This window comes from Mastigoproctus giganteus, chromosome 13, assembly GCF_048544385.1.
Source record: "Mastigoproctus giganteus isolate SK-2022 chromosome 13, ASM4854438v1, whole genome shotgun sequence".
In the NCBI taxonomy this organism is placed as follows: Eukaryota; Metazoa; Arthropoda; class Arachnida; order Uropygi; family Thelyphonidae; genus Mastigoproctus; species Mastigoproctus giganteus.
Genome location: NC_143587.1, coordinates 65,080,178 through 65,224,356, shown reverse-complemented (window position 1 = coordinate 65,224,356; position 144,179 = coordinate 65,080,178). Strand labels below are relative to the sequence as shown.

The 144,179-nt window shown below is 37.0% G+C and overlaps 3 protein-coding genes across 9 annotated transcripts in view; 2 read left to right on the top strand and 1 right to left on the bottom strand.

Annotated features, from left to right (window-relative positions):
- Positions 1-18,572, top strand: part of LOC150076131 (irregular chiasm C-roughest protein-like) — a 565,240-nt gene extending 546,668 nt beyond the window's left edge. For 5 of the 7 annotated variants that reach the window (XM_090388091.1, XM_090388093.1, XM_090388094.1 and 2 more), the window contains one exon: positions 17,258-18,572. In XM_090388091.1, the coding sequence (XP_090244217.1) occupies positions 17,258-17,611 (354 nt within the window). In that variant the 3' untranslated portion in view covers positions 17,612-18,572. Of the gene's footprint in view, positions 1-15,546; positions 15,691-17,257 lie in introns of those variants that run through there. The other 2 variants (XM_090388095.1, XM_090388096.1) reach the window with 2 other exon arrangements.
- A 52,967-nt stretch (positions 18,573-71,539) lies between these two features.
- Positions 71,540-128,068, top strand: LOC150076130 (selenoprotein S-like). Its single transcript, XM_090388205.1, has 5 exons — positions 71,540-71,816; positions 87,468-87,608; positions 108,898-109,004; positions 116,676-116,924; positions 127,741-128,068. Exons 1-4 carry the CDS (start codon positions 71,729-71,731, stop codon positions 116,901-116,903), a joined length of 564 nt encoding a protein of 187 aa, XP_090244331.1. The 5' UTR covers positions 71,540-71,728; the 3' UTR covers positions 116,904-116,924; positions 127,741-128,068.
- A 3,957-nt stretch (positions 128,069-132,025) lies between these two features.
- On the bottom strand, positions 132,026-143,933 carry LOC150076129 (B-cell lymphoma 3 protein homolog). The gene is made up of 5 exons (XM_090387589.1): positions 143,482-143,933; positions 139,560-139,668; positions 137,154-137,355; positions 132,702-132,790; positions 132,026-132,543 (listed from the first exon to the last, which is right to left on the bottom strand). The coding sequence occupies exons 1-5, from the start codon at positions 143,658-143,660 to the stop codon at positions 132,316-132,318; spliced, it is 807 nt and encodes a 268-aa protein (XP_090243715.1). The 5' UTR covers positions 143,661-143,933; the 3' UTR covers positions 132,026-132,315.
- Between the last annotated feature and the right edge of the window lie 246 nt (positions 143,934-144,179).

The window sequence follows — 144,179 nt, the reverse complement described above, 5'->3', positions numbered from 1 at the left end:
AAATTATATATAGCACACATAGCAGTTATGTATTTAAATGGAAGTTTTACTTCCGTACCCTGCTCTTGCTATTCACTTAAACAACATACGATATTCACAGTTCCAGGGGCAATCCCACGTAGGAGATAAAGGGCTATAGCCCCCTTCTCCCATGATCAAAATAATATGGATTTTTTTTTTTTACTGTTACCTGGTGAAGCTTAATGTTTCCCCAGAACACTCCTTTAGCTTCCCCTACCCTCAGAAAAATCCTGGAACCACTTCTGCATGGTTTCTCATGCATTCACTAATAGATACCACCTGCCTCCTGATGTGAAGCCAGTAAGCTCTGAAAAAACTGTCCTGGAAGGGGTTTTTTTTTTTTTTTTGTTGTTGTTGTTGGCGCATTGGCTTCTGTGGCCATAATGCACCTCCCAAAGTTTTTGCATTTTACTCTGATCCAAGCCTGAGGCGGGATTCGAACACAGGTGGGCACTTTACCCACCTGGCTAGCCGGTCAGCATCCTGGAAGTATCTCAGATTTTAAAATGTATTGTAGGTTCACCTGAACAGTATCATAATTGTAAATTGTGAATCGTAAATTCTATAATTTACAATATAATTTTACTGTAAATTCTAAGGCAATGTAATCAAATTTATTTGATTTCACCTTCTGCATTGAAATATCCTTCCCTATAATCCTGTAGTATAGATTAGGCAACATTACGATACAGTGATTGCTTCAGGTATTTTGTTGAAACAGTGGCAGAGTTTCTCTTGGTAATATTTAATTTATAAGTATCAAAGCAGTAGCACTCAAAACGTGGGACTTTGGAGTAAATATTTATTATGATTTATTATTATTTTTAACAGCATTTTCAGAAAGTGAAACTGCTATACTAAAACTCCCAAAAATATTAACCACAAATTTTTGAGAATGCCAGATTTGAGATTTTACTGTAATCAGCATTCTTTCTTGAACTACCTCATAAAACTGGAAAGAATAAACACTAGTAACAACAACAAATGAATGATTATTAAGTTGGTGATGTTTATTTTACGTAACATTTTATGCAGTACAGCTTGTTAATTTTTATGTTGCTTCATTAAGTAATGTAGGGTTAATGATCATTTGTGCTCTTCCCTCATTGGAATAAATAATGCCTCTAAATCTCAGAATGTAGTTTTCCCTTATAACTAATTAGATATTATCTCATATCATAACTTTCAAAAATTATCGTAATGAACATATTTTACTCTCTCTCTCTCTCTCTCTCTCTCTCTCTCTCTCTCTCTCTCTCTGTGATTCCACTTTTATCTTGTTCTTTCAAATTCTTTTTATTGTAGTACGATTAATGAAAAATTATCAAGTAATGTGGTAAATTCATAGCTGCTAACTGTTCAGATTTACAATGGAGACTTCCCATTCTCTTTCTTTATTGCTTCTTTTTTTTTCTCACTCCTGCTCACTGCTCTTCCATTTTTTTTTTTTTTTTTTTTTTTTTTTTTGTAAAAATACAAAAAAAAAAAAGAAAAAAAGTAAAATAAAATCCTAGATTATAAAATCTGAAAAAGATTTATTTTTCCAGAAATATAGGTGTTACTTTGTGTACTGAGGAGGCTTGAATGGGTGAAATGGGTAGATAGCATTAGAAATGAGGAAGTATTGAGGTGGATAGCAGGAAATTGAAGTATGATAAAGGTTTATAAGGAAAACAAAGAAAAAAATTTGATTGGACATGTACTGAGGGGAGTTTGTTAAAAAATGTTTCCTTCAATTATAATGGGCAAGAGACTTGAGATAAACAAGGAGAACTGAAATTTTGGATGATTTTATAGCAGCTGTGAGTACTGTAGGCTGAAGGAGGCGGGCTAGAGACATTGAATTAGAGAGAGAATTAAACTGGAGAGATTGAATTTGAGTTCTGACTGTCATAGACTTACCATGTAGCAGAAAACTTATGAGGATGATGATGATTACTGTGCAGATTTGATTTTTCAGTTTAAAGTGGTGGGAAATGCAGTGTAATCTGATATTTGCAAACAAATAAGTATAAGAATGATGTGAATTACACCGAAATAAATTATTGTTATTATTGTTATTTGGTTGGAGCATTAGCAACTAAGGTCATATTGCTCTGGGGATATGAGGTGGTCATTCCCTGACCTTACGGAAATAAATAGAAAAATATATAGCATTTCGAAGTGAAGATGATAGCATCCAGTGATATTTTTGTAAAAAAAATAGATTCCCAAATAATCTCCCCAGTTCCAATTTCTCTACATTTATCTTATTCAAGCCAGTACCTGTTATACTTCCACTGTGCCAACTGGACTGATATCAGGCATTTACTTCAGAACAATAATTCAGCCAAGCATGGTGGCAGTCTGACTGTACCTTTACTGAATTTGAAATCTTCTTTTGGTGACATGGGTATTAATTATCTCCTCATAATACTTATTTCATTTTAATTTTATTTATTTAATAATAAATCTAAATATATTATTAATTGAATAAATTTCAGAGAATTTCTTAAATTTCATCATTTTTAAGCCCACATCAGATGATCGAGGCTAACAATTGTGGTCTTGTATTGTAATTGTGATATAAAAATTAAATTAATAAAAAAAAATTCTGCAACTCAATGCTTCAGATGAAGAAATTATAATTTCCTGTTGTTTGTATCACATAATTCTCAATGGAAATGCTCTTCTCTTAACACAAAATTTGTCTGTTTCTCCACATTGTACAACAAGCTGAAATGAAATACAATCAAATAAAACTCACGGCAAACAACAGTTTTCTTTCTTCTATTTTGAATATCACTTATAGCTTTAACTTTACACTCTCTACTTAAAAATATGCTTTCATTTCATTGTGTCATGACAACCCTGGGGGCTCACATCTGGTGAGTATGGGCTTGGCAAACCCAGAGACCTGAGCTGGATATCATCATTCTTCTCTTTCCTGGTGATTCCCTCTCTCTCAGGATGTAACTCGGGAATTTTTTTTTTTTTTTTTGGCTGGTGCAGCATAAGCCTCGGGCTTCCTTGTACCATATGGCTAATAATAATAACAAAGAATATTCAGCCATTTTACTCCCTACTAGTTGTAGAAATGAAATGAAATTTCATCTCAAGCTGCATTTACATCTGGAAATGGTGTATCATAACTTTTATGGAGATACATGTCTAATTGAAATGTTGCAGTACATCAGACCAGCAAATTATGAGATGCTTCCCACATTGACATTTTTGAATACATTTTGTATGTGGTGATTTTGCTAGATATGTGAAAGTCACAGAACTGGCACATGCACAGTTTCTACATTTAATCGCCTTTTCCAGAACAGAATGGAAATCATTCTTGTGTACAGCCACTCCCCGACTTACATAAAAGTTGCATTCTGCGGAACTCTACGTAAGTTGGAATTTCCCTAAATGCTTATGCAGCATTTGATTGAAGCAAAAAAGAAATGTTCGATGAACATGTAAATAGAATTGTTTATTCGATTTTTTTTATCTTATGTGTAGGAAAATTACAAAAGTGTACAAAATTTAAAAAAATTTCCAAATTATAAAATTACCAAAAGTGAGAGGAGAAGCATGTCAGCAAGTTTTATCTTTCGAGCATCGTTGCCAGAATTAACTCTCCAGCTGATAAACACTGCTATGGAAGTTGAGGGAGGGCTGTGGAGATTTGGAAGGGTTTTTTTCCAACAGTTCACAAATTTTCTCTGCAGCTGCAGAATCGGCACTGGTGACTTCACCGCATACTTTAATGTTTTGGAAACCAGTGCAATGCTTGAACCTATTAAACCACCCATTGCTTGCCACGAACTTGGCTTAGGGTTTGCTGTACTTATCCATAATATCTTCATAAATACTTCTTGTTTTTGCTTGAATGGCCATTGTACTCAGGGGCACTTGCTTCTGAATCTGATTTTTTCCATCCATATTTATTAATAGCTTTTCCATCTTCAATATAGCACCCGAACACTGATCTTAAATGCATTGATCCTTTAACATGTTCATTTATACGTGCACTGTCCCTTAAAATAGTATTCACTGTTAAAGCAGCAAGACCTAATGCTGTGCAATAGATGAAACCTTTGTCCTGCTTTGTACTTAATTAATCATCTTCATTTCTAAATCAATTTTGTTTCATTTCTACTTGCACTTTCCGCTGGTCCCTTTCCCTCCACCATTTTAATAAGTAAATAGGAATGAAGAAAAGATTCTGAAAATTTATGTTTTTTTATATGATTGAAGATTTGATTTCAGTGAAGGGGAACTTATTTCACCATAATACTGTAACGTAAAACCCACAGAATTCCAGTTATTGGTATTATCGCAAATGCATTAAGATCGAGTTTACTACCCATTTATAATAGAATGCGCTAACAGAAAAGTCCAATAAATCATAAAGTGAAAATTGTTTTTATTGTTTTATGGCAGTGACCTCCAGAAATGTGTTTTAGAAAAATATCACGAGGTGTTCAAAATCGATTCTTATAATGGAAAATATAATAATAATGAAAGTGTAATGCAATTTCTTATAAAAATGACATTTTAGAGAGATAAATAGCTTAGTTATATAGCGAAAATTTCAACATCCAAGATCTTGAACGAATTGCCAAAAAAAAAAACACAGTGTGTTATTGGGTTTGCATTACAATATTTTCAAGATACCTCCATTTATTGCAAAATACATTTCCATGATTTTAAGTTTGCACCGGCTGGCAAAAGCTTATGATTTTCCGAATGTCCGTTAGTCGAGTATTATGTAATCCGGGAGTCGAATGTCCGTAAGTCGAGTATTATGTAATCCGGGGAGTGGCTGTATTTCACTTTGTGCATTTACAGCAGTTGTAGTACAATAGTAGATATATATATATTTACAGTAAAATCTCAATAATTCAAGACTTCATTAAATGAGGTCTTCTGTAATTTAGATTGCCTTCTTTTTTATGTATGCATTTTATTTATGAAGAACAGAAATATTTCCTAAATAAGAATTTAATGACACAATTCCGAACTCTTTTCAGAATGGTTTTACAATCACTTTGTAAAAAAGAATAAAATTATTCATATGGAAAAATTAAATGCAAATGAAAACATTAAGGCATGAAGACTGAAAATACAATACAATACAGGATATTTACTCAACAGAAAAGTTGATATTTTCAAAAAAACAACAATTTGATTCAGAAGGGTCCATTTAAGACATTAATTAAAGTTTATTGTTTAAAAAAAATTATATTATTCATGTTCTATTTGATTTGAATTCTGTATTCCTTTTTTGTTTTGTGTCTGAATGTGCTTGTTTTTATGAGCTATGACTTGAAAATAGTTATAATTCTAATATATAATTTATATACCTGTATAAATTTTCACCAAAAATAAGTTACACACACACACACACTCTTTTAAAAACGTGAAACCCTCTTTGCTGTTGACATTTGTCTATTTTGGATCCTGATTTTTTTTTTTTAATGGAAATTGGTATTGTAAACAAGTTCATACATCATACATGTATAGGTGCCTCCGTATACAGGTGGGAAGGAGCAGCAGTGCGTAGCACACGCTTCTTGATTAGACCGGGGTTCGAGCCCGTCACCACCAAATACAGAGGATGCGGAAAGGTCAGGGAATGACTACCGCATATCCCGGAGCAATATGGCCTTAGTTGCTAATGCTCCTGAAAACCAAATAACTAACTAACTAACTCATACATGTATTGGCACAAATCGTATAACTTGCCTGAAGTTATGCGATTTGTATCATAATCATGCTCTGAATCTAAAATATTTTAGAAATTGGGAATGAGTATGCATTACTATAATTAATTTATGGCTTGCAGAAGTTTGTTAGATAGTCATGTGATTATTTGTTTTATTTGTGAGTAAAGTTAGTAAATTACTGATAAATGGTAATAATGAACTCACTTTCTTAGTTGCCGACCTGGCTAGCTGGGTAGGTAAAGTGCCTGCCTGTCAACCCAAAGGTGGCGGGTTCGAATCCTGCCTCGGGCTTGGATCAAAGTACTACAAAAACCTTGGGAGGTGCATTATGGCCACAGAAGCCGATGCGCCAACAACTACCAAAAAAAAAAAAAAAACTTTCTTAGTCCTGTTTTCTTAACATGATACATTAGACTAACATCTCTCAAGGAACAACTTTTAAATTGTTGTGTTTGTGAAACATACACAACTTTCATCCTTTTGTACTTTATTATTGTTTTCTTTGATTTTGTTTCCTTATTTTTCAGCTAGTAATGTGTTTTTTTTTTTTTTTTTTAAGAGATTTCAGTGACATTTCAGAGTTGAAAAATTTTGCATTAAGAGAGTTTCCAGTTATCTTGATGATTTTGGGTTAGCTGTTAGGTTTAACCTTGCTCCTTCTTGTTTGTTCCTCATTCTAATTTAAATGGGATCCACTTAAATTTCTTGGAGTAATTTTGGATACAAAAGTCTTTAGTGACAGATAACTGTTATTTTGAAGTACTTTTTTTCTATTTGTTTTACTTTTAATGACCTGTGCTTATTATCTGTCCTTTAACCAGTAACATATATGATCTTATCAGTAGAGTACATGAATGCCAAAATGGTTAAATTATAAGCTCAGAAGAAGTTTGTTGTTTTCCAAACATCAGTTATGTGATCAACTACGTATCTTGCTTATACAAATATAAACAAACTATTTGATTCTTTCACCACTTTGAAGCAATTTTGGATGCCAGTCCTTTTTAAAATTTTGTGTGCTGGGGGATTCTTAGATGTAACTCAAGAGATTTAATTATTAAGTATGGAATTTACACTGCCTGTAGCACAGGGGTAAAATCTATCATAGAGAATGCTTTTAACTTTTTTTTCATTATTTTGGGGCGCCTCCGTAGCCAGGTGGGAAGGAGCAGCAGTGCGTAGCACACGCTTCTTGATTAGACCGGGGTTCGAGCCCGTCACCACCAAATACGGAGGATGCGGAAAGGTTAAGGAATGACCACCGCATATCATGAAGCAATATGGCCTTAGTTGCTAATGCTCCTAAAAAAAAACCCTTTTTTTCATTAAGTAGTGTATAGATTTTTTCATCACACACACACACACACACACACACACACACACACACACACACACACACACACACACACACACACACACACACTTCTCTCATCCATACTCTCCAAAAATCTGTCTAGTTCTCCCTTGAATTTATTCAAACCATCCACATCCACAAGAACAGATGGAAGCCTGTTCCAACAATCAACCACCCACTGGCCATAAGCAAACTTTTGCACATCTATCCTGCAACCATCCTTCCTCAACTTAAATTTATGCCCCTCATGTGTGCGTAACTTCAGCAAGAGGAAGAATGCCATTCACATTTACTCACATTCACATTGCTTACTCAATCCATTCAAGGACTTAAACACCTCAATCAGATCACCACATATGTGCCTAGTCTCCAGCAGCTGCAGTTTGCAGAATTGAAGCCTTTCTAGGTAAGAGTAATCTGGTTGCCCTTCTCTGCACCCTTTCCAGCAGATCTACATCCTTCTGAAAGCAAGGCCTCCAGACCTGTATACAACACTCAAGATGTGGGTTAACAAAGGGATAATCACCTCCTTGTTTTGTTCTTTCTACTAGCAAATTTTCTGTATATTGACAAAAACCCCATGAGCTGTTCTGGCAGCATGTCTGCACTGTTCAGAGAATTCATGTCACTGCATAATTATCCCTAGATGATTTTTAGTTTTCTGCTATCCATATGCAGTACTTTGCATTTGCCGACGTTTCTCAGCTCATTGACCTAATTTTCCTAGATCTTATTGCAGTAGCTCACCCTGATGACTGTCATTAACCACCCTGCCAACCTTTGTATCCTCTGCAAACTTTGGCACTATACCTTCAATGTGATTAACAAATATCGAAAACTTTGCTCTTCAATGTTTTCATATCATCAATGTAATGAAATCATTGCTATTTTACTTGTAATGATTTCAGAATAACTGTTTCTTTAATTGGCTTTCCACAACAGCAACTGTTTTACATTTTGGTGCTCTTTGAGTTGTAAATTTTTTGTCATATCTGTGAACAACAGCTACGGAATTATTGTGAACCTTACTGTAAATTATATATCAATTAACTCAGAAAAGTAAACGGATTTGTGGTTTCTCACATAATGGCAATTTAACAAATACTGTATTGTAAACAAGGCAGCAGGTGCTATGGAACCCGAAACTGTAGTAACAGACAGTTGACACTGCATGATATGTTTACTGTTGCACTGGTTATTCACAACTGAATAATTGGTATGATTCATGTACTAGAACAGTTACTATTCATATTAGTGTTGGTACATATATTTTGTACTGTTTAAAGCCTGATTTACACTATTTTTGAATGAAAATGTTTTGAAATTTTACATGGTTTTGTAATTCATGATTAATATTTAATATCTTGGAAATAGACTTTAGAAACATATCTTTATAGGAACTTTTTTTTTTCTTATTTTTAGCTGTAGAATATTCTCCTACATTTGTTCCATGCAATTTCAGAACACTATATGTTAACAACCCAGTTAGTTCACTACAGCCTGTTTATGATTAGGAGTGATTATAAATTGGCTATTAAAAACTTTTAAAGTTTATAATTCATTAGTAATTTAGGGGACAAGCCTCCATACAGTCGAATTTTCTCCTCAGAAAACAACTGCCAGAACAAGCACTAGCTTATTCCATTAAGACAGAGATTAAATATAGTGGCATTCATTTCTCATAATATGAGGCTATTATGATGAGATGGGATCGTACTACTAGTAAATAACACTTCTTCTAGGAAAAGTTTAGTGTTACTTATTAGTAAGGTAATAGGTGAGTAGTCGCCCATCAATGCAAAATCAGACACTCTTGTTGGGATTTAACTCAAAACTATGAAAAATGCCAAAAGTTGTAAAAGTTTAAGCATCTGTAATTTAGGGTACAAGCCCTTTGTTGTAGCTAAACAAGGCAGTGCTTGTTTTGTTTACCATTTTATAAAAAAAAAAAATATGGAAATTCACCATTTAAACGTGATTTAATCTGAGATAGGGATGAGGTTGAAGTTCAATGTTTGAGCATGAACATCTTTTGGTATCTTTCATTATCAGATGGGAGGGTCCTACTCCCTCATCTGATATTAGCCAGTATCATATGGAGGAGTAGCTTCCCACATCATAAGTTATTGGTTTTTCAGCCAGAAAAAATGCAAATTCGCCAGTGGCCACATACTTTTACAAGCATAATACACCATAACGGGTACATGTAGGACCCTTTGAATGTCGTGGAATATGACCAGAGCAATTCATACACCAAAGACAAGGACAACAATATATTTTTAATGTTAAATCCTGAAAAATGGGTATTCAGATTCTGTGCTGATGACTAACTGCTCTCCCACCAATGAGATGGCAAAAAATCTCTATAGAGGATGGTATTATATTACTAAATAATACTGAGGTATTATTAATAATACCACTGAGGATTACTACTAATAATAATGGATTACTGAGAGAATCCATTGTGATAAAAGCCCAGAAATCACAGGAAGAGAAGCAATTTACAGTCCAACTTTTTGGGACTGTAAAAAAAAAAAAAAAAACAGAATCAACTTCAATGTTTGGCAGATGTACAGTATGAAAATTTTTTATCAGTAATCAGTCTTTGTGTTTTCAAATGCTGGTTTGCTGCTTATTCTCTGGGTCATAATATTGTATCTGTGAAAGTGATAACTAAGAATGAAATATCTGGGTTTGTTCCTTTTATTCCATGAATCATTGACAGATTCAACTCACTTTTATTTTTCTCATTTGTAAGATCATGCAGAACCCATATGGTATAAATGTGGGCATATTTAATGGTACAATCACAATATTGTGGCACCATTGAAACAAATACTCAATATTTCTGCTAATCCTTACAATTATAATCTTCTGTCTTACTTCACCAGTTGTTCCATTCTTGTATCTGTTACAGCAGTGCTCAGTTAGCTGCTTCTTCTGCTGGTCTTTCACTGTAACTTCACTTTTAAAATATCTCCACTGCTTGAATACTGCTGATGTTTTGAAAGCAGCAGTCTCTATACTTCTTGAATGATCTCATATGCTTCTTAACCAGCTTTCTCCAGGTTAACAGAAAACTCTGTTGTGATTGTTTGTCAAACGTGTGTTTTGACTGCCATGGCAATTCAGTATTTTGCAAAACAACTCGCCATATAGTGATGAGTTGTCAGGAGCAGGAGTGCAGGTAGCACACGCTCTTTGAATAGACCGGGGTTCAAGCCCCTGACTGCTAAATACGGTCAATCTGCCACCCCACATTGGACCAGCGTGGCAGACTATGGTCAAATTCCCTCAGCATTAATTGTTGAGGAGGCTTCCATCCTACAGTGGGTTGATAATGGCTGCAGTTTTTTTTATTTACGCTGTCATACTACATAGTTGCCAAATTATCATAATTATATCAGCAGAAGAGTGTTGCCAGTTTACATATTTTTCAGTCTGTCCTCATATGTACATTTTTTACAGCTTTATTTCTTTTTCATGACGAAAGTGGAATTAACTTTAATTTTTCCCCTTATTCCAATTAACAAACTATCTTTGTACTAACTGCTTGCATTGTGCATACATCATGTTGACTTAAAACTTGCTGCGTGTATCAGGAACAGAATATCCTAAAGAACTCACAAAATTCATTTTACTTGCCATTATTTTGTTGTACCTACTTTGAAACTATAGATAAAAAAAAGTGAGAGTGGATGGCTTTGTTAGATCATTTGTGATCTCACAATGTACATAGCAATTGTCCTTTTAAAACTACAGTAGACCTTCAGTCATTCAGCAGAATGAAAAGCAACATTGCCATCATGGTCATTATAGCATACTGTAGTACTTGCCACAAGAAGGTTCCTACAATGAGTAATACAGTATTGTGTTCTACTATACCTTTCTTTAAAAAAAAAATGCCATAATAACTGTAAATTATATATAACCGATTGAAACTCTGCCATAACTTGCCCAAATAGTGTGTGTATTATTAAAAACTCACTACAGTATGAATGGTTCATTAACAATCAAGCTCCATGATGTATGACCCAGATTGGTTGCTCTTAATCATGATTGATGGACACCATCATTCAAATTTTACAGCATATAAACTCAAAAAGCAAACAATTTTTCTTTTTCTAGAAATGTATACAAAATGAATTAAGTTGCTAAAATCATTTTCAATATTATTTCAAGTTTTAAAAGTTAAAAAAAAAAAAAAAAAAAACCACTACTCCTTTTCAAGTTTATATGATGTTCAACCTGAATGACACAGCGGCTGACAATCATGATTAAAAGCAATACATAACAGTTTACATATTTAAATATTTGCATAACAGTTTGATTAACATTGGGAAGCATTCTGCTTCAGGAAGCTGCAGCAGAGACATCAAAATTAACCAAATATTATTTGCCATCAGAATTAGCATAAAATAACCACTTCCACTTTACCCCTCTGTTCGTTCAAAATACCTGTCCAGCTGAGCCTTAAACTTATTTAGGCTATCAACTTCCACGACAAGGGATGGAAGTCTATTCCACCAACCAACCACCCGCTGGCTAAAGGCAAATTTCCTCACGTCTATCCTACATCTGTCTTTTCTCAATTTGAATTTATGCCCTCTCAGGTGATTATTCTGAGTGAGAGGAAGAATCCCATTAGCATTGAGCATGCTCAAACCATTCAAGGCTTTATACACCTCTGTCAGATCACCTCGCTGGTGCCTAGTCTCCAGACACTGTAATTTGCAAAACTTAAGCCTTTTTTCGTAAGAGCACCCCTTTGTTCCATTCACTAATCTTGTTGCCCTTCTCTGTACTCGTTCCAGCATCTCTACATCCTTCTTGAAATGAGGCCTCCAGACCTGTATACAGTACTCTAGGTGTGATCTGACCATTGCCTTATACAAGGGAATAATCACCTCCTTATCCCTGCTAGAAAAATTCCTATATATCATTGACAATACACCATGAGCTACTCTTTCAGCCCGTCTGCACTGCTCAGAAAACTTCATATCTGCCTGCACAACCACCCCCAGGTCCCTTTCATTCTCTACCACTGTCAGTGTAATACCACAGAGTTGATACGTTGCTCTGGGGTTGCTGTTTCCCATATGTAATACTTTACATTTGTCAATGTTAACTTCATTTGCCACCTCTCAGCCCATCTGCTCAACCTTTCCAGATCCTTTTGCAGCAGCATAGTGTCAGTAGTGTCCTTGACAACCCCGCCAACCTTCGTATCATCTGCAAACTTGGACATTAAGCTTGATATACCATCATCAATATCATTTATAAATACAGAAAACAATAATGGACCCAACACTGAACCCTCAGGGACTCCACTAATAACATTAGTCCATGATGAGCAGTGTCCATTGATTACCACTCTCTGTCTTCTCCCCCTCAACCACCCCTTTATCCATAGCAGCAATTTGCCTCCAATGCCACACTGCTCCAATTTGTGCAGCAGTCTTCCATGTGCAACAGTATGAAATGCCTTTCTAAAATCCATGTATATAATATCAAAGTTATTCCCTGCAACCAGTTCTTTTGTGACTACATCATAGTAACCAATCAAATTGGTCAGGCAAGACTTCCCCTTAACAAAACCATGCTGTGTCTGAGCTATAACTGAAGTCTTGTCTAGATGATCCTGCAGTGCTTCTTTAACCAGTGCCTCCATTAATTTTCCTAGAACAGAAGTTAAACTAACAGGTCTATAATTACTTGTGTCGCCCTTTGATCCTCCTTTGTGAATTGGGGTCACATTTGCACATCTCCAGTCCGTGGGTACTTCGCCTGAGTCCAAGGAAGCTCTCATAAATATGGCTAAGGGCCTGCTTACTTCCTTTGCTGCCTCCTTTAATATAACTGGATAGATCCCATCCACCCCAGGTGCCTTTCTTGTGTTTATCCTCAACAATTTCTCCTCCACTTTCCTCTCAGTTATTACAAGATTCTCTAGCTTACTGCCAGAGTTGAAACCACCTCTGGCATTCCCCTCGCCGAATAACTCCTCATGTGTGAATGTCGATGCAAAATATTCATTTAGTCTGTTAGCTACCTGAGCAGGATCATCAGCAGTTGACCCATCAATATCAAGTGGACCAATCTGATTCATCCCCTTCCTTCTGGAGTTTACATAAGTAAAGAACTCTTTACTGGTTTTCTTTGCATCCCTTGCCAAAGATTTCTCGTAATCTGCCTTCGCCTGCCTAACCTCCTTTGTAACTTGGTTACAGATCAACTTGTATCTATCATAGGCTTCTGTGTCACGTGTTAATTTGTATGTATCCCGTGCATTTTTCTTCTCTGCCATATGTCTCATTAGTTCATCTGACATCCACTTAGGCCTAAACCTTGAACAATATTTCTTAGTTGGTATGTAAAGCCTAGTAGCTTCCAAGATAAGTTCTTTTAATGCTTCCCATTTTGAATTTGCTGTTGGCAACATCATCAGTTGGTCCCACTGTATAGAATTTAAATACCGTCTCAGTCCATCGTAGTCGCCTTTACGAAAGCAATAACCCTTCCCTTTATCCCTAATGGTAGTTACCTCTTTGAGTAAATCCCACTTCAGCACACTGTGATCACTGCCACCTAATGGTTCATTTACCTGCAGATTCTTAATGCATGAAGAATCGCTACTGATAATCAAATCAAGAGTATTACTCCCTCTAGTTGCCTCCCGAACATGCTGATGTAGAAAACAGTCATCCAATAAATCCACAAAAGCCTTGCTAGTGTGTGAGTGACCAGCCCCCAAATTCCAGTCAATATCTGGGAAATTAAAATTCCCCATTAAAAGACTCTCTGATTTACTGGCCCACTCTATTTCCCCATACAGTTTCTTATTATACTCATCAGAGTCATTAGGCCTATAGCACACTCCTACTCTCAATTTTCATCACCCAATGCTTATGTCACACCAAACTGACTCGACACTGCACTGTCCAGCAATGTCGACTGGCTTCACTTCCTTGGATTTTATGTATTTCAAGGAAGTGAAGCCAGTCGACATTTTTGTAGGGAATTCTTGCAAATTCAGCACAGGAGTTGGACAGTTTGGTTCACATGCAAAGTAACATCTGCTAATGAAGCTGTAAGTCAAATTACAGTTTGACCAGTATTGGAAAGTGTGGTGCTTTAGCAGGGCATGGTTTTATGTAACTTACAATTTCTGTATAATTTCTAGAATACTGGGGAGAGTTCAAAAAAGTGCTGGATTTTTTACTATCATATTCATGACAATTTACCTTCTGTTTAGAAGTACAGAGAACATTGGTTATCCAGAAGTCAGTTATCGGGAATAATTTGAAAGACTGATTTTTCTTATTTTTTTTTATTAATGGTAGTATTTGAGACAAATTTTTATTATGCTATGAGAGTATTTCTGTCTGGTTTTTTTTACGTCGTATATTTGGTGAAATGTTGGATTAGGACTGATGGGTTTTCTCGGGAAACCACAAGTGATAGTTTAGTTTCCGTAAACCCAATATTCCGTGACATATATATTTTGTTCTTGATTATTTCATATTATATTTAGTTTAGCTCCAGATTCGGTAAGAATAATATTGGCCTGAAACTGTGATTTATTATTTTTCTCAGTTTTTTTTTTTTTTTTTTCTGTAAAATGTCAACAAAAAGAAATGACACTGAAATGGGGAGAAAACTAGAAAAATGTGATATAATCAAATCGATATTATTAAGGAACTTGAGAGATTTAACAGCAAAAAAATAGGTTACAACAAACGAAACAAAAAATGATCGAACATTATTTTAAAAAGTTACTTTAAATAAAATTTTTCCACATAAAATTTGCAGTACCTATCCGAATATATATACATATGTAAATAGGTGAATTTTTTTGTATAACTTATCATTATTATTTTTTAAATTAAATAAATTCATTTTTTCATGTTATGTAAAGTCTTTTTCTTTTACCTTAATACATTATAACAGAATTTGTTTAATTTTACCTTGCATTCAATCATCTGGATAACTGATGCTCTACTGTATATTTTAAACAATTATTATTCTGAAATTTTATTTTACATTTGAGGAATGCAAAGTGGATATTTTATTAAGGATTTCTATATCTAAAATTTAAAAAATATATAAATAAATTAAAAAAATCCACTTTGTAGCAATTAGACTTCTTTAAAAAATGACTTTTTCCTGAATTGTTCATTTATTTTTTACTCTCAGCTTATATTAATATACTCCTTTATATTAAAATACTGGTTTACTCTTTTATATTAAAATGATATTTTTAAGTACTTATTTTAATGCATGTTTTTATGGGTAAATGCCTTAAATAGATTAACCTCAAATTTTTTAAAGTAACTGTTTGCTTATTAACGTTAGTTAAATTGTTCATGTACATTTAACTTTCACAAATGTCAGTTTTAAATTTAAGCCATAAGCATTTGCCCTGTTCTCTGCATGTATTTCTCAGATGTAAGACTTTCAATTCAATAGGATTCAAACATACATTTCCACCACACCTCTTATGTCATTTGACCTCAGACTTACATGGACAGCTCTGGATGGTGTAATAGACCCCCAGCCGCCTGTACTCCGTACGTCTGAGGGAAACCTGCAGAGAACAGGTTGACACTGTGGGTAAGCTATGGTGGTAAGGTTACTTGCAACCATTTAGCCTCATTTCTTATAATGTGAATGTGCCGCTTTATGCACTTTAGCAAATGCTTGATCACATTAGTGTCATGTTTGGTAAATATCAAGGAAGCATTACTTTTTTGGCAATTTTTTGTTTATCTGCTATGTGGTCAGTAGAAAAACTTTAGTTATCTGCCTGTTTTTTGTTTAATGTTTTTGCTTGAATCATTACAGATAATTCTCTTTTAGCCTTTTAAACTGCTTGATTTTCTTCACTTTCATATTTTATATAAAAATCATATGAAATTGCTTTAATAAAATTTTAATATTTTATAATATTCTCATTTATGTTCTTTTTATAATACATGCATGCACACACTCACACATACACAGTAAAAATATTTGTATTTTAAATATAATATATATCATCTTAAATTATCATAATAATTCATTTTGTGATATTTTGTTTTTCTTTAGCTTAATTAATTTAAATTGCCACACAAATTACTTCAGGAAAATTAAAAATTCTTTTAAACTGAAAATTCACTGTGTGCTTTTTAAACTTATACTGTACACTTTAAATAATATTTAACAGATCATATAAGGTTTTTATGTAAAAATCAGTTTAGTTCCACTATTTTATTTAAAAATTTTTCAAATAAGCAAAATTTTGCTTATTTATCACTATAAATATATTTGACATGAGTATAAATCTATTTTAATTTGCCATTGCATTGTTATACAATTCCAAAAAGATGCATGTTTATTTTCAATAGTTTGCATATTCCTTTGATATGCATGTATCATAATATCCTCATTAGAATGACTATAAATGTTGGAAGTTATCTACATATGTCATGATCCTTTTAGCATGGAAAAAAGAAAATTTTAGATAGGACCAAATTTATAAGAGAATTAATTCCTTTAAAGAATGATTTCTCATCTAAAAACATTAATAATAAAAGAAGATTTGGTGTTATCTGCATTTATTATTTCAGCTTTTAAAGTTATTTTTGGTAACTGTATTGAATAACTAAAAATATGAAATCAAAAAATCATTAGCCAACGCTAATTTGTACTTTAATTTATATTTTAAAACATTTGTATTTTAATGACAATTAATGGTAACATTAAGTGTTCTCATCACATTTTGCATAATTCGAAAACAGGTTTTTTTTATATCTTATGATGCATATGCACATACAGTACTTGAACATACTAACTTAAAATAATTATTATTAATAATTGTTTTCACTCATAATTATGATATTTTTTGAACTGTTATTTTGAACATCGACCACCATTAACAAAAATTTGCATGCACACACACATGTAATAAAATACCTTTTCATCTTTGATGCTTTAAGCTTTTTTCTGTCTCCTTTGCATTTTGCACACAATTTTAATATATTAATTACTCATTCCATTGCTTGATTATGCTTTTTTGCTTGAATTAATGTTGTTATGCCTGATAATTCTCAAAATTTATTATATATTGGTTTTTTTTTTATCTTTATAAAATCTGTTGTATAAACTTTCCTTATTTTTTCTATTTCTTTTTTTTTAATAGGAAACTCAAAACAACAATGGCTACATCCCTTATGTTGACTACTCCCGGGACTATAATCCATCTCCCGTCCACCTAAACACTAGTCGGGACAGTGGTCTACATAGTAGTCCACCACAGTCTTTCACAGACTTGGGACATTCGCTAGACCCTCGTTTTCGAGCTGGGTATGCCAATCCTTACCTACAGACTACTCAGTCGCATCTTCCACCACCCCACACAACTTATTTATCACGGGGAAGAAGTCATACTCCAAGTCCTACTCCTCCTGCATCGAGTTTGCCACAGAACCGTTATATTACAGTCCAGCAGTCCCAATCACATTTGAAGCCGGGGACTTTGGCTACTCACGTGTGACAGACAAAATATATAGATTATTAACTATTACCTTAGCTGCTCAGTGGTGTGCCTCAAGTTAGCTGTAAACAGCCATGAGCTAATCTTGGAGTTCCTGAGTTTCACAAAAGTTTGCTGACGGGGCTTCCAGCAAAGGGCCAACTTTATGAAGGTAAATGACCAGCTCCCACACAGGGATATCTGTGCGTACATGCGTTGGGTTACGACAGATGTGGATGTCGGATTAAAAATCTTGGTAGCAAAACTAGCAAAAGTGTGGAGTTTACAGTCGTTTGCAAGAAAGTGTTCAAAAAGTGGTATTCTGAATATTCCACTAGTTTCAAAGTTTTTCAGAGAACCAAATCCGTGAACTGGACTAGCAGATAGACACAAAATCTATCCGAGATTAACAGGGTTAACATTTACATATTTTCAACTATGCAATAAAGTTGTAGTGAACAAATCAATGCATTTATGTAGACAATATTGGTGTGCAGGTGTGCCTAACCCAGCCACTTCAGTAACCAAAGACTGTGAAGTAATGGAGAAAAGCGAAAAGGAGGAGAAGGAGGAGATGAATATGTAAATGATGTTGCTTTTGTGTTACTGCCCTTGTATCCCTCCCTGTGACTTTTGTACAGCTTGATTCTCAAAATCCAGCCTGCCATCATCCTACTTGGAGCCATTGTTCCAGAAAATGTATTAAAGTATATGTAATAAATGGCTTGGTAAATTTTTGTACTAGGCCTAAAACTATTGACAGTAAACAGATACCATCCCTTTGTTACGAGGTGCTTTACTCCCATATTCTACCTGTTGCCTTTGCCACCATTTTGTACAGATTGTTATATTACAATCCAGTCCTGAGGCCTTAGTTAGCCATCCTGTAAGTGCTCATACATCAGTGGATCAATGACCAGGTTATCATACTCAGGTTATTATCGATGCTCGGTGGTCACTGATGTCACTTGTAAAAAAAAGTAAAAAAGAGAAAAAAAAAAAAGAAAGAAGAAAAACATCTTGGTATTGTTGCCAAGTTTTGTTTGCATTCCAGTCTTCTTAGATATTACATTGTCATTCATTAGCTTGCTTTGTAGCTATACTTTATTTTGTACTTAATTGTTTTGCAGCTTATGAGTGTTCCGTGTTAGATCATCAACAACACGAGTACTATGACTGTTCATTGTCTGACCACAAAGTCAGTGGTGTGGTGCATTTGGTTACCTTGTAAATATGTATAAACTTGTTGATGCCAAGAATGGTGGTCCTCTTATTAGTATTTATGACGTTGATCTTTAAAAATTGCCAGCATGGCTGCCTTATATTTTTCACTGTGGATAATCTAGGCAATAAAGTTTCATGGCAAAACAAAGAGTTTTTGGGTCTCAATACAGGTTATGGCCTATTCCTTTAAATTAGAAATATACACATTTCAGAATATCACGGATACAGTAGATCCTTTTAGATCATTAGTAAATGTTTCAGAATAAATCAAACTGATATTTAGAAATACAGTTTATATATACTTAGTTTTAAGCAGTATATTGTTTTTTTTCTTTTAAATTTAAACTATCATCAGTTTATATCAGTACTGTTTATATGCTGCACAGTATTCTGGAGATTTAAATTGCATTATTGATGTAGTGTTTTTAAAAATCCAGAATAATGAAATGTAAATTCACAGGGATCTACTGTGTTATTAAAAACACAGTACCATACTTACACAATTAACTGAAGTCTCTTAATTGTACAATTTAATTATAAATTCATGTTTAGAGCATTTATGATGTGGAAAACATATACATCACCATATTAATTTCACAGTATTCATTTGAAAGACAGCATCAGTACTCTTGGTATGTACATAATATATAACTTATTTACTTAAACATCTTTTATTGTACTGGGACCGGGATGAAAGTAATGCCTCCTAATTTTTTTGCTTTCAAATGTGGTGCCATAGATCATTTCACTTGTCACCGAGTGGTCACTAGAGGTCTCTAGTTTCACCATACTGAGTAGTGCTGTGATCAATCTCGTGAGTTTAGCACACAGTTCAAAATGGTGGTGGGCGTTAGATATAAGTATCAAGCAAAGAGTGGCAATTGAATTTCTTACCAAGGAAAGGTGATTCTTATCGAAATCCATACGCATCTCAAAAATGTTTATGGCGACAATACTGTAGATGTGAACACTGTTAAACATTGGGTAAGAAACTTTAAGAGTGGGAAAAGTAATGGCGACAATGTTTTGGGACAAAGATGAGGTCTTGCTTGTGGACTTCTTGAGGCATGGCACCACAATCAATTCAGATCGATATGTGGAAATGCTGAAAAAAGTTGAAAGCCTGCATCCATAGAGTTCAACCAGACAGAAACCTTATTATTAATGATTGAAGATTAATCGATGTAAAAGGCATAGTTGTAGGAATTAAATTTTCTGAGGAAAAAAAAAGAAGGCATTACTTTCGCACCACTCCTCATATATTCTTATAACACAGATTCACTTCTTGATTGTTTTTAATACCAAAAATTCATATAATGTGTTTTATGGATTGCATTTATACAGTTTGTATATAGGTTTTAGTGTCAAGTAAGAAAGACATGTTAGGCTGGATGTCAATCACTTGGGCCTCAAATGTTTATGTGCCCCATATATCACTTTTCACAAGGTGATAGTGACTATTTGTATCAAAAATAGTGGTATTTCAACTCTTTTAACATGGCATTCCATAGTCTGGAAATCACTGTGATTCTCTAGAGAAAGTGGCTTGGTGGTGCTCTAAAAACCTACTAAAGAAAGTGATAGCTAGAATTGGCACTTTTTTGTAATAGTTGTTTATGTGGCAGTGTCAAGTTAGTCGTGAATGTAGTTGTTATTGCATCTGGATTTTTTTGAAATCTTTTTAAATGCATAAAACTGAAAAAAAAAAAAAAAAAAGAGGACAAGATGCAAGTACATAAATGGCATCACTCTTGGTATGTTACATATACATAACATGCTTATCAGTGAAAGTGATAATTATCTACATATACAGGGTAATTATAAAATAACTTCTGGGGTTTGAGGCCATCTATTTCTCAAGTACTTGTTGGAAAGAGTTAGAATTATAGAATATTCCCATATTAGGTATCCAGGATATCCAGTATCAGATCTATATAATTGCATAGTTTGAGTTTTTGCCACAAAGTATAGGATTGACTATTAATACTCACAAAGAGCAAAGCATTCGTTTATCCATGATAATACTGACAGAGGTACAACATGGTCAGATGGTGAAGCATTGGTACATGTAGGAATGCAGTGCTAAAGTTATGCTACACAAAATTGACATTTGCATTAGATCTGTCACGGCCTGTGTTCCAATAAAGCTCTGAGCAATTTGATAAAGAAATTAGTAGTGGAGGGGCAGAAGAGCAGAAAACCAAACGGCACTAATGCACATGTTTTCTGTCAGTTGGAGATGCATGTCTCTGTGGTGTGGACAGCCCTTTGTAAAATGCTTATGTTTCATATAATATCTCTCAGGTTCAAGCTCTAAGCAGATAACTGTGGCATGCACCTTGAGTTTACACTGCAATTTCTTGCAACATTGGAAGAAAATGAGAATTCGCACATCCTCTGGATAAATGAAGCGCATTTACTTCGTTGGGTGGTGTGAATACATTAAACTGTGTTATTTGGCTAGAATCAAAGCCATAGTGTACTCGCCAAATTCTTCATTGTTTGTAAAGTGACTGTGGTGTGAGTTTACTACTTGTTTAATGTTTGCTTCATACTTTTTTGAGAAACGTATGGCACAAGGACCTAAAACATGTACCACCATACCACAAGTTGTTACCTGCCCTAGTCACATTTGCTCTGCAAGAGCAATGGGCAACAGAAAGTCTAGTTTATACAGAGGTATACACCACAGTACTAAAACTGAAAGTGGCTTTAATTAAAGAGGTAATAAGCATCCCAAGCAAAATGTTTTAATTAGCTTTTTCATCGATATCAGCTATATGCAGTGTACCGGTAATATGGTATTTAACAGTCATTTTGTTTATTTATTTCAGTAATGGTCATCTGTGCCTGGTGATACAAACTGCAACTGTGGAATTATGTAACTCTAACATTGGATACCTTAAGTTCATGCCTAATACAGGAATATTTTAAAAATTGAATGTTTTCCGATGAGTAGTACTTCAAGAAATATAAGGTCTCAAACCCACCAGAATTATTTTATAATCACTTGCCCCATATAATACAAATGGATAATGTACAGCATTTATTTTTTAAAATGTAAAGATATTTAGAGGAAATATGTAACCAGGAAAACCTTATTTATCTGTAGTAGATACTAGCTTACCTCTCTTCATCCAAGATACTTTACATGGTCGAGAAAATTGCATGATCTGTCCAGGGCTTGGTGAATAGAACAATAGCCTCAGGCCCATGATAACTTTAGCCCATGTTCTGTCACATTGCAGGAATTATTTCTGGAATCTACATAACCACTTATATGCCTCTAATTACACTAACTTTTGTAATTACAGCATATAAGTGGTTATGTAGATTCTGGTAATAAAGAAATTTCTCTTTATTATTATTATTATTATTATTATTATTATTATTAGTGCCATATGAAGCTTATAAAGAATCAGCCAAAAAAAAATGTGTTCTAGGAGTGTGCCACATTGGTTCAGAGAAGTACGTGCTACAGTGATTATATTGTACAGTAGACTGTTGAAATAACAGCACTCCAAATAATGGAACATTCAAGCTAATGGCACATTTAGATCAGATGTTTATATACAGGGCGTATGTCCTTGCAGTGCCAAAAAAAGAAAATGGCAAGTCACATGATTACTGTAATTTACTATTTTGAAAATGAATTCTGTACTAATATCACAGATTATACCACTGTTTTACATTTTTTTTAAATTAAAAACCCCTCACTAAGTCTCCTAAAATTAATAAACCTCCTACGGAGAAGAAAAGAAGAACAACATTAAAGCTTGGTGACAAACTAGATATAATCCAAACTGTTGCATTAGGGTCACCCGGAAAGTTAATTCATATACCCACATGTATTGAGTCTGTAAATTGCATGTGTTCTCTGGTCGATTTGCCTGTTTTTCTGGATGAAAAACTCTAGTTTCTGGGGGAAAAACCTTGCTATCTATGCCTGAGACTGACCAACTCAGCTACAGAGTGAAAAAAAGCCCATAAAAAAGGTTCCTCGCATCATCGATGGGATTCAAACCCGGGTCTTTACCACCCTGTGTGGGGAAGACTATGATGAAATCACTGTACTACCTGTGCAGACTAAACTTGATATAATAAAGAAAACAGAACAGGGGACTAGGCAGGAGTGTATTAATGGCAGAATATAACATTGGATTGTCAAAATGTTGACAAACTTGATATGTTTGTTTTTTATGCACAGTTAATAAAATTGCATTCTTAGTCTCTCTATTTCTTATTTAGACTCATTATTCCTGGGTTAAATATATTAAAAATAAAGCTTTGTAGATAACGTTTGCCATTATTTCAAAATTTTGAAATAATGGCATCCCCAAAGGTGCTGTTATTCTGAAAGGCTAATGTATATGGTCCACCTTGTATTTATGTACTTATGTTGGATAAATGTAGGATGAACCACACATCACTTTACTGAGAAATAATCTTTGCAATTTAATTCGTGAAGTCAAGTTCATGTCCATATTACTTTATTAATATTATGTTTACATGATGTTATTTGTGACATTCAACTACATTGCTCAAACTATTTTCAGTAATTTACTTCTCAGAAATTATCTCTACTTAGCAAACTGATATGTTACATAGTAAAAATGAATTGATCAAATAGTTATTATATATTTAAATACCCCTCTGTTCACAATTTTTTTTTTTTTTATTGGGTTAAGTTCAAGTGATGCAGCCTGTTACTGCACACATAATTTTATGATTTTTGATGCAATTCATGTCTTCTGCTTTATGACAGTGTGCTGTCTTATTGAAATAGCTACTCACCAGTTTTTTCTCTTAACATTGCAGCAGTGAAGGATGACAGAACATTGCTAACGTTGTTAATGTAGCCATCAGCATTTAAGCAGCCCTCATAGAATTCAATTGGTCCTAGACCCCACTTCCCATGAAAGACCTTTACCTGCTGATTTGGCCACCACCATCTATGAGATAATTTTTAAAATTTAATGAACAATTTTCTTCATGTGATTTTTGCCACAAAAAATTCGACTTTTTCTATTATTAAGTCAAATTCAAGCTATTGCTCTAAATTAATTATGAGCAGCATTTGGCATTCCAATCTTAATGTTTAACATTCCATGTTGCATGTCATTTGGCTTAATCTAAATTTTAAAACAGCTTCTTTTTCTGCAGTGGTGAGGGGTGTTTATGATTTTGACTCTCCAGCCCACTCACTTTCCCAAAAATTCAGTTTGCAGTTTATTTAATTTTTTTTGTTGGCAATGTTGTGTACTGAATGCCATGTTACATAAGCTTGATAGGCTACTTTAACTTGGCTTTTATAAACTTTTAAAAAAGTAGCTTCAACATGATTTTCCACCTATGTTTTTATGCCACAGAAATTCTACTTTTTAATTCTACTATTAAGTCAAAATACAAACTATTGCTCCAAATTACTTATGACTATTATTTGGTATTCTGTCTTTACGTTTCACATTCCATGCCAGGCATCATTTGATTTAGCCTTAATTTCAAAACAGCTTTTTCTGGTAATTTCTGCCACAAGTGCTGTTGTGTGGAGATAAGTCACGAGGCATAATGTCAGGTTCACAGCCACCAAAAAATTTGAAATTTCTAGAGATTTTCCCAATATTTCTGTGAGTTTTGAGAATCATCTATATCCAAAAAAATACTACATCCAGAACTACAGAGTGATCACTGAATTATGACCACCCCTATGAAAACTGAATGCGACCCATTGACCACGTGAGGTACAAGAGTGCGCAGTTAGCCGAACTACATAGCATAGATAAGGTGTCAGTGGTTCAGTATGTAGTAAAATTCCAAGCATGATAGGTAAAAGGAAGAATTTATTGGACTTTGATAAAGGACAGATTGTAGGTGCTCGACGAGATGGTGCCTCGATTTCCCAAACGGCTGAACTGGTGCGGTGTTCGATAGCCGCCGTAGTTAAAGTGTACCAGAACTGGTGTCAAAATGGTCAAACGATGGCCCGACAACAAAACTGCAAAGGTCAGCAAAAGGTTGATGTTAGAGGTGAGCGCAGGGTCCGACGACTCGTAAAGGCAAACAGGCGCAGCACTGTTGAAGAGTTGACTACCCAATACAACATGGGCCAACCAGGAACAATATCTGGCATGACCATGTGTCGCACGCTTGCACATATGGGCTATACCAGCAGACAACCCCTACGCCATCCTCTCCTAACCAAGGTTCATCGGCATAAAAGACTCGCCTGGTGCAAAGAGCATGCAAGTTGGTTGTTAGAAGACCGGAAGAAGGTGTGCTGGTCGAATGAGTCATGTTATTTACTCCACACCGTGGATGGTAGTGGACGGATTTGTTGTCAACAACATGAGGCTCCTGATCCATCATGCATGGTATCAAAAGTGCAGGCCGGTGGAAGCAGTTGTATGGTGTGGGGCATGTTTCACTGGCAGGAACTTGGACCCCTGGTGCATGTGGAACAACATATCAGTGGTCTCCGCTATCATCAACTACTTGCTGACTGTGTACACCTTCACTATGTTACACTTTTTCCAGAATGGTAATGGTGACTTCTGGCAGTGCGCCGAGCCATCGGGCACTTGTGCAAGAATGATTTGAGGAACACAGTTCTGACTTCCATCATATCAATTGGCCTCCGAACTCCCCTGATATTAATCCCATAGAGCACTTGTGGAACACTATGGAGAGGCATATTGAGTCTGGATACACCAATCATCTCCATACCTGCATTGCTGACTGCATTACACAGCTTGGTTGGCCATAACTCCCCGAATGCTTCCGACATCTTGTTGAATTAATGCCATGTCGGATAGCTGCTATACTGAGGGGCAAAAGGAGGACCTACGACGTATTAGGTAGGTGGTCATAATTCAGTGATCACTCAGTGTATATGGGTATTTAAATATATGGCAATTACTTAGCAATTCATTTTTATATATTTTACTGCAGCATGAAGCTGAAAGCTACTTGCTACACCATATTTTTGGATGCTACTATGTGTGTATATACAGGGTGTTTCAGTTAAACGTTTCAGAACTTCTAAGAGGGGTAGGGTACATCCTGACAACTCGAAATCATATAGCAATGTGGGGTCGGAAATGCTTTCCTGAAGCGGTGTTGTACACAGAAGCACCATAAAGAAAAGAGACCGTAAGTGAGAAATCGTTTTAATAATACATGAAAAGAAGCAAAAGGTACATGGATTAAAGTAAGTGTTCGAAGTTTCTTCCACGGGCTACAATGCACGCCTCACATCTCCGACGCATGGACATCCGAACATTCTGGAATACTCCAGGCGAATTTCGAATTTCTTGAACAAGAACGCCAAGTTAGTAGGATGGATGATTACACGAACGCAGAGTTAGCCGATATGCATTTGGCGTACGGGGCTGCAAATTGTAGTGGGCCAGCCGCACAGCGTTTGTACGCGGAACGATATCCGACGAGGCGTATTCCCAGTCATAATTTCTTTGCAAGACTGCACCAGAGGTTAGCTGAGAGAGGTTCATTTGAAAGAGCTGACAGGGACAGGGTAAGAACAGCACGGACTCCAGCCGTCGAACAGAATGTGCTGCAGCATGTACAGGGGAATCCAAGAACGAGTACACGAAGTCTAGCAAACGCAGTCGGGGTTTCCCATTGCAGCGTCTGGAGGATTCTCCGAGAACAAGACATGCATCCGTTTCACGTGCAGCGTGTCCAGACACAGCAACCGGAGGATTATGCACCTCATATTGCTTTCGCACAGTGGTACCTTGGAAAATGTGCTACAAATCCCCTTTTTCCTGCTGAAGTGTTGTTTTCCGATGAGGCATCCTTCACAAGGGAAGGAATTTTCAACACGCATAACGACCGTATCTGGGCGGTCGAGAACCCGCATGCAATACGACGTCGTGCAGCACAGATTCGATTTTCGGTCAATGTATGGGCCGGTATTATGGGAGATCACCTCATCGGACCTTACCTGTTACCGTGTCGTCTAACCGGACCTATCTACTTGATCTTTCTGCAGCAAGTATTGCCACAACTTTTGAGAGATGAACAGATTTCTGCATCGACGCAACAGACAATGTGGTTCCAACACGATGGAGCCCCTGCCCATTATAGCGGAGATGTTCGTAACTACCTGGATGTCACATTTGGTCAACAGTGGATCGGACGTGGTGGTCCCGTGCGTTGGCCTGCTCGGTCACCCGACCTATCATGTCTTGATTTTTATTTCTGAGGTCATATGAAATCGCTAGTTTATGACACCCCTGTTGACAATGCTGAGGAGCTGGTTGCAAGAATCGCAGTAGCTGCCGAAGAAATTCGAAATTCGCCTGGAGTATTCCAGAATGTTCGGATGTCCATGCGTCGGAGATGTGAGGCGTGCATTGTAGCCCGTGGAAGAAACTTCGAACACTTACTTTAATCCATGTACCTTTTGCTTCTTTTCATGTATTATTAAAACGATTTCTCACTTACGGTCTCTTTTCTTTATGGTGCTTCTGTGTACAACACCGCTTCAGGAAAGCATTTCCGACCCCACATTGCTATATGATTTCGAGTTATCAGGATGTACCCTACCCCTCTTAGAAGTTCTGAAACGTTTAACTGAAACACCCTGTATATATATATATATGTAAATAGGATCCTCTTAATGTAATTAGTTTGAGTTCTACATAACTAACAGCCCTAAGTGGCTGATAGCATCAACTGGCTGGCAAATAAGAATATACCAAATTTTAAAAAACTTTCCCTACTTATGAACATAAATGCAGTTCAAACACAAATCACAGTCACTGTTGTTACACATACAGAAATACAACAAATTCCTATATAATTTATTCAAAATGCATATAATCAAAACAAATACATAAATTCATTTATTCAGAATATTATAGCAAAAATTACTTATCTTTAAAAAACTGTATATATATATTTTTTTGCTTGGGCTCTATCATAATAAAGTTTTCTACATGGGTTTGCACATTATAAAGTATTTGGTAGACCTTGCCAGTTCTTTGAAGTTTTAATGTAGCCCACAATGTTGGGAAAGATTTCCTTCAAAGTTGAAGTATGGTGCAGCTCTTCCACGACATTGTCATCAGAATTTTATTCATTTACTTGCCATTGTAAGAACTCCATTTTCCCCCCCTGGAAACTGGTTTTTCTCCAGCAAACAGAAAATTGACCACAGAACACATGCAATTTACAGACAGTATAGACAGAGAAATATGGCTTTAGTCAACAATGCTCCTAAAAGCCTACAACAACAATTGCATTGATGTTTATCTTGGCATTAAACTCCCAAGCATATGCACACAGTTAACTTTCCATAGGTAGCACACTTCAGTTTTCTTCCAGAATTTCAAATGCGATAGATGTTCTAAAACTTGCTTCGTGAAAACAGTTGCTGATTGATTCCTGGGATGTTGAATCCCAGACACCGGATGTCATACGGTGTCTGGGATTCAATAAACTTTTTTTTGTCATGTTCTGTCTCATTTGCTTGCTTGCTTTGGGGCATTCACAGATCTTTTGCTGTAGGCAGGCTGTAATAGACATTAGAATTAGCATTAGTTTTGGCATATGATTCAAGAAAGCAAGCTTATACAGCATCAGCTAAAAAAAATACATTTGGAGTGACTGGATGGGTGAGCCCCATTTCACCTATCCAGTCACTCCAAATGTTTGTCTAGTTCAGCCTTAAATTTATTTAAGCTACGAACTTCCACAACAATGGATGGAAGTCTGTTCCAACAATCAACTACCTGCTGGTTATAGGCAAACTTATGCACATCTATTCTACAACTGTCTTTCCTCAATTTGAATCTATGTCCACTCAGGTTCGTAATCTGAACAAGTGGAAGAATCTCATCAGCACTGAGCCTGCTCAAACCATTTAAAGCCTTATACACTTCAAATAGGTGCCTAGTCTCTAGGTGCCTAGAGACTAGGCACCTATTTGAAGGTGCCTAGTCTCTAGATGCTGCAACTTGAGGAACTTAAGTCTCTCTTGGTAAGAAAACACCTTTGTTCCTCTCACCAATCTTGTCCTTTGTACTCGGCCGCCTGTCTGCACTGCTCAGAGAACTTCATACCTGACTGCACAGTTACCTGAAAGTCATTTTAATTTTCCACTTACCTGAGTGTAGTACCACACAGTTGGTATGTTTCTCTTGGGTTACTGCTACAAATATGCAGTACTTTGCATTTGTCAAAGTTAAATTTCAGTTTCCACTTAGCCCATCTGCCTAACTTTTCTAGATCTTGTTGCAGTAGCATACTGTCTTTGCTATCATTAACAACCCTGCAAACCTTTGTATCATCTGAAAACCTGAACATTAAGCCTGACACACCTTCATCGATATCATTGATAAATACACAAAACAATGATGGGCCCAGCACCGAACCCTGGGTGACTTCACTAATAACATTAGTCCTCGAAGCGAAGAGCAGTATCCATTTATTACCGCTCTCTGTCGTCTCTCACTCAACCATCCCTTTATCCATTGTAGCAATTTGTCCTTAATGCCATACTGCTCCAAATTTGTACAGCAGTCTTCCATGTGCAACAGTATCGAAAGCTTTTCTGAAATCCAAGTATATGATATCAAAATTATTTTTTGCATCCAGTTCTTTTGTGACCACATCGCAATATCCAATCAAATTGGTCAGACAAGACTTCTCCTTAACAAACCCATGCTGTGTCTGAACTATTATTGCAATCTTGTATAGAGATCCTGCAATTCTTCTTTAATCAGTCATTCCATTATTTTCCCTGTAACAGAAGTTAACCTAACTGGTCTATAATTATTTGCATCAACCTTTGAACTCCCCTTTGTGAATTGGGATATATTTGCACATCTTCTGTCCTGAGAACCTCCCCTGAATCTAAGGATGCTCTTATAATTATTGCTAAGGGTTTGCTTACTTCCCCTCACTGTCTCCTTCAACCCCAGGGGCTCACATCTGGTGAGTATGGGCTTGGCACACCCAGGGTCCCAAGCTGGATATCATCATTCTTCTTTTTTCTTGGTGATTCCCTTCTACTTTTGACTTTCTCTGGGTAATTCAGAAAATTTTTTTTGGCTGGTGCAGCTTAAGCCTTGGGCTTCCTTGCACCATATGGCTAATAATAATAATAATATAACTGGCAGAATTCCTCATGTGTGAATGTAGATGCAAAATACTCATTCAGTTTGTTTGCTATCTGAGCAGGATCATCGACAGTCGAACCATCAATATCAAGTGGACGGATCTGATTTATCCCCTTCTAGAATTTACATAAGTAAAGAAGTCCTTGTTGTTTTTCTTTGCATCCTTTGCTATGAATTTCTCGTAATCAGCCTTCGCTTGCCTAACCTCCTCTGTGATTTGATTACAGACTATCTTATATATACCATAGGCTTCTGTGTCACCTGATAATTTTTATGCATTCCATGCATTTTGCTTCTCTGCCACGAGCCTCATTAGTTCATCTGACATCCATTTAGGTATAAAGCTTGAACAGTATTTCTTAGTTGGTATGAAAGCCTAGTAGCTTCCAAGATTAATTCCTTGAAGGCTTCCCATTTAGAATTTGCAAGAAACTGATGATGTTTTTTAACATCATCAGTTGATCCCACTGTGAATTTAAAAACTGTCTGAGACCACCATAGTCACCTTTATGAAACCAAAAACCTCTCCCATTACCCTTGATGATAGTTATATCTTTAAGTAAATCCCACATCAGTACACTGTGATCACTATCACCTAGTTGTTCCTTTATCTGCAAATTCTTAATACACGAATGATCACTGCTGATAACCAAATCAAGAGTATTACTCCCTCTGGTTGCCCCTCGAACATGTTGCTATAGAAAACAATCATCCAATAAATCTACAAAAGTCTTGTTAGCGTGCGAGTGACCAACCCACAAGTTGCAGTCAATATCTGGAAAGTTAATATCTCTGACGTGTTTTGGGAATTTCCACAGAGCCAATGCCTCTTTAAAGAAGTGTGTGTCTGTATTCACCTGTTGGATTGGGTGTAGTGGGGGAGAGAGTTTCCTTTCTTGTTTCTGGCAGCAGATGCACCATTCTTTAAGCAGGAGACTCAGACTCCTGTGCTTTGCCTGGGTGTTGAATATTAAATTTTAATATTAAATTTTTTTTCTTGAACGAAGGTGGCAAAATTGGAAAAATTTTGCCACCTTCAAAATTTCAAAAACTTTAAAATTTTGAAGTTATCTAATGTGAGTGCTGTTTTATGCTTCTTTCTAGAGTTTCTTTATCCCATTCAATAGGAAGATTTCTGACACATTAAAAACTGCACAGTATTTTACTTCTTTGAATTACAAGCAGTTTTTTCCCTGTTTATTACCCCAGGGGCTCACATCTGGTGAGTATGGGTGGCACATCCAGGGTCTTCAGCTGGATATCATCATTCTTCTCTTTCTTGGTGATTTCTCTCTCTCTCTCTCTCAGGGTAACTCAGGAATTTTTTTTGGCTAGTGCAGCATAAGTCGCAGGCTTCCTTGCACCATATGGCTAATAATAATAACAACAATACTGCACATAAAAAGAACAGTTCTCTTTCTGTTTTTGAAAGAACACCTTTGGATATCACAGTTTGATCTAGAATAAATACCAATTTCACCAACATTAAAAAAACTTTGTTCCTGAATTCATCTAATAAAAAGGCCAAACATTTTCTGTTTAGTTTTCTGATATTGCTGGTGAAACTTCCGAAACATATTTTCTGATGAAAGTATGTTTTGGATGTTTGGCAGTTATTTGATGAGGAAATGTCACACTGACATCAAATTTTCAGGAGGCATTCTGTTAGTCCTGGGAAGGTTCTGAGATCAGTTCTGATTAGGGAGCCTCCATCTCCTCAAAGAAATCTATATTAGTTTGAGATGTTTAAGCATTATTCAAAAATGGTCAACATCAGATCAACATTGGTCCCTGGGAAGTTTATACAACCAATACTGTAACTTCTCCTCAGTCCCCTCCCTGACCTCCACAGAAATCTATATAAGTATTTTAGGCATTACTTGGGAGGGAAAAGTTGGGTAGACATTAAAATTTCATTACATTTTGTTAGTCCCTGGTTCCTACAGAGGTTTTAGGACCAAATCAGATTTCATTGTTTCCCCCAAGTTCTCCTTCCCTTTACAAATCTGATAAGCCTGGAACAGTAGCTCTGATTCTTTTCAAAATTTCAGCACTTGTTTAGAATATTCTGCTGGACCAAATATAAGTTAACAAATTTAAGTTAAAAGTTTTACCAAATATAAGTTAACCTATGTTCCCCCTCTCAGAAAAAAAGAAAAGTAGTAATACACATATATCACCTCACAGCTATCTCATGTAAACATTACGTGGTGAGGTTTTGGTAAATACTTTAGTAAATACTTGAGTATGGTATATAATGAGTTAGCAACTGTTCTCCTTATAAGTGCCATTTTTGTTCATTACAACTATAAAAATCTTCACATGTGCCCATTGAACAGGTGTAAAACAGAAATAAGCAATATGAATAATTATCATACCACTGGTGTGGTGCAGTAAATCTCATATGTCTAGGGTTGCTGATACCTAGTATAGGTGTTTTTAATCCATGTGGTATATTACTTGACAGTTCAACATGCCTGAAATGTAGCACAATGCATACATTACCTAACTTGTTATACATGGTTGGTTTCCTTCCACCTGCTGAGCAACTGATTAATCAGAATGTTTTCTTCACCCAGTTTACAAATTATTTTGCTTTTCTCATGGAATATCTACACTATAGGAACATTCTGTAATCTTGCATTTTTAAATCATTGCAATCATCATCAGCCATTTTCAATCCACTGCAGGATGAAGGCCTCTCCAGCAACTTTCCAGTTCCTTCTGTTTTGTGCAATGGCCATCCATTTACTACCCACAAACCCCAGGGTCTCACATCTGGTGAGTATGGGCTTGGCACACCCAGGGTCCTGAGCTGGATATCAACCTTCTTCTCTTTCTTGGTGATTCCCTTCTACTCTCTCTCTCTCTCTCTCTCTCAGAGTTAATCAGGAATTTTTTTTTTTTTTTTTTTTTGCTAGTGCAGCATAAGTCTAAGGCTTCCTTGCACCATGTAGCTAATAATAATAATCTGTCCATCTCCTTTGTTGTCTTCCAGGTTTTCTTTTAGCTCCTCTTGGGTACTATTCTGTTATTTTTTTAGTCCATCTGTCATCATATCTTCAAGCTATGTGTCCTGCCCAAGACCATTTCAGTTCTTTGGTTTTGGTAAGAATGTCCTTTATTTGTGTTTGCTTCCTAATCCATGTGTTTCTCTTCTTATATAACAGTCTGTTTCCTAATATAATTCATTCCATTCTTCACTGTGTAGTTTTCAGCTTCTCTTCCATTCTTTTGGTGAGTGCCCAAGTTTCACTTCCATAAGTCATGGTGGGAAATATACATTGGTTCATTATTTTACGTTTCACACAAATCGGGATATTACTCCTCAGTATGTGACTATATTTCCTGAATACTATTCATTTGAAATTTATTCTTCTCTTGACTTCCAACCATTTATTAATACAGCTAATGATTTGTCCCAGATAAGTATATGAATCCGCCTTTTCAATTACTGCTCCTTCAATGATCATATCCCTTTCTTTGGCATACATGTTCATCATTACCTTTGTTTTAGCCATATTTATCTTTAGTCTGAAATCCTTATTAACTCTGCATAACTGATTAAGATTTTTCTCTAATTCTTTGAGATCGTGGCTTATGATCACAATGTCATCTGCAAATCGTAAATGGTTTAGGTACTCTCCATTCACATTGAATCCTTTCTGCGACCAGTCCAATCGTCTGAAAGATTCCTCAAGGGTGGCAGTAAACAACTGAGATATTGTGTCTGCTTGTCGAACTCCTTGACAGTAGTTGCAGTAGTGCTTCTTAATTTGCACTTTTTATAGATTTTTTTCTACTTAAATTTTCACTTTAAGTCTCACTCATTTCAAAAAATTTTGATTTTCAAGTGATTACTTAAAGAGAATTTTGCCGTACTTGGAAAAATCATCATGATCACTATAAATGTTAAGTTTTAATTGTTTGTTATACAAACTGAAATTTCTGTATTTCTGTGACATTTTTATTTCGAAAAAATAAAATAGAATAAATCTGAGTACTGCCTGAGACAAAACAGTCAATGAAAACTGAACAATGCAAATAAAGTTCAGCTGATGAAAGGTTTTGGTAAGAAATCTGAATTTTCTGCATTCTAAACCATAGAGTTGGCTAATTAGTATTTTACCCTACCTTCTACCTGAAATATCATGCCCATGTTTACAAATCACTTTATTTCAAGAGCCTTTTCCAACTAACCACAGGCATTACATTGTCAATGTATGAAATGACAGTGAAATGATTTAAGACTACTACATGGATTAAACCTTGAGGGAAAGGATTATAAATTATTTTCCAGGAAGGACTTATGTGGAATTTATCAAAAGGTGTGTTAATCTTCTAATGAAATAGATGAGGAAAGTAGTCACATTATGCTAAGAATATTGCATGTTTAAATGGTATTTGATATTGGAATTTCGAATTTGATTACATTAAGTAGTAGCAACTCTGGTCACAATTAAGCCACCTTACATTTGGTCCTAATTTTTTCCTTCCATGTCTACATTGTGTGTATTTTCTTGCTTGTTTGAAGGATGAAGAACCTGAGTTTCTTTGAAAAAAACCAAAAAAAAAAACCACAAGGCCTCTGTGTGAGACCAGTTAACTTTATCCTGTTTGTAAATCCTTTTAGATGTTTCTCCCATTGCTAATGGAAATAGAACACTTTATCCTAGTGAAGCCACTAGGATACTTCACAGAGAACTGGCAACAGCGTGGGCTTATCAAAAAACTGAATAAAGGGAGTAAAAATTACTAATTTCAGAGAGAGCTTTCAGCATATATAATTCTGTATCCCTCATACAATTTTAAATTTGATTAACACCTGCTACCTCATTATCTGAAAGCATCTGTAGGTTTCTGTTGGTTCAGAAATTCAAGTTATATTTATGTATAATTCTATATAAGATATATAAGAACCTCCAAGAAACAGCGCAAGACTTATATTTTTGAAACTGTCTGTAACTGCACTCTGTATGGCTGGTTATGCAGTATATACAGTATATCTTCACAGCTCATTGAAATAATGACTGCAGAATGTGCTTATGCCATTCCTACAGTGAAACAGGCCTTTAAATGGTCCCATTGGAGGTACTTTGAGGGATCAGTGTTGGGTGACTGCTGGCCAAGCAAGAGGGCTTCCCCCAAGTGTAATAGTATGCATAAATACCAAATGTAATGGGAAATTCTCCCTCCCTCTGATCTGCTAACAGTGGGTAGAGGAGGGGCCCCTACTAAAAATTAAGTCTGTATTTATGACAACAAATGGAAATATATATTGAAAAGCATGATCATATTTGGGCTTTGTGTAATAGAAGGGCATAGTGTTGTCAAGTGCCACTGGGTCCCCCTCCCAAACTCCACATTTGTTTGCTCTGTGTTGCAGTTTAAACTCCATAGGCCTGAGGTAATGTGAGTTTTAGTGTTAGTCTGCATAGTATTGGATTGTGTTGTTCTGTTGTTCCTCCAGCCATTTAGCTGTATGGTCCCCTTGTGGGACCCCCATGTTGCCCATCCTCTCTTCCTGGGAGGCAGGTTGCATATAGTAAGGAATAGAAAGGTCTCTGTTGGGGTGAACCCTGGATGATGCCTGAGCTTAAAAGGGAGGGCCCTTGGGAAAAAAATTGTTTTTTTTTCCCTCCTAGGTTAGTTAAAGAGATAGAGGGGCAGCCCTATGAAAAGAGCTGTCAACACCTCTATTAAAAAGAAAACCCCAACCCCAGGGGCTGTACCCTTGTGGTCTACAGAGGCTTAGGCAGGAGGTGCACAGGAGAAGGAAACTCTTCCAGCGGGCAAGGTGCTCCCAGCCGGCAGCGGAAGTGGAGGCACTAAGACAGAACTTCCAGGACGCAAGGAACCTGTACACTGCAACCATACGCCAGCGTAAGATGCGCAGTTGGGAATACCTTGTTTCTACCACTGGGAATGATAACCCCTGTGGTGTGGTATACAGAGTAACTACAAACAAACTCCCCAGGGGTGAGACCATACCAGCGACGAGGACACGGCAGGGTACTTATACCCGGACCTGGCAGGAAACAATTATTAACATCATGGATACCATGTTTCAAGACTATCTTTCCCCCTCTACCCCAGAGCAGATAACCCCCTGTGCAGACAATGAAACCTACTGCACAACTGCAACAGAAGACCCTTTCACCAAACTTGAACTAGAAACTGCTGCCATGAGGATTAGAAACAAGAAGTCTCCTGGCTCTGATCTTTTGGAACCACAGATTGTAGTCGAAACCATTCCAGAGGTGCTTCTTAACCTATACAACCACTGCCTCAAAGAAGACCTGTTCCCCCAGGCCTGGAAAGCTGCAAACTTGTGCCTCATTCCCAAAAGTCCCAACAAACAACTGGACCCTCTGGGGTCATACAGACCCATAGTACTCTTATCAGTCCTGAGCAAGCTCTTTGAGCAGCTATTAAGAAACAGAATAGGGATCCACTACACTGCAGCCGGCCTGCAGTGTAGTGGATCCCTACAATATGGATTTAGGAAGAGATGCGCAACCCTGGATGTTCTGGAAAATATTACTAATGCTGCAACTACCTCAAATCAAATACTTTCTGGTCATAGCAATAGACTTTTTTGGGGCGTTTGACACTTTATGGTGGCCAAGCGTCCTGGCCCAACCCCGGAAGGCCAACCTACCGTCAAATCTGTATCAGGTCATCGAATCCTACCTGTCGAATAGGTTTGTGACAGACAGAGCACCATATTCTTCAGTAACAAGAGAAGTATTCAGAGGATGCCCACAGGGCTCAATCCTGGGTACACTCCTATGGAACGTGGTTTTAGACTGCTTTTTCAATCTAGAACCCGGCGACGTCGTCCCCCTAGCCTATACGGATGATGTGGTTCTGATGCTGCCTGGGGGGGGGTCTAGGGTGCAACTGGAGAAAAACGGCCAACAGAGCAATAAAAACTCTAGAGGATTGGGCTAACAACAATAACTTGAAGATCTCATCCTCAAAGACAAGATCTATATTATTAAAACGAGCCCTAGATACCAGACGACCACCTGAAATCAAGATACAAGGTAACACAATTAAGCTTACCACCGAATTAAAGCACCATGGAGTCATACTAGACAAGAACCTGAACATTACACCACATATAGTGGTGTAAAGCTCAGGTTCTTACAGAAGAAAATTAGAGGATACTCCGCGCTTTTTTGCGCGAATCACGCAAGGAATGGGGTTTAGCATTAGCATTAGTAGAGGCATATGATGCAAGAAAGCAAGCTTATGCAGCATCACCCAAAAAAAAAAAAAAAAAAAAAAAACCGCTCCCATTTCACCCCTCCTTTCGTTCGAAATACCTGTCCAGCTCAGTCTTAAATTTATTTAGGCTATCAACTTCCACAACAAGGGATAGAAGTCTGTTCCACCAACCAACTACCCGCTGGCTAAAGGCAAATTTCCGCACATATATATCTTATATCTGTCTTTCCTCAATTTGAATTTATGCCCTCTCAGGTGATTATTCTGAGCAAGAGGAAGAATCCCATCGGCATTGAGCATGCTCAAACCATTCAAAGCTTTATACACCTCTATCAGATCACCTTGCTGGTGCCTAGTCTCCAGACACTGTAATTTGCAAAACTTAAGCCTTTCTTCGTAAGAGCAACCCTTTGTTCCATTCACTAATCTTCTTGCCCTTCTCTGTACTCGTTCCAGCAGCTCTACATCCTTCTTGAACTGAGGCTTCCAGACCTGTATACAGTACTCAAAATCATATCTGCCTGCACAATTACCCCCAGGTCCTTTTCATTCTCTACCACTATCAGTGTAGTACCACAGAATTGATACGTTGCTCTGGGGTTACTATTTCCCATATGTAGTACTTGACATTTGTCAATGTTAAAGTTCATTTGCCACCTCTCAGCCCATATGCTCAACCTTTCCAGATCCTGTTGTAGCAGCATAGCGTCAGTAGTGTCCTTAACAACCCTGCCAACCTTTGTATCGTCTGCTAACTTGGATATTAAGCTTGATATTCCATCATCAATATCATTTATAAATACAGAAAACAACAATGGCCACAACACTGAACCCTGAGGAACTCCACTAATAACATTAGTCCACGATCAGCAGTGTCCATTGACTACCACTCTCTGTCTTCTCTCCTTCATCCATCCCTTTATCCATAGCAGCGATTTGCCTCCAATTCCACACTGCTCCAATTTGTGCAGCAGTCTTCCATGTGCAACAGTATCAAAAGCCTTTCTAAGATCCAAATATACAGGGTGTCTCAAATATATCGGTACAAACGTTTAGGGGAGGTAGGTAACATCTAAAGGAATGTGAATCGCATAGGAACTCATAGCTAGGATCTAACACCAGCGGACTCTTCCTCTTTCCCAAGATTAAACTCGATTTAATGTCAATTTAATTTAATTTAAACTCTATATTAATGTCAGCTGACGAAGGAACCCATCGTCGATATATTATTATTATTATTATTATTATTATTAGCCATATGGTGCAAGGAAGCCTGAGGCTTATGCTGCACCAGCCAAAAAAAAAAAAAAAAAAATTTTGAGTTACCCTGAGAGAGAGAGAGAAATAGAAGGAAATCACCAAGAAAGAGAAGAATGATGATATAGTAGAGATATTGTAAATATTTGTATAGTTTTGTTATTATTATACAAATAATAACATTATACTAACGTTATAATGCACTGATCGAAATCTAATCAGGAAATTACCTATGTAATTATTTACCTGTGCATTTGTAGTGATGTAATCGCCCCTCGCCAATCTCCCATTGGTTCGAATAAATATCACTAGGAGGAAAACTTTTTTAATGTATAGAGATATAATAATAATAATAATTCTTTCTGCTCGTTTCCGTATAATAATAATAACTCGGTAATGGAAGAAGGTTGATGAAGATGTTAAATTGGTTATGAGTGATTATATGCAGAAAATAAAAAATTTTGCGATCCATCTTTTGACCGGCACTTATACCAGTTAATATCTATAGGAAAAAAGCATGCTGCAGAAAAGTATGTGAAACAGGAAGGAAGGGGGGGGGGAGATTTATAGAAATATAGGAGATACTTTCATACGTGTGGAAACATTCCATGAGCTGGAAGAGCTAAAAGCTGCTCAGAGAAGCAATGCTGGAAGCGAAAGAAAGAAAAAACCTTTTTCTTGTGTGATGTTTGGGATGTGTTTGTGCCAAAAAAAAAAAAAGGTTACAAGTAAGGCTTAAGCCAAATCTTGAAATCTGAGTTTTATGGAAGATGAGCATAGGTGAGATATATTCTTGACCGCCTCCAACCAGGAGATAAATAGAATTGGATTTGAAAAATACGACTCAAGTTACGATTTAATATACAGAATAGCGTAATTTTATAACTATTTCAACTGATGTTTTTATTTTACTTTACCCCTTCCTCCATCTTCCAGCATTGACATCTCACTGAATCCATGCCACGAAGAATCCAAGCTGTTCCGAGAAACTATTGGGGCGGGACCTAATCGCAATTAGATAGGTGTACCTAATGGGGGTGGTGGGAAGAAAGTAATCATTTAAATTCGCTTTTGATATCCCAAAATTTTAACGGAATTATGGAATGTAGGAAATGGTGAAATGTATTCTGGACACCATCAAGTTTGGGGGGAAAAAAACCCACAAATGAGGTGTAGAACTCTTTCGACTAGCAAACAGGTATTTGTGTATATCCCTCTTTCAGTACTGTCGTCAATACAACTGTAGAAGAGGGAGATTACTGTCTGGCCCTGATCTGGCGTTCCAGTTCATCCCAAAGGCATTTGATCGGATTCAGATTTAGACTGGACTAGCCAGGGTCTCCGTTTCCGTGAGGTTTGCTGTATGGGATGGAACATTATCATGATGGAACGTGGAGGACCCATTTTCACAAATTGATTTTGATTGATTTTGGTAGTTGTTGGCGCATCGGCCTCTATGGCCATATTGCACCTCCCAAGGTTTTTGCAGTACTTTGATCCAAGCCCGAGGCGGGAATCGAACCCGCGACCTTGGGTTGCCGGGCAGGTACTTTACCCACTCGGCTAGCCCGGTCGGCCCATTTTCACAGAACTGCCAAAGTGAGAGCACAGCGAAGATGTGCAGGATGTTAGTATGCCACTCTACATCGCTGGCTTTTTTGGCACTACAACCAAAGGTCTGGGTGTGAACAAGATCTGCTTATTGTTATTTGGTTTTTAGGAGCATTAGCAACTAAGTCCATATTGCTCCGGGATATGCGGTGGTCATTCCCTGACCTTTCCGCATCCTCCGTATTTGATGGTGACGGGCTCGAACCACGGTCTAATCAAGAAGCGTGTGCTACGCACTTCTGCTCCTTCCCACTTGGCTACGGAGGCGCCCTGTGAACAAGATGCAGCATCAAACAATAGTCCACTCCCCCTTCACGAAACGCGAAATGCAAACGAAGTCTAGCATTCGTTATGATAGTAGTAGTGGCATGTGATGCAAGAAAGCAAGTGTATGAGCTTATGCAGCATCAGCCAAAAAAAAAAAAAAAAATCATTTGACCTATCAACTTCCACAACTACAGATGGAAGTTTGTTCCAGCAATTAACCACCCGCTGGCTAAAGGCAAATTTCCGCACATCTATTCTACATCTGTCTTTTCTTAATTTGAATTTATACTCCCTTAGGTTCATAATCTGAACAAGTGGAAGGATCCCATCAGAGTTCAGCGTGCTCAACCCATTCAAGTCCTTATAACCTCAATCAGATCACCGCGCAGGTGCCTAGTCTCCATTTGCAGAACTTAAGCCTCTCTTGGTAAGAGGATCCCTTCATTCCCCTCACCAATCTTGTTGCCCTTCTCTGTACACGCTCAAGCAAATCTACATCCTTCCTTAAATGAGGCTTCCAGACCTGTACGTAGTACTGAAGGTGTGGCCTGACCATTGCCTTATACAGAGGGACAATTACCTCCTTTTCCCTGCTAGAAAAATTCCTATATATCAGTGACAAAACTCCATGACCTGCCCTGACAGCCTGTCTGCATTGCTCAGAAAACTTCATATCTGACTGCACAATTACTTCCAGGTCTTTTTCTTTTTCTACCACCTTAAGTGTAGTACCACACATTTGGTATGTTTCTCTGGGGTTACTTCTACCCATATGCAGTTCTTTGCATTTGTCAAGGTTAAACTTCAGTTGCCACTTCTTAGCCCATCTGCACAAATTATCTAGATCCTGTTCCAGTAGCACACTGCCATTACCGTCATTTACAACCCTGCCAACCTTTGTATCATCTGCAAACTTCGGCAGTAAGCCTGATATACCTTCATCAATATTATTGATAAATGTACAAAACAACAGAGGACCCACACCGAACTCCGTGGGACCCTACTAATAACATTAGTCCACGAAGAGCAGCACCCATTAATTACCACCCTCTGTCTTCTCCCACTCAACCATCCTTTTATCCACTGTAGCAATTTACCCTTAATACCATTCTGCTCCAATTTGTACAATAGTCTTCCATGCGCAACAGTGTCAAAAGCTTTCCTGAAATCCAAATATATGATATCAAAATTATTTTTTGCATCCAGTTTCTTTGTAACAACATCATAATATCCTATAAAATTGTCAGACAAGACTTTCCCTTAACAAACCCATGCTGTGTCTGAATTATTGCTGCAGTCTTGTCTAGATGATCCTGCAATGCATCTTTAACCAGTGACTCCATTATTTTACCCGTAACAGAAGTTAAGCTCACAGGTCTGTAATTACTCGTGTCACCCTTCGATCCCCCTTTGTGGATTGGGAATACATTTTAACAGCTCCAGTCCGTGGGGACCTCCCCTGAGTCCAAGGATGCTCTCATAATTATGGCTAAGGGTTTGCTTAGTTGCTTTACCACCACCTTTAATATAACTGGATAGATCCCATCCACCCCAGGTGCCTTCCTTATGTTTAACTTCAACAATTTCTCCTCCATTTTGCTCTCAGTTATTACAAAATCATTAAGCACCCTGCTACAATTTGATAATCTTCTGCCATTTTCAAACCTTAATAATTCCTCACGTGTGAATGTAGATGCAAAATACTCATTTAGTTTGTTTGCTATCTGAGCAGGATCATCAACAGTCGAACCATCGATATCAAATGGACCAATCAGATTCATCCCCTTCCTTTTAGAGTTTATATAAGTAAAGAAATCCTTGCTGTTTTTCTTAGTATCTTTTGCCAAAGATTTCTCGTAATCTGCCTTCGCCTGCCTAACCTCCTTTGTGACCTGATTACAGACTAGCTTATATCTGCCACAGGCTTCTGAGTCGCTTGATAATTTATATGCATCCCATGCAGGATTGTGTGCAGAATGAAGCCCCGTGCCTTGCTGTTCACATACCGATCGTTCACGTATTTAAAGACGCTCTCGTGGATAATTGGAGATCCAACGTGACGTTTTCACTTCAGCACCCCCGTCGGCTTTTTTGGCCTATCTGACCGTCTGTTCATACCTACTTCGCCCTTGTTCTATGTTTTCATTACATGACTATGAGGTCAAAGTTATATACAATTAATCATTTCGACGATTAATACAATTAGGTGCAACCACGGTGCACTTAAACATGTGAATTAATGCATTCTTTCCCTTGACCACTCGGCTACGACGGTTCGGCGTAAAAGTAAGTTCCTTCCCACAACTTCTGCTTGGTTGCGATATCCCTGTTATTGCCCACAACAAATAATAAACAAATTCGTGCTTTGCACAAATATTGGAAGGGAGGGAGAATATCCGAATACTTTTTTGTAGGGTGGTGTACTTTAATGTGGTAAGCAGAATGCAAATCAGATCGGAGATAAATTAAATAAATCTGCTTATTCTGGGCTATCACTATTCTCAGAGTAAAATCAAACCATGAACTTACTACTGTATATAAAGATATATGTTTTGCTGCTTGGTGGTATTCGTGAAATTATTCATAAACTACATTATTCAACATAAATGGAATGACAATCAGATATAGAACAAACAGGTGAATAAAAAAAAAAAAATGCATTTCAAAAATGTAATTCATTAATGATTTATTATCATTTATTCATTTTTATATGTATTAATTATTTATTATTATTATATGTTATTTTTATCGATCTTAAAATTTATTTATAAATTTTAGACATTTTAAAAAATGTTTTTTTTTCTGTTTTTTTTTATTTTTTTGACTGTTCTAAGGATAAGTTAATTAAACCCCACCAATTAAATCGAATAATAATAATAAAAAAATAAAAAAAAAAGATATATTTACACGGAATTCTTTAAACTGTATTTTGGTGTGGCTTTTTTCGTAGCTTTTCAAATTAAGGGTAGCTTTTGAGCGGACCGTCTTATCTGCACATCAACGAAACCGACAATATTGAGAACTTTGAAGATTCAGCTCACACACACGCAAATTAAAGTTCCATCATCTTGGTCCATATGTTGTCAATGTTGTAATCTCGATTCCAAGGACACTTCAATCACAAACTCTTTACAAAATTTTTCCCAGAGGTAAGCAGAGGAGGCTAGGTTAGGCCGCGAAATTAACAAACTCCTCTTGTTCTTTTAACCCCATTCATGAAAGTGATGTAAGTTATAATAGTTACTTTTGTTTCTGGTACGTAGGTAAAAGGGTCAAGGGGAGGCACTCAGTTGCTCCAATAAACTGAGTCAGCCATAATTTTTTATTTTTTTTATGTTTAAAAGAGAAGGGGTCAAGAGGCACACGTTCCTAAATGTTTATATGGAACTTACTTTTATTTTTGCATAATCATCAGAATCGCTGTTTCAAAACTGGTTATCAAATAAGTGCATTACATTAACCGCGTACCTTTGGTGACGGGTAAGCGGTTAATGTAACGGGTTAAAGGGAACGAAGGCGTACTTAATAAGGAGAATAATGAGAGCACTAAAGGTCACGGATCAGAAAAATTTCTGTAAATAAAAACTGTCAAGATCAGAAATTATAAGGATATATGATGATATTAATTACTAGCGTACATCCTTATTTATTTGTATTTTTCGGAATCCCTCTAATGTTCTGCGAGGTCCTTTATCACTAGTAAAAATCAGCTAGTGAAAGTGGGGAGTATATTAGCCTGACCTTCGGAATTATTTGGGTCTGTTCGATCGGATTCGTGTCTGAAATATAGAAGGCTAGCAGATGATTGGACATCGTTTTCTTCAACCAGTTTTTACACTGTTCGCTGTCTAACATGGAGAATTATCGTGGTGAAACATGGAGGGCTTATTTCCATTGAACTGCCAGTGTGGGCAGCACAGCATTGTCCAAGTATACGATTCGGCATTGATGGTTTTTGGCAATACAAGTTTGACTGAAGAGACCGAACTACCAGAAGCAGCCACAAGATATCCTGCGTCCTCCCAATTGCATTGTGGGAACAATATGCTGGTAGCCAGGATTGATCAAAGAAAGTGTACTGTATTATAAGTACGAATCCCAGGCAGTACTAGAGAAACCAACCCACAAGCTGTACTGGGACCGCGCCATAATAACGGACACTGCAATCCCGCACAACAGACAACACATAACCTTTGTCATCAAGAAGGAAAAGGCTACTTTTCTGATTGACATAGCGATGCCCAACACTGAAAACCTCCAGAAAACCCATGAGAAAAAGATGAGGAAGTACACGAACCTGAGCATTAGCATTAGCATTAGTAGAGGCATATGATGCAAGAAAGCAAGCTTATGCAGCATCAGCCAAAAAAAAAAGACAGAAGATTAAAGAGATGTGGCATATGCAACAAGTAACGACCATCCCGATCATCGTGTAAACCACCGGTATGGTGCCAAAGATCCTACATAACAGCCTAGCAGCAATAAGTCTCCCAGAGAACACCTACAAGGAACTCCAAAAAGTCGCAATCCTAAACACCTGTAGGATAGTCGGAGAGTTCCTCGACCAACAGTAACACCAGCCATAACAACAACCACCCTGTGCACTTGGTAACAATACCCGTCACGAGGTGGAATCCCCAATCAGGGAGAATTATTATTACAATATTATTATTATTATTATTATTATTATTATTATTATTATTATTATTATTATTATTATATACGGGCAATAATAATAATAATACACAGAATAATAATGATGATGATTCGGTGATTTCATCGTATTTTAGATATTAGAAAATTAGATATTAGCAAAACAAACAAAGCAGACCACGGTCAGCAGTAAACACGTTCCCGAACTGCAGAGTGTGTGTGTGTGTGTGTGTGTGTGTGTGTGGATAGAACTCGTGACACGAAATTATAACTTCAACGAATGAAATCAAGCATCAAAACTGTTAATTGTGACCGGTAAATGAAAAAAGATATCTGCTCAGTGAAACACCCAACCTATTATAGGCTACTATCTGAGCAGCCTATAATAATAACAAAACTACCTGTTTTATCAAAACATAACTATAACTTGTAAATTGCATTAGTAGTGGCAATGATGCAAAAATAAAAAAAAAAAAGAAAGAAACACTTCCACATCACCCCTCTAATAATATGTCTAAGTTAATCCTTAAATTCATTCAACCTATCCATTTCCATAGCACTAATGACGCATTTGTTTTGAAGGAACCTAAACTAGTTTTTTTTTTAATTTTTATTATTATTATTTTTTTTTTTTAAGTTTTTTTTTTTTAAAGTTTATTTATTCTTTTATTCTTCCTTCTGGTCTCTGTCGGGTCGGCTATGATGTATACGTATACTTTTTACGTGTACATCATAACAGAAACAGGGACCTGCCTTATTGCGGTAGCTCCTACGATTTTCGCTGCCGACCCCCAGACGAAGTAGTTAAAGTCCTAGGACGGTACTTACAATAATTATGCTTATATTAATTGCATTTTATTTCAGGTAATTTGTATTTTAGCATACAGGTTCTCTCAATTCTTCCATGGTTATTACACCTGATAGCTCAATTCCCCTACCAGAGGTCGGCAACTTACGGCTCTTTGAACATGTAATTGTGGCTCTTTAACTTTTAGCCCACATGTACGACAAGGACGTATTTCTGCGAGAAAATATTTTCGAACATGAACTATATTAAAAATAAATCAAGAAACCGTCTGAAAAATGCGAGTCTCTCAGCATGTTTAAAGTTGAAAATTACGGCATACTCACCTGATGTTGAGAGACTCGCTCAAGAAGTTCAGCAACAAAGGTCACATTAATTTGTACTTAACTGGATGTTTCTTACGTTTTTTTCAGTATTAATAAATGATATTTCAAAAAATATATTTTTTTAATAAAACACCTTTCCACTCTTCCATTTCTTAAACTCCCCCCCCCTTCTCCCGCCAGCATGAGCTGAGGTGCAGTTCTTCGGAAACTTTTTTTTTTTTTTTTTTAATTAAATCAAAAATCACTCAAAAAAGGTTGCCGACCCCTGCCCTAGACGTTAGTAAATCCACCAAATTTTGTTGTATGTAATAACCAAACCTGAATTAACATGAGCCTGGGAAAAGAGAAAAAAAAAAACAGACCAGTGTAAAATTTATGTTTTATCCAGGCCACTTAGCCACCAGGCAGCAGTCGACATCTGGGCGACTGCTGCCCCTGGTGCTCGACCCTAGGCACATGGAGCCGGGCCTGGTTTACTACATTATGTGTGCTAACAGCACACAAATCCCACATCTAATGGTAGAAGAGCTAAGCCAAAGAGTGCCCGCAATCTCGCTCCTAGGGTGCTCACTCCAGAAAGCCAGCAAAAAAATAAATACAAAATAAATAAAATAAAACAGATAATTAAAAAAAAAAAAAATAATATAATAAAATAAAAAAAATTATGTACAGTATATAAAAAAAATTCCAAACCCGCATGAGCAAAATCCCGTAATAGCTGTCTTCCCTAGTGCCAGCAAAACAAACAAACAAACAAAGAAAAAAAGAAAAAAAAAAAAAACGCAAGCGAGTTTGTTACCGATAGTGTACAAAGTATATATATAACGAGAGAGAGAGAGAGAGAGAGAGAGAGAGAGAGAGAGAGAGACTGACTAGAAAATAGAATCAACATTCGGTAATCAAGTCGATTCGTTTTTGAAACGTTAATTCGGTACGCCATTTCGGTTCATTAAAGTGTGTTGATTGGCTATGTGACATGACCTTAATATCATCGTTGATGGAAGAACGTTTCCTTTGATTTATTTATCTTGTCATATGCTTTTGAGAGAACGTATATATAGATTGTAATCGCTTTCATTAGCACCGCCTGACTTGAATGGTTTCTAAGGTGATTTTTTTCCCTTTTTAATTGTAAGCTGAAACGGTAACGAGCAGCTATCACAACTAACGACGACAACATGGCAAACATAGCTGTTATACTCAAGTTTAAAAATTAATCAATTTGTATCGAACAAATTACAAAGAGCCGAGCACTCGTTTAAGAAATTAAGCCGAAAAACGCAGAAAAAAAAAAAAAGAGCATTAGCCAGATATAAAATAAAAAAATACCACTTTAAAAAAGAAGTACATGTATAAAATAAAGTAGAAAGCTTTCATTGCCAAAGTAATAAGAACTAATATAATACAGTAGTACTATATTTAATTTAATGATACTGTATATAATAATTTAATAGTTCTATACAACATACGTGCTTTGCTTTTAATATAATATTCCAAACAGACGCCAACGTACTCTTCGTGTATCGTTTGCCATCTTGCCAATCTGATTTTACTCCTTTTTGGGAGCCCTCTACTGAATTTCTTTCAAAGAAAAACATGAATACGAAAATTAAGAGCAGAAAGTAATCAGAATGAAAAAAAAAAAAAGAAAAAAAAAAAGCAGGTTCAAAATATAGTAAATAACCAACTTTGAAAGCATATTTTTCGCCAGTCATTAACGTCTAATTACCCTTTCAAATTGTGTTATTATGTTTTATTTTCCATTATCTAGTGAACTCGAGCATTTAATGGAGTCCCAACAGGGATAAATAAATGAAGAGCGATGTGCATTAAGCCGATTTCCAAATGATTGATTACCAGATCTGGCGCTTCAAAGTATAGATAAAAAAGTTTCGTAAAAATATGCATCATAGGAACTTTTGAAACAACTATTATCATTTATAGCGCTTAGTAAGAATAAGTATTTTACCATGCTGTCACATATCATCCAGTAGTCTAACCATAATGTTAAATGGTATAAAAATATACACAACAGAATTGCGTTAGATGAAAAATGAATATAGAGGGTGTCCTAGTAATCTAGACTGATAGGAAAATATAAATAATAAATAAATAAAAATGCATCAGGTTATCATTCTCTTAAATTTTTTAAATCGGGCTTCTCTAAAGCATATCCGAAGTTATCAGCATTGAAAAAAAAAAAAACAAGGATGTCAATAGTGAATGAACTGCTCTGGGGCTCGCTGGTATTCAGTGTACGCGAAGCGTACACTGAATATATTGTTTTGAGCATGCTTTTCAAAACCTGAAAAGGCTAAGCGCATTCATCAAGAATAAATAAATTTTTTTTTTTTTTTTGTAATTTTATTTTTCAGGGACAACATTTTAAACTGGAAAATGTCTTACTAGCTTACGACCATCAAGTTCGATAAGAAGATTTGAAGTCTCTACTTTCAAGTTTTTTTTTTTCCAAACAGTTTCTAAATACACCAGCAGAGGCAAACACAACATATGAATTGATATACGAACAATCAAATGACAATACACCAGTGTACATGTATATTAATACGCAGGCATATGCCATTTATATAGCATGCACCTGCGTGTTAATTTGCATTAGTAATCTGAATAAAGAATATTTTTGCTAACTTAGTATGCCATATATCTGAAACTTCTTTTTGAATACTTAAACTGCTATGAAATAGGTTCTCCAGAGTCTTCAAAATTATCTGAATACCAAATTTAAAATCTAGCGACACTTATAGTTAGTTGTTACGTACGAAAAAGAAAAAAAAAAAAGGTCGGTTTATTATACTAAAAGGTATGGTTGTACTAGTAGAGCCGGGGCGAACTAGAATGGTACTCGTATGAAATACTTGCGGTGCCGATAGCAGCCTTGACATATTCTAAAATAGCTCGCTGACGCATCGCGCCCCTGAAGATTATCGGGACAACTCGCCCTTAATGTCGACTATTTGCTGCTACGGGATAAATGATGCTAGCACGAACTTTCCGATAGATTCCAGTTGGTTTGTCGAATCCATTGTTAAGATAATTAACTGTAATGAGCAACTGGTCTCAGTTTGAGAGCCCCTCATTAATTATATAGCAATTCCATTGTTAATTAGTTAGCAGCGCAATGCTACTAAAAGTGTGATCCAAAAATTTCTCTTTTTTATCAAGTTTAATTTGGAAACGCTGAAGAACCAGACTTCTCTTTATACTCCAAATAGCGTAATGGATACTTCACTATTATCAGGTACCTACTTGTTGAAAGCGTGGACCGAGCGGAGTAGTCAAGTTCCAACCTGAGATGTGCAGGTATTTTCACAACATACATTGGAAAATATTTAGCTATTTAATTAGTGCAACTTATTAATAAATCAATTTATTTATCATATAAGACTAAAATTATGTAGCTAGGAAATAAACAGATAGATCAAGAAAATAGGACAGTAGAAAAACAAAAAAATATGAAACATTTGAAAGAAATTCAAATGACTCTCCTCCTGAGATTACTTTTTTGATTTGAATGCTTCATCTGAGCTCCTAAAGAAACCAATTTGGTTAACTCAATGACTTTTTGACTATGAATATAGCAATAAGAACTTGTATGATCATAGTAGATAAAAATAAAGAAATTAAAAAGGTACTTTTCTCTGACGAATGAAAAGTTCATTTTAAACCTACGTAAGGATATTGACTCAGTGAGTGCCGTCACTTCAGATATCCTCCATACAATGACAGCATACATAAAGTGAAAATATTTCGCTTCTTTTATGTTCTTCCTATAGTCGAGGCGACAGTGAAGCGGCTCTTCTTTAAGATGCCTTTTGAGTACCGATGAACGCTCTACAGACCGAAACCGTACCTGGCTTATTCTATCGTTATTTTTTCTCTTCACATCTCTTCCCCTCCCTCCCCACATCCTCCATAGTGACGTCTACAAAACTGTATCCTTCTTAAAGTTGCTCTGTGCAGACTTTGAGTCTTGGCCATGGGGAAGCGCTATCAATCAATCAGTTCTGTCAAGCTGGCTAGCTCGTGATCCTTTTGAACATTCTCTTTCTTGGCCTTTCCCCGCAGTGGCCCCTCTCCTCTTGCGATACTTTTCTTTCGACATCTAATAAGGCTGCAACAACAGCTTTCTTTCTCCTAGAATTGTCCTTTCCTCTTCTTTCTGTCAACTATGCCAGATGATATCTTTTAAGAGTTTTTTTTTTAACTTCTTCTTTTTTTTTTTTGCACTTAAATCTATTCGCACTCCGCTAAATTTAATGTTATCATGCATCCATCATTTCAACTATTAGCAGTACGTTGCATCTCAAAGGCCTAAATGGGATTTCAAATCTCTTTCCTTGCGTTCGTTTTTTCCACTGTCGTGATCGTACATCTTTCCAAAGCGTCTCCATCTAGTGTTCAAAGGAGAAAACATCAAATTAGAAAGAGAAAGTCGAACACATAAGTGTAGTTTCGTGCCAACTTTAAGCTATTTTCAAGTACTTTCTGAGTAAAATTTATTTCGAAAAACAGTGTGAAAGAAATACAAATAGATGGGATTTTTTTTTATTTTACATTCTTGTTCATTTAAAATTTCATAAGAGCTACCTCTATATTTCTCCATAGGATTACTTCTGTTCTAAACTCTCCAAATTCGACCCCTTTTTTTCTTTTTTTACATACGGTTCGAAATTTAAAACGATTAAAATATACACTACATTAAAATCAAATAAATCCATTCAATTCTCTAAGCCCATGAATGCTTAGACATCCCCGGGATCATAGCCGAAGTCCCCAACCCGACCCCAGACCTATCCAATACACCATACAACCTTGAGAAATTGAAAATATCATGTCAAAGTTTTTAAAATAAACGGCGTTAAAATTCAGGAATATACTTAATATACGATAATAAAATTCTTCTTTTATGATAATAAAATCGTAAAAATATGGCAGCTGTAATTTTAACTTTTTTAACCTAGTTTTTAACAATTTAAGATAGTAGCTCTCAGTCAATCGCGATTTGCCTTCCCCCTCATCTCACAGGGGATGTCGAAGGTTATCATGAGAGGTTCTGACTTCCCATAATAAATTAAAAATTCAGATATCTCAACTACAAAAGAGGCTACAGAATCTACAGAATAGTCATCGATTTTTGGTTCGCTTAAAAACAAGGAGACCAAAAATAGAAGATTGAAAAAAAAACGCCAATTTAAGGAATAATTTACAGATTCATTTTAATGGTTTATACAGATCTGCTCCGCTGTTTATCAGTCCACTTTGATCACAATATTACAGAAATTCTTCACACTGCCTATGCAATCAGAGTGATCTTCACTGGGGTTCCATCTTACATTGTCATTTGGAGATCATAATTATTCTTCTGTCTAAATCGTAATAGAAGCGAAGGTCACTCCTAAAATAAATTCCCACAATTCTTTTATAAAGCTATATTTACACAGGCTGATCATTTAATTCGTTGAATGGCCACCGTACAACCGCTGAAGTTTCGGTGAAGTGCGGAAGAGTATACGGGGGGGGGGGGGGGGCTTGAAAGGTTTTTGGCCTGAGTATGAAGGGTAATGGGGCGATGTTCAAAATTTCGGTATTTAATAAATTACACTTCAAACAGTAACCCACCAAGTTTCATGCAGTTCTAATAACGTCTTTTTTTAATTATAGGCCCTGAAGTCAACAACATTGTGTGAATGAGGAAAGATGGGCAAAATGAGTCACCGTGCAATCGTCCACTATTTAGGGGGGAAAGGGACTAACGACAAAGACAATTTTTTTTCCAAAAGGGGCTAATGCCAATTGGTCTTTGGCATTAGCCCCTTTTGGGAAGATGACCCACGCTACGGAAGACCTGCAGCGTCTATCACACCAGAAGTTGTTGACAGTGTGCATGACCTGGTGATGAGTGATCGATGAGTGACAGTTCGGTACACAGCCAAAATCTTGGGTATCTCCTCTGAATTTGTGTACATAACACACGTTCATAACATAACATGTTTATAATAACAGAGGTTCTTCCTATAAAAAATATGTCAGCATGATGGGTCCCAAAGTTGTTGAGCGCAGATCAAAAACGCACAAAAGTTTCCAAATCAAGTGAACATTTGCATCATTTTCAAGCAGATTCAGCAATTTCCTTGCAAGATTTCTTACTATTGATAAGACGTGGGTCCATCACGTTCAGCTAAAGACAAAGGAGCAGTCCAAATAGTGAAAACACAACTGCACTCCTCTCCAAAGAAAAACAAGTCGATTCCTTCCGCTGCCAAGGTAATGGCATCGGTTTTTTTTTATCTTTTGGATGCTGGTTTGTTTGTTTGTTATATCGTTTTTAGGAGCATTAGCAACTAAGGCCATATTGCTCCGGGATATGCGTTGGTCATTCCCTGACCTTTCCGCATCCTCTGTATTTGGTAGTGACGGGCTCGAACCCCGGTCTAATCAAGAAGCGTGTGCTACGCACTGCTGCTCCTTCCCACCTGGCTACGGAGGCGCCTTGGATGCTGGTGGAGCGTTGCTAGTAGATTACCTCCAAAAAGGCCAGACAGTCACAAGGGCATATTACGTACGTAGATAATGTGGGGCATTTTCATGAAAACATCAAAGACAAGCTCCGAGTAAAACTCAACAAAGGTGTCTTGTTCCATCAGAACAACGCCCTGCTCAAAAGTCTGTCATTGCCATGGCTGCACTGTATTAGTGCTGCTTTGAAATCTAGAACCATCGGACCTTCACCTATTTCTTAATTTGAAAAAATACCTGACTGGCATCCATTTCCACAGATAATGACGTCATTTCTGCAGTGAAAGCCCAAGGAAACTTTCTTCGTAGCTGGAATCAATGCATTGCAGCATCGGTATAAAAGTGTACAACTCCAAAGGGAACTATGTTGAAAAGTAACATGTTACCAGGCTCCTCAAATAAACCCTTCATACTCAGACCACGAAATTTTCAAACGCCCCTAGTATGTCCAAGAATATGCTGATACAGTGACAAGTTCTCACATTTTGAAGAATGGAAACATATTCTAACTGGCAAAAATCTCTGTGATATATCAATTTATACTTACATTTGGCAAGGGGACACTTGCCAACTGTAACAATGTATTATAACAATGCGTTTTATTTTTAAATATTTACAAAATACGACTGTTAGGTAAACTTTTCAGTTCTTTTTCGATTATAGATATATCATTGAAAATCTTTTTAGATTATATTTCTATAATCGAAAAAAGAATACATTATAATGTATGCAAATTTCACCATAATTTCGTTATAAATAACTTCCTAATTGAAGTAAATGCATAAAATTTTACAATTCAGGTACAGCCTAATCAATTCTTGGTATAATGGAACACATCTTGAGTACTGTATACAGGTTTGAAGACCCTATTTCTGGAAGAACGTGGATCTCCTGGTAAAGTTGTGAATAAAATCAGGTATTGGTACAAAAAAGGATTCCGACAGAGAAAGGGAGACTTTCATTTTGTGGATTGCAGTCTCTCGTGCTCTGCTGTGAAAGAGTTGGGTATGGAGGATATGTTTTTTCTTTCGCCTATGATAAAAACTAGAGGACATGTACTTAAATTAAAGGATAGTTGGAAAGTGGTATCAGAAAATGTTCTTTTAAGGAAAGGGATCATTAACTATTGGAGCAAGCTACCTAATCCTGTCGAATAAGGTAGCTTACGCAAATTTAAGGAACGTATTGCATTTACTAATACTTATTTTTTCTGATGCTCATTCTAAATTAAAAATTAAACTTGTTAATGACGTTAATAGTTGGCTTTAGTAATAAATAAATAAATTATCTTTAATAGTACAGCTAATGTGGCTTGTATAACTGGTTCCTTGACATTATTATCTATTTCGGTCGCTGAGGAAATACTGATACAAATTTCCATGCATGTCTGAAAGAACTGAAAAGAATAATTACAATGGTATTTCTGATCTACTACAAGCATTCTACGCACAAAGACTATGAGGCCCCTGCTTTGCCCATTTATTTGTCTGTTATGTCTTCTTCACGACTGCTGGAACTGCTCTTCTCACATGGGATGTACAGCCGCGAGTCGTGTGTTACAATCCCACAACGTATCAATTTACAAGTAACCTTGTGGTGTACTCAATAAAGTGGGAACTAAGTATGCAATCATTTCTATTTCATCATTGTAGTGACCATTAAAGCAGAATATACAATAATGACTTCCGTCAGGTAGCTTGAGAAAGAACATGGTTTCAAGTGATTAGGTATAAATCTTTTAAGTAAGTAATAACAAGTTGGATATTATTATTATTTATTTATTATTATTATTGCGTTATTATTATTAATTTTATTATTATTATTATTTTTTTGAGTAGTTACATGCCCTCAGTCCATGGATGTAACTATCAATTTTTAGTTAATTCAAAAATTTAAGAAATGTTCTTAAAAGAATACCCATAAGAAAGAAAACCCCTTTAACTATATGATTTTAATACTTTTCGTAAAGCAAAATTCGATATACCTAAAAAACTCAAAAGAATATCAACAAGGATATATCCAGCTAGAAAGCTTACTACTGTGTGTGTCCGTAACCTTAATTACAAGCTATAAATGAGTTAACAGACAGGAAGAGAAAGAGTTAAAAGGATATGACTTTCCTTTATTCAGCAAAACAATCCTTTATACCTTTTATCAAGAATAAAAAGCTCTTCTACATAAACAATTTTATAGCTATTGAAGGATAAGAGACGTAGTGAGTTTAACGTAATTTCGAATGTCATCACTAGACGGAAGGAACTTTTTTTGGGGCTTTCTTTGAGGATAACAGAGAAAGTTCGTTTCAGACGTGGGTTGGGTGTTTATTTTCAGTTTCCGATGTTCAGTTTGTTGCTGAATAAACAAACTGAACATCGGAATGTTCCTTATACACCAGTAGGCCTCGCCGAAATTCAAAAGATATGAAAGGTAAGGAAAATGTGACCTAATTCAAAGTCAAAAGCATTTATGGGACACAATACACATGCTGAATGTTTCTCCTATTAGCCCTTTATTTTCCAATTATATTTTCATAGAAACAAATGAAAAACCTATGCACTGTAAGCGAAAATATATTACTTGACAAAATTAACAGAACAAAATGTTTTTCATGAATATTTTATTGTGAACAGTATCACCGAAGGCGAATATTTGATATAATAGCAACCTGGCATGCCAATTCAGAGTATCCAATAGAAGTTGATCTATCACCTTACAGAGCCGCATATTATGGAAATTATTCATGCCTATAAAAACACGGGTTGCTACCACATCACTTTATTCCCGTTTTTTGGCTTGTTCAGTGGGATAGACACATCTCCAGTACTCAGGATTGCAAGTCATCGTCGTTTAGATGATTCTTTGAGATGGCGGGCCATTGGATGACTTGAAACCGGTCAGTCGCAGGCGGAATGGCACGTTGGCTTAATGTGTCACGCAGTGTCATCTCGACACTATGGAAGCAGTTTTATCGCAATGCTGCTCCAAATTACCAGACAAGACTGGGGATTGAACACTAAAACTCTACATCTATTTTATAATGCTGCCAGAATCCCAATTACAACCTATGCTGCCAGCCTTTGGTTTAGAAGTACTGAATTCAAAACTGTACAAACCAAGTTATTCACTATTCAACGTTGTTTTCTCCTAAGCCAACTTCACGTTTGCCGAGCAGTATCAACTCCAGCTGTATAGACTCTTGCAGGCAGTATACCACTTGACTTGACCTTCGTTTAGAGGGCTTTGCTTTATATCCGCAGAGGCATTTCTACGGATCAGGAATCATTGTTAACCCTCAGGCCGATCCCAAAACTGAACGAACCCGATGCTGGAATTCGTTAGTGAACACCTGGTAGAATAGATGGAATTCTACCGAAAAAGGAGCTATTACCAAAAAAATTTGTTCCCGACGTAACTGCACTACTTTCATCATCCACCAGAAAATGGTTTTCACTCTCACTTTTTACCTCCTACATACTAACTAGATATGGTTCGCTTAACGCAAAACTCTACCAATTCGGACTTTCCAATACAGTCTCCTGTCGATGTGGGCTACCGGAAGACTCTCCTCACGTACTTTTTGAATGCTCCATTTACGAGGACCTAAGATTGGCTCTTAAGGCAACAGTACCAAACTTGTGTCCCGGAGGTGAGAAGATACGATACTCATTTCTGTCAACAATTTCCAGGCCCTTCAAACCTTCTGCAATGCTGATTTTAATCACAGGAAGGCTTTCAACCTCAATGTTAATTCAAGGAATCAAACTGAAAACACATGATAAATCATAATACAGCCTGTTGCCTCGTCTGTCTTCCTGATGACGTCATATACAAAATTGTTGTGGCTTTCAAGAACACGCAAAGATTTTAACAGATGCTGCACTTTTCTGACTCATCCTTTATCAAGACTCTGCAACTAAATCCTTCCTCTGCTCAGTGATACCGTCATCAACTAGAGACTTGTGATACCACTCCAGATTAACAGAATTCAGAATTATCTAGAACTTGTTCCTGTTGAACTTGTTTGAATGACATTACTACTTCTGTTTGACAGTACACCTTTTCTCTTTGTGGACTACTTTGGGCAGCACTGCATAAAGACGTGGATAAAGATTTTATTTATTTATTTTTATTTTTATTTTGTTTTATTATTTTCTTTGTTTTATTTTATTTTTTATTTATGTACTCTTTTTTATTATTTTTTATTTATTCTTTTTTCTTTTTCTTTTTTTTACTTTATGCTATTCTCTTTCTTATTTATTTATTCGTCTTCTGCTGTCCTGTCTCCTGGGAATGACTCTGTGTGTGTGTGTGTGTGTGTGTGTGTGTGTGTGTGTGTGTGTGTGTGTGTGTGTGTGTGTGTGTGTGTGTGTTTTATAGCCAGCTTGCTGGCACGGGGTTCTTTTGAATGACTCCAAACTCTCTTTGGACATTTAGTGCGAGACTGTTGAGGTGTTGGCCATGTTACATGCGTAGCTGTGGCATACCTCCCCGTGGTGTAGATGGGGACACTGGGCAGGCTTTCCAGGTGATCGCCTGCCTGGTGACAAAACGGCCAGAAACAACTAAACAACACAACAACACACACTGCACGAACATAACATTACACACATTTCTGGCCTGTTACAGTGCTCTGTAACCATCACAGTGTACAAAGACGGAGTTCAACTTTCGTTCAGGTGCGGTCCTACATAAGCTACTATACTTGTCTACATGTCTACATGGAAGCAGTTTCAGGAGACAGGAACTATTACAAGAAGAGCTGGAAAAGGTCGCCCGAGGGCTACGTATACCGGAAAGACTGCTATCTCGTTCTAACAGCAAGATAGAACCCTACGATGTTCTGTCATCAACTGTCTTATGACGTTGCTGAGGCTACAGGTGAAAACATTTCCAACCAGAGTGAGTTAAGAAAGCTCAATTCGACTGGACTCTACCCAAAGAAACCAGTGGTTTGTATTCCATTAACCCCAAACCACCGCAGAGCTCGTTGAAACTGGTACCATGAACATGTGACTTAGAGCCCTAACAAATGGAATACAGTTCTGTTCTCTGGTGAGTTCCGTTTTAGCCTATAAACAGATTCTAGATGTTATTTCATCTGGAGACAACGAGGAATACGGTACCATCCCTCCAACATCAGAGAAAGGAAAACTTAAGGTGGCGGTGGTGTTCTAGTGTGGGGCAGAATAATGATCAACGGCCGCATCCCTCTTCATGTTTTTATTAGGAGTACCGTAACTGTGCGTAGTCACGAAGAACAGATCCTCGAACCCTATGTTCGACTTTTTAGGGGTGCGATTGGCCCAGCTTTTATTTTCATGCACAACAACGTCATAGCAGATAGAGCAGCTCAAGTGGCAGAGGAATATTTTGTAACTGAAGATATTCAATGACTTCCGTGGCCAGCACGATCACAGACTTAAATCCGATCGAACATGTGTAGGACGCCCTTGAGCGTTGTATTGCACGCCAACAGTCAACTCATTGGTCACTTGGTGAGTTAAGGTGTGCACCGGCGGAAGAATGGGATTTGTTACCACAGAAGCTTATAGACGCCCTTATATCATGGCTATACATAAAATGCACAGCCGCTTGCTCCTGATTTGAGTACATGGTCGGAATGTAAAACCACCAGATTCTCTCAGTACCTTGTGATGAAGGAAATCACCTGCGAGAGATAAGACATTCCGGTTAATGTCTGTTTAACCGTTGGAGGGGATCATACACCATACTGATGTCATGTGACCGTATTTTCGAGCATCTTGTATCGACTTCTGTAATGTGACCTTTTTGGTAATTCTCATACACTGGTGTGCAAAACTTTAGGATCAACTCTATTTCTAAAGTTACAACCACAAAATCTTTACTTAAGGTACTCTTTACTGATGAGAATAGATTCAGTTTCAGCAGCGATTCTGGACGTCAGCTAATCTGGCGGAGGTTGGCACACGGTATCACCCCGCAAACATCACCGAAAAGGATCGATATGGCGGCCGAGGTGCTCTCGTCTGGGGAGGCGTTATCTTGGATAGCCGTAGACAACTCCAGATACTGGAACACGGTACTGTAACCGATGCGCGCTACTGTACTGAGGTAATCAGTACAGTAGTAATGTCTTATCTCCCGCAGGTGATTCCCTTCATCACAAGGTACTGACAGAATCTGGCGGTTTTCTATGCCGACCATGTACTCAAATCAGGAGCAAGCGGATATGCACTTTATGTACGGTTTGGCGGACTGCAATGCTCTGGAGGCTCGTCATTTGTACCGCGAAAGGTTCCCAGAATGAAGATGTCCAGACAGGAAAACGTTTGAAAGTATCCATCGCCGCCTTTGTGAACATGGGACCTTTACACCTAGTGCTGCCGACAGAAGACAACATCCAAAATCTCCTCCTCTACTTCAGGAGTCGTAGATCTTGGTCGTCCTCTGTCGGCAGCACGAGGTGTAAAGGTCTCATGTTCACAAAGGCGGCGATGGATGCCTTCAAACGTTTTCCTATCTGGACATCTTCGTTCTGGGAACCTTTCGTGGTACAAACGATGTGGTACATAAAATGCATAGCCGCTTGCTCCTGATTTGAGTACATGGTCGGAATGGAAAACCACCAGATTCTCTCAGTACCTTGTGATGAAGGAAATCACCTGCGAGAGATAAGACATTCCGGTTAATAACTCGGGAACCAAGCATTTCCGGAACTATGTTGATATAAAATATTTTTATTGTCTACATATGTGGAACTCATTCCTGAAGTTATGCTGTGTATTTTTGAGACACCTTTTATATACTAGATTCCAGCTGTAAGATTTTCCACTTACAAAATACATGTCAATTATGTAGGTTTTTACACTGTTGCTGAATCTCTGTACTATTAATTTGATCTGATCATTGACAGTTGAAGTAAAAGTTTGAAAGCTATAGGTTGCGTATATTTCCCAGTGGAAATATACACCCTCGATTCCTTTTGCCTATTCTGTTCATATTAAAGAAAATTATGTATGACCATAATAAATGGGATGTCTCTGGGGACTTCAAGATGCTGGGTTTTCACCTTGGGTTTTCTAGATGGTTCACTAAGTTTCCTTGGCTTCTCTGCCTCTTGAAATGACTGACGCTGAGCGAAATGCCTGGCACTCCTTTTGTCATAAAGTGAATGACTTTCCTGGTAACATTAAGAGTGAAAGTTATGGAAAATTGGGATGCAGAACGTCAATCAAATCCTATTACTTGTACTCTCACCTCGAATTTTTCGTATCAAATCTGGGCGATGTTAATGACGAGCATGGGAAGAGAGATTCCACCAAGCCATACAATACTCAAAGCAGAAGAAATATCGATGAAGGTGAGATTATGGGCGTCTCAAGCAGGTTCTTAGTTCAGGGAAGTTGTACTGGCTACAAAAGACAAAGACGTTAAAATATACATTTTCATAAATTTTTTTTATTGACACGAGGAAGGTTTCTATCTTTTTAATTTGGGTTTTTTTAGCTTGTTATTCACTTGTAGCAAAAATTAGTACTCTGTTCTGTATAGATCATAAATGTTAATAAGTCTGACACGGTTATATTATATTATAGTATAATTATTTTTTTCATTTTTGGGAATTTTGATGCTATGAACAAACTATGATCATGTTCGAAACCAGCATACTCAAAATCATAAAAAAAAAAAAAAAAAAAAAAAAAAAATCAAGAAATGCAGATTGAACAGAACCTTTTTGAAAATTTATTGAAAAGTATTATCTATATTATACACCGATTACCCAAAACATTATGACTAGTGAGTCGTTATGCAAATCGAAGCAACTTCAGGTGAACTACGGCACGTGCGCAGATCGGGACACGGTATAAAAAACACCTGATACTGAGCTCCGTTAATCAGTGTTACTCTTGTTCTTCAGATGAGAAAGACAGCGGACTTAAGCGAATTTGACAAAGATAAAATTGTAATGGCCAGACGACTGGGTCAGAGCATATCCGAAACGGCACGGCTGGTGGGATGCTCACGGTCAGCCGTGGTTAGTACTTACCGAAAGTGGTTCCAGGAGGGAAAACACACGAACTGCCGGCGAGATGTTGGACGCCCACGGCTCATCGATGCTCGAGGTGAGTGAAGGCTTTCCCGGATGGTACATGGAAAGAGAAGGGCGACTGTGGCGCAACTCGCCGGTAATTGGAATGCTGGTGACGGCAGTAATGTGTCACAACACACATACATCGAACCCTGCTGAAAATGGGGCTGCATAGACACAGGCCGCTCCAAGTGCCCATCTAACCATGGTTCACCAGCGACAGCGCCTACAATGGACACGCGAGCATTGAAACTGGAACTTGAGTGATTGGAAGAAGGTCGTCTGGTCCGATGAATCACGTTTCCTGTTACATCATGTGGACGGCCGGGTAGATGTGCGTCGTTTACCCAGGGAAGTGATGGCGCCTGGATGCACCGTGGGACGAAAACAAGCTGGTGGCAGTGGTGTCATGCTTGGGCGATATTCTGCTGGGATACCCTGGGTCCAGTCAACCGTGTGCCAGGCACTCTGACGTCTAGTGACAGTACCCTGTCTGGCATAGACAGGGTACTGTCACTCGATACATAGAACATACGCGGACATTGGAAAAATCCGCGGAGCCATCTGACCCTCAACATACCTATAACTAAACATCATCCAGCAGAGATAGGGAAAACCCCTGGTGTCGCTTGACACTAAATACACTCTACCTAAACATCATTGCTGACTAGGTACACCCTTTCATGGCAACGGTCTTCTCTCTGGCGGTGCCGTCTTTCAGCAGGATAATGCGTCATGCCACACCGCCCGGATTGTTCGTGACTGGTTCGTGGAACATGAGGAAGGCTTCCAAGTATTGTCATGGCCTCTAAATTCCTCAGACATCAATTCCATCGAGCATCTGTGGTTTGTGTTGGAACAGTTACGTGTTGGTACCAGATACCACAAGACAAATCTAGAAATGTTTTAGCGTCTATTCCTCGCCGGCTACGAACTGTTTTGGCTGCACGTGGAGGACAAACATCATATTAGGTAGGTAGTCATAATGTTTTGGCTCATCGGTGTATTTATATCTACTAGCTGTACCCGTTGCGAAATTGGTAGCAGAGTTTTCTCTTGATGTGCTAAAGAAATGTAGTCCGTGTTTTGTCGTGAGCAGGTAAGCCAGTACGCGTCGAATCCTTTCTCATTTGAGGTATCTGAGGAAACATAAGTTTTCTTTTGTTTCACCATCTTTCCTATTATTGAAAATGTGCACTTTGCGTAACAATGTCACACTTACAAAACGTAGTAAGTACAGTCTGTATAATATTTCTTTGAAAATGGCATTTTTTATATTCTTGTGCCCTTCTGGTGACCTTATCTTAACATGCTGGAATGATCTAACCCGAGACATTGCTACATACAATAGGCCGTGACTAAATACGGGGGTTAGTAAGCGAAATTTCGACTATATCAAACGCTATCCCTTGACTTTTATTTATAATCATCGCAAAAGCCAGCCGAATAAGAAACTGTCGTCTCTTAAATGAGAATGGAAAAGTCGAATCGGATGGAGTCAAATCTAAACGCGGTAAGAGTACCCGTTTTGCTTTAGCTTCTCCTGTTTATTATTTCTTGATCCAAACAATTCTGATGCATAACGTTGACTATAAGTCTTATACCATTGATCAATCCTTCTGAAATTGCCATATTCCGCAGTAAAATAAAATGATCCCCGACTTTTTCACTCTTAAAATGTAAGGCTTGACATTGAACACATCTTTCACTGAGTAAGCCAACACTGTGACATATTAAATCTTTCGGATTCTTAAATGCACATTTCAGACCGGTCCTGGATGCATTTGCAGGAGCACGAAAACGCGTGTTTTTTCTTTGCCCCAAAGGTACGTTCAACACGACCAGTCAGAGTAGCATGGCGGCGTAGCAGGGCTAAGGTAGGCAGCGCTAGTAGACAAAATTGGCCGTTCCGTAAAATAAAACTATTCGGAATTTTATATTTTCCCATTTCTTTGCACACCTAGGAAGAAATATCTTTAATTTGAAATCATTTTTAGCCCGATCGGTTATGCCTATCGTTCACAATGGTCGTCTCAAGAAAACGGCTTCCGTATTAATATATAGATACTAGCGGTACAAAGTTTGTTATGGTCGTGTACCACAGAATAATGAAATGAGGAGACAGCCAGAAACTTCGGAAGAGAATAAGGGATATTTATAGAATCACCAGAAAGGTCTCATTAAAGAAGTCGATACAAGATGCTCGAAAATATGGTCACATGACATCATAAGGCTCATGATCCCCTCCAATGGCTGCATATCTTCATATCACCCCAGGAGTTCACATCTGGTGAGTATGGGCTTGGCACACTCAGGGTCCTGAGCTGGATATCATCATTCTTCTCTTTCATGGCGATCATTTCTACCTCTGACTCTTGCTCTCTCTCTTTCTCTCTCAGGGTAACTCGGGAATTTTTTTTTTTTTTTTTTTTTTTGGCTGGTGTAGCATAAGCCTCAGGCTTCCTTGCACCACATGGCTAATAATAATAAAAATAATAATATAGGTCCATCGTACCATATGATCCAGTGCGTCCAGAATCTACATATTTTATTTGCCTACGCCGGGAGGCTTGTGGATATCGGAACGTTGGCTTCTCTAATAAATTCCTAAGGCAGTATAAACGAAGTGCAGACTACACAAAGTGTGCAAAAATCTAAATTATATTACATTACAAATTAAATAAATTAAATTAATTTCTCAAGAAATTTCTCAAAATCGAATGAATGTTTACGCAAATTTCGAAAAAATATATATTTTAATTATTTTAATCAACTGCAAAATTATACATTTATTCTGAAAACTTACTAACTGCTTTTTTAAACTAATGTTACTAATATTATTAGTAGTATTATTATTATTATTAGCTATATGGTGCAAGGAAGCCTAAGGCTTTTGCTGCACCAGCCAAAAAAAAAAAAAAAAAATTCTAAGTTACCCTGAGAGGGGGGGGGCAGAGAGAATAGGGTTAGAAATAGAGGGGAATCATTAAGAAAGAGAAGAATGATAATATCCAACTCAGGACCCTGGGTGTGCCATGCCCATACTCACAGATGCGAGCCCCTGGAGTTATTTTGTTACTGGTTTGCAACTTTCACTAATAGTAACTGATTAAAATTGAATAGTAACGATACTTTCTTAGCTAATACGTTTAAGTCTCAGAAATATAACGAAATAAACACTAGTTTTAATAAAGCTTATTTTATATATGGCACTCACCACAGTATATCAATTTTTAATTACCAATTGAAATCGATAATTACCTAGAATTTTTTTCCGAAATTTTAACATTCTAGGAACAGCGCTTAGAGTACTTTATGAAAAGAAAGTTACTTACATGTTCAGTCCCATATCAGACATTTAACTCGTCCTGACCCATAATACAAAAATAACTATGGAAATTAAAATCGGCTTAACGGTATTGAAACAAGTTCCCTGGTTTCAATTCATGCTTGCCGCTTCACCCTTGACCTACACAACATCGCTGGTTAGCGGCGCCTGACATTAAACTGCCAGCAGTGGGTTAAGATGTCAAGAACAAACATGTTAACCCCAATGCGGACAGTTAAGAGCAAGAAAGCAGGATGGACATGAAAGCTGGTTACAAATATGGGTAGAAAGTCAAAATCGGCTGCTTGTCTAACCGAATAGAGAAATATTAATCACAGTTTTCCTTGTTTTAAGGTTAGCTGTTTGTGCCATCTGTTGAGCATCATCAGTTATTAAGTGCATTGGGACAGATTAGATTGATTACATTAAAATGATCGCGCGTAGAACGATTTAGCTCGGTTGCAGTGTTTGAAAAACAAATTGCTCTTACGAAACCTTTTAGCATTTTGCTATTTTCATTTAAGTATATGTACAATAAGCATCAGTAAAGAACAACTTCGAGAAATTTGAACTAACGCCTTGCTCTGACCACAGCACAATTCTACAAAGTTGCATTTTTTTGTATTTTCATTGAGCTCTGTTTTTATAAGAAAAGATAATAAACATACAAACTTGATCTCTGCAATAATGGCACAAAAGAAATAAATGCAAATTAAGAAGTGTATTTTGATATAAGAATGCCATTGCTGACCATTATGTACAGAGTTGTGCACGACAAGTCGACACATTGGTATCATTGAGTAAAAGCAGCGTCTTTGTTAGTTGTTCATATCTATGTGCTTATTTCTGCTCTCATGTTTCCGGCAAAATAACCCATAGTAGGTGTGTATACAGTGGAGTATAAAACTAAATGTGTTTTTTTTTTTTTTGTTTCTATCGCAATAAATTGTAACTGTCGGTGGCGGTTCTCAGTATGCTAGTACAAGCAAAAATTTTTTTTGCAGTACCTTTTTCTGCCACCACAGAAGAGAGCTCCCCCCCCCCCCCGGGACACTTGGTATTGTATGATTCTTTAAGGTGAACAGCAGAAGCCTTCGTGGGTAACCCAGTTGGTAGAATCGCCGTCATACCCAAACTGGGTGAAAAAGACTTGAGTTCGAGTCCCGTCGTTGAAGGGAGAAATTTTTATGGATATTTTCACAACGTGGCTGAGTTAGTCGGTCTCCCAGGCGAGGAGGGTAGCATGGGTTTTTCTCCCGGAAACTCGTGTTTTCGTCCAGGAAAACAGAAAATCGACAACAGAACACACGCAATTTACAGACAGTATAAGAAGCAATATGGCCTTTGTCCCTAATGCTGTTAAAACCATACTACAACGAACAGCAGAATTTTAAGTTAACGGCTCTGATTCTTTTCGAATTTTATTTGCGCTCTTAACCATAGGCCTCTCATAATCTGCCTTAACATTCCTGACCCTATGAGTAACTTGATTAACGACTAATTTATTCATAATGTTGGGTTCTGTACCTAGAAAATTTATAACCACCACCTGCTTAGTTAGTTACTATCAGTTCACCTGACATCCATTTTGATGTAAATCATGAACAGTATCTCTGTCTCCTGGTATAAAAAGTTTAGATAGGTGGACTGCTTCTAGGCTGGTTCAATGAAATGACCATTGAGAAAAAAAAAAAAAAAAATCCCCTCCCTTTTTTTCCTTAACAGTAACTTATTTCTTTAAAATTGAAACAGCCTCATAATCACGCTCCTTTGAATTATTCTATTATATTATTTTATGTTATTCTTAATTATATTATTTCTTTAAACAAATTCCACATCAATATCAAATCAAGAATGTCGATATCTCTTAAAGCTTATTTAACGTGTTGATTTAGAAAGCAATCTTCCATGAGATCCAGAAGAGTTCTACTATTTCAGTGAGCTACAAACCCACAAGTTCCGATTAATATCTGGAAAATTAAAATCCCCTCGGATAATCTTTCCTCTCTTTGTTTGTATAGTTGCTCTTTATATTCATCACAGCAGGAGCACCCCTCAGGGGAAGTGGCTACTGGACTTCAGGTACCTACTACTCCAAGAGGCTCGATCAAAATGAAAAAACAAAACAAGGATTAAATTTCTTCAAACAGCAGCTCCAATGCTCTTCTGTAAATTAGTATTAGTATTAGTAATGGCCGCATGGTGCAAGAAAGCCTATGGCTTATACTTCACCAGCAAAAAAAAAAAAAAAAAAAACGAATAAAACAATGATAAAAAATATAAATAAAATAAATAATAATAATTAATAATAGAAAAGGAAATTAAACCTATCATCCTATGCGCTTCCCTCACCCGAAGGTACTATCCAGATGACCTTTGAATTTCCCCAAACTGTTAGCCTCTACCACCCATGTAGGCAACTTATTCCAGTAATTTATAACTCGCTGGCTAAAATCAAACTTCCTGCAGTCCAATCTAACCGTTTCCCCCCAGTAACTTGAACTTATGTCCCCTAGTTCTAGCATCATTTATAATCTTGAACATTTTGTCCTCATTCATTTTACTGATGTCTCTCAGAGTCTTAAACACCTCAGTCAAATCTCCTCTAAGGTGACTAGTTTCCAAACTCTGCAACCCACATATTCGAAGTCTTTCTTCATAAGGACGCCCTTTTGCCGATCTCACCAGGCGGGTTACCCGTCTTTACACCCTTTCAAGAAGCTCTATGTCTTTCTTTAGGTGCGGTCTCCATACTTGAACACAGAATTCCAAGTGTGGTCTAACAAAAGCCTTATATAATGGGATTATCACGTCCCTATCTCTACTTGCAAAAGTTCGATAGCTGATCGATAGTGATGTTGTGCCGCATGGGGTGCACACCGTGTGGGTTGTCGTGAGCCCATTCGTTTAGCGGCTCGTCCATTGCCCTCTGCTAATCCATGCACTAGGCGCATGTCTGCCAGCTCACAGTTCGTATATCGATGCATGCTTTTCGTGTGGCGACTACTGCTTGAATGAGTAAACCAGAAATTTTCCCTCTCGCGAACTGATGAACAGCGCTATCTAGCGACTTACGGTGATGTTTCCGGTTATGGGTTCCTGTGCGATTCACATTCCTTTAGCTGTTACCTACCTCCCCTCAACGCTTGTACCAAATTTTTGAGATACCCTGTATATCGAATTAGGCGAGATGTATGTGGCAAACTGATACATGAAATTAAAGGCAACTCCTTCACTTATTTATTTTTATTCCTTTATTTTTATTTCTACTCCTTTAACGTTACTCAATAAGAGACATTATTTTTCAACCCATCTTCCTATTTCAATCTTCTTGCATTTTCTCATTTTACACAATTAATATTTATCTTTTATTGCTATTTTACGAACATGACACTGATTCTTTTTCAACAGAAATAACAGCAATTAATATTTGCTTTTGATTTTCTTGAATATTTAAGGCAAATAGGTGCAAGGAGGGGCGTCGCAAGAGAAAAAGGTTGCGAGGAGCCACTTGATATTTGTTCCTCCTTCTCAGATTGAGAAACAGGAACTATTGAGATGCAATAAATTTCAGTCAATTGATAATAGTTGTCGACCGAACACATTATTCTTACTGTTGTTGGGTTTTAGGCGAATCAGCTACTAGACTATATCGCGCCGTATATAATATGTCTGTAAATTGAATGTGTTCTTTAGTCGATTTGCTGTTTGATGGAAGAAAAACCGGAAGTTCAGGGAGAAAAAAACCATGCCGCCTTTAACTGAGATCGACTAAGTCAGCCACGTTGTGAAAATGGCCCATAAAAATACCATCCGTCATTGACGGGATTTAAACCCGGGCCTTTTCCACTCGCTGTGGATGGAGAGTAATTATAACCACTATGCTATCGCGAGAACGCCCATTTAAGGGGGCGAAGAATTAAGAGGTCTGCAGCTTAGGATCCCAAAATTTACTTTCTTGTTCAGGCAATCTAGATAAGCCAAAATTTAGCTCAACTTCAGGCCCTGAGTTTTCTTAAATGGACCCTCTTTTGGCTGCATAAGGGCATTCAATCATTTTGAAATAGGGAGCAAATAAAACCAAAGCAAATAAAATATTGGCGGTTACGTGAAGCGGCAGTGGGCCGAAACAATACGTAGTTCCTTCCATTAATTATGCATTTTTCGAAATAGAATTTAAATTTTATTAATGTTTATATTTAGTTTCATTTATTTTGAAATTCAGTAATCAAATATGAAACTGCAAAATTATTATATAACATCTGACACTAATAACATGTTTATTACGGTATATGGTTATAATAATATTAAATGCAGAGGAAAATACATAAAACAACATAAGAGGGCAATACAGAAAAATCGCTTATTACTAAAAACATATTTTCAAAAGTCAGTATGAAACTATATTTAGTGGTTGGTTGATTGTTGTTGGATTTTATGTGCATCAGAACTTAAGCCATATTGCGCCGTGTATAATATGTCTAAACTGCTTGAGTTCTGTGATCGATTTGTTGTTTTCTGTACAAAAAAAAAAAAAAAAAAAACGAGTTTCAGGGAGAAAAACCATGCTATACTCGCCTGAGACCAACTAACTCAGTCACGTTATGAAAAGGACCCATCAATGTTCCTCGCGTCATTGAAGAGATTCGAAGTCAGGTTTTTTCACCCGATGTGGGGAGAATGGTGGTAATACCAAATGTGCTACCTAGGAGTTCAACTATATTTATTGACAAGCTACTTTAATTTCAGAGGACGCATAACACTTAAGGCTGCGTTTTAGATGGCCTAGTGGTAGCATAGCTGTCATAATCATTGGCCTCTTCACACCCGGGGGAAAATACCTAAATTGGAGTCCTGTCAATGACGCGAGGAATTTTTATGGAGTTCTTTCACAACCTGGCTGAGTTAGTCAATCTCAGGCAGGGATATCACGGTTTTTTCTCTCTCCTGGAAACTCGGGATTTTCGTCCAGCAAACAGTCAAATACACCACAGAACACTTCAGTTTACATACATAATATGCTGTATACGGCGCAGTATTCAATAAGTCGATGTACCTGAAACTCTACAACAACAACAATAACAACGACATGGCCGTGGGCTACAGAATGTAAAGGAATGGGGGCTCATTCCGGCCGCCGTTTGGACACTTCTGAGGTACATTTTCGATTAAATATGCTTTTTCAGGCTACTCTGAGAACTAAACACTTTTTAAAACATTGTTCTTTTATGCAAAAATTGCATTCGGTTTAATGTACTTAATGAACGAGCATTTGAGACGGAACGTCTCCTTAATTTGTTCTATACTGAAAGGACAGAATTCATGGGACACCTTGTTCCTGGGCAATGCGACGCTGTCACCCCTATCGCTAGTGGATGAATCCACCGCTTGGCAGGTATATAGGTACACTGCATCACTGCATTCAAGTAGACGGTAATTCGATGTCAGTATGGATAAATGTCGTGAGTTAACAGACTTTGAAAGAGGGATGACAGTGGGTGCCCGACGCTTGGGTCACTCTATCGCGGAGGTGGTACAGAAATTGCACTATCCACGTTCGACAGTATCAAGAGTGTATTGGGAATACGCCATTTCCCGAATAACATCTCATCGTGGACAGCGCTGTGGATGGAGAAAGGTGATGGATGAACGTTGCCGTTGACGTCTGTCTCGTATTGTTTCAGCCAACCGGAGAGCGACAGTGGCACAAATCACCGTTGACTTCAACAAGGTAGGTGCCAAAAACGTCTTCACTAAGGCCATCAGGCGATCATTAGCTGCAACAGGGTATGGGAGCCGCCGACTCCCAAAGTCCCATTGCTAATACCATGACACAGGATTCTACGCCTCAACTGGGGCTAAGAACATCGTCACTGAACCTTGGATAATTGGAGACGGGTCTCCTGGTCCAATGAGTCCCGTTTCCAGTTATTTCGAGCGGGCGGGAGGGTGTGTATCTGGCGGAAACCGCACGAAGCTATGCATCCGTCATGTCAACAAGGAACTATTCAGGCAAGTGGACGGTCCGTAATGGTCTGGGACGTGTTCAACTGGCACACGTTGGGACCCCTGTCTAGTTGCATCTCTTGAACTGTCCTGGCGATGTGTCCATCCTTGCAGACCATCTGCATCCCTTCATGGTCATCGTGCACGCACAGGGAAATGGACTCTTGCAGCAGGACAATGCACCTCCCCACTGAGCCATGGTGACTAGATCATGGTTCGAAGAGAATTCCTCATATTTTACCACCATATAATGGCCTCCTCGTTCACCGGAAATGAACCCTGTGGGGCATCTTTGGGATGCTCTGGAAAGGTCCGTTCGAGCTTTGGATCCTCCACCCAGGAATGCGACGGAATTATGAACAGCGGTGCAGCAAGCATGGATTGAAATACCTGTGGACCGCTTTCGTGAACGAATGGACTCAATGCCTCGTCGTGTAACTGCCCTTATCTGGGCGAAAGTTGGGCCTACCCGTTACTATGTAGGTATACCATGATTTCTGTCCACTCAGAGTATAACTAAGTTAGAACGAAATGAAATTCACGAATAAAATATTTTCCCGACAAATGTATGGTGGATTTCTGGGTACGCCAGTACTACCTAGGAAGTTTGGCGTAATTTGTTTGAAGGGAAGGAGAAACTGGGGAAACTACATATGAACAGCAAGTAACAAGTTTATTAGGGGATATACGACACCTAATAATGATTTCACTGCTTGAGAAGTGTGAAATATATTTGTACGAATATGTATTACTTTAATTATAACTAATAACGACGGTGTGGTAAATAATGATAAAAATAATAATTTCAGTACAATGGCTCTTTGTCTCCTAGTCCGCTTCACGGGATACTGTGAAGTACGGGCAGAGTGGAACTTTTCCAACTATCCCTTCACTAGTTTCGCCATTGGAGTAAACTAAACCTCCAGCGAAGTACTCGAGAGCTCTTCAGATTCTGAATAAGCTTCTGTCAGAGTTTCCATTGCCATTATATACGGTACAACAACTTTTCAAGTTCTTGTACTTTACAAAATAAGCGCAGCAAATGCATATGGACATAAAAAAAAAACATTTGTTACAGTTAATTTAATAACATTTAATGTCATTGCAAAATTTAATGTTTTTTTTTTCCCCACTGCGCAGCACTTTCCCCGAATATTCTATTAATATCGGAGACTACATGTATTTCTTTCGAGTTTAAACGAACCATCGTATTCAGCGGACAGCATTACTCTCCAAATAGTCCGATAAATTGAGGTTTAACTCTATTTATCTACCTAAATTATCAAAATACTACTGTAATCTGAATTATCAAATAAAGCGTATCCGGTCCTTATGGAACTTATTCAGAAATTTTTTTAGGTTTATTCAAGATGAGAAAGTTTTGTATCGAGAGGTGGCGCTGTAGTAATAGCAATCTAAGCAATGTATGTTAAGATTAAAAAAAAAATAAATAAATAAACTGGAAAAAGAAATATTTCTTCTACGTTTAAGTTTTCGTATTATGACGTTTTGTTATGTTTATCGTTCTTGATTTGTTGCTGTGTGTTGGGGTTGTATATGCTTGTGATCTGTAGTAATTTTGTTTAAGTTCTTTCTTTTCAAAAGGAAACTGGTTTAAAAGTGTGTCACTCAAACGAGTGATGCAATTATTATTCTATTAACGTTAAGTTAGAGCTATGGAGGAATCAGAATTTGTCGCTGACAGTGACGGTGGTACACCAGAAAATAAAACTCCAGAAGTGCTTATGGTACCCTTGAAATTAGGTATGTATTGCTGTTTTTAGATATCATGATACAGAAGTAATGTTTCCATCCTCCTATTAGTATCTGCGATCACGGCTAAAATTGAACGAGGAACTACAATTTTATGTGTACCCATTTATGTATACTAATTTTTTTTTATTCTGGACACATCAAATTCCTTGTGCTATGTAAATTACTAATTTACCAAATGGCATTGCTGTCTTATGCAAGACAGAAAACTTATACATTTTTATGAGTTATTTTTAAATGTGAAAGTGAGCTAAATGATGAATCTCGAAAATATTGTAATTTCGTGAACCCCACTGATGTTTTTAGAAAATCATCTAAGGTTTGAATTAGTTTGAATTTTCAACTAAAATTCAGTTTTGTATCTCCCAATTTTGATAGGAAGATGCGAAAGAAATTACCACCGAGAAAATCATTAGGGTGTGCGTTGAAAAGCAATTTTGGTTGCTATTAATTTTATGGCGTATTACCAAATTTGGATGTATTGGACAGTGTATGTTTGCTCAAGTGTGTTGCGAGTTGATTTGGGGTTTGGACGAGTTCGATTGAAGATACCTTTTAAAAATTCCAGCAGTGTGCGAAGGCATTACTGTCACACAGACCCGGGGGGGGGGGGAAGATTTGATTCTTCGTTAAGACATTAATTTCAATAACAGATTACAGTAAGCAGATATCTGATTTCATATAAGGAATGCGTTTAGAACATTGGAATTTCCGATGAAAAGTTCCTATATTTATACATAAAGATAAAATAAAGTGTAAACCTTAATTAAGAAGTATAGCTTGTTATTTAAAAAAAAAAAATAGCTTTTTATTTTTTAAATAGCTTGTTATAAATAAATGGGCTGAGTTAAAATTTGTTTAATAAATAAGTTAGGAGCAAAAAACAAAGATATATTGTTTTAATAAATGAATATCAGGTGAGAAGAAAAATGCATAGGATGATTATAAATTAACAGGGAACACAAAAACCTACAGTAGTCTGCAATCAAGTCATTAAGGAGGTTAGGCAAGCTAAGGCAGATTACAAAAATTCTCAGGCAAAGAATTGTAGTAAAGATTTTTTTTTTACTTATGTTAACACTAGAAGGAAAGGGATGAATCATATTGGTCCACTAGATATGAATGGTATAACTTTTGATGATTCTGCTCACATGTTTTGATGACATGAGTAATTACAGATCTGTTTGTTTAACTTCTGTTCCAGGGAAAATAATGGAGTCACTGGTTAAAGAAGCATTGCAGGATAGTCTAGACAAGACTGCAGTAATAATTCAGACACAACATGGGTTGGGTAAGGGGAAGTCTTGTCTGAACAATTTGATTGGATATTATGATGTGGTGAAAGTTTATCAAAAATTAATTTTGATATCATATACTTGGATTCCAGGAAAGCTTTTGATACTGTTGCACATGGAAGACTACTGTACAAATTAGAGCAGTATGACATTAAGGACAAGTTGTTACAATGGATAAAAGGATGGTTGAGTGGGAGAAGACAGAGAGTGGTAATCAATGGACACTGCTCTCATGAACTAATGTTATTAGTGGAGTCCCCCAGGGTTCGATGTTGGGCTTATTGTTGTTTTGTAGGTATATCAGGCTTACTGTCCAAGTTTGCAGATAAAGGTTGGTAGGGTTGTTAATGACAGTAATGACAGAATGCTACTGCAACAGGATCTAGAAAAGTTGGGCAGATGGGTTGAGAAGTGGCAACTGAAGTTTAATGTTGACAAATACAAAGTACTGCATATGGGTAGAAGTAACCCTAGAGGAACATACCAACTGTGTGGTACCACACTCACTTAGGGTGATAGAAAATGAAAAAGACCTGGGAGTGATTGTGCAGTCAGATATGAAGTTTTCTGAGCAGCAGACAGGCTGCCAGAGCAGGTCATGGAGTCCTGTCAATGATATACAGGAATTTTGTTAGTAGGAATAAGGTGTTATTCCTTTGTATAAGGCAATGGTCAGGCCACATCTTGAGTACTGCATAAAGATCTGGAGGCCTCATTTTAGGAAGGATGTAGAGTTGCTAGAACGAGTACAGAAAAGGGCAGCAAGATTGGTGAGGGGAACAAAGGGGGCCCTCTTACCAAGAAAGGCTTAAGTTTTGAGATTAGCATTAGCATTAGTAGAGGCATATAATGCAAGAAAGCAAGCTTATGCAGCATCAGCCAAAAAAAAAAAAAACTTCCACTTCACCCCTCCGTTCGTTCGAAATACCATCTGGAGACTAGACACCTGCAAGGTGATCTGATTGAGGTGTAAGGACTTTAATGGTGTGAACAGGCTCAATGCTGTTGGGATTCTTCCTCTTGCTCAGATTGTGAACCTGAGGGGGTATAAATTCAAATTGATGAAAGTCAGCTGTAGAATAGATATGCAGAAATATGCCTTTAGCCAGTGGGTAGTTGATTGTTGGAACAACCTTCTATCTGTTTTTGTTGTGGAAGTTGATAGCTTAAATAAATTCACAGAAGAACTTGACAAACTTGAGTGAATTGGTAAGCTGATGCTGTATAAGCTTGCTTTTTTTGTATCATATGCCTATTCTAATGCTAGTGACACCATGTCTCTTCTATCCCTATAATGTCTGTATTTAATCACTTAATCAGTACTGAAAGTTTATCAGATTTATTTATAATGCTCCTACCCTTAGTTTACATGCAATTATACATGCACATGTTCATACTTTTAATTACCCTAACACAGTCCATGTATTTACTTGTTCCATGATGACCCACAGCACGGCCTGAAATCACCGACACCTTGCTTTCCAGGCTACTGCTGCATGTTCCAAAAGAAGTGATGAAAGAATCTTTTTCACCTCTGCCTGCAGCTCTAGTTAATCTATTAGTCTGTATCCTCCCCTGTGCTAGCAGTTTTCCAACTCATCCATCACTGCCTTGATAGCATCAACAAATATTCTTGAATCCTTCAATTTAAGTGTATTCCATACTTGTAAAAACAGTCTCTCCAGTTAAAAAGTACAGACCATGCTTAGAAAAATTTTATCCCATGAGCTTTTCACCTTCTCTCCAGAGTTGAATTGATTGATAAGACTCTCAACATGTACCAAACTCCAATTATGCGTTGGCAGAATTGCAGACATTTTCAAATTCAGACTTAATTCACAACTTTTTTTCTCAACATTGCCCTGTACCTGTTAAGTAAATCCTCTATCTCCTACTCTTAATATTGTTAGTACCAATATGTACAACATCACCTTTGTGTCCATGAAAGTTGATATCTGCTTTACAATGTCATCTACTTTTTCCCCTGACAGACATACCCTTGTCCTATTCCACCTGCCCTTCTTGCACAACGTATTTCCCTGACAATAGAATTGCTGACAATAACTACTGCTTTTGGGACCAGTACATTCTGCCTTGTGATTGCATGCTTTGTTTTGCAGTAAAACCATTTTTAAACTTAATTTTGAGGCATTAATAAAATACATGACATTCATTAGGATTGTGTTTAATGCTCAATTTGTTCAGAAGACCATTGATGCCTTTACAGAAACACATCCCATTTTCCAAAATGAAATATTTTGAAAACACCTTGTGACGTTTTTGATGTGCTGTAATTTTAATTCTTGCTCAGCTAACTTCCACTGTTGTGACCTAGAACTAAAGAGTTCTGTTTGCTGTTTAGATTTGTGATTTAGATTTAGTTCATGATTTAACTTTAAATCATGGACTAAATCGGTTAACTCTTCTTGCTTAATTAAGTGCAGTGCATTATAATTTTCTGATTGGTAGTTGGCGCCTCCATAGCCAGGTGGGCAGGAGCAGCAGTGTGTAGCACAGACTTCTTGATTAGACCAGGGTTTTGTGACCACCAAATACGGAGGATGCGGAAAGGTCAGTGAATGACCACTTCATATCCCTGGAGCAATATGACCTTAGTTGCTAATGCTCCTAAAAAAAAAAAAAATAATAATAAATAAATAAAAAATAAAAAAACCTGATTGGTAGTCCAAATCTGTTGAAGTGAGGCATAGTCCAGCAAAGGTTGCTGCAACACAAGAATCTTCGCTATATGTTTATCACTGGTTTCTTCATCCCATGATTTTGGGGGATCTGGTATTTGCAGGTATTATGTGGAAAAGGCTTTATTGAAGATTATATGCTAGGATATTTGATGCTTGCATTTTCTGTAGATCCCCCTTTTTTTTTGTCATGGAGAAATAGCAATTGCCAATGTGGTTGCATGGCTCTGTCCTTATTGTAGGAACAACAGTAGGCCTACATTTAAATTTCCCAATTGGTTACATTCTTAGGTTTGTGGTGCAGGTAATACAATACATAAGTGGAGGCCCAACTTTTGTTCAGGAATATGAATGTTTAGTAACATGGCAGATTTTATTCCTCTTTAGATTTTTGTTGTAAATTGCACGCACGCACACACACACACAGCAGGGGGTAATTCAGACACTTTCCTTCTGCTTAAACATTTTACAATACAAAGCTAAGCAAAACACAGAAGAAACTATGCAATAGATATGTAGATTAACTGTACATGTATTCACACTATAACTGTCAAATGTCTTTCCTTTATTGAAAGAGAGCAGTTGGAGGCAGACAGACAAGGTTGAACATGTTAACCGTTCATAACATTTGTCTGCTGTCTATGTGCACTTGAAAACATTATTTGCGGGTAATTTAACAGATCAGTGTCATATCTATTAAATGTAGTAAGATAAAACCTGTATGTATAGAAATTTGACGTGATATGAAAATTTAAAGATTATTTTTGAAGAACTAAAAAAAATTTACTTCAAACAGCTGATATATTAGTGGAGGTAAAAATCATGTTGGCCAGTGTTATTAGAGGAAATGGACAGATGATGACCTTTTTTATTTATTATTATTTTTTTTTCGGCTGATTCTATATAAACTTGGTTCTATGCCACTAATAATAGTAATTTAAGATATATCTAGATGTGACATCACAGTACAATTTTAATTTCTAGATCATGTGAAGTCAGGAGGATTTCAAAGTTGCACTATAATAGTGTCATGTGTTTATCGTTAAATGCACTTCAGAATTCACCTAATATTTGGAAGATTCTGAGCAGGATGATGGTAGGGAAGTGAGATTATTCATTTGCTAGCTGAAATGCCCATAGCTTTAAACTTACTAAGAATGATAATGACAACCTCTAAGGGAAAGTCTTGTCTGACAAATTTGATAGGATATTATGATGTGGTTACAAAGGAACTGGATGCAAAAAATAATTTTGGTATCATATATTTGGATTTCGGGAAAGCTTTTGACACTGTTGTGCATGGAAGACTATTGTACAAATTGGAGCAGAATGGTATTAAGGGTAAGTTGCTACAATGGATAAAAGGATGGTTAAGTGGGAGAAGACAGAGGGCAGTAATCAATGGGCGCTGCTCTTCGTGGACTAATGTTATTAGTGGAGTCCCACAGGGTTCGGTGTTAGGTCCATTGTTGTTTAGTATATTTATCAGTGATATTGATGAAGGTATATCAGGCTTAATGTCAAAGTTTGCAGATGATACAAAGGTTGGCAGGGTTGTTAATGACAGTAATGGCAGTGTGCTACTGCAACAGGATCTAGATAATTTGGGCAGATGGGCTAAGAAGTGGCAACTGAAGTTTAACCTTGACAAATGCAAAGTACTGCATATGGGTAAAGTAACCCCAGAGAAATGTACCAACTGTGTGGTACTACACTTAAGGTGGTAGAAAATGAAAAAGACCTGGGAGTAATTGTGCAGGCAGATATGAAGTTTTCTGAGCAATGCAGACAGGCTGCCAGGGCAGGTCATGGGGTTTTGTCAATGATATATAGGAATTTTGCTATCAGGGAAAAGGAGGTGATTATCCCTCTGTATAAGGCAATGGTCAGGCCACGCCTTGAATACTGCGTACAGGTCTGGAGGCCTCATTTTAGGAAGGATGTAGATTTACTTGAGAGTGTACAGAGAAGGGCAACAAGATTGGTGAGGGAATGAAGGGATCCTCTTAACAAGAGAGGCTTAAGTTCTGCAAGAGAAGGCTTAAGTTCTGCAAATTGCAGTGGCTGGAGACTAGGCACCTGCACCGTGATCTGATTGAGGTATATAAGGCCTTGAATCGGTCGAGCATGCTGTATTCTGATGGGATCCTTCCACTTGTTCAGATTACGAACCTAAGGGGGCATAAATTCAAATTAAGAAAAGACAGATGTAGAATAATGTGCGGAAATTTGCCTTTAGCCAGCGGGTGGTTAATTGCTGGAACAAACTTCCATCTGTCGTTGTGGAAGTTGATAGGTTAAATAAATTTAAGGAGGAACTGGACAGGCATTTGGAGGCAATGGTGTGTTTTTTTTTTTTTTTTTTTTTTTTGGCTGATGCTGCATAAGCTCATACACTTGCTTTCTTGCATCACATGCCACTACTACTACCTAAACCTTGGGATACACAAGATGCATCTCAAAGTAAATTCAAGGTTGACCAATAATTGTGACACCCTAGGATGACCACTATCCACTCATAACAAGGTGATGCTATAGGGAAATAACAGTCAAGCATTTCTCTCTTTTGCTCTCTCAGCAGTTATAGGAATGACAGTTTCAAGGCAAACTGAACACAGGAGGCATCATGGAAGGGCACTCTGTACACAGTAGATTGTGGTGAAGTCCCCTCATCCCATTCCACAGCAGGGCCTACCTGGCTTGATTCGGACATAACCTCTGGAGCCAAGAGCAGTGCCAGCTATTCATCGATTTTCATTTGGAGTAAGTTTAAAGGCCATTTTATTACATAATGGAAATATGAATCCTTCAGTACCTGTAACTCAATTGGTTAGAATGCAGAAACTTATGAGTGTATCTAGTGCTGGATTTAATCATTCTGGCTCCCTTCATATTACATTGTTCTGCAACCTTAGGATCCTTGGAGTAACTTTTTCATTGCACCTCAGTTAATCTGGTGGATTTACTGAACATTGCTGTTTATTCTGCTTGTGGGATAGCATCACACAGTGTTGCTATGTGCTCTCAAGAATTGGTCAGTGCAAGAAGAGTTAGTCCCATGGAAAAGTAATGTTATATATGTGCCACTAGTGGATCCTCAGTATGTCTTCCTTCATTGCATATAAGGCTCAGCATAGTAATAAATTTAACAGTCTTTGGACAAATAAAGGGATAGTTTTAGCTATTTAAAGGAATTCATAAAATTTGATGCAAAACTAAAAGAAGGAATCATTGTTGCACTGCAAATTCGAAAATTCGTGTGACAGCAGTTTTGAATGAAAATTAAACCCCATTCAGTTAGCTGCATAGTAGTCTTTTTAAATCTTTAATTCACAGGTTATTTAAATAATAAAGAAAGAAGAAGACTGTGAACAACTGGTAGAAGAACTGTTGTTTAACTATAAAAGTTTAGGTTACCAGATGTCTCTTAAAATACATTTTTAACATTTGTATATTGAATGTTTTTTCCACCTCTCTAATGATTTGGGTGATGGACAAAGCAAAAGATTCCACTATGATATAAGCATAATAGAATAACACTATCAAGGAAAGTGGGATCCAGCCATGAAGGATGACCATTATTGGTTTTTGCAAAGAAAAGGTGAAATTATATTCAAAAGAAAAAAATAATTTTATTTTATTGAATTTTTAGCCACTCTTTTATCTATTTATTTTTTGGCTTAATATATCTGTACAATGTAAGAATATGAAACCTTATTAACAAATAAATGTTTATTCTCTTAATTAACAAGTACAGTTTGAAATATTTACTTAAAAAAGAATAAACATTATATATATTTGAAATCCTCAATTTAACGGACTTCAGAAATAATGGACACCATCTTCCAAACCAGGTTTTTTTGTCTGTACAGGACCCAGCAACATAACTACCTGATGGTATTCACTATCAGCTAAAATATTTTCACAATAAAGAAGATTTAACTTGCAGTTATTGACATGGCTGGTCTTGCTTTCATTTATCAATACAGTGTCAAATAATCAGAAAAACTAAAATACTGTATGAAGCTTTTTTGTTCTCTTCTGTGACCAAAGTAGTAATCTGTTGAAATACCATACCTAAATCATTTTTGCAATTCTTGATGGTAAGTATAACTATAAACAAACCAAAATTTATATACTGTGAGAAAGGGTCCTGTTTAGAGTGAAATTTGTGGACATGATGAAAAATTTTTCTTGTGAACTTGGATTACAATGCTGTTATTCATTCAGTATTGCCACCAAGTGTGGTGTAAAGTTTCCACAACAGTACTATTCTGTAGTTCTGTCAGGTGCTGTAGTTTGAAATTTTACATCTCCATCTTTCTTTTTTCATAATGGCATTTAAGACTGGGTAAATTTTCTATTTGGCTCTTTCAGAATGATTTGTAAAGTTTGCGTAAATTTCATTAAAATAGGACCATTAAAAATCTGACAATTATTGTTTCTCTTTTCATGCATAGGCTATATATACTATATACTATTGCTGTGTGCTGATTGCAGGGGCACCTCCGTAGCCAGGTGGGCAGGAGCAGCAGTGCGTAGCACATGCTTCTTGATTAGACCGGGGTTCGAGCCCGTGAGCCACCAAATATGGAGGATGCAGAAAGGTCAGGGAATGACCACCGCATATTCCCTGAGCAATATGGCCTTAATAATAAATAACTGATTGCAGGAATGATTGGGCCATGTGACAGATGCATAGAATTGAAGTGCCCTCAGTTCAGGCATAAATTTTTTTTTTTTTTTTTTTTTAAATATGAATTAATACTATTTGCACTTGAAATGTAATGCACTGTGCACATTAACTAACTTGTTTTAATGTATTTGTATGGTGCCTTTTCATAACATGCCAGCAAGTTAGGCAGCTATATGTATTTCTTTCAAGTTTGGCAGACAAGCAGATTTAACAAACAGGCCTTTCCTTCATATAGTCTGTTAAATTAAGGTTTTGCTGTATTTCCAACTGCATAAAAAATATATGTGCATGTGTGTTGTATATTTAAAAATAAAAAAAAAAAAAAAGACAACACACACACACTACAACTTTTTGTACTTGTCATTTGTGTGATCAGCATAGTAGTTTTAGTCAACAGTTACTTATTTTTTTATATATGTTACTAAAAAAAAGTTAAAATTAATTTGTGTTTATATTAGCATCTTTAGTTTATCAAGCTTAAACTTGATAAAATGGTTATTCACACCTCTTAGCATTAATTGTGCTGTATTACTAACCTTTGATTAAAAACATTAGGTTACTTACTCCAAATTTAGAGGCATGAGGGAAGCTGTATGAGGGAAAGTGTAAATATTTATTTCATACATTTTTGCATAATCTAACTCATCATAACATTAAGGTCCATAGAAGTGTTTGCAATGGTGTTGTACCAAGGGCGTCAAGAGCTATCTTTCTGGATCCCCTTTTCTTGTCTAACTTTTATCTGCTGAGACCTGGATGCTTCCATGTGAGAGATTCAGACCTTGAGAACCCCATTCCCCCCACTCCTTGATTCTACAATAGGAACACTACCTGGTCATTTAAGTATATTGGTTGGGGTACTTGTGCAAGCACTTCCTTAGATTCTAGATCTAATATTATGATAATTAATATTAGATATTTATAGACTTAAGACATTTATAAGACAAAGAAATAAGCATGAAACAGATAATATAAATATTGAGATGAAATAGATAGAATGGAAGAAGGATAAATGTGTTTTCCCAGTTAGAGATATACTGTTATCATTAGTTTTAAGGCTGATGCTACATAAGCATTAATTTCCTTATATCATTTTGCCATGTGCATTTCATTTTTCCTTTCATTTTGTCAATTTATATGAATTGTTTAATTACATTTAAGACAATAAGGAACAATCTAGATAGGAATATTTCCTTCATTCTGTTTCCACATTGTTTGTAGGATAGCCCTTGGCACAGTAACCTGCTTTATTTTCTTCCAAAGGTTGCTCTGCAAGTTTATGCTGAAGTAAGTCTTATCAGAGACTGCCCTAAATTTATTTGCTATGCTTCACATGTAGCACTTAAAATGTTATTGGCAGTTAAAAAGAGATTTTTTTTGTATTACATAGTTGAATGTGTGTATATGTATATATGCATACATACATTATTTTTTTTATATATTTTTTTTTCTAAAGAAAAAGTTAACTGATAATGTAATTTAATATATTTTTGCTTGAAGTGTAGTTTTTCACTTATGGACAGTGAAAATGCTGCATTTTACACTGAAGATAGTTTTATATCTTTTTTGTTGGACCACAACTATTTTGACCTGTGCCTTTCGTGACTTTTTTTTTTCTCCCTATTAATTATTTCTTCTACTTTTCATTAATCTAATGTATGGGATTGGAATGTGGCGAAGGGGAGAATCAATTAGGAAGGAAGAATAAGAGAGAGAGAGAGAGAGATGAAGAAACTTATTTTATGAAGGTCCCAAACATGAAAGGTATTTTAACTGTGTATAGGTTGAAGGTTAAGAAGACAGGAGTTACTTGTTGATATTAGACTTGAATTTCTGTAATTGTAATTTTGAGAAAATACATGTGAAGAAAGGTTGTTTCAGAAAACGGAAATTGAAAGGGTAAATGAGGAAGAAGAAAAGTTGGTCTGTGAGTTTGAGGTTGGACAGTAAATGGATGTTGGCTGTTTGTGGCATGTGTTGACCATGGAAATATTTATATAAAAGGCATGCAGCAGAAACAATCTCTATGAGACAGAGTGGAAGGACTTTGCAAGAGATGGGTCATTAATTAACCTGATTGCCCTCTTTTGAATGGAATCTAGCAGCCTGAGAGAGGTCTGGTGTGCGCCACCCCATTGGGAACAAACCTCCTTGGTAGGGTTGATTTCAGATTTGTACAGAGTTAAGTAGTTGTTTAGAAGAAAGGTGATGCAGAGAGCAAAAAACAAAACCCTTTTTTTTTTTTTTTTTTTTTTTTAGATACAGAGGAAGCAATATTTGTGATTTGCTTATGCCAAAAGAGATTTACAAACCAGGGTAATCCCTAATAGAGATATGTGATCCTATGATCAATAATGCTTGATCACATTTTTATGAATAATGTGATCAAGCATAATTATTTTTTTTAGCATTAATAGAAGCATACAATGCAAGAAAGCAAGCTTATGCAGCATCAGCCAAAAGGAAAAAAAAAACCCCGCTCCCATTTCACCCCTCCCTTCATTCCAAATACCTCTCCAGCTCAGCCTTAAATTTATTTAGGCTCTCAACTTCCACAACAAAAGATGGAAGTCTGTTCTACCAATCAACTACCTGCTGGCTAAAGCAAACTTCCGCACATCTATCCTACAACTGTCTTTCAGCAATTTGAATTTATGCCCTCTCAGGTGATTATTCTGAGCAAGAGGAAGAATTCCCTGTAGAATCAGTCTCTCCTGTTAACAAGCACAGACCAGGCTGAGATAAATTCTGCCCCCACATCTCTCCAGGGCTGAATTGATCGACAAGGCTCTCATCATATATTCCCTCCTATCGTATCTGGACAGAATTGCAGACACTTTCAAATTCAACCCTAATTCACGGCTTTTTTTCAACAGTGACCTGCATTTGTTAAGTATTTCCACCAGTCTTTTACTCTTAATATCATTAGTGCCAACGTGTACAACAATATCACCTTTTGTGCCCTTAAAAGATGATATCTACTCTACAATGTCATCAACCTTTGTCCCCTGGCAGACATACCCTTGTCCTGTTCCACCTATCATAAAGAATGTTTTTGGGAAGAAATACAGAGATAAGAATGTTTGTTTTGTGAATTTGGAAAAATATTTGATAAATTAAATTGGAGGTACGGAATTGATTGTGGAGATGAAAGATTGAAAGGAACTGTATTGGGATTAATGAGTGATGGTGAGAATGAGTGTATTTAATATGGAGAAAGTGGAAATAGGTAAGATAAGAATTTTAACTTACCCAGTATACTGAACAACACTGGGGAGAGAAAGACAATCTCTACAATAGGGTAACTTGTTTATTTCCTCTTTTACACAAAACCTTACTAAGAAAAATGTTTTGTTACACTACAACAAAGGCTATATAATACAAAACAAGTCTTGATTTAGTTTGAAAAAATTATGGATAGTGTTGTTATTGTCTGAAACTATTTCAATTACATGTGTCGAAATGGTACCTCTACTTCTTTTACTCAAGTCTTGATTTTTTTTTTTTTCAAAATAAGTGGTCAAATTCCGTTCCATTGAGTTGGGAATATTATGTATATGGGCATGCAATGCCCATCTTGTTGATAATAGTATGTGCACATGGTATAATTATGCATTGAGCGCACGCGTGTGCATGCACACACACATGGTTTTAATTTACCCAAGGTTTCAAATACCCTGTAAAAAAAAAAAAAATACAGTGATGTAAGTTGAGAGATTTGAAGGACCATTCTGTACGATCCTGCTGAGCAGTCCATTTTCCTGCAAAGGCAGAATTCAACCAGCCTTACATTTTCTGCAAAATGTATTGGAGCTCTGTCATGCTGAAACATCATCTGCAAATGTTCACTCAAAGGCAGTTCATTGTTTATAACTTTTCTTGCAGCATTGCAAGGTATATGTCCATGTTGATGAAATGGTTGAAAAACATAATTTGGTACCATTGCACTACAAATAAAGAGCATTTTTCTTATAAGAAATTATTATTTGTCATGTGCAGTGCAGCATAGCACTATACTGCCCTGACAACTGTGTCGGTTATTGCCTTCTCATCCTTAAGCAGATGGCAAAGTACCTGATAATCCAGTGCTGTTTAAATATGAGAAAAATTTGCTTTGTAATTTCATAATCACAATAGCTTGCCTTTCTTTCAACAAAGAAATTTAATTTTGTTATAAGAATATTGATGATGTTAATTCTGAGTTATTTAAAAGAATTGTCAGTGTTCTGATGTTTTTGATTGTAAATAATTCTTAATTTGCCAAAGGCATAAAAAAATAAAATTCTCTAGTACCACCATCTTGACAGCATCCTGTGGCTGTTATAATATCTATATATATATTTTTTTATTTATTAAGAAAGCAGTCCTAGCCAGCCTTTCTGGCAACCCCACTATCTATTGCAATACTGTACAGGTAATTTCTACTATAACATACACAGTGTGCCAATTAAATAACGAGACTGATGCTACTACAAAAAAAAAAAAAAAGAATAATGCTAACAGCAAAGTAAGGTTATATATTTCCAAAGTAATCACCTCCGATGTGTACGCACTGTTTACATCTTTTATACAAGTTTTGAAAACACTTCTGGAACTCCTGGTACTGTTTTCAGCTGGTCGGTCAGTGCAGCCTGGATGTTCTCTATCGTCCCATATCATGTTCCTTTCATGGCTGTTTTCATTTTGGGGAACAAAAAAGTAATCTGCCTGAGCCAAATCCATTGAATATGGGGGGGGGGGTGTTCGATGACTGGAATCTTTTTTTTTTTTTTTTTTTTTTTTGCCAAAAATTGCTTGATGTTGATGGCAGAATGTGCTCGTGCATTGTCATGCAAAAACAACCAATTTTTGGAGTTTAATGTTTTGCATCTCACCCGACGAATTCGATCCCACAACGTCTTCAACACACTCCTCATAGAACTTTTTCATGACTGTTGTCTCTTGAGGCACAAATTCTCAATGGATAATGCCTTTGATATTGAAGGAGAAAGTTAATCAGCATGGTTTTCACTCGCGATTTTTCTAACCAAACTTTTCTGATGGGGAGAGGATGGCAAACACCATTCTGAACTCTGACGTTTTGTCTCTGGATCATATTGAAATACCAAACTCTCATCACCGGTAACGATTCTACTCAAAAATGTTGGGTCCTTGTCAATATATGCTATCAAATCGATTCAACACTACTACCAGGGTTCGAGCCCATGACCACCAAATATGGAGGATGTAGAAAGGTCAGGGAATGACCACCACATGTCCCCAGAGCAGTATGGCCTTAGTTGCTAATGCTCCTAAAAACCAAATAACAACAACAACACTCTACTCTCTTTTCTTATTGCTAGAAACTCAATGAATGTAGTACAAAATGAGAACAAATTTTTCTCTTACCCAGATCTTTTAGAATTTCTCGTACAGATTCGTTATTGCTACCGATCATCTCAGCAAGCAACCTCGTTGAAATTGATCTGTCTTCAGTGCTGACTGGGCTAGCCGGGTGGGTAAAGTGCCTGCCTGCCTGGCAACCCAAAGGTCGCGGGTTCGAATCTCTCCTCAGGCTTGGGTCAGAAAATGCAAAAAACTTTGGGAGGTGCATTATGGCCACAGAAGCCAATGTGCCAACAACTAACAAAAAAAAAAAAAAAAAAAATCTTCAATCACAATTTTTCTGACCTTTGTGACATCTCCGGTGTTCGAACAGAGATTGGTCATCCAGGTCAGGAATCATCCCCTAACGACTCGCATCCTTTACGAAAATGAGAAAAACATTCAAACACTCTTGATTGAGACAAACATTCATCAGCATAAACTTTTTTTAAATCGTCAGAAGTTTCCATAGCACTTTTTCTCAATTTACAATAAAATTTGATGACTGCTCTTTGCTCCATTTTCAATTTTCTGACAACATGCACAAAACTACTATTACTCTTTCCATCATAAATCATGAACTACTGACTGGACAAGTTTCAACTTGCACTCGTTGGAAAGGACACAACTCTAGCGGATCTAATCGTGTACTGTTTTGGCCTCTTATGTTAATACTAAATGCAGAGCTCATGCAGTCTCATTATTTAATTGCCACACTGTGTATACTATCACTAGTTGGTTATCATTCCTGGCACGTGCAGATGACCAGTGTACTGATAGACAATTGATGCTGTACATCAATTGTCTATCATTATGCTGGCAGATGAACTGATTGCATCATACACCACATCAATATAATACCCCCCCAATTTGAAGGATATGTCAGTTCATTAGTTCATATATAAATGAAACAGCTATTTTGCACTAAAGCTGATCATGATTCTGCTGGTCTTGATTAGAGGATGTCTTTTTCACAAAGAAATATTTAACCGTTTCACCTCACCGCAGGAAGTCGATTTTACGTTCACTACATAAAATCGCAATCAGGATAAGTCAAGAACTTTGTAACCACTTCAACATATTGCATTACATAGCAATGTTGAACCATAATCAACAATAGCACTGCTCAGGAAGTGGAATGCAATCCATATACAAGTCCATGTAGTAATAGAATGAACAGGAGATGTAGCATCCTTTCATTAACTACTAAGGGATATGCAACTCAGTTGCAGACCAGTCCAAACCAACACCTTCAATATGCAAAGCAGCAATTTGCTATTCAGCCATCGCAATCACAAGTGGCAGCATCACTATGGTGGTCTAATCCTCCCTCAAGAACCCAGTCATCCAGAAACTACAGGTGTGTTTCAGTGGTGATGGACCACCTGATTTCCAACATTCACTGATATGAACAAGCAAAATCTAAACCGATTCCAAAACTCAATAGAAAATTTAATAGATAAAATTCCTTGAAGTAATAGGCAAAATTCTGTCATTCTGAAACTTTGATATTAGTTGAATGAATTTTAAATGAATGAAATTTTAAAAAGTTTGGTTTTTAACTTTTTTTTTCTTTCTTTTCCCAAAGCACTAGATTTCTGTACATCATATGGTTGGTTTCTACTCTTTGGAGCAGTAGCATTTACGTTACTTTGGGCACAGTTGGAACCACTACGAAAGAAATGGAGAGAAAAACGTCGTCAGAAAGAAGATGCAGAGTATTATAAAAGTATGTGTTCCTCGACTAAAGATTTTATCAATTTAAAATTGTTTACTTAAATGGTCACTGCCACTATATTTGCGTTTAGTTCTTCTTACATTATTAATTAGTAAAAAATTTTTTTTTTTTTTTTAATGCCAAGAGATGACATTGGTGACACATGCTGTTTTCTGATATGTTCTTTGGAACCACTGCAGAAAAATCTTATTTAAAATCTCATTAAAAATATTTTAATGGTAAATAGATAATTATATATCTTATTTATCACTATAAATATATATAGATAAATTTATTTACTTAAAGATTAAAAACTGGTTTTTTTTTTGGTTTTTTTTTTTTTTTTTTTTTTTTTGAGTAAAACACTAAATAATTTTTCACCACTACAATCATCACCATTTTTTTTCTGATTTTGTATTGATTTTTCATAAGTGCTGAGTTTAAATTAGGGCAGAAAACTTAAAACAATAGTAGAGTTGTGTTTGTCTCTTTCTCCTGCCTCCTGAATATACAAATAAATATACAATTTTCCTTATATTTAGCATTAGCATTAGTAGAGGCATATGATGCAAGAAAGCAAGCTTATTCAGCATCAGCCAAAAAAAAAAAAAAAAACACACCACTCCCATTTCACCCCTCCGTTCGCTCGAAATACCTGTCCAATTGAGCCTTAAATTTGTTTAGGCTATCAACTTCAACAACAAGTAGTGGAAGTCTGTTCCACCAACCAACCACCCGCTGGCCAAAGGCAAATTTCCGCACATCTATCCGACATCCGTCCTTCCTCAATTTGAATTTATGCCCTCTGAGCTGATTATTCTGAGCAAGATGAAGAATCCCATTGGCATTAAGCATGCTGAAACCATTCAAAGCCTTATACACCTCTATCAGATCACCTCGCCGGTGCCTAGTCTCCAGACTCTGTAATTTGCAAAACTTAAGCCTTTCTTCGTAAGAGCAACCCTTTTTTCCATTCACTAATCTTGTTGCCCTTCTCTGTACCCGTTCCAGCAGCTCTACATTCTTCTTGAAATGAGGCCTCCAGACCTGTATACAGTACTCAAGATGTGGCCTAACCATTGCCTTATACAAGGGAATAATCACCTCCTTATCCCTGCTAGAAAAATTCCTGTATATCATTGACAAGACACCATCAGCTACTCTTGCAGCTCGTCTGCACTACTCAGAGAACTTCATATCTGCCTGCACAATTACCCCCAGGTCCTTTTCATTCTCCACCACTGTCAGTGTAGTACCGCAGAGTTGATACGTTGCTCTGGGGTTACTGTTTCTCATATGTAGTACTTTACATTTGTCAATGTTAAACTTCATTTGCCACCTCTCAGCCCATCTGTTCAACCTTTCCAGATCCTGTTGCAGCAGCATAGCGTCAGTGGTGTCCTTAACAACCCTGCCAACCTTTGTATCATCTGCAAACTTGGACATTTAAACTTGATATCCCATCATCAATATCATTCATAAACACCGAAAACAACAACGGACCCAACACTGAACCCTGAGGAACTCCACTAATAACATTAGTCCACGTTGAGCAGTGTCCATTGATTACCACTCTCTGTCTTCTGCCACTCAACCATCCCCTTATCCATAGCAGCAATTTGCCTCCAATGCCACACTGCTCCAATTTGTGCAGCAGTCTTCCATGTGCAACAGTATCAAAAGCCTTTCTAAGATCCAAATATATAATATCAAAGTTATTCCCTGCATCCAGTTCTTTTGTGACTACATCATAGTATCCAATCAAATTGGTCAGGCAAGACCTGCCCTTAACAAAACCATGCTGCGTCTGAGCTATAACTGAATTCTTGTCTAGATGATCCTGCAGTGCTTCTTTAACCAGTGCCTCCATTAATTTACCTGGAACAGAAGTTAAACTAACAGGTCTATAATTACTTGTGTCAGCCTTTGATCCTCCTTTGTGAATTGGGGTTACATTTGCACATCTCCAGTCTATGGGGGTTGGCCGACCGGGCTAGCCGAGTGGGTAAAGTACCTGCCCGGCAACCCAAAGGTCGCGGGTTCGATTCCTGCCTCGGGCTTGGATCAAAGTACTGCAAAAACCTTGGGAGGTGCAATATGGCCACAGAAGCCGATGCGCCAACAACTACCAAATCAAAAAAAAAAAAGAAAAAAAAAAAAAAGTCTATGGGTACCTCCCCTGAGTCCAAACAAGCTCTCATAATTATGGCTAGGGGTTTGCTTACTTCCTTTGCTGCCTCCTTTAATATAACTGGATAGATCTCATCCACACCAGGTGCCTTTTTTATGTTTATCCTCAACAATCTCTCCTCCACTTTCCTCTCAGTTATTACAAAATCATCCAGCTCACTGCCAATGTTTACTTTACCTACATCATTCTCCTTCCTGAATAACTCCTCATGCATGAATGTAGATGCAAAATACTGGTTTAGATTGTTAGCCACCTGAGCAGGATCCTCAACTGTTGAACCATCAATATCCAGTGGACCAATCTGATTCATCCCTTTCCTTCTTGAGTTTAAATAGGTAAAGAACTCTTTTCTGTTTTTCTTTGCATCCTTTGCCAAGGATTTTTCGTAGTCTGCCTTTGCCTGCCTAATCTCCTTTGTGACTTGGTTTCAGACGAACTTATATCTATCATAGGCTTCCATATCACCCATTAATTTGTATGTATCCCATGCATTTTTCTTCTCTGCCACATGTCTCATTAGTTCATCTGACAACCATTTAGGCCTAAACCTTGAACAATATTTCTTAGTTGGTATGTAAAGCCTGGTAGCCTCCAAGATTAGTTCCTTGAATGCTTCCCATTTTGAGTTTGCTGTTGGTAACATCATCAGTTGGTCCCACTGTATAGAATTTAAATACTGTCTCAGACCATCATAGTCGTCTTTACGAAAACAAAAACCCTTCCCTTTACCTCTGATGGTAGTTACCTCCTTGAGTAAATCCCACTTCAACACACTGTGATCACTGCCACCTAGTGGTTCAATTATCTGCAGATTCTTAATGCATGAAGAATCACTACTGATAATCAGATCAAGAGTATTGCTCCATCTTGTTGCCTCCCGAACATGCTGATGTAGAAAACAATCATCCAATAAATCCACAAAAGCCTTGCTAGTGTGCGAGTGACCAACCCACAAATTCCAGTCAATATCTGGGAAATTAAAATCCCCCATTATAAGACTCTCTGATTTACTGGCCCACTCTATTTCCCCGTACAGTTTCTTATTATACTCATCAGAGTCATTAGGCCTATAGCACACTCCTACTCTCAATTTTCATCTCCCAATGCTTATGTCACACCAAACTGACTCGACACTGCACTGTCCAGCAATGTCGACTGGCTTCACTTCCTTGGACTTTATGTGTTTCTTAACTAATAGCATAACCCCTCCTCCCTCCTGTCCTGTCTATCCTTTCTATACACATTGTATTCCCCAAATTCCAGTTCTGCATTCCTTATATCTGTGTGACACCACGTCTCTGATATCCCAACAATATCTGCCTTTGATGTTTTGAGCAATACCTCAAATTCATCAAATTTATTTACCAAACTCCTAGCATTGGTGTACACGCAGGTATACATGCACCTGTTTCTATTCTTGGCTACCCTAACACAACCCATGTGTTTACTTGTACCGCATTGACTCCCAGCAGTCTCTGAAATATCCTGCATCTTGTTTTTCAGGCTTCTGCTCATTTCAATAGAAGCAGTGCAAGAATCACTTCCACCTCTGCCAGTGGCTACTGTTAATCTGTTAGTCCTTGTATCCCCCCCAACTAGCAGTTTTCCAACCCACCTAACTCTGCCTCGACAGCATCAGCAAAAATTCTTGCACCCATTCTATTTAAGTGTATCCCATTCCTGTAGAAGCAATCTCTCCTGTTAACAAGTACAGTCCAGGCTGAAAAAAATTCTACCCCTTGAGCCTTGCACAATCCCTCCAGGGCCGAATTGATTTACTTTATTAATTGGAAAGTAAATAGGAAATTTGCTTTCAGATGGCAAAAATTCATTACTTTTTGCTGTATATAAAGACTGAAATGGTTATAGTTGAGTAATAAATTGTTTCATAGTGAATTATATGATTAGGCACTTGGCATTATAGCACAGTTTTCTTTAGCCTAAAGAATTGGTTATGCCTATTTATCACATACATTTCCATATCAAAATGTATGGAGATGAATCCTACCTTGAGTAAATAATGCAAGGAAAATTTCTTAAACTATATTTCTTATATTTCATTGCAGTCTTCTTTAATGAATATGATTAAATTTCTGGACATTAACTGACTGTAAAATTGGTTATTCATCAAATCTAAATACATCTATCAGTGGCACCCAGTGTAGGAACTAATGAAATATTTTTACTATGTGGCTGCTGATAGAAAGGAAGTAGCTGCTTGTAAGGAATCTTTTGCAACCAAAATAATAATGAAAAAATAATCTCAAATAAATGCTATTAACTGGCAATATTTTTTTTTTATAACTTAATATTAATAATTACATTAAGCCACTGCACAAATATTTTATGTGATAAAAAATAATAATTATCGAAAATAAAAATGTGTGTGTACACAACTAATACACAGACTATAATTTACTGCCTTCACTATTACTGTTCCTTAGATTTCTAAATTATGAGAAAAACCATTTTTGACCATCCTTGATGAAACAGTATGCTTACCTCTGTCACCATTCTTAGTAATGCAGCAGTGCTCCTCTCTCTACCCTTAATAATTTAGTCTAATTGTGGGACAAGTTAATTCAATTAAAAATGTAGAAGCAGAATTATCATAGCTTTTAGATACCACGGCTTGTCTGATTCTCTCGGAGTACAGGAACTCCCTGACTTGCGCAATACTTGACTTACGGAAATTCGACTTTATGTAAGTTTTTGCCAGCTGGTGCAAACTTAAAAAAAATTTTGGAAACATATTTTGCATCCCGTAGGAATAAATAGAGGTATCGTGAAAATATCGTAATGTAAACCCAATAACACTTTTTTTTTTTGTAATTTATTCCAACTCCTTGGAAGTTGAAAATTTCGCTATATTACTAAGCTATTTATCTCTCTAAAAGGTCATATTTATAATGGAAATTGCACTACACTTTCATCATTATCATATGTTCCCATTATAAAGATAAATTTTGAATGCCTTTTTGTGATATTTTTCTAAACCATGTTTCTGGAAGTCACAACCATAAAACAGTAAAAACAATTTGCACTTTCTGGTTTATTGGGCTTTTTTGTTAGTGCATCTAATTATAAACTGGTAATAAACCCAATCTTATTGCATTTGCAATAATACTGATAACTGCAATTGTGTGGATTTTTATGGTGAAATGTGTTTCCCTTCACTGAAATCTTCAATCATATAAAAAACAAATTTTCAGAAACTCTTCTTCATTCCTATTTACGTATTACAATGATAAAGGGAAAGGGACCAATGGAAAGTGCAAGTGCTGGCAGAACCAGGAAACGAAACAAAGTTGATTTAGAAATGAAGATGAAAATGATTAAGAAGTACAAAGCAGAACAAAGTTTGTCATCTATTGCAAGGGAATTAGGTCTCGCTGCTTCAAAAGTGAATACTATTTTAATGGACGGTGCGGGTATAAAAGATGTGTCAAAAGATCAATGCATTTATCAACAGTGATCACAAAACAGCATTCAGGTGCTATATCGAAGATGGAACAGCTGTTAATATGGATAGAAAATCAGATTCAGAAGTAAGTGCCCCTGAGTCTAATGACCATTCAAGCAAACAAGTATTTATAAAGATATTAAGGATAAGTACAGCAAACCCCAATCCAAGTTCGTGGCAAGCAACAGGTGATTTAATAGGTTCAAATCGCACTGGCTTCCACAACGTTACAGTATGCAGTGAAGACGCCAGTGCCGGTTCTGCAGCTGCAGAGAAATTTTGTGATATGTTGGAAAAAATTATTGAAGGTGGCGGCTATTCAATGCAGCAAATTTTTAATGTTGATGAGACTGCTCTGTATTGGAAAAAAAAAATGCTGGATCAAACATACAATGCTAGGTTTCACGGCATCAAAAGATAGGGCCATGCTCTTGCTTGGGGCTAATGCAGTGGGAGATTACAGATTAAAACCACTGCTTGTGTACCATTCTGGAAATCCTCATGCATTTAAGGGCACCAATAAAGCCACCCTACCCGTGCATTTCCGATTGAACCAGAGAGCATGGATAACAGTATCTCGCTTTGAGAATTGGGTTAAATTCTTCTTCATTCCTGAGGTTAAAAAATATTGTAAAGACAACGACGTTCCTTTCAAGATTTTGCTTCTATTAGATAATGCTTTTTTTTTTTTTTTTAAATGTGAACCCCAAACACAACATCCTACATCCTATGCATCTATATGATTTCAATTCGAACGTGAGAGTCATATTTCTACCACCAAACACTTCACTCATCCAACCTATGGATCAGGGTGTGCTTTCAATTTTAAAAGCATACTATTTACACATATTTGCTCAGGCATTGTCTGCAATAGACTATGAGAAAAATTTTACGTTAAGAGACTTGGAAATCTTACAGTATTTACCATGGCATCTTAAACATTAAGGCCTAGGCGGAAATTACTAAAAGTTGTTTAAATGGCACATGGAAGAAAATATGCCCACGACACATAAAAGGCTTTGACGGATTTGAAAAAGACAAATCATATGAAGTTGTTATGTTGTTGTTATTTGGTTTTTAGGAGCATTAGCAACTAAGGCCATGTTGCTCCGGAATATGCGGTGGTCATTCCCTAACCTTTCCGCATCCTCCGTATTTGGTGGTGATGGGCTCGAACCCAGGTCTAATCAAGAAGCATGTGCTACGCACTGCTGCTCCTTCCCACCTGGCTACGGAGACGCCTAATCATGTGAAGAGGTTACAGATAAGATTGTAAAGGTTGCAGAGCTACTTCAGTTGGAGGTTGATTCCAAAGACATGAAGGAGTTGATAGAGGAAGAGAGAGAGAGAGAAGGAATTATCTGACGAATAACTTATTGACTCGTAGGCAGTGATAGTGAAAGAAGAAAATGCTGATGAAGCTCAAGATGAACCAAATGAAGAGCTGAGATGCTTCATCACCAGAGAGATGGCAGTGGCATTTTGTGAAATTGCAATGGCGAGGTTTGAGAAGATGGATCCTGACAGCGAACAATTTTTAAAAAGTTAACAGAGGGGTGAATGATATGCTTGCTTGCTACAAAGAAATCTACAATGAAAAGAAAAAAAAACACTGTCCAGTCATCCGTTAATATGTTCTTTTGTAAGGTTGAGCGGCCGACCCCGGGGTGCCTCCGTAGCCAGATGGGCAGGAGCAGCAGTGCGTAGCACATGCTTCTTGATTAGACTGGGGTTCGAGCCCGTGACCACCAAATACGGAGGATGCGGAAAGGTCAGGGAATGACCACTGCATATCCCCGGAGCAATATGGCCTTAGTTGCTAATGCTCCTAAAAACCAAAATAACAAATAACAAGTAGCCGACTCCTAAATCTCTACAGCCCTTAACCTTCACAGTAGTGTACTTATCAGCTGAAGATGTCAATTCTGGCAATGCTCGAGAGGTAAAACTTACTGACTTATGCCTGTCTCCTCTCTTTTTTTGTAATTTTTATAATTTTGAAATTTTTTTTAATTGCATTCTTTTGTAATTTTTCCTGCGCATGAGATAAAAAATTGAATAAATACAATAAAGAATTCTATTTACATGTTCGTCGAACATTTATTTTTAGATTCAATCAATTCAGTGAGCACATTTGCGAGTGCTGCACAAGAAGCATGGGGGAAATTCCGACTTACATAAAATCCAACTTGTGTAGCCAGATTTTATGTAAGTTGGGGAGTTCCTGTACACTGTTGTGGACGAATAGACATAACCATTTCTTCGGACTAAATGAGCTGGACACATGAACTCTAACTAGACAAGTTTTCACTTGCTGTGGCCCACTATTAAGAGTTTTCCACAGGACCACACCAGTCATAAACTACATTGATTTTGTCTATCAGTTACCTTGTGCCGTCTTTTTTCTCATTCATTTTCTCCCCTCATCTTTTCTCACTCCATCGCTGTTCATCACATATCATGCCTGAAAAGATTCTGCCCTAGGCATATGTACATGTTAAAACTAATCTTTTTCACTTCGAGACTTAGACTCAATTATAAGAATTCTAATTTCCTTCCTAAAATTTAAATCTAGTTTTGCCATTTCTTTTGGAAAAATTTGTACATATTTCCTGAATTCTATACCTCTGTTCATGCTTTTGAAATGGCCCAATCTGATCTGCCAATTTTTGAATGACCACTTTCTTTTTTTTTTTTGTCCACAACTGAGATTTATAACTATTTAAATTTCATTTGTTTACTCTCCCCTTTCAATATATTTTCCTATATTCTTTTTCTTTTGAGTCAGTTTTCCATTGTGCCCACTCAAGGTTTCTTTTCTAAAGCCATTAATGACTTCTCCCTTGTGTGACTACGCTGCTATTGCTAGCACCATTTCTAAGTTTTATTGTTTTTGGTTTATAAATGTTAAACTAACACCAAGTCAGTTAGATGATTTAAGTGGTTCTCTCCCCTTTCAATATATTTTCCTATATTCTTTTTCTTTTCAGTCAGTTTTCCATTGTGCCCACTCAAGGTTTCTTTTCTAAAGCCATTAATGACTTCTCCCTTGTGTGACTACGCTGCTATTGCTAGCACCATTTCTAAGTTTTATTGTTTTTGGTTTATAAATGTTAAACTAACACCAAGTCAGTTAGATGATTTAAGTGGTTTACAGATAAACTTTTGTTTTTCTTATATATACTAAACATTATAAAACAGATCGGGGGGAGGGGGAGGATCAAGCTGAGGGTATGCAGAAGAAAACGTTTCTAAAGTAATTTAGAAAAAGCCGAAAATACAATATCAAATAACAAAAAATGTTTTAGAGAAAGCCAATAAGATGAAATTTAGTGATGCCTTTGACTAGCACCAGGTATTGTATTGTAGTAAACTACAATACATGACCAACAAAATTATAAATAAAGAAAAATAGACTGACCATTATGCCCCATCTTGACAGAGGACCACAAGGCCAATAAAGGTCAGGGAATCATTGCATTTTGAACACTAGACAAATCAATGCATACGTGAACCAGTATTCTGATCAATCTGCGTATGCAGTAGATTTGAATAATGGTGGCCGTTATGCAGTGAGAAATTATAATAGAACAAAAACTAGTGCTCAATCAGCAACACCCTACCACTGACAGAGCCACTGTGAAACCAGAATATATAAATAAAATTAAACTATCAAGGGTGGTACGAGCGATGTGTTAGCACATTGCTTGCTACTACCATGAATAACAGTATGAAACCTAACTAATTGAAAAGGGAAAAAATTGGTATGCAAATATATATTTGTAAAAGAATAAGAGAAGTTTACCTCTATATGATACGTCGAACACTTCTGTATGATACTCTTCAGAAATTAAAACGAAAACAATTAAAAAATCGAAAAACTTGCATTACAGTCAAAAATCATTAAAAATCAATTTAAACGCAAGTAAAAAATTAATTTAAACACAAGTAAAAAATTAATTTAACGAAAAAAATTGCAAAACAGTTTTCCTTCCTGAAGCTGATAACGCTTTTTGACCATATGTTGTGATCACAGGAATGAAAATTACTGAATGGAGTGAGCATAAAACTTAAATAGGGATTATTTGTCTTCGTGCATGCACATAAAAGACCACAAATCGAGATTAGATATGGCCAGCAAACATTAACATAATTCTCGTGTAATTTAATTTTGACGGTTTCTGCAATTAATAGTCTCGTATAATTACGTTGGACACTAAGTATTTTGACCTCGTTAAATAAAAAAAGTATGTTTTTCGTTAATGGCATGAAAGGCAGTGTCAGAATTAGCCTTTCATGCCGTTAACGATCGTTATACTTTTTTTTATTTAACAAGGTCAAAATACTTAGTGTCCAACGTAATTATACGAGACTATTAATTGCAGAAACCGTCAAAATTAAATTACATGAGAATTACGTTAATGTTTGCTGGCCATATCTAATCTCGATTTGTGGTCTTTTACGTGCATGCACGAAGACAAATAATCCCTGTTTAAGTTTTATGCTCACTCCATTTGGTAATTTTCATTCCTGTGATCACGACATACGGTCGAAAAGCGTGTTGTCAGCTTCAGGAAGGAAAATCGTTTTACAATTTTTTCGTTAAATTAATTTTTTACTTGATTTTTAATTCAATTTAAATTGATTTTTAATTGTGTTTTGTTGATTTTTAATTATTTTTGACTATAATGCAAGTTTTTTTGATTTTTTAATTGTTTTCGTTTTAATTTCTGGAGAGTATCATATGGAAGTGTTCTACGTATCATATTGAGGTAAACGTATTGAGCATTAGAGCTCTGGTTCATACTAGCAAATATATATTTGCTTACAGTGGTTTGCCACCATTATCCAAATCTACTGCAGTTGTGGCATGAATTTGTTTAGCGTTCGAAATGCAGTGATTCCCTGACTATTATGGCATAATGGTCAGTCCATCTTGCTTTATTTTGTTATTTTAATGTATTGTTGGTAGGTTATGTTTCCACATTAGTGATATTTCACACAATTCGGAAATTGATGCCATCAAGGGGCACCATTAAATTTCTTTGTATTTGGCATTCATTTTCTAAATTATTTAGGAGCGATTCTCCAACAGTACTCTTCTTTATTCCCCTCCCCCCCCCTCTTTTTCTTTTGTTTCATATTTGTCTTCTTGGTTAAGCTCATTTTCACTCTACTGGTTTGCCATGCTACTGGCATACATTTTATTTTATTCCATTTTTTTACTTTTATTTAAGTTTATCACATGCAACATGTAGTAGTTTGTCCATTTTTTGCCGCCACTGATGCTTACTTTACTATCTTTATTTTATTTTACTTTTGTGGTTTATTTTTTCGATTTAATTAGATTTAATTTGGATTATATATATATATATATATATATATATATATATAAAAGAAAATAGTGTGGTATAGCAAAGTATACATAGTGTTAGGGTCGGGCGCCACCTGTGGTTTCCCACAACAGCGCCGTATGTACACTGTGAAGAAATACAGAACACTGTAAATGCCAGAAAAAGTGTAGTGTGTTGAATGTGTAGTTTTGTGTTGGGTTCTGTTGTGTGTCCTGGCATTTGGCCGCAGGGCCCCTGGTGGAACCCAACGTTGCCCGCACACACCACTAAGAGGTAGCCAGGCTGCCCATAGTTCTCTGGCTAGTCTCCGTCAGGGTCGCCTCAGCTTCCTGAGCGGAGACCAAGTAAAAAAAATAAATAAATAATAATAAATAAATAAATAAAAAAAAAAAATAAATAAATAAAAAAATAATAATAAAATTTAAAAAAAAATAAAAAATAATAAAATTAATTAATTAATTTAAAAAAAAAAGCAGCGATTAGATAGAGTGAGGTAGTACAGGGTGTACAGAAGAAGAGGGGGAATGAAAGTAAGAGTAAGGGGATATAGGCGAAGGCATCCCCAACCAGTCAATGTACATTCAGTCAATCAGGTGAAGGCAAAGAAAGGGGAAGGAATGGAGTCGAAAGTGACCGTACAATTGAGCACAGATAGAATCGCCATTTGGCGCCTCTGTCATCGACATCGGCTGGTGTCCAATCCAGGGGTTTAATTCAATCCAATGGTAGCTTTCAAACTCCAATCGTCGGATAGTTGTCCGTTTGATGGTGTGCTGGTCAAGTTCATGACTGTCTAGTTTGTATGAAAGTCCATCATGGTCTCAGACCGTCTGTTGTCTTCCTTGGGACCGTTGTGGTGCAGGTACAGGAACTGTAGATAAGGTTTTCCTTCGGCTGAAGAGCTCTTGTGCGAAACGCGTGAAAGCTGTATATTCCTCCCTACTATCAAGCAGGTGTGTTTCTTGGTCTTTGGGTATGTAGGTCAAGGAAGTGATAAAGGTGCAGCGAAGATCCTCATATAGGGGGCGCAGTCATACATAAGGTGTGACCAACTCTCAGTCCCACCACAGGTGCAAGTGGGATCATCGATGATTCCCAAGGCCGTCAGTTTGCCTTTTAATGATCCATGGCCAGTTAACAGGTATGTAGCATAAAGACCAGGTGAAAACCGGGGAGAAGCCTGGGGAACACCCTGTTAATGTAAGGGAAGAACTTTCTAGTGATTTCGCCTTTGTTGGAAGTAGTCCATCTCGCTTACCACGCCTGCTGCAGATGCGTGAGGAGACGCTTCTTTTCTGCTGTTCTGTCGTTTGCGGGGTCTGTTGTGAATTCGAGGATGGTCTTGGAATTTGCTTTGGAGAGGTGGAAGAGTAGTCCACAGCGGACCACCTCCAGGTCCAGTGGCATGGCGCCTGCCAGGATTTGCACAGCATGGGTACTGACAGTGCAGCAGGCACGGGTAGTAGCGAGCAGGATGTTTCTTTGCAGAGAGTCTAGGATTCTTCTACCACTAACAGTGATTGCTTTCAGGTACCAGATGCCGGCTGCGTACGTTATAATCGGGGTAAATATCACTTTATAGAATAAGGACAGAGTGTGCCTATTGAGTCCCCAGTCCTGTCTGGAGACCGTAGTGACAAGGGTGGTGTAATTACGTATCTTTCTTCTTAGGTATTTAAGATGTGGCTGGAAATTCAGTTTGCTGTCAAGTATAACTCCTAGATACTTGCGTTGAGTGGAGAATTTTATGGTCCTGTTGTCGATTTTTATCTGTGGCGGTCTGGCTTCATTGAGACTTCCTTTGAGAAGAATAGAATCTGTTTTGGCGGCAGAGATGGGGAGGTTATGGTGTTTAGCCCAGTCCTGTAGCTTCTGTAGTGCATTATTTGCCAAAGTCTCCAGTCGGGCCCTAGAATCGCCGGTAACGGCGATAATAAGATCATCTGCATAGGCTTGAGAGGTGACCTCTCCCAGGTCCATGCCAAGGAATTCATCAAGGACAAGATTTCACAAGAATGGGCCCAGAACCGAGCCCTGTGGGCATCCTCTGTAGACCTGTCTGGTGATTTTCATATATGGAGCATTGACAGTGATTGACCTGTTGGAAAGGTAGCTTTTGATGGAGTTATATAGGTTTACTGGAAGCTTTGATTGGTGCAGTCTGCCTAGGATGCTCGGCCACCAAAGTGAGTCGAACGCCCCAGCAAAGTCGACAGCGATGACCAGAAAGTATTTCTTTTGGGTAATTCCTACTGCTTCAAGGAGATTGTGGAGTGCATCTACAGTGGAGTGCCCCGTTTTGAATCCAAATTGTCTGTGAGAAGCCATGTTTGCATTGTTGTAGCGTTTGAGAAGTCTGTAGTAGAGTAGCCTTTCATAGAGTTTACTAAGTGACGGTAGGAGTTTGGGAGTTCAGGTGGTTTCGTCGGGTTCTTCAGGATTAGTTTTACGTTGGCCGACTTCCAATCTGTTGAGTAGTGACCATCACGTAGACAGGTATTAAATAGATGAAGTAGTAATTCGGGGACACACTCCACTGTTTTCTTTATAATCTCAGACTCCAGCAGGTCCGATCCTGGACATTTCCTATCTTTGATCAGGGCTGCAGCAGTTTGTAATTCTCCCAAGTCAAAGGGAGATTCCTGCTCTTCAGTGTGGTAAGTCTCATTCTCTGCACAGAGGGATTTTTGTTCCTGAGTGATTGGGTTTGTTGCTGGTTGTAGGATGGCCTCCAAAATGTTTGTTATGGATTGCTGGCAGGTGGTTGCTTCCGTACCTTGTAATGACTTGGTTGAAGTGGTGACCTCTCCCCTGGGTAGTTTGTTTGTGGTGATCTTGTACACCACTCCCCAGGGGTTGGTATTTCCAGTGGTGGTGACCAGGTGTTGCCAGGATTCTTGTTTTCGTTTGCGGATCAGGGCCGTGTACTGGTTTCGCACTTCCCTGTAGTTCTGTCTGAGCGCCTCCACTTCACGTGCCGGCCAGGTCCTCCGGGCACGCTGAAAAGTCTTTCTTCTTATAATGACTTCTCGGCGCAATCTATGCAGCTCTGGGCTCCACCAGGGCTTTGCGCCTGGGGCAGGGTTTTTCCTTTTGATTGCCAAGTTGCAGGCGGTTGTGATCAGATCAGTGACTTGTCTTTGGAGGGCATCTGCGTTGTCGGGATGTAGGTGGGGTTGGGTCTCATTAGTTAGGGTTGTCCTGAAGACATCCCAGTTCACCTTTTCAATTGCATATCTATTTAACATGACTCGTATGGCTGGGGATCTAGCTAGAGATCGATTTAGCTGGAAGGAAATAACCCTGTGATCCGATGTAGTCCACGCCTCGTTGACCTTCCAGTTGGAAATGTTGCCAACAATGTTCCTTGAGGCCATAGTGATATCAATAGTGGCCTCCCATAGGGTGTTTGAGAAGGTGGTAGGATTGTTTGGTTGGTTAATTACTGTCATAGTCGAGTTTGCCAGGAAGTCTTCCAGGCGTTGACCATTTGCAGTGCTCCGCCTGTCTGGTGTCAAACTATGCCAGACCGGTGATCGGCAATTGACATCGGCTCCGATGATGATTTTTGGGTTTGGCAGAGTTCTCAGGACATCTTCCAGGTATCTGATAGCATAGGTAATCTCTTCGCCTGGTCTACAATATAGGGAGATCACGTAAAAGGATCCCATGGAGCTGATCAGGTGGGCACAGGCAGCCAGGCTACACAGTGCTGAGATTTTAGTTGCTGTGATTTCTGGATTTCGAATAACTATTGCAGCCCAGGGGGTATCCTGATCTGTTTGAATTATTTTGTAGGTCAGGGGGTAACCTCTCACCTGCCTCGTGTGAGTGTACGGTTCCTGTATAATGAGAATATCTGCATTTTCTTCGTCTGCCTTGATTCTTATCTGATCGGCCACCGCCCTGGCCCGCTGTGCGTTGATTTGAAAAAATTTATTAACTCCGTAGTTATATCTTTTAAGCTGTGAGCCCATAATCGGTTTTCATCTGGTATAAACTCTTGGCGCTTATATAGGACGGACACGTATTATCCCGAATAGAGTGGTGGTGGTGGTCTAGTTTATTACTTTTACAATTTGCACAGACAGGCTCAGCTTCTTTGTTAGGGCATGTGTTGTATTCATGTCCTTTCTCAGTGCAATGGCCACAGGTCCTGACAGCCTGGGCACAGGTGTGTGAAGTGTGCCCGAACTTGCAGAATTTATAGCATCTTGGTACAGCCACGTGCTCCCTGAAGCGGTGACTGCCCCAATTGATATAGATTCTCGTTTGATCTTTTAAGATAGGCCAGACAATCGGCGCTAGTTCCACTATCCAGTTTACTCCGTTTCCGACTCTTGGCTTGGTTGAGTATATGGGCATAATAAGGTCACTCTTGTCCAGGTCCGACAGATGTCCATGTACATTACGGCGGTATATTTCATCGGTGATCTTGGAGGGGGTGATGTCTTTATCTACGTCGAAGATGACAATTGACGGCCCTTTTCTTTTGGGGGCCGCAGCAGTGAGGCCTAGAGTTTGGATCTTTGGGTTTTCCATAATTTCTTGGGCTTCCTCCCTGGTTTCAGTCTCTATGACCACTCCCACGTTTCTGGTTTTCCTTATACTTTTGATTTTAGTATTTTTCAGTTCTTCATTTAGATTTTTCATAACGTGGTTTTTGATTTCTTCGCTTGTTTGCGCAGTATCCTGCGTTGTCGGTCCTAAAACGACCAGGTTTGGCTGTTTGATCAGTGTCTTCTTCCCCAAGGGGGGGGGTCCACTTGCTTTTGGTAGTTGTGTCCCAATGGGTGCAGTCCTCAGCACGTCTGCATACGAGGGGGCGCGCTGTGGCATTTGGTTGCCCCGCTCATCTAGGTATGCGTCCAACTTGGCCTTAGCCCTTTCCTGTTCTACGTGCTGGTTTACTATTATAGTCTCCAGTCTTGTCCAAATTGTCATGATTTCAAAACGGAGACCGGTGGTGATTCTACTGTTTGATTTGGACATTAAATTCTCTAGTTGAGTGCGCAGGGCAAACATCTGTTCGAGAGCTGTTCCTTCCGGTAGTGAAGTGCCCAGGGGTGGAATAGAGTCTTGCTTTGTCCCCTTCTCAGCATTTTCCGTTTGTGAGCACTGGTTGTCTTGTACTTCTCTTAACCCACAAGCACTCCTACTCTCTCGGTCAGTCTTAGAGGCAGGGCCTGTCTTTGCATCTTCATTATTATCTGGATCATCGTCGGGGGTTATATTTACCTGAACTGAGTACTCTTCTTGCTTAGTGCCAGCTTCAGCTTGGCTTTGTTTACCAAGTTGGCTGATACATAAGTGACTGTCACTGACGTGTCGCCTTCTAATCCCGTTATTTAAAACTTGCTGTCTTGAAGCAACTAAATTAATGGATGCTACTTCGTAGTTGTCATTAATTTCGGCAATGTCATTTGCAGGCGATTTTACCTGCGTGATATAATTTTTATCCTGAATTGGTTTGGAGGAGAAAGGTGTTTTATGCTCGCTGGCTATTTTCACGAACTCGTGATCGCTCCGTGATTTTTGTGCCGTCTGGTCCTTTAGTGTAGTTCTATGTTGTTGTGGTTGTTTGGCACCCCACACAGTATTTCATTGCCATTACTTTCCCCTAAGTTCCCTTGAGGCAGATCCTTGGTTCGGAGTGTCATGGACTTAGAGGCCTGGCAGGTGTTAGTTTCTGGCAATTCAAGAGATGATACCGAATTTTTCGGGGGTTTGCAGCATTCCCCTAAAAAGGAACTCCGGGATTTTGCTGGCAGTTTATTTATGTGCGCGATGTTGCTGCAGGAACGGCAAATAAGGTTATTGCACCCTGTGCATTTGATATGTGAGTTTGAATCTACGTTTCTTTCCGTTCTACATAGGTGACAGATACCAGTCTTGTTATTGCCACGTATACGTTTGTTTACACTTGACATTGTTCAGCTATATATTTGAGCACGGCTAAAGGCAGGGACAATGAGTCAAACAAGAGAGGGACTGCAGAAGTTCCCTAGGGACGTGGGTTACTTCCGAAGGACTGAATGCTAACAGGTGTATTGCTGGAGGCGCTTGGTCGCGACTAAACGGTGCACGTTGGCAGGTAAGCAACAGCTAAAAGAAAGGCAAAATACACGTGAAGTACAGCTAGCCTAGGTCTAAATAAGAATACAATGGAGTCCACCATTATGTACTACAGTACAAATTGATATCCAGAAAGTAAATTAAAAATTACTTAACTGCATCTTCGGATCCAACATTGAAAATGTTCTCAGCTAGTAAAGATGAACTTGAGTAATCACTCAGAGCTATAGCATATCAATAAACAGCATTGGAACTGATTAAGTTTAGTTAAATTTAAGAGCACAAATTAACACGCAGCTACGTATCTCGCCACCTAGCGGCAGTCTTCAGCAAAGTATACAGTAAACCCCCGCTATTCGCGGTATCTGTATTCGCGGTTGCTGATTTAATATAAATGCCGGGTGGGTAAAGTGCCTGCCTGGCAACCCAAAGGTCGCGGGTTCGATTCCCGCCTCGGGCTTGGATCAAAGTACTACAAAAACCTTGGGAGGTGCATTATGGCCACAGAAGCCTATGCGCCAACAACTACTAAAAAAAAAAAAAAAAAATTTAATATAAAATGAAACCTAAAAAAATGTGAATTTTAAAGCACCGTGAACATTTTTCCGCCATAAAAAAACATGGGCGTGGCTAAAATTATCTTTCCAGGTCAAAACAGCGCTGAGTGGGTGGGGGGGGGGGAAGAAGCATGACAAAATCACAAGCGTGGATGTTTCTTCCTAATCCTTGTTCAGTATGTGTTATGCACTTGCCATGGAAGGTTTCGTCGTTTGCTTTTAATTTATATGTTTATAAATTGAATAAATTTATCAATTCATAAATCGATATGCTTACAAAAGTGATAAATCTACCGTTTTGCAGTGTAAAAAAACTTTTTTGAGTGTGTTAACGGAAGAAAGTGACTTTATTGTGGACAAGTTCTTTCTAACCTGTACAAAAATATGGCTACGAATAACAAGGGAAATGTGAAAAGATCAAAGAAGGTGATGACATTAGCAAATAAAATTGAGTTATTGGACAAAATTTCTAATAGTGAAAGTGTCTCCTCAGTGGCAAAACATTATAAAATCAGAGTCAACGGTACGATCAATCAAAAAATCGGAAGAAAAAATCTGCCGTAGTGTCCGTGAAAACGCACTAATTGCTTCAAAAATTTGCTCTATAACTCGTGATGTTAAATTAGAAAAAATGGAAAAGGCTTTAAATCTGTGGATAGAAGACCGAACTCAAAATAAAATCCCGTTAAGTTCACTCGTCATTCGTGAAAAGGCAAAGCTCCTTTATCAACACTTTAGCGAAACTGGTGATAGCACTGGCGGGATAAGTATTTTAGCTAGCAAAGGCGATGGTTTGAAAGATTTGTTTGAAATTTCTAATAAATATTACATTTAATATTAAATTGTTTCTTATTTTCATTTCGATGCCATATGCTTGCATTTCACTATGTACATAGTCATATTATGAAGGTACATATAATATATACATAGACAAAATTTTAGACTAGTTTTTCTTATATATTTCATACTTTGGAATGGAACCCCTTTATTACTATGGGAGCCATAACTCAGTATTTGCGCCATTTCTCAGGAACGTAACCCCCGTTATTCGCGGGGGTTTACTGTATTTAGCTCCAGGGATGGAAGTAAAGAGAGGGTATGTAATTACACTTTCAAGTGAAAGCAGCTTTAGAAGGCTGTAATATAAATATATGTAATAAAAAGAAGATGATAGGTGAGTGTATGATATTCAGTGTACAAAATGCTAGACCTAGAGGAAGGAATACAAAGGAGAGAAGGGAAGGTTATAATAATCTGCAAATGAAGAAATATGAAATAATATGCCATAATAAAAAGTAAATAATGGTACTTTAACACTCTATTGGGTATGATTTAAAAAAAAAAAAAAAAAAAAAACATTAGCAGTCATGTTAGTGGATTTTTTCCCACCTTTATTATTATGTTTATAATAAAGGCTAGAAATAATTCAAAATTGTTTACTTTTTGAAGCAAACTTCTTTTTTTTTTAGTCTGTTATGACCACAACTATAAAAAATCCATTTTTTATTATTGAAAGCACATTTTTAATTAATTTTTAAAAATAAAACCCCCTTCTCATTCACATGTGGGTGTTGCCTTTACTGCCAGCGAATTAAATGTCTGGTGCAGGTGAATTGTCAGCATTGTGAGAAGCTTATGATCACACGTGGAGCCATTATGCTTGATGATTGGACAGTAAAAAAGCTGCTAATCTTAAATTCACTTTTAGAGTGCTTGATAATTATATGCAAAAAAAGGCTTAATAGAGCCTAAAAAAACATTTTTCTTTTATTTTTTATATGGTCAGACTTCTTCAATAACAAAGCAGTTAATGATACAGATCAAAAGTCAAACCAGTAATGGAGGAAAACTAAAATTCATGTTGACATAATAAATATTGTTAATTTCAAATTTGAATCATATTGGTGGACATTCACTGCCAATGTGCTCGGCAGAGAGTTAAAAGTAAAATGGATATATTGAGAGTGAATTAAAAGTTATAGTATTAATACAGGATGGGGGGGCGGCCTGGGAGAGGATTTTAACACAAATTTTTGAAACAGAAGACTAGAATCGTTAATATGAAAATAATTACTGGAGTAATTATTGTCAGACTTTTTCAGGGAACTATGTTCATAATTACTACAGTCATAATCCAGGACGTTGTTTCATAACTCATGGTAATCGTTGAAAAGGAGCCAAAATAGGTATAACAACATGACTAAAAATAAAATAAGGAATATAAATTTTGTATTAGCAGTAGTGTGGAGAATAGTCACAATGCTATGTAAGGACAATTAAATGAATAAATAAATTAAAGAAATAAGGATCTATAATATTGCAGTGCAATGTTGCATATTTACTACATTGTAGTAAATATGCAATGTTGAAGGATGTAGGGAGGAATATAGAAGGCAAAATTACAGTAAAAGAAGGTTAAAAATAGAAGTGAAGCAGACATCTGCAAACTAATAAAGATAGTGGGCAGGCTTTGCCACAAATTGGTTAATACTTTTGGTTAAGTAGAAAAAAAAGAATAATTATATAATATCGTATAGGCATATGGTAAATGAAAAAGGAAAAGGGCCCTAGGAACGAGGGAGGTTGAAAGATGTTCAATATCAGGAGGAAAAATAAAAGGAGAGTATAGTAGTAGTGTCTGCTGATTTTTTTAAATATGCTAATAAGTCAGTAGATGGGGAAAAAAAGAGAAAGTAAAGAGCTGAAGGATACTGAGTCAAGTTGAAAGCGTAACTCTCAGAAGAGATAGGAACTCTCAAGATTCTGAGATGATTGCAGGAAGTAGAGGATTGTGATTAATGGTTGTTCTTTCCCTAGGATCATTTCTGGAACCACTGTTGTTTCTGATTTTGATAAATGACATTAATGAAGGGATAGGGAGCATGATGATGTTAAAATTTTTCAGATGATGTGAAGGTAGGGAGAGTGGTTAATGATTAAGCACTCCTTTAGAATGTCTTGGAGATAGGCTTTGGGGATGCTCAGAAAAGTGGCATCTGTGTTTTAATGTAGCAAAGGGGGCAAGGTCTTATACTTGGGGAATAGTAACACCAGAATGACTTACAAGCTTATATTTTAGTGGGTGCAAGGTATAAAAGTTTTTTGAGCCTCTGATACAGTAAAATAATGAAGACAATCAGGCTTATGTAAAAGCCATCTTTAAAAAATAAATATTCATTCTCTGTAACTTGCCAAGTCAGTTGTTATACCTATTTAATCCAAGTATCTGGAAGAAAAGGTGAAACCTTTTCTTCAGATGTTTGGATTAAATATGTGAAATTAGGTGTTATATCCTGCTAATTACTGAAGAAAGTTTACTTGGGTTTATAACACAGTGCTGAATTAATTGGTCTCATTGGACCTTCAGCTTTTCTACCTGCAAAAAAAGACAGTACACTGACATGTCATAGCCATAGTGAACTTTTTGAAATCAGTTGTATTATTTTTGTCCAAATTTATGAGCAGGCTATTGAAAAGAGTTGTACTTGTGGCATATGTTCTACAAGACCACTTGTAAAACATATGCCACAAGTTCACCACCCTTGTTTCAGACTGTTTCGAAATAACTCTGGGCAGAAATTAAATTATGTAAATTATTCATTTATAATAATGCAGAGCTTTCTTTTTTGATACTAGTATATCAGCAAACATTTTCTTTCAGATCCAGATCTTCTCATTTCAAGACAAGAGGCTGTAGAAGCTGTACGCAGAAAACTTCAAGAAAGACATGATGCCTTAGCTGCAAAGCATGCAGAAAAACTGAAAGAAGTATATATAACTTTATTTTTAAAATGTGAATTTTTAGAAATATTTTATAAGTAATCAATAGCCAACTGATTTAAACAATTTAAAGGGATAAAAATTACATCTGCATGTGAAGTGATAACACTTGAAATTCTGTTTAATTGCTTAATAATGTGTAATTGTAAGGAAATTACCATTGTTTGATATAACATCTCAAAAATTAGAAGTATTGAGCTATTGTAGGTATGTTAATAGTTTGGTCCATTTATGCTGACTAGTTTTTTCTAAGCACATTTACACTTTGGGCATCTAAATTGGTTTGCATGTGTTAATGCTGCAGTAGCTGAGTATGCTTTTTATTTTAAATTTATTTTTAATGAACTTTTCTAATATAGACTGAATTGAGAAATTCAGGACTTTGGCATTAGCAAGGGCACATGATGCAAGAAAGCAAACTTATATAGCATCAGCCAAAAAAAAAAAAAAAAAAAAACCACACACACACCCCCTTCTCGTTCACTCGCTCCGATGTTTGTCCAGTTCTGCCTTGAATCTATCAACTTCTATAAAAACAGATGGAAGTTTGTTCCAGCAATCAACCGCCCGCTGGCTAAAGGCAAACTTCCGCACATTTATCCTACAACTGTCTTTCCTCAATTTGAATTCATGCCCTCTCAGGTGATTATTTTGAGCAAGAGGAAGAATCCCATCAGCATTGAGCATGCTCAAACCATTCAAGGCTTTATACACCTCAATCAGATCACCTTGCAGGTTCCTAGTCTCTAGACACTGTAATTTGCAAAACTTAAACCTTTCTTCGTAAGTGCCCCTTTGTTCCATTCACTAATCTTGTTGCCCTTCTCTGTACTTGTTCCAGTAGCTCTACATCCTTCTTAAAATGCTGCCTCCAGACCTGTATACAGTACTCAAGGTGCCACCTGACCATTTCCTTATCTCTGTTAGAAAAATTCCTGTATATCATTGAAAAGACACCATGAGTTACTCTTACAGACCATCTGCACTGCTCAGAAAACTTCATATCTGCCTGCACAATTACCCCCAGCTCCTTTTCATTCTCTACCACTGTCAGTGTAGTACCACACAGTTGATACGTTACTCTGGGATTACTGCTTCCCATATGCAGTACTTTACATTTGTCAATGTTAAACTTCATTGCCACCTCTCAGCCCATCTGCTCAACTTTTCTAGATCCTGTTGCAGCAGCGTACTGTCATTGACAACCCTGCCGACCCGACCTTCGTATCATCTGCAAACTTGAACATTAAGCCTGATATACTATCATCAATATTATTAATGAATACAGAAAACAACAATGGACCCAACACTGAACCCTGGGTGACTCCACTAATAACATTACTCCATGAAGAGCAGTGTCCATTGATTACCACTCTCTGTATTCTCCCACTCAACCACCCCTTTATCCATAGCAGCAATTTGCCTCCAATGCCACACTGCTCCAATTTGTGCAGCAGTCTTCCATGTGCAACAGTATCAAAAGCCTTTCTAAGATCCAAATATATGATATCAAAATTATTCTTTGCATCCAGTTCCTTTGTGACTACATCATAGTATCCAATCAAATTGGTCAGACAAGACCACCACAAGACTTCCCGTTAACAAACCCATGCTTTGTCTGAGCTGTAACTGAAGTCTTGTCTAGATGATCCTGCAATGCTTCTTTAACCAGTGCCTCGGTTAATTTCCCTGGAACAGAAGTTAAACTAACAGATCTGTAATTGCCTGTGTCTCCCTTTGATCCTCCTTTGTGAATTGGAGTCACATTCGCACATTTCCAATTCATGGGTACCTCCCCTGAGTCCAAGGAAGCTCTCATAATTATGGCTAAGGGTTTGCTTACTTCCTTTGCTGCCTCTTTTAATATAACTGGATAGATTCCATTCACCCCAGGTGCCTTTCTTATGTTTATCTTCAACAATTTCTCCTCCACTTTACTCTCAGTTATTACAAAATCATCTAGCTCACTGCCAGAGTTTAATTCACCTCTGGCATTTCCCTCCCTGAATAACTCCTCATGTGTGAATGTAGATGCAAAATTACTCATTTAGTTTGTTAGCCACCTGAGCAGGATCATTTACTGTTTTTATTTGCATCCTTTGCCAAAGATTTCTCGTAATCTGCCTTTGCCTGCATAACCTCCTTTGTGACTTTTTTACAGACCAGCTTATATCTATCATAGGCTTCGGTGTCACCTGTTAATTTATACGTATCCTATGCATTTTTCTTCTCTGCCACATGTCTAATTAGTTCATCTGACATCCATTTAGGCCTAAATATTGAACAATATTTCTTAGTTGGTATGAAAATTCTAGTAGCTTCCAAGATTATTTCTTTGAATGCGTCCCATTTTGAATTTGCTGTTTGTAACATCATCAGTTGGTCCCACCGTATAGAATTTAAATACTGTCTCAGATCACCATAGTCACCTTTATGAAAGCAAAAACCCTTCCCTTTACTCCTGATGGTAGTTACCTCTTTGAGTAAATCCCACTTGAGCACTCTGTGATCACTGCCACCTAGTGGTTCCTCTATCTGCAGATTCTTAATGCATGAAGAATCACTAGTTATTATCTGATCAAGAGTATTACTCCCTCTAGTTGTCTCCCCAACATGCTGCTATAGAAAACAATCATCCAATAAATCGCACACTAGCAAGGTTTTTTTTTTTTTTTTTCTCCACAAAAGCCTTGCTAGTGTGTGAGTGACCAACCCACACACAATCTCTGGGAAATTAAAATCCTCTATAAATGTGGCTTTTGTTTTAAAGGATATGTAACTAAACTTATGTTCTATTATTTAATAAGCTCAGTAAGAGGAATTTAGTTAGTTTTAAGAATTTTTATATTTTAAATTTTAGTACTGAAATAGATTGAAGTGTAATTTGGCAACTGTTGGTGCTAAACCTAAACTCCACCATCACTGTAGTGGAGGGAAATTCTGATATAGGCAGAAATTCTGATGTCATTCATTAGTTGCTGTCTTCTCTTTTATTTGGTTTATTTTTTACCCATACGATTCGTGCTACCAGCTACTTATGTAAGCAGTGCATTTCTTAGGACAAGAGTTTGTTGATGGGAAAATAAGGAATTATAGAATAAATGCATTGCAGAATAGTTAGTGAATGACCTTGACCCACCTGTATAAATTATCCCTACTACTGACTTTAACATCCATAGAGTGAAGTGTTTGTGTGGTATGTATTCTTAAAATTTACTATAAATAACCAAAGCATTTACCTTATATTTGCCATAGGATTTTACCTGATATAGTATATATGTTCGAGCCTGTCACCACCAAATACGGAGGATGCGGAAAGGTCAGGGAATGACCACCGCATATTCCAGAGCAATACGGCCTTAGTTGCTAATGCTCCTAAAAATAAAAAAACAACAATAGTATATATGGTGAATTCTTAGAAGCAAGAATTATGGTATATTTCAGGTCATGGCGATTTTAGATGATGAATTTTAGATTTAATTTCCACTTAAAATTGTTAAGGTTGTATTGTGATTGTTATGTTTTAATGAAGAGTTTTGTTGCTATTCAAGATTTTTCTCTTGTGCTCACTGTTAAGTTGAATTTCATTGGAAGAATCCAAAGCTTTGTTTGCTACTAATTTAATTCAGTTTTTAATTTAATTTTATTTTATTTTTACAGTATATTTGACAGCAAAAGCCGTCAAGCTTTTGCTGAAATATTTACGGCACCATTTCAGTTGAGAAATATCGGTGGAGCATGATGGAAGAATATGTTTTTGGTAGTTCTACAACTTTTTATAGCTTTCCCCACCGTATGAGTTTCAAATTTCAATCCTTTCATTCAGTTGGCAAAAATTTTTTATATTTAAATTTTTAATTTATGAATTTTTTATCTAAACTTTTTATATCTTTGGCCAACTACAGAGCTAGCTGAATTATTGTTATATCACTCCGTGTCCTTTCTCATTTGATGCACAGACTGGTGAAACCTCATCTTCTAAATTCAACTAAATTTTTATTAATTTCATCTATCATTAATGATTCATGGATATAAAAAGTTGGATACTATCATGATGCCTTTACAAGCAGTTGTAGAGTGCATGTTGGATGGGCGCCTCCATAGCCAGGTGGGAAGGAGCAGCAGTTCTTAGCACACGCTTCTTGATTAGACCGGGGTTCGAGCCCGTCACCACCAAATACGGAGGATGCGGAAAGGTCAGGGAATGACCACCACATATTCCCGGAGCAATGTGGCCTTAGTTGCTAATGCTCCTAAAAACCAAATAACAAGCATGTTGGATGTAATAAAAAAAAAAAAAAAAAGGTAAAGTGCAGCCATTATCAACCCACTGCAGCATGGAAGCCTCCTCAACAATTCATGCTGAGGGAAATGGATCATAATCTGCCACGCTGGTTCAGTGCGGGTTGGCAGATCGACCATATTTGGCAGTCAGGGGCTTGAACCCCAGTCTACTCAAAGAGTGTGTGCTACTGCACTCCCGCTCCTGACCACTCAGCTATGGACAACTTTAACATACAGGTTAGCCGAATGTTAGTTTACCAAGAAATAATGTACACGATTTAAATCTTGAAGTCAATTTTACACCCATATTACTTTAGTGAGGTGCTTCCATAGCCAGGTGGGCAGGAGCAGCAGTGCATAGCACACGCTTCTTGATTAGACTGGGATTTGAGCCCGTGACCACCAAATATGGAGGATGTGGAAAGCTCAGGGAATGACCACGGTATATCAACAGAGCAATGTGGCCTTAGTTGCTAATGCTCCCAAAAATAACAACAACAACTTTAGTGATATTGTACTATGTGATGTTCTTTAACATTTAGATGAATTGTTCAAACTGTTTTGCAGTAATTTACTTCTTGGTAAATTGCATGTCTTCACAGTAAATTGACTCGCCCTGCATATGCCAAAAAGGCATTGTGCCATTTTGACTTAGAGAGAGAGAGACCTCTCTTTAACGGACTTCCATGTAGGGAATTTTTCTATGTGGTGAACTTTTTTGATCCCCCCCCCTCCCGAGTCATTACATTGAAAATATTTTTTGTATAATGAAGAAAATTTCCATATAATGAACTGATTTTGAGAGACTTAGGTACGCATTGTTCGCACCTGTGGCCTTTAGGCAATAGAGCTGATGCCGTAGAAAGCACGAATTAAGAGATAAACAGATTAAGAATTAATCACTTTAGCTTTTAAGAGTTAAAAGGTTTTTAATTCCACAATTTAGTGGTGCCCATAAAGCCTTTACTGTCCCGAGCAATTATGCTGGTCAACTGCTGTCTACATGTCCACAGTCATTGGCAAAGATTAAAGCATATTCTCGACACGGTCATTGGCTCTGGTCAGCCTGTTTTCTGTTGTAAGTACTATATTAGAGAATTAGGAAATAGTGATTTTCCTTTATCCCAGAAATTCATCTGTTGTTTCACAGAAATGAGTCATTCACACGTTCATAAATTTTCACCTGTCTCTGTATGGTAGGTACAAGTGGTCCCTAAATCACTTTTGTTTTTGCTGCTGTGCAAATAATCCTTGAGTGTAGTGGAAAAGGTGGAAGTGCTTAATAATGTAGTTCTAAAATTTATTTCCCTGCCAGTAGTGTGTCAACCATTCTGAAAAACTGTTTTGATTCTCAAACTATTTGAGGAAACAGGACCCAGTCAGAAGTGTGCAAAATTGTCTGTATGAAGATGTAGATGAAGCTGTTTTTAAGTGGGTGAAGTTAATTTGAGACCAAAACATACCGATATCAGGGCTATTAATAAAAGAAAAGGCTATGGAGTATGCATCTTTTCTCGGGCATAAAGCATTCCAAGCCAATTTTGGTTGGATGGACAAATTTAAAAAGCGCCATGGCTTATTTGAAAAAGCTATTTCTGGTAAAAGTGGGGTTGTAATCGAAGAAGACTACCCATTGGAAAGAAATAGTTTTGAAAAAAATTGTGGAGGACTACAAGCCCAAAGACATATTCAGCATTGATGAAACAGGTCTATTTGTTAAATGTTTGCTGAACAAGACACTCACTTTTAAAGGTGATAAATGTTTAGGTGGTAAAAATAGTACCCTTTGAATGAGCCCTTTGAGATAAGCTTGGGTTATAAATTTTAGGTGCATTTATTCTTTTGACTAGGCATTTGCTGTAATCTGTCATTGCAGCTATGGTTACCTTTCCACTCTTTCAAGTGGGAAACATGATTGTAAGCACGTGCAAACTTGAAGCTGAAAGTTCAGCTGCCACCACTATAACTTTCATTTTTTTTGATTATTAGAAACATATTTTCGAAATTTCATTCGGCGTATTCAGTATACTTGTGTTACTATTTTACTCTATTTCTTAAAGTGACAGCAAAGGGAATTTGCAAGATACCTGCAGTTTTAAACAAAACTGCAGATCAATACACAGCATGTATTGATCAGTCTACCTTTCCTGAAAATGGCGAAATTTCTTTTTCGAATTTTAGAATGGCACCACAAATATTTCTAAAAGAGCAACATTTAACAGTCTCTGCTTCCAACTGTGAAGCACATTATGAAATAAGTAAACCCCTCAATTCAATACAATATATAAAAATAAAATTCACCAGTATAATTAGATAGTGTTATGGAGGTAAGTATTGCACTTTAAAACGTGGCTATTTTAGATAATCAAGTAAATGCTTGATTATCTGGAATAGCTGGGAATAGATAAATGATATATTGTCCAACAATATATCATTTATCTGAATTTATATAATAATGTACATTATAAGCTTTTATGAAATATTCTAACCAAAATATTAATTAATTTATGTATTTATACTATAATGAAATAATACAACATATAACCTTTATATGCTCAGCTCAATATCTTTGCTCATCTCAGAAGTAAATTTAGAATATGAATCATTTACTTTTTTACCTTGATGTCACAAATAGTTGGTCATTAATGTTTTTGTTAGTACATTGCAGTTCTTTACTCAAGATATGCTTAAGTTTTCGAGTGCCAATATGCTTAAGTTTCGAGTACCATTTTCAAAGGATATTGAAAATACTTTGTGATAATAAACACAAAACAGTAAGCTTTTATAACATTTATGGTGGCAACTGTTTACTAGAACTACTAATAGTCCTGTCAGCAAAATATGAGTAAACAAGAAATTCTGGGAAAGCATGAAACAAATTAACTCTAACTGATGCTGGATAGTTCTGAATGACCGATAATGTTATAATGGGAACATTGACAAGCGAAAGTTGCTTGAGCTATTATTATTTTATAATAAAGTCACTTTATATTGTATAATACATATGCATATAAAAAAAAACTAACATAATGTAACACCAAAATAGTAGATTGGGAAAATATTAATAGAGTAAAATAGGTTGCAGTTCTACACAACAATAAATTTTGTGTGCAGTCTATTGCTAGCTTTTTAATTGTTAATTTTGAGGGAGTGTTACCCACCTCTTAACCTATTACATGATTAGCACTGTGTGTATGGCCTATATTATTGTCCTCTGAGCTGGCTCTGTCATTAGTAACATGTTTAAAATTTATGGTTTATTTTATCAATTTGTATTGGCAGTTATTAGCAGATAGTTATTTTATACATTATCTTTTTTTTTTTTTTTTTTAAATTATTTATTTTTGTGTTTATACCAATTTTTTTTTTTTCTAGCGAGAAGAACAAAAAAGAAGAGAAAAACTTAAAGAATGGGAATGTTTACAACAAGGTCGACTTAGTCGTTCTAAATATCACTTAGATGAGAGTGAACAGCCATCAACTTCAAAAGACCAGAAAAATAGGGGTGAAAAATTAAGAGGAGAATATAGTCCATTAATGGGATCTGGTGGGGGTGCGTGTTACCGGCCAGCTCGTCGCGGTGGAACTGGGGGTGGTGGATGAGGTTAAATATTTGTGTACCAGGTAAACTACATTAAATTATAACAGTTTTATATTGTTAGGAACCTTGTACCCACTTTTCTTCCTTATTTGGTAAAATAAACTCAAGTAAATGGAATTGGTACTCTAATTAGCAAACCTAGTTTGCTCACTGTTACATGTGCAGAAGGAGGCTGCTGTACTAGTAACTATAATCTTTTTAGCTAATAAATATAAAGGCAAGCTAATGCCTAACATGGGTTGGTAAAGGCAGTTTTTTGTATATATGTCTAAAAGCAAACTAAGTTTACTACAAAATGTATCAATCTCATATTATGAAGCTAGTCATTAAAACTAAATTTAAATTTAGCTCTGCGTGATGAATACAAACTTTCAAATTGTAATTGTATTGTATTATTCAAGTTGCAGACTCTAATGGTTTATATTTATGTTATGCTTTTATTATTATAACTTATTTTCTTCTTAATTGTGACATCTTGAGATAGCTGTTGACTGTGGAGTGGGGTATAATTACAGTCTCAGTCAAGTAGACATTAACATTAAGACATTAAGTAGTGTTTAAGTGTGCTCAATTATGGTATGTGTTTACATACCTTTTATATACAGGATGATTCACTACCAGTGCGACAAACTTGCAGGAGGTGTAGGGGCCACAAAGACGAATCGGAATCACATAGCATTGCAGGGTCCGAAATGCCTTCATCATGCGGTAGAGGATGTTGAACGGGAGGTCGCATGAACAGCGATCCCGCTGGAAGTCAGCATTTGCGAACCGTTTCTGTTGAAGAGACCAAGTAGCAAAAGTCCTCCGAAGTGGATAATCCGCAGGCTCCAATGATTGGACGCGTTGCAGATGGTATGAACTCATTTGGTTTGTTGACAGTATCCTCCGTACGGTGGATTGGGAAATACCCAATCGTTGGCCTATCGCTTGAGTACTCGTACTCGGATTGCCTTCTGCAAGATGTAGGACATTCTCCTCATTGTCTGGCTTCCTCATCGTTCTCTCTCGATTCATGGTACCTCTTGAGAAACAACCAGTATCACGTAACCTTCTGTGCACATGTGCAAAAATCGTATGATGAGAAGCACGCATGTGCGGGAAACGTTCCTTGTACAAGCGCAGAGCGCCTCGCCCATTACAGTCCACAGCTCCATACACGAGGTGCATGTCGGCCAGTTCAACGTTTGAATACTCGTCCATCCTACTGCCTCGGGAACCAGTTCGCAAATGTTGACTTCCAGCGGGATCACTGTTCACGTGACCTCCCGTTCAATGTCCTCTACTGCATGACGAAGGCATTTCGGACCCTGCAATGCTATGTGATTCCGATTCGTCTTTGTGCCCCCTACACCTCCTGCAAGTTTGTCGCACTGGTAGTGAATCACCCTGTATATGTATATAATGTTTTAAGGCATAGCTGTCTGCTGCCTGTGTGTTTTTGTTTGCTTAGATCCAATCTGATAGGTTTCATTTTTATTTTTTTAATTGGTGACCCCAAATGTGCGAAGATATTGGAATCTGTAGTATAATGTTTAATTATGTAATGTATATGCATTATATTATTACTGTAGGATAATTATTATGTCCATATCGTGTTATAAGTGACATGTTATTGGAAATTGTAATGATTGTATATAAAAATGTATTATATCAGAGATATCCCTACAACTGATATTATATTGTAGGAAATGATATTACCCATTTAAAGTAACTTTAATATCATTAGAATTGATTAGTTGGGCTGTAGTGTTAAACTTTGTAGTGCAAGTGTAGTCATGTTTTTTGAAAGAAAGGTTTAAATCAGGGGATTTTTTATTCATTGAGATGAACTGAAAAATAATATATATGAACTTAATAAAAGTAGTCTCTGATTTACATCAGGGATATGGTCCTATGAACAGCAACATACAAGGTGTAGCAATGAAGTTCTTGCACTGGTGAAATTAAAAGAACCCAAAATGAAGGAGTTCAAAAATGGTTTTATTTTTATTCAAAGTAATCACCACCTGATTGAATGCACTTATTACATTGTTCTAAAGGTTTCTGGAAGGGTCAACGAAGGCATCCAAAGAGATGATTCAATTTGGCAGGTACATTTTTCTTTATGTCCTTAACATCCTGAAATCTTTTTCCTGTGAGAGCAGTTTTCTCCATGGAAAAGAGGAAGTCCACCAGTGCTAGATCAGGAGAGTAGGATGGATGGTTGATCAATACTGTGCCACGTTTCATCAGAAATGTCTTTGCAACAAGTGCAAATCAAAAAAATCTAATTATTATATTAGGGCCACCCATTATTTCTAATATATACTCATATGTGTATTTTGTCTGTAAATTGTGTGTGTTCTCTGATAGATATGCCTGTTTGCTGGACGAAAAAATCCCAGTTTCTGGGGAAAAACCTTGCTATCTACATCTGAGACCGACTAACTCAGCCACGGAGTGAAAAAAAAGCCCATTAAAGTTCCTTGCATCATCGATGGGATTCCAACAATTGCAGAATGGACTTGGCCATTATCATGTAACAAGAACCAGCTGCTTTTCTCTCAAAATTGCAACCTCACCTGGGATATACACTTCAGTAGCCTTTGAAGCACCTATATGTAGAACGTGCCATTGACTCTCTTCCCTTCAGGTACAAATTCCTTGTAAATCACATCTTTCTTGTTGAAAAAACATTGTCAGCATGATCTTGATCCTGCATTTCTGTAAACAAAACATTTTGCGCTTTGGTGATGATTTTGAAGTCTCCTACATGTTCTGATGCTTCGTCTCTGGGTCATACTGAAACACCCAACATTCATCTCCAATGACAATACAGTCGAGGAAATTAAGATATCTTGACAATCTGGATGAAGTTTTCGTATGATGACACTCTTCATTGCTTCTGCTCATCAGCACGCACTTCTTGATTAGACCGGGGTTTGAACCCGTGCCCACCAAATACGGAGGATGTGGAAAGGTCAGTGAATGGCCACGACATATCCCCGGAGCAATATGGTCTTAGTTGCTAATGCTCCTAAAAACCAAATAACAAACAAATAACAATTCTACTCATCTGTGAGTTGTGCTGCACAAATTTTGCAGAGACCTTTCTTTTCTTTTCATGCAAGATTTGAGGAATTGTCTCCTTATTCATATTCAACTTGTCAGCCATCATTCTGAGGATCAAACAACAATTTCCTGAACTTTTGCGACTCTGTCCTCATTTTGAGATGTTGACGAACACCCATTTCTTGGGTCATTGTAAACATCCTCACATCTGTCTTTGAACTGCTTATACCATTCGAACAAACTTGTATGACTTAACATTTCATCACCATAAATAGTTTTAAACATTTCAAATGCTTCTGTTGCAGATTTTACAAGTTTAAAGCAATATTTTATATTGCTTTAAACTTTTCATTTGTTACTCCATTGTAAAATCATGACAGTGTTAAAACTACTAATGAAACTGGTTGTTACTTGTAACTTGTCAGCTTACTGGACAATCTCTGTACTACCATCTGTTGGACAATCTCTGTACTGCCATCTGTTGGAGGAAGTTTGAACTAAAACATGACTTCCATTTATTTTGAAACTCATTGAACATAGCTGCAACAGCATCAGTCCAGAAACTTTATTGCTGCACCTTATATGTTGAATTACATAGATCAGACATGTTTTTTACATATTTATATTATAAAGGGATGTTTATAAAAGGGAGGTGCATTCCCGTAGTCAAATTTTTGGACTCTTCCACTTGATTTAAGCTTCACTTAACTGTTCATTAAAAGCAAAAAACCTTGACTGAACTCATTGCTTCATTTCTTGTTTGGTTTTTATTTAATGAGGATAGCTATCCCTTTCTTGAATAAACTGAAGGCTTTAGACACCTTTTCCCTTTGAGCTGTTTTACTTAGCGATAACTCATTTTGATGTATTTCATTTGCATCCTTCTGCAGATGAGGAAATATGTTAAGCTCAGTCAGATCCTTATTGGTCAGTTCATCATAATGTGATTCCACTGTTTTTTCCATGTACTTGTTCATTTTGTTAAAGCCAGTCTCATTTGCCAATTCCATAATCTCTAACTGAATTTTGGGAACATTTGCAAGTGTCTGGACACCATGAATGTACTCCAGCCATCTCTCTCTCTCTCTCTCTCTCTCTCTCTCTCTCTCTCTCTCTCTCTCTCTCTCTCTCATGCACACACCATTCATCATGGTTGGAATGATTTCTTTTCATGATATTACCATGTTGTCTGGGGATTTCTTAATATTGTACCTCATCCTGAACTGTTGGTCGGTCTTCACTCTCTTTCTCAGTGATCAGTTTTTGAATGGTTTGCCAGACATAACAGGCATTGAATGTTGCTGTTACTCCTTGGTCCGTCAATTACAATAAAGAGGTCATATTTATTGTCGTGGAAACAACTTTTAAGTTTTCATTCAGGTCTTCAGTGTTAACAGAATGAACAGGCATGTTGTTAAAAATAAGCAAGGCTTTGGTGTTGAGATTTTTTTTCTCTTTACTTCACGGGAAATGAGCAAAAGTTTTCATATTTAGAATGAATTTAAAATTAAAAATTACATTGTCTTGAAACAACATAACTTGGAGACCTATACATAAATTTATCATTTACCTGAGAAATAAATCGTATACAGGGCGATTCAAGAGGAACAGTAAATTTTTTTGGGAGGTTATAGTGTCAATTATTCTGAGTAAAAAAGTTCATATAAACATGCGTCCAATTCTCAATGGATACGGAGATACAGCTGTTTGAAACTGGCATGCACAAAGCCATTATGAGAGGTATTAAAGAACATTAAATGACTTATTGTTTGTATTTATTGACTTTTTGAATGATACAAAACACAAATAATTGACATTTTTACAGTTCACAATAAATGTTCGAAAATCCCACCACCAACCTCAATGCACTTTGCAGCTCTTGTGGTAATATGGTGTGTTGTTCTTCTGAGGTGGTCTTGGTATTCCTTTATGAGGGCAGCAGTATCCAAAATGTGAGTGAGCAATTTTTCTTGTATTCAGCTTTTCTTTGTATACTGCGCTTTTCATCCATCCCTACAAAAAAAATTCTAACAGAGTGAGGTGTGGAACCTTGGTGGCCAATGAACGGGACCACCACAACTGGTCCATCATTCAGGGATAGTGCGATTTAGATATTGTATCACCAGATGGGTATAATGTGCAGGAACTCCATCATGCTGAAAGTACATACCAATCTTTGTAGCCAAGGGAACATCCTCCAATAATAGTGGAAGTTTGTTTTTCAGAAATTCTAGTTAAATGGGCCCTGTAAGATGATTTAGTAACACAGGCCCAATCAACTGATTGTCGATGATATCGCACTACATTTTTACGGAGAAGCAATGTTGAAAATTTGTTTCTACAGTGGCATGTGGATTTTCATCTGATCACCTATGAGAGTTATGGGTGTTGTGGATATCGTCATGGGTGAAAGTAGCTTCATTTCTGAACAGTATTAATGGAATTAATCAGCAATTAGCATTTACCCTCCAACAAAATTCCAATCACTAGGCGTCTTCTCCTGGTTGAAGGTGTTGCAGCTGCTGTATGTGAAATGGATACAAGCCATCCTCACGTAATGTTTGCGATACTCTTGTCTGGTGAACACCGATATGCATAGAAATTCTTCATGTGCTAATAATAGGACTACGCTCTACCAACTGAAGAATGTGTTCTATTTCATCCACATTTTGTTCGTTTGCATGTTCAGAAGAAATATGAGCACTGGGCACTGTACCAGTCTCACGTAGTTTGGTGTAAACACTAGTAAACGCTCTTGAATCCGGTATTCTGTGATTAGGAAACCGTCAATGATATTCTCTACAAGCAGCAGTAGCACTTCCACCACAAAAACTGTAGACAAACACCATGTCAGCATATTCAGCATGTGTGAAGATGTGTGGCATTGTTAACAACTCTTCTAACACCAAACATCATCAGGTTATAACTGCTTCTTGGTCACATCTGATTCAGGGAGATTTGCGTGCCAGTTTCAAACAGCTGTATTGATTGAGAATTGGACACATGTTTATATGAACTTTTTTTGCTCAGAATAATCTATACTGTAACCTCCAAAAATATTTACTATTCCTCCTGAATCACCCTGTATATGTGACAAATGTAAACCCTTAATGCTTGGGTTCAGTTTATAAGTCAGAGATGTTACTAGGAGATACATTTGTACTAGTGCTACTAGCATTTTGTTGTTGTACTTTAATTATGACAATCTTATAAATCTAGCAATATTGGAACTTAGTGCTTTCTGAGTTTTTGAAAATTTTGGATTTTTAAAACTGAATATTGTAGATTAGATTACAGAAGTTTCTATGGAACAGTGAAGCACCATTCTCACTACAGTAATTATAGAATATCACTCGCCTTTGGAAAGTTTTCCAAGCATTACCTTCTATGATTCTTCAAAATGTGATTTAATTTTTGTTGATCAGTGATTATATTTGGATTTTTTTGCACAAAATAATTAAATATGAAAATACAACTATTAGTACATGACACATAATATTCTTATTTAAATGGTCATCATAATATTGTTAAATGTTGAAGAAGATAAGCAATACTAAAAATTGATGTTTTTAAAAGTCAGTGTGAAACTATTTTTTAACATGCTAGTTTTAAGCTTGGAGAGGGGAGGGGCATAACACTGCCAGCTGCACAGTAAGAGAGGGGGAAAAAAAAAGCTATATGCAGCCTTTAATTTAACAGATGTTAACTTGAAAGATAAATTGCTTGCAATGTGTCAATTGTAAATTTAAATTATACGCATCCACTGGCAACTTTGTAGCTTTCTGAAGCAGCTTGTGTCCCATTGTCAGACTTCTCTTGCTAATTTGTTTTACATTTGATTTAGTCTACCATTTGAATTAATCATGGCTCTACTATGCTTTTCATACCGATTAAGAAATACTGTTCAAGGTTTAGCACTAAACGAATGTCAGATGAACTAAGGATATTGGTGTCAGAGAAGAAAAATTAATGGGATTCATAAATTATCAGGCGACACAGAATCCTATAGTAGATATAAGCTAGTCTGTAATCAAGTTACAAAGGAATTTAGGCAAGCGAAGGCAGATTACAAGAAATCTTTGGCAAAGGATGCTAAGGAAAACAGCAAGGACTTCTATAAACTCTAGAAGGAAGGGGATGAATTAGATTGGTCCACTTGATATCGATGGTTCAACTGTTGATGATCCTGCTCAGATAGCTGACAAACTGAATGAGTATTTTGCATCTACATTCATACATGAGGAAGTCTGTAGGGAAGTGGAGGACAGAAGCTTATTAAACTCTAACAGGGAGCTTAATGATTATGTAATAAATTAGAGCAAAGTGGAAGAGAAATTGTTGAAGCTAAACGTAAGAAAGGCACTTGGGGTGGATGGGATCTATCCAGTTATATTAAAGGAGGCAGCAAAGAAGTAAGCAAACCCTTAGCCATAATTGTGAGTGCATCGATGGACTTAGGGGAGGTCCCCACGGACTGGAGATGTACAAATGATCCCCAATTCACAAAGGGAGGGGATCAAAGGGTGACACGAGTAATTACAGACCTGTTAGTTTAACTTGTTCCGTGGAAAATAATGGAGTCACTTGTTGAAGAAGCATTGCAGGATCATCTAGACAAGACTACAGTAATAATTCAGACACAGCATGGTTTTATTCAGGGAAAGTCTTGTCTGGCAAATTTGATTGGATGCTATAATGTGGTTACAAAGGAACTGGATGCAAAAAATAATTTTGATATAAGAAATAATGATAACATATATATCCAGTAAAATATCTAACTTTAATTATAAATACTTTGGAGATTTCAAGGCTGAACGTGCCTCTTTATCAACAAATAGAGTGGAAACTTTGGAGATAAAAATTGTATTAACGGACACAGAGTTGTGCATACATTTCAGCAGGACACTATGGGTCGGAGAGGAATACCTGGCTTATGAATCTTAGGTAGGCCATAAAACTGGGGTAGTTGGTAGCCTGTGGCATGAAGAAGCTACAGAGTTGGAGAAGAAATTTTCTTTGCTTTAAACCATGCATAGACAAGTTTATTAACGTATGACTTTAGATGTCCTAAGACTTTGATGGGTTAATCCATTATGGGTTCATAGACATTGGGGTCTTGTAGAAGGACCAGGGCTTTCTCTCGGTAGGCCAACCAGTCTAATATGACAGTGCGACGTCCCTTGTCAGTGGGAAGCACAATGATGGAGTTGTCCTTTCTTACAGAGGAAAGAGCGGCATGCTGTCGGTGATTAAGGCTGGAGCGGGTGGGCTGTGTGCATCGGAGGATGGAGGCCGTTTTGAAGTGGATTTCATTAGCAACTTCTTCAGGGAGGTTGGTAATGCTTGCTTCTACTCCCATAGCAAGCTGTGTGATCGGTGGATTCGACGGCGAACTTCATTCCGACAGTCAAAATTTCTGCTCCGACTCAGTGGCTTCTTCATGCCACAGGCTCTATTCTCCAGGGCTTGGAGCCACTCCAGCACAGATGAAGCTAGGTGCAACGAGATTTCCAGAGTGAGGACAGACTTGATCAATTGTGGCTATCCAACCCACATATTGGACAAGTGCTTATTACAAGCGCAGGAGCTCACAGTCCACCCGAGACCGCCATCAACTCAGGACAATGTGCCTACTGCCTACATTCCCTACCATCTGGGGACTGTTGAGCTGGATCTCGAGATTACCACATAAAATGCATGCAGCTGCCTGGTAGAAATTTATGTTCTCTAGTTTCCAACTTAATGACTCCAGTCACCCTTCTGTTACACAGCAGTGTAGTATAGTAGTAAAGATTGTGACAGCTGCTACATAGGAGAGACCTCGAGATGTCTTCAAGACTGCCTTGCAGAACACGATAGATCGATTTGCCTTGCTGAGACTGACCAGTCCGCAATCGTGGAACACTTCTGGTCGACCCACTATGACCTCAATCCCAAGTGCAACTATGAAGTGATTGACCAGTCTCAACGGCACCTCCGTAGCCAGGTGGGCAGGAGCAGCACTGCATAGCACACGCTTCTTGATTAGACTGGGGTTCGAGCCCGTGACCACTAAATTTGGAGGATGCGGAGAGGTCAGGGAATGATCACCGCATATCCTCAGAGCAGTAGCAACTAAGGTTGCTAATGCTCCTTTATCCTGCGAAAGCCAAGAGAATAGGATGCAAAATATTTAATTGTCGCTATAACACATTTGAGAACTTCTCTCCAATATTTCTTTTCATTTATTATTTGCTTTTCCAGCTCGGTATCAATATCCCCTCCAATCTTAGATCTTGCAATGAACGTACAAATGGAGACTATGTGATCGTGATTGTTCTCATATTGTGATAATTTTTTTTGAATATTTTTCCAGTCATTCATTCCTTTTGTCATTAATGAAGTTTGTTTCGAAAATAATTTACAGATATAACAATATAATAATTTGTTTGTTTCAGTGTAGACCAACCGGTCTGTTTTGATTTTTTTCTCCGCTATTGGTTGTTCTAAAGAAAGCAGTCATGTTTAATTTTCGAGTAATTGGTTTCAACCCCTCATAGCACTGAATTGTAGATGATTCTAATGAGCCATTGATTGATAGTGGTGGAACCTTAATATAATAATCTTGAATAGCATTTGTTAAATAATCTGGCCATAATGCACTATTGTTTACAAAATACTGGTTTTCATTATTATCTTCATAGACAGTTACATTTGTCTTCCCTAATTTCTGATTCAAATTCAGACCTGCTTTGTTAGATTTCACTGGATTGTTGATCATCTAGTTGAGAAGTTTCATCCCTAAAAGATGTCTTTTGAGATGAAAATGAGCATGACTGCTTCCGGGGTTCTGTTAAAAAAATTTTCTAAGGAGTTTTTCATTTGTTTTGCTGCTTTGTCTTTTTCTGCAGCTTATTTTCATTTCATACTTCCACTTAAAAGCTTATATATTTTGGACTGGACATAAAGCTTACACTGAAAGAAAATTAAATAAATAAAATAAAATGTAATCTCTTGAATTGAACTGTCAAAAGTGATAACTGTGGCATCAACTGGGTCAAGTTAAATACACTTACATTTAGAGTATTTCAAAAACCACACATCCCGAAAGTTTAAGTTGTTTACTTGAAATTCACTAAAAATTATTCGAACGCTCGTTATGTTTACACATACAGAATAAAATATTTGAAATCTATTATTGAAGTTGCCAACTTAAATCAAATAGTTCATACCAACATACAGCAGAGGCATTGATTAAGTAACTAAATCTACCTAATCACTGTGCAACTAGTGCTATCTGGTGAATCATCAGGTATATACCACACCTGGTGCACTATACACAATGATTCACCAGATAGCTCGGCGTGCAAAGATGCTTTGATTTATTGGCATGAAACATAAATTTATTTAAAATGGAAAAAGTGTATAATAAAACTGTTTTATGGGCCCTAGGCAATTGCCTAGTCCTAGGCCCTAGGACTTTATAAGTTCACAGCAAAATTTCGTGTGCACATTGTTAAAATTTCATCGTGACACAGAAAAAGAAGTATTTACTCAAAGCAGCTTTACCTTAGACTGCTGTAACAACAGATTAAAACTAAATGTATGCATGTTCAAAAGATGTCATAACCTCCCACTTACAATCTTTTAGAAACTGCTACATTTGCTGAACTTTTTTGTCAAGCCTTATAGTTATATCCTTTAATGCCTTGATATATTTGAAGTTAATTGAATTAGCATCTATCATAATAATGGTTAATATATATTCCATAGTTGTTCTGTTACTAATTTTTTCTCCCCATTTAGGTAGGGTAATAAATATCAAAATGAGTGCAAGATCACTTCACCGCCACTTTGTTACCTGGTATGCATGTCTATTTCATTGATGATGATGCAGCAGTGGCTCAGCATAACAGGAATTAAATTTTGTAAACTGAAGCCAAATATGACACTAACAGCAAAAATGGTAATGCCAGTGCTGTTAGTTGATGCATCTGTTGCAATTGATTGTACATAGGTGTGCATGGATTATGTTAATTAAATGTGCATTGTTTTTTTTATTTCTATGTATATACATTAGCTGACAAATTTTTTCATTTGTATGGGAAGGATCATTGTGAATTCTTTTGCATTGTTTATATGACCAATAAAATATGCATCATTCTGAATAAATAGGTTTTTTGTTTTGTTAAAAGTGAGGTGTAGTTTTAACTGCAGTACAAGAGTTAAATTTAATTTTTTGAACAACTGTTTTGTTCTGTGGGTAAGTTATTAATAATTTATTGAAAATGATAAGTTGAAGTAAATATAGATGACTAAATGCCTTTATTGGTAACAGCACTAGGGGTTTCACAGTAAGAAAGAATTAACAGAAAAGAAATGTTTAGAAATTTGTGAGGATGCAGAAGAATGAAAGCCACAAAAATGATACTCCCAGTACATGGTGGAAAGTTTATTGAGTATTACTCTAATGGGAAGTGAAGATATTCAGAGCTACATTGAACTGAATTTACTCCTTGAAGTTTTTTGCATTTGGCAGGATAGGCATGCCAGACTTCATAGCATTATGAAAACTGCAGATGAACCTGATATGAGATTTAAAGAAAAAAAAAAAAACTTTTAGTACTGAACAGCTTTGGAGATTTATCATAGTACTTGCCATATTCAGAATCGTATTTTATCAGTAGTCTTGTCTAAGTTCTGACAGTGAGTGTTCCATTAAAAGAAAATCAGTAGATTGCTATGGATTATACAGTCCTTTATTCATAGTTGGGGTGACCATGTCATCAACTAGGGAAAGGGGGAATACTTGAAAGCTAGGAAAAATGTTTAGTACGTAAAATGGAATGCTATTTCAATTGCAGGTATTGAAATAGGTTGGGAAAATAACATAACATTATCATATGGTTGTCTTTACTGTCTGAGATAACCCTGCACCTCCAATGACAGCCTTTGCTTACTTCAGAAACTACATTTATCCACAAGTTTTGCATTAATATTTCTATCATTTTTTTTTTATGTTTGCTGCAGCTAATGCATATAAGCATTCATTGGTGTCCCAAGTGCTGTTCTGTTATGCATATAGGCAGTCAATACACAAGTGGCATAAACACTGATTGAACTCTGGGCTGTTAGTGTCAATGATTTCTTTTTGGTGCATGTTTTTGTTTTTTACTTGTGTTGAGGTTAGTTTATGTACATAGAATACACTTTCAGTAAAATAAAAAATTTTTTTTTGAATAATGTTACTAAAATTCAAATGGCACTACACTACTATGACCAATTTCAGAGCTATTTGGCTCCAATGTCAGACAACAGGTAGCCTCAATTAGCAACCATTTTGAATGGCAAATCTAAACAAGTAGCCGAGCAGTGTGTATGGAAGAAACTTCTGACTGGATACATAAGGGCTCCTCCATAGCCAGGTGGGAAGGAGCAACAGTGCATAGCACATGCTTCTTGATTAGATTGGAGTTTGAGCCCGTCACCACCAAATACGGAGGAGATGTGGAAAGGTCAGGGAATGACCACTGCATATTCCCGGAGCAATATGGCCTTAGTTGCTAATGCTCCTAAAAAAAAAAAAAATAACAAATGGATACATAATTTTCATTATTCAGTATAATATAAACTATTACTGGACTGTGTTAGCCCAATGCAGCAATTTAGTAAAGAGAATGGCTTGTGGATGTGCAGTCATTTCTAAGGAGTATAAGCTCAAGCTCGGTCATTGGAGGGTTTCCCTTCCCCAGATAGTATAGCTAGACAATGCAAAGTAGCATTATTTTCTCAAAGAAATGTTTTTTATACAAGTTTCCTGTTAACAATGTTAAGCTATCTTTTCTTCACTAGAACTTAGATAGTGGACAGTTTCTTTGGTGTAAAGGGTACTTCTATCACAGAAACTGAGAACATTCAGCAATTCCAGTCACCCCATACATATCAAGCAAACATGGGCCATCAGGTTTGTTACTAACATTCCACATTAAGTTTGGGAAATGGTGTGCTTTAAGCATTATTATGACATTACACCCAGGGTCCTGAGCTGGATATAATCATTCTTCTCTTTCTTGGTGATCCCTTTATACTTCTCTCTCAGGGTAATAGGGAAATTTTTTTTTTTTTTTTTTTGGCCAGTGCAGCATAAGCCTCAGGCTTCCTTGCACCATATCGCTAATAATAATCATCTCAAAAATAAAGTATGGCCTAAGTATGAAAGAGTAGTGGCACAGTGATAAAAGTTTCATTTCTGTAGTTAAATGTATAACACTTCAAAGAGTAACCCACCAACTTTCATGCAGTAACTTATTTTAATTATGGGTTGCAAAGTCAACAAAGGACTAATGCCAAAGGCACCAGGATATGGTTACGATACTGGGGGATTTTTGTAAAATTTATATCATCTTCACAAAGAATTGTTAGTGCATTGGATTAGAAGAGTTGGTTGGAAAAGAAGCATCCTATATCAAGGTAATCCTTGTTGTTTTCATAATACTGGGGGAGGATGCCCCTTCCCATTCCCTGTTCAAAAGACAAGACACATTGCCAGTGTCTTGTGCATCTCATCCGAATGTTTGCACCACATAATAACAGAGGTGCTTATCGTGAAAAAGGTGTCGGCACAACAGGTCCAAAGTTGATGACAGCAGATCAAAACACAAGACTTAAGTAACATTTGCATCATTTTCAAGCAAATCCCTTTGCAAGTTTTGTGACTACTGATGAGAAGTTGGTCCTTCAATTTCAGTCAGAGACAAAAGAGCAGTCCAAACAGCCCTTCTCCTGCTTCAAAGAACTTCCCTTGGACTTAATGTCAAGCTCAGTGATTCTGCCAACACTCGAAGATGCCCAAAATTCTATTTTCATATTGTCAAGGATTTCCCATGACTTTCTTGAAATCCCAGAGACATCAAATGCCTTTTCTTTGGAAACAAGTCTCAGGGAGCAAGGTCCAAGAAGTTGAGGGAATGGAGACAACAGTCATTTGGTTCTGGGAACTGCTGGATGGGCTGTTAAGCAAGCATCTTTTCCAAAGACTATTAATAACATGTTCTGTCTCTAAAGCTGTTTTATCAAACTTCAAACAAAACTTGATACAAAATGCAAGAATTGCACTTTTCAATTTGAATTGCTCATTTCAAAAAAAAAAAAAAAAAAATCCACACACAAGCTTCTAATAAACAGATGCACTTACACGACCGTGCAACAAAAATTAGCTGGGAAAACATGCTGCATGCGACAAGTTTCCCAGCTAATTTTTTTTTTTAGGTAGCACTTTGCATAATAGGTTATATGCTAGTTGTCTTATTGCTTGTTATTTGGTGTTTAGGAGTATTAGCAACTAAGGCCATATTGCCCTGGGGATAAGCAGTAGTCATTCCCTGACCTTTCTGCATCCTCCATGTTTGGTGGGCACAGGCTCAAACCCATCTAATCAAGAAGCGTGTGCTATGCACTGCTGCTCCTGCCCACAGAGGTGCCACTAGTTGTCTTATATGATGAGAAAAAGCAAGTTTAATAAATTAATGCCCTAATTTTAATTTATTTATTAATTTATTAAATTAATAAATTAAATTTAAAATTATTATAAAATTTCTGATGTTTGTGATAGCATTTTATTACCCTTAGTTTTGTAGTTTACTCATAAATCTATTTTTTGAACTAAGACATGAGGACAGAATTTGAAGGCCATGTGATACCACAAATTATGGTACTGTGCTTTTTAGTCACTTGTAAATGTCTGACTTTGTGGCTATCCTGGAAAAAATCAACAGAATTATTATAGAAAACAATATTAATAAAGTGACAGCTATTTCTCAAATTACTTTTATTCACTATATTAACACTTATTTACAATTCACTGTTAACATTCAGGTGTTTCTAAAGTCTGACAACAGCAAGCATATACAACAACCATTTATCTCAGTCAGATTTTTGAATCTGCCAATATAGTTACTCATTTGAACATTTCTATTGTTTAATTATATTAAACAAAATCTAAGAAACTTTTGTGTGCAAAAAAAAAAAAAAAAAAATTTTTGCACTGCAAGTAATTTCCTTAGTATTTCTTTTTATTTCACTGCATATGGGAGAGGGAGAAAAAACAAGAATGCTTATGGGGAGAGGATGATACAATTTAACTGAAACAAATTAGAACATGTGGATACATGAATCAGCAGCACTTCCATTGCTAACCTCTACAAGAAACTTGATTTTACTCTGCTTGGGGTGGTGGGGGAAGAGACAGCTCCACTCTACTCTTTGTTTTGCAAATTTGAAGACTTGGAGCCCTACCATGCTGATGCTGCCTTGCCACAGCTGATGCTTTCATCTTGAACATATCTTCTAATTTGAATATATATTCTGTACTTGTACAATTACTCATCTGTCAGTGTGTATAAAAGTTTCATTTGAGAACTGTTTTTGAGTATAGGTGTCTACCACACTTATTACTTTGCTATTCTCAGTATATATTACTGAATTAATTGGACTATGACCAGAGTAATCTGTTTTATAAGGACACGCACCATTCTTTAATAGCAACTTTACCATCCGATGCTGACCAGATAACACACTGTGAAGAAGAGGTGTACGGCCACTCTTTCCATCCTGTAAAAGAAAATAAAAAAATTGCATTACTTATGAACTAAGAAAAACTTTATTTGCTTTAAATATAAAATACATAGAACTGCGGTGTCATGAAATACCAGCAGAGGTTCAACATAATACGGAATAAATAAAGCCTTTTATTTATATATTGTACTTACTTCAACATTTGCATCACATTTTGCCTTGCACAACATTTCTACGGCTACATGTTTTCCATCAAATACGGCCAAATGTAATGGAGTAAAACCTGAAAAATAAGTTATAGTTATTTTTTAATTAAAATAAAAATTAAAAATTTAATGTTTCTATATATTTGCAAATAAGATAATTCTGTACAAATGTAACACATTGTTTATAGGCACATCATTTGCAAAACTTCAACAATTCAAAGTAAAATCTTGCCTAACTCCATATGCAGTTTACTTCTTTAATGAGTAAATATACATCCGTGGATCTATATTTTTCATGTATGGGCTCTGAGGAGTACAGATCTACCTTTTAAAGCTTGCTTCAAACAATGTGTCAATATGCAAATTTTCAATTTTTCTAGGCATTAGCAGAGGCATATGATGCAAGAAAGCAAGCTTATACAGCATCAGCAAAAAAAAAAAAAAAGCTCCCATTTCACCCCTCCATTCGTTTCAAATACCTGTCCAGCTCAGCGTTAAATTTATTTAGGCTATCAACTTCCACAACAAAAGATGGAAGTTTGTTCCACCAACCAACTACCTGCTGGCAAACTTCTACACTTCTATCCTACAACTGTCTTTCCTCAATTTATGCCCTCTCAGGTGATTATTCTGAGCAAGAGGCAGAATTCCATCAGCATTGGGCATGCTCAAACCATTCAAGGCTTTATACACCTCAATCAGATCACCTCGCAGGTGCCTAGTCTCCAGACACTGTAATCTGCAAAACTTAAAGCCTTTCTTCATAAGAGAAACCCACTGTTCCATTCACTAATCTTGTTGCCCTTCTCTGTACTTGTTCCAACAGCTCTACATCCTTCTTAAAATGAGGCCTCCAGACCTGTATACAGTACTCAAGGTGTGGCCTGATCATTGCCTTATACAAGGGGATATCACCTCCTTATCCCTGCTAGAAAAATTCCTGTATATCATTGACAAGACACCACGAGTTACTCTTGCAGACCATCTGCACTTCTCAGAAAACTTCATATCTGCCTGCACAATTACCCCCAGGTCATTCTCATTCACCACTGTCAGTGGAGGCATCTCCGTAGCCAGGTGGGAAGGAGCAGCAGTGCGTAGCACACACTTCTTGATTAGACTGGGGTTCGAGCCCGTCACCACCAAATACGGAGGATGTGGAAAGGTCAGGGAATGACCACCGCATATCCCGGAGCAATATGGCCTTAGTTGCTAATGCTCCTAAAAACCAAATAACAAACAGTCAGTGGTGGAGTCAGTTATAACTGGCAGTTATGTGCTGCTATCTCTTATCTGTGTTTCCATCTAATTGCAGACTGTTTATAATAGATGGCAACATACACAGCACTTTGAAAATGAGAAGATTGAACCTGCTGACCTCACTTGTATGGGCTTATAAGTGATTAATTTTTTTTTTAATTTGATAATTTCATTTTTATGGGCAATCAATCAAAAACAAAATAAATTAAATGGACTTTTTTTCTCTAAACTTACACAGAGATAGAAAAAAAAAAAAAAAAAAAAAAACCTACTCAGAGCCTACACAACTTACTCAAAAAGGAGGTAATCCCTTTACAATTTCATTGTTTTCTATCATTGTCATCTAATTTGAGGATTTAATAGCACTTTACTTTCATGCATTTCTATAATTTACAAAACACACTGGTGCTGCCCAAATATAAGCTGCACCTTTGTCTCACTTGCACTCAAAAGTGAGAATTTTAGAAACATGACGTTGCTTAACTATTTAAAGCATTATTTTTCATGCTCACACTATACTGGATAATACAAACAAATATTCTAATAGGATTGGAACTTTGGTGTTCAAAAACAAAAGGGTAACAGCTAAGCCTAATGACTTGAAAAATCCAGTATGCCCTTCCACAAAGTGCACTATTCAATAACTTTAAAATAGGCAAGAAATAGCCAAAAATTTCACTTTTTTGATGCTATCCTTTATTCTAGCACTGTAATTAACATAAAAAAAGGGGGGGGGGGTGCATTTTTGTAGCTATGTTGTAAGTGATACAGTGAACCCCCGCTATTTGCTGTCGCCGATTTAATATAAAATGAAACAAAATAAAGTGAATTTAAGCATCGTGAACATTTTCCTCTTTAAAAAAAAAAAATGGGCGTGGCTAAAATTCTTTCCTGGTCAAAACAGCGCTCAGTGGGTGGGGGGAGAGACAACAAAATTGCGAGTGTGGTGACAAAATTGCGAGTGTGGATGTTTCTAGCTAATCCTTGTTCAGTATGTGTTATGCATTTGTCATGGAAAGTTTCGTTGTTTGCTTTTAATTTATATGCTTACAAAAGTGATAAATCTACCGTTGTGCAGTGTAAAACAGACTGAGTGTGTTAATGGAAAAAAGTGACTTTATTGTGGACAAGTTCTTTCTAACCCGTACAAAAATATGGCTATGAATAACAAGGGAAATGTGAAAAGATCAAAGAAGGTGATGACATTAGCAAATAAAATTGAGTTATTAGATAAAATTTTTAATGGTGAAAAAGTGTCTCCTCAGTGGCAAAACATTATAAAATCAATGAGTCAGTCAACGGTACGATCAATCAAGAAATTGGAAGAAAAAATCCGCTGTAGTGTCCGTGAAAATGTGCTAATGGTTTAAAAAATTTGCTCTGTAAATCGTGATGTTAAATTAGAAAAAAAAAAAATGGAAAAGGCTTTAAATCTGTGGATAGAAGACCGAACTCAAAATAAAATTCCGTTAAGTTCACTCATCATTCGTGAAAAGGCAAAACTCCTTTATCAACACTTTAGCGAAACGTGATAGCACTGGCGGGATAAGTTTTTAAACTAGCAAAGGTGCTGGTTTGAAAGATTTGTTTGAAATTTCTAATAAATTACATTTAATATTAAATTGTTTCTTATTTTCATTTCAATGCCATTATGCTTGCATTTCACTGTGTGCTGTCTACGTATGTAGTCATATTATGAAGGTACATATAATACATACATAGACAAAATTTTAGACTAGTTTTTCTTATACATTTCATACTTTGGAACGATACCCCTTTATTACTATGGGAGCAATAACTCAGTATCCATGTTTTCGGTATTCGCGGCATTTCTCAGGAACGTAACCCCCACAATAGCGGGGGTTTACTGTATTTTTAATTAATAATGGCACTTTTATAAGTTACCATTTGGCACACTTAGGTGCACTTGCTGACATATCACCACTGGATTGTACTGATGCCCAGAAATAATCTGGACTCTTGCACTTTGAACATAATTATACAGTTCAACCTGTGTGTTAGTACACACCCCCAATATTGTTACATCTAGCCAGGTGGGATTTAATATATATTGTATTCAAAAGTCAGTAGCCTGGCATTTATGAATACTTTTTATTTGACCGCCTTGAGAGTAATAAAGCCACTTTGTTTTGATTTCATGCTAGGATTTGGAAATTTATAATCAGCTTAAATGTTATCACATGGAAGTATTTCTGAATTGGCTTCTAATGAAAATTTCATTCAGGAGTAGATTCTATCCGATTTCTTCATTGGCTCAAGCAATCAGATAGTCAAAGTTTTGCTTTCCACATTTGTGGAAAGTGATAAAATGTTGTTGCTGTTTGAGTGACAAGACTAATTGCATGAAGTGGTGAACACTGCTGTTGAAATGTAGTGAAGAACATCATCTTGAACAAATGGATACTAGGTAGATGGTGTGAAACAAAACACCACATCAATGAAAGTAGAGTTGGATGTGACTGCACAAAGTATGTCAAAACATTTGTTATTTTATTATTTTTTATGGCCATACTTTAATTCTAATATCATCCACTGATTGCACTGGAAAGAAAAAATACTGAGCAACACAACAAAAATTTGACATATCACTAACAGATATTAAATTTAAAAAAAAAAAAAAAAAAAAAAAAAAGCTATATTGTAGTCTATGTAGTGATGCACCCACTACAAGTGGGTGCAGTCCCATGGTTATGGGACTGCACCCACTTGTAGGTGCAGTCCCATAACCATGGATCTATAACCAAAATCATCTCTTAATTCTTTTCCATTATTTCTGATTGGGGTGTTCTTTCTCTGCCCTTTCTATAGCCTTTTAGGATTTTCACTGTTCTCCTCTTTGATTATTCCTTTTATGATTTTGTATCATTGCCACTGGTATTTCTTCTTACTAAGCTATCTTAATCATAATTAAGAAAAGTCCCTGGACACCTCCTTCCATGATTAAGCTTTTATTTCAAGAAAGATTTGGTTAATTACTCTCACAAAAGGATCTTGTGGGGTACGGGCAGGATTTTAGTTCAACTGGGTTGTCCCACATTGAGTACTTATACCAGTAGGCTGACCTAGCTGAGGAAAATGTGTATTTACTTTAAAATGTATATTTACTACCATTTTTTGAAAATTGTTCTTAAATCTTCCAAAAAAACAAAATAAACTCACCATCATAATTGCGAATATTTAAAGCACTGCGAGAAAGTGGATGCTTCAGCAAAACGTTGAGACTGTCCTCGCTATAATACTTGGTGGCAAGATGAATAGCTGTATTACCATGCCGATCACAAATTTGCATTGAAGCCCCCTCTTCCAAAAGAATTTCAATAATGTGTGGATTTCCAATAATGACTGCCAAATGAAGAGGTGTCTGAAATTAAAGTATAAATAAATAATTAATGGAAAACTGAAAAATAAATTAGCTAATTAAAATAAATTTTAAGTAGGACCAAAATACTTCTGGTATTTTCTATGTAAAACAGCATTGTTTTCTTGATACATAACGACTGTTTCACTTACACTGTGAAGGACATTTTCCCCATATGTGGAAAATGTCCTTCCCAGTGTAAGTGAAACAGTCGTTATATTTGTAACATGTAAAGATGTCAAGCTGGACATTATTTAGGTGAAAGGCAAGCCATAATAATCTTGAGGGACATAAGCTGGATCTTTCTTTACTTCACTGATAATAATTCAAGAAGCTCAGTGACGTAGCCCAGTGGTCAGGAGCGAGAGTGCATAGCACGCGTTCCTTGAGTGGACCGGGGTTCAAGCCCGTGACTACTAAATACGATAAATATTTGTATTGACGATTTATTGTAAACTCTACTGACTTGGTTGTCGTGCCGGAGTATAAACAGAAAATTTATTTATTTATTACAAGCTTCTTGAACTACTGTTTTTTTCATTGTGTATTAGCACAAACTTGTGGTAGCAATTATGAAGTCCACCAGTGACATGTGCTCATTGCTACAAGGAAGAGTCACTAGGTTGCACATATTTTTCAACTCAATCACCAAAATATTTATACACTTTTCCCATTGTTTAATCAAATTCTGTCAAGCTGACATGTACAAAGTAAACATCTCTTGGCATTGTAACCAATGGTATATATATCATTTTGGTACCAAGCTGTTATTTAAGTGAACCAAACAAATGGAATTATGGTGGGGCAATCCAAGTACCAATGCTCAGGCAGTTTTCTGTGAACTGAGACAGTAAGCTCTTTTGGAAAATGGGCAGTATAATGCAGAATTCAAGATATCTCCAGGGGCTTTTTAAAATGGCAGTCCCAGAAAACTCTTAATCTGACGATACAGCATTTGCTGGGGGTGGACCAAGATGATTTAGAGTGAAAAAAAGCTGTGCATTATGACACTGGAATGCCCTGCCACTTACTGCTAAAAACTAGTAATTGTTTGTGAATTACTGATCCTCCCAATTAATTCTTTCCATTATTTCTGATTGGGGTGTTCTTTCTCTGCCCTTTTAAGATTTTCATTGTTCTCTTTGATTATTATTATTATTAGCTATATGGTGCTAGGAAGCCCAAGGCTTATGCTACACCAGCCAAAAAAAATTCCCAAGTTACCCTGAGAGAGAGAGAAAGAGAGTCAGAAGTAAGTAGAAGGAAATCACCAAGAAAGCAAAGAGAAGAATGATGATTATTCCTTGTTTTTATACAGTATAACCTCTGTTTCAGACTGTATCCATAATAAACATTATTGAAATGAATACTAAGGTTCAAGCAATTTAAACCATTAAGAGGAAGAATGCCTCATTAACATGATCACATGTAGTTACCCTGTACTTAGATAATTATGTGTTAGTGAAAACTACTACAGAAAGGGTGAGAGAGAAAAAAAAAAAAAAAAAACCACACCTTACAGAACCAAACAAGGACTACATACTATAACATCTTGCACAGTTATTTAAAATATTTTGTTTATCCCCCAGCACAAACACAAGGTCAGAGAAGTTTACATTATTTTGGAAATGAATGCAACCATTAACCATATTTAGCAGTCATGCAACAGTGAACCACAGTCCATTCAAAGTGTGCGTGCACTTCTGCACTCTGGTGCCTGACCACTCAGGCCTAAAAATGCAAAAGCCAACTATACACAGGATTTCCCCCCTCATTACATCATGAGGAGGTAATACTGTGAAAATTTGTCACCCTCCTAAGTACTAAACACGCTTAATAATATTAACATCAGTTATCAGGATACATCCATAACAGACAAAAAAAAACCCATCTAACAATCTTGTTTATCACAGACTACTCTGTATTTCATATTAGTTTCTCATTTCTGATGGGGGGGGAGAAAAAAAAAAAAAAACAACACAGCAGGAATTCCTTCTTTCACCAAATGTATTCTGCCATGTAGTGGCTCTTTACTACAACTACAGTGGCTATGTAAAATTAATTGACAAACATGATTTACAAAAGTGGCAAAACTAAGAAATAAAATAAGACACACACACTGCATAAAAAAACCATTCTGCTAATGCAGACTTCTTTAGATTTCTAGGTGACTAAAGAAAACAAAAATATTCTTAATTTGCCTTTACCTGCCTAAGGTAGTTAACGATATCAACCGAAAGATTGAGTTGACGGAGAAGGGAGCAGAATTTTCGAACCAAAACAATATCTTCGTGTACAACAGCAATGTGAAGTGGCCTGAAACAGAAAAAATGAACTTGAGATATTCTTTATTAAACTTAAATGAATTGTTTATCATAAATATTAAGGTCTTTTTTTCTTTTCCTTTCCCCCCAAAATCTTGTAATACGTCAAAATATAAATCACTGGCAAAATCAAGAAGGCAACAAACTCCTTCATATTAAACTGAATCTTCAGTCTTGGTCATCCAGTTTCTGTTCAAACTGCCAAGTCACACTTGCAAGACTAAGGATAGGTCATATACACCTTACTTTTATTTTCTTTCTACCTCAGATTCACCTTTCTGTCTGAACTGTCATACTCAACTCACAATCTGACATGTCAGAGTTGACTGTCCTTTCTATAACAGAGTATGGCAAACCATGTTGTTATCAATGCAGGTAGCCCAAATGACTCCTACATTGAAACAAATTTTAGATGAGATCTGATATCAATGCAGTTTTCACTTTCCTAAAAAAGATTCAATGCTATGACAGAATTTGATGATAAATTCTATGTAATGACCTGACTTTTAATGGCACCTGTTATTTTCTACCATTGTTTGGTGCATAATGACATTTAGCTGTCATTGCACTGTAAAACCTCCAGTAACAACAATAAAAATTCAATTGGTGAACTGTATATCAGACTAAAAGAAAAAAAAAAAAAACTACAGACTTCATGTAACTGAGGTAAAACCGTGCGAGTTCTCCAGAGAAAACCAAATAGGGACGAAATATGATTGGTCAATAGACAAAACACGATAGCTCAATATCTTGACAAATCAATTGTTTACCTCTCCTTGTCCTTTACCAGATTTAAGTAATCAAAAAATGTTTTTGAACTCTTATTCATTCCATGCATGCACACAATCACACACCTATGATCAAAATGCATGTGTTGTAGGCAGGGCCGGATTTACATAAGCTAAACAAGCTACAGCTTAGGCCTTCACATTACAATGGGACCGCTCTCCATCTTAAAAAATCCTTTTTTAATATTGGCACAGGTGAACTATAAGAGAGAAGGGCCTCATACATGCTATAGCTTAGGTCCTCCACAAGTTTAAGGCACCTCCGTAGCCAGGTAGGAAGGAGCAGCAGTGCGTAGCACACGCTTCTTGATTAGATCCGGGGTTCGAGCCCGTCACCACCAAATACGGAAAAGTCAGGGAATGACCACCTCTTATCCCGGAGCAGTATGGCCTTAGTTGCTAATGCTCCAAATAACAAACCACAAGTTTAAATCCGGCCCATGTTGTAGGTACCAATATTTCCCTATAATAATTATTGCTTACTGTCTTAAGGACAATGATTTTTTTTTTAAATTTTCATTATGGGATTGGTAAAATTTCAAACAGTTTGGCTCCGATCCTCAATAGATAACCCAGAAGGGGTTGAGGAGGATAAAGGTTCCCGGGCACTGTTAACAGAAACAGCACTATTTATTATTTCTTGACTTTCAGCCTTGCTATTTTCCAGAAAGCAAAGTTTCTTAAAAATTATACATGTTCATAGTTAGCTTTTATGATGATTAAAGCTTTTTTTGTGCTTATCTTTCATAGTTATGGTTACTGCTCTGAAAACTGACAAGGGGGTAGTTGCAATCATGGCAAATCAATAAGTATAAATCAACATCTTAATCCGAGTGATGTAATTAAAAAAAAAAAACAACAAACTTGATTATTAAAAATAAGGACTTTAACGAGCACGCCGTTTTGTAAAATATTTCAGTTGAACGAACGCTGCATAACAGTAATTGGAGTAAGTTTCCGAAAACTAATCGGAGCTTTACTACTGTCATCGCTGACGAAACTTGCAAGGGAATCATTCTTAGCTTCGGCGAAATGACTGTCAAGACGCAGAGACGGGATAAACCCATGCAGTTATACTGAAAGGATATCTTCCCGCCACGTACGGAAGTTAATCTGAAGGTTAAACGCCCAGCATAGTATTTTCCGGAAGCGCAGGTGTTCTGGTGGCTGTTAAAATTTCTATTCCTATTAATTTCTGCCCAACTAGTTGGAGGGAGGGGAAGCAGCTCTATATTGGAATATTCATACCATAACATCAGAGCAGTGTCGAGGGCGAGGCGAACGAGGCTCTTTTCCTCAGATTAAAAGCTGAAAGGGGCGCCAAAAGAAAGATTAAATAATTGCCAACATTGCCATGGTTAACAGTAGGGCACAATTTTTCATTCTTGCCTCGGGTACTGAAATGGCTCGGCACCGCTCTGTATAATATGAACATCCTAAAATACTGATATGCAACTGCATCATGATCTGTGTAGCAATATGTACGTACTGCGTTTCGGCAAAAACACAGAAACGAGTGTTTTCTGTCTTTACCAATTTTTGAGCAGATAATGAATAATTAATTTTAATTATTCATTATCTGCTCCAACCACAAAAACTAAGTTACCATCATGTGGTACAGTAAATAGAAGTTAAAACAAAGTTTTAAATACACACTCATCCTCCATGAGAGAACAGTGGTTTCACTCGTTTGGAGAGGTCTGGGCTCAAATCCCGTTGACGACTGAAGAAATATTTATTTTTTTTTTTTCTCCCCTTTTCAATGTTGGCTGAAGTTAGCCGATCTTAGGCGGCAGAGTCGATAGATTTTCCCCGTAAATTATTCCAGGTTTTTTTAGCCCACATCACATGAAAACTGGCCCGTGAACAATACGGATATGGATTACGATCATTAAATATATAAAAAAAAAAAAAAAAAAAACACACCTCTCACACATCAGCTATTGTATCAGCTCATGGGTAAAGTCATCCTAAAGCCGCAAGCTGTGGGAGGTAACTATGAATCTTCCCCTAGTCACTTCCAGTGACTATGGCGTGAATTCAAGGGCACTGTGTAGTTCGTCATTTCAGAGGAATTTCCCCAAAAGATTCGTTATGAAGAAGGGTTTGGCGCTGGTGTAGGCGAAATGGACGTCGGTAATGCTAATTACAATAGAGGTTCAGTGCGCTATTTCCATCAAATGTGGGCTACTGGACTGCACGAGGTTTTTTTTTTTTAATACTACGATTGGGTAGGATGGTTGTTATACTCCACGTAAGAATATTCCAAAAGCTTGTTACTGCATACTAAGCTTCTGCATTTTCTCTAAACAGAAAATGTTTTCATATGAGCTTCCCTAAGACTGGATTTCCCTTGTTTTTCTATGCTATTATCACCCCCCCCCAAAAAATAAAGATAATGCTGGATATGTTCCTGTTTTTTTCCCCTTATTTTTAATGTCAGTTTTATAATTAGCACTTTTATAAGTGCTAATTATATTACGCGTTTCTTGGTGATTTCCTTTTACTTCTCTCTCAGGGTAACTCAGAATTTTTTTTTTTTTTTTTTTTTGGCTGACACTACATAAGCTGCTTTCTTGTACCAAAATGCTCTACTACTAATACTTACGTTCGATTAAAATATTAATATGACACATACCAAATAAATTTATGAGAATTCACTTTTCATATAAGAAATTTAGTGGGGAGAGTGATGTTTGGAGTTTGGGAGTGGGTGCTCCACATTAATAATCTGAGCTTAGCAACTATATAATTACAAAAAAGGCACGATTAAGAGACGTTAAAATTTTAAAACATAAAAGCATTATCTTATCTTTACATCAGTTGAAATGCATCTATATTCACGTCAGGTAAAAAATAAATTTGTCGCGAAAATGAAAAGAAAGTTTTATGGTCATGTGTTTGCAAAGTTTAATTCATTTACAACTATATTAAATTTTTAAAAACACGCATATTTTTAAATATTAATATAAATATTTATTCATTGAAATAATAATTAAATAAATATATGTTCTTACCTATCCCCATCTCTATCTGCAGTTAATACCTTCTGTGCTTCTAGTATCCATTGGCTGGGAGGCACTTTTTTATAATAATCTATTGGAAGACCAGTTTTTGTAGCTTTTGCTTGTAAATATAAGCGCTTTACATCACGGCACATCTTCAAATTACGAGATTTTGGAGCCAAAACAACCATCTCGAAACAATTCAAGCACCGAACATAAACACGCACAACGCGAACGAACTTGGTATTTAGCTACTGAATCCGAAACCAGAACTAAGTAATGACAAACGACTAGACCAGTTTTATACAGCAGACAACTCGAAACAGGTCACGTGAATGCGACGTCAGTTCGCTGGCTGCATCGCAGATCAAGTCTGGCCAGATAAAAACAATGCAGCTGTAAATACTGTAGAGTAAGTTTAAACACTGTTGCTTTTAGATCTTGATTATATAGTTTTATCACATACGGGGGAAAATACCACAATCTTTCGTTGTTAGATTCTGACGAAATTACGTTGAGCAAAGGGGGAAAATATGGCTACCTACTACTGAGTTCTGCGGGTAACGAACCTTTTCTTCTAGAAAATGCAACTCTGCCTCAATGAAGGGACTTTTTTTTAGTTAGTACGTATTTTGTTGAACGATAAACTGCTCTGTTTCCTGCAAGTGTCCTTTCCTTATAAAGGCTGCTGGAGCGAGGTTGTTATGCCA

Coding starts and splice junctions, on each gene's coding strand:
- LOC150076130 (XM_090388205.1), top strand. CDS start 71,729: ATGGAGGAATCAGAATTTGTCGCTGACAGTGACGGTGGTACACCAGAA. Junction 87,609..108,897: donor AGATGCAGAGTATTATAAAA/GTATGTGTTCCT, acceptor ATTTTCTTTCAG/ATCCAGATCTTCTCATTTCA. Junction 109,005..116,675: donor ATGCAGAAAAACTGAAAGAA/GTATATATAACT, acceptor TTTTTTTTCTAG/CGAGAAGAACAAAAAAGAAG.
- LOC150076129 (XM_090387589.1), bottom strand. CDS start 143,660: ATGGTTGTTTTGGCTCCAAAATCTCGTAATTTGAAGATGTGCCGTGAT. Junction 139,669..143,481: donor GCAGATAGAGATGGGGATAG/GTAAGAACATAT, acceptor TTTCTGTTTCAG/GCCACTTCACATTGCTGTTG. Junction 132,791..137,153: donor AAATATTCGCAATTATGATG/GTGAGTTTATTT, acceptor CTTATTTTTCAG/GTTTTACTCCATTACATTTG.